At 45.5% G+C, this 133343-nt stretch overlaps 4 protein-coding genes across 17 annotated transcripts; 2 read left to right on the top strand and 2 right to left on the bottom strand.

Moving 5' to 3' along the window:
• Window positions 1–20354: 20354 nt before the first annotated feature.
• On the top strand, window positions 20355–37624 carry Nfyb (nuclear transcription factor Y subunit beta). Of its 10 annotated transcripts, XM_085683161.2 has the most exons (9): window positions 21042–21197; window positions 23496–23579; window positions 25007–25117; window positions 29243–29336; window positions 30971–31101; window positions 33964–34161; window positions 34940–35021; window positions 35533–35612; window positions 35920–37564. In XM_085683161.2, exons 4-9 carry the CDS (start codon window positions 29243–29245, stop codon window positions 35950–35952), a joined length of 618 nt encoding a protein of 205 aa, XP_085539287.1. In that variant the 5' UTR covers window positions 21042–21197; window positions 23496–23579; window positions 25007–25117; the 3' UTR covers window positions 35953–37564. The 10 variants fall into 10 exon arrangements, with proteins under 10 accessions (XP_048274226.1, XP_085539287.1, XP_085539293.2 ...); XM_048418269.3 differs by lacking the exons at window positions 21042–21197; window positions 25007–25117 and adding an exon at window positions 20355–20467; XM_085683167.2 differs by lacking the exon at window positions 30971–31101 and having other exon boundaries at window positions 35920–37624.
• Window positions 37625–43367: 5743 nt separating this feature from the next.
• Window positions 43368–75912, bottom strand: Hcfc2 (host cell factor C2). 2 transcript variants are annotated; one of them, XM_085683158.2, is made up of 14 exons: window positions 75716–75912; window positions 74195–74343; window positions 72698–72858; window positions 69854–70062; window positions 69072–69156; window positions 67247–67353; window positions 66962–67150; window positions 63476–63643; window positions 62929–62981; window positions 58538–58712; window positions 54517–54590; window positions 52760–52894; window positions 50624–50809; window positions 43368–50117 (listed from the first exon to the last, which is right to left on the bottom strand). In XM_085683158.2, the coding sequence occupies exons 1-14, from the start codon at window positions 75876–75878 to the stop codon at window positions 49803–49805; spliced, it is 2169 nt and encodes a 722-aa protein (XP_085539284.1). In that variant the 5' UTR covers window positions 75879–75912; the 3' UTR covers window positions 43368–49802. The 2 variants fall into 2 exon arrangements, with proteins under 2 accessions (XP_085539284.1, XP_085539285.1); XM_085683159.2 differs by lacking the exons at window positions 58538–58712; window positions 62929–62981.
• Window positions 75913–84521: 8609 nt separating this feature from the next.
• On the top strand, window positions 84522–115427 carry Glt8d2 (glycosyltransferase 8 domain containing 2). The gene is made up of 10 exons (XM_087902092.1): window positions 84522–84883; window positions 98087–98133; window positions 100639–100731; window positions 102518–102689; window positions 104753–104870; window positions 106571–106655; window positions 107186–107298; window positions 108725–108891; window positions 110596–110708; window positions 112558–115427. Exons 2-10 carry the CDS (start codon window positions 98115–98117, stop codon window positions 112725–112727), a joined length of 1050 nt encoding a protein of 349 aa, XP_087758218.1. The 5' UTR covers window positions 84522–84883; window positions 98087–98114; the 3' UTR covers window positions 112728–115427.
• Tdg (thymine DNA glycosylase) lies at window positions 113426–131946 on the bottom strand. Of its 4 annotated transcripts, none has more exons than XM_085683232.2 (10): window positions 131870–131946; window positions 128097–128233; window positions 124903–125144; window positions 123393–123462; window positions 120831–120966; window positions 120604–120686; window positions 120426–120520; window positions 117746–117917; window positions 117125–117250; window positions 113426–116787 (listed from the first exon to the last, which is right to left on the bottom strand). In XM_085683232.2, the coding sequence occupies exons 2-10, from the start codon at window positions 128182–128184 to the stop codon at window positions 116648–116650; spliced, it is 1152 nt and encodes a 383-aa protein (XP_085539358.1). In that variant the 5' UTR covers window positions 128185–128233; window positions 131870–131946; the 3' UTR covers window positions 113426–116647. The 4 variants fall into 4 exon arrangements, with proteins under 4 accessions (XP_085539358.1, XP_085539356.2, XP_085539357.2 ...); XM_085683230.2 differs by having other exon boundaries at window positions 131763–131898; XM_085683231.2 differs by having other exon boundaries at window positions 113426–116784; window positions 131763–131898.
• Window positions 131947–133343: the final 1397 nt, after the last annotated feature.

Below are 133343 nucleotides of genomic sequence, written 5' to 3'. Positions count from 1 at the left end.
AGGCTCCAAAGCTACAGAGAAACCTTGTCTCGAAAAGCTAACTAAATAACTAAATAAATAAAGGTAAGATACATACAGTCCTCTCCAGTCTGTTGAGTTGGACAAATTGCACCTCGCAACAGCATAGAACCAGCTCAGTAAGTAAATGATCTTTTCGTTTTGTCTTGTGTGAGACAGAGACTCTCTGTAGCCCTGTCTTTGCTGGATTTCCCTGTGTAGACCAGGCTGGCCTCCAACTCACAGAGATCCGCCTGCTGCGGTTAAAGGCATTCACCACCACACTCGACTAAGTTGATGATGTAGTGTTGGGGCTCAGAGTTATCCTGAGGGGCATGTGGCCTGCGGGCTGGACACACCTGCAGGGTGGTAAAGGGTAACAGATGGAAAGAATTGAGCAAGTTTGAGAATCACGAGGGTGATTTGGGCATGGTACCAGGCCGGATACAATTGATTAATTGGTATCACATAGCCCAGGCTCACCTCAGACTCACGATGGAGCTGAGAATACTCTCTGAACTCCTTCCTGCCTTCCACATGCTGAAATTATGGGCCCGTGCCACCATGCCAGGCGATGGAGTACCATTTTAAGGCCTGTGGTTAGGGCAGGCCTCCCTTGGTGAGACGGGAACCCTTTTATATGTACTGTGTGCATCTACACATTTCACTAGGCTTGTGTTACACAGGCACCTTTGAACGGGAAGGTCTTTCTACATTTCAGATTCCTTAGGACAGTGATGCACGGTCACTCTCAATTTGAAGTTTTTCTGCTCATTTCATCCTCTTGGGCTGGAGCGATGGCTCAGCAGTTAAGAGGGCTTGCTGCTGGTGGTTCATAGCCACCTAAACTCCAGCTCCGGGGGTTCCAGTGCCCACTTCTAGCCTTCGAGGGTATCTGAACACACGTGACATACAGATACACATAGACGTAGATAAAAATAAAACTTGACAAAAGAAGAATTTTCCCAGCCAGGTGCGTGACTCAGTGGGTAAAGGCATTTGCTCCCAAACCGAAGTCTCGTATCTCACCCCTGAAACCCACAACTCTGCAAAACCTGACCTCCTCCTGGGTTCCTCGGCACAATACGCTCCACACCCAATGCTAACTACACAAGCAGTTAAATGTCATATGTGATGAGTCATGTTTGCTTCCCCCACCACTGAGCAGCGTCTCGCCCTGTGATTGCTTCTTTCCTAGCTCAGAAACACATGCCCACAGCTCAGGACTCGGGCATCTCCTCCGCTTCGGGCCTAGTGTGTCCTGAACATGCTATTCCTGTACGGGAGGATGCTCAGAAGCCAATATGTCTGGTCTCGCTAGTCAGTTTGATCACCTGTATTCATCCACACGGATAACAAGCAGCAAGAAGTGAGGGACGGACTTCCTAGTGACAGAGACAGATGTCCTAGTGGCGCCCCAGGGTCGAAATTGCCGCCAGCTGCAAACTTTGGCCTTAGAGACCTGGGTGTGGGTGCGTCTTGCCTGGGGCACAGCTCCCTCTATTCCCATTGCTACTCCAATCTCTTAGTCTCTTCTTCTTCTTCTTCTTCTTCTTCTTCTTCTTCTTCTTCTTCTTCTTCTTCTTCTTCTTCTTCTTCTTCTTCTTCTTCTCCTTCTTCTCCTTCTTCTTCTTTTCTAAGAATTTGATCATTTTTTAAAATATTTATTTATTTATTATATATATATACAATATTCTGTGTGTGTGTGTGTGTGTGCCTGCAGACCAGAAGAGGGCACCAGACCCCATTACAGATGGCTGTGAGCCACCATGTGGTTGCTGGGACTTGAACTCAGGACCTTTGGAAGAGCAGGCAATGTTCTTAACTTCTGAGCCATCTCTCCTTAGCCTCTTCTCTGCTCACCAGCCAGCCTTAGCCTTGGAAACTTCAGACTACTTATCTGTCTTTCAAATTCCTGAGAGTGAAAACCGAAACCTCTCCCTGGCTCCCCAGAGCCTGCGACCAGCCCTGACATTCCCTCTCCCTCGTCTTCTCGTTTCTTCCTGACCGCCAGTGGCTCTGCTTTCCTGCAGATCAAGGCTGCTTCTGTAACCCGCCAAGCTAGCTGCGCTTCCAGCCTGCAAGCGTGCTGTTACCCCCCCCCCCCGCCCCGGAATGCAGTTCCCTGCCCCTTCACAAGCTCACAAAGCCAGACCCTTGCTGTCCCTCTGGTTGTAACTTCCCCATCATGCCCGCCGTGGGAATTTGAATGTACCGGTTCCCATAATCTCACTATTAGGAGATGCGGCTTTGCGGGAGTGGGAACGGCCTTGTTGGAGGAAGTGTGTCACTGTAGCAGGGGGCTTTGAGGTTTCCTGTGCTCAGGATACCGCCCAGTGTCTCAGTTGACTTCCTGTTGCCTGCAAGATGTCGGCCTGTCAGCAACAACTACCTGCACACTGCCATGCAACCCTTCATGATGAGAATGGACGGAACCTCTGAAACTGTAAGCGAGACACCCCAATTAAATGCTTTCCTTTATAAGGGTTGCCGTGGTCATGGTGTCTCTTCACAGCAATAGAAAAACCCTAAGGCTGCCATTGCCAGCCATCATCTGTGCCACCTCTCTACCACTAACCCCTAGAGAAGAAGACCTAGTTATTGGTTATAATCACATATTGTATTGATCGTTTGGTTTAGGCTTCTCTCTCTTCTGGTTTTTCTTTTTTTAAAATATTTATTTATTTGTTTATTATGTATACAGTATTCTTTCTGCAGGCCAGAAGAGGGCACCAGGTCTCATTACAGATGGTTGTGAGCCACCATGTGGTTGCTGGGAATTGAACTCAGGACCTTTGGAAGAACAGGCAATGCTCTTAACCGCTGAGCCATCTCTCCAGCCCCTCTTCTGTATTTTTGAGACACAGAGCCCACAAAGTGCTCGCCGCTTCAGGACCTGAGTTCAGTCTCCAGAGTCCATGTAACCCACAGTGGTGCCTGCATGTAATCCCAGAGTTGGGGAAGCAGAGACAGGCAGATCCCTGGAGCTTGCTGGGGAGCCCCAGGTCCCACTGACAGTCCACCTGAAACAATAAGGCTGACAGCTGTTCTGAGAAAACACCTGAAGGCGACCTCTGGCCTCAACACATAAGCACACAAACGGCAGAACAGTGATGCTGGACTTTCAGCAGGATGTATGGATTTGCCTGGCATGCACATTCTGCATGCACGTGCACACTGTCAGGGTGTTCTGTGTTGCGTGAGTCCGCTGAAGAAAGAAGTCGCTCCAAGATGAATTTTCTTCAGGTCTGTGTGGCGGCAGGAAGGTCCAGCCTCTGGTAAGTTGAACCCTGAACAACCGTACAAAGGCGTACATACCGATTGTTCCACAAAGTCGTTTTTTGGGTCAACTCTTTCCTCATACCTAGGTCCCTAACCTAATCTATATGTTTCTCTAAAGGAAAGCATCACCCCCTGCTCCTTTAATCCTGATTGTGTACCGTTTGCAGAACCCAACATCCAAGAGCTTCAGGTGTGACAGAAGTGTCCTGTGACTAAAGACCTGCGATGACCACAACGCTCAGGAAAACAATTCTACAAATCATAGAAAACGGTCTGTGTTTTCCACAATGATTCTTCAAGGTCAAAGTGCTTGTAGAAAACAACTCTTCACATTTATGTTTGCCCTAGCTAGAGCAGCTCTGCCAAACACACACACGCGCGCGCGCGCGCACACACACACACACACACACACGCACTCATGCACATACAGACACACTACAGCCGTACACGTGCACACACAGACACATGCAGATACACTCATGCACACACACACTACAGACATTCACGCACACTCACAGACACACACACACACAGACACACACTACAGAATACTGATGCTATGCCACGAGCCTGTCCTCTCAGTGAAATATGTGGGTATCCCAGCATCTGTGTTCTCCTCCTGAAAGCCCACTGTTTTTCCTCACACACCCCTTTCTCTGTCTCCACCAAGCTTTCTTGCCAAGGGAACTTTGACAACTGCATGGCCGACCTGGTGTCATTTGCATGCACCAGCCCTCTGTGCTCTGCACCAGCCTGACTCTGAGCCCGGGCTCATTTCTTCGTGGCTTGCTTAGATAGCTCTAAAAATCATGGCTGGACAGGGTCACACAGTCGTGCTGTGTGTTACTGTCTCCCACTAGCTCCATAAGCCTCCAGATTCTAGGTCTCGCTAAACTGAAATTTTAGATTAGCCCTTGAGGTCTCCCAATAGTCTCGAACTCAAGACCCATCCACCCCAGCCTCCAGTGTGAGGATTATGGTGTGCACCACCACGTCTGGCTTCAGTGTTGCTTGTACATGGTTTTGTTTGGGTTGTGTGTCTAGTACCAAGGTACACAGAAGACATCAGACCCCCAAGACCTGGAATTCCAGGCCATTGTGAGCCACCATGCGGGGGGGGGGGGGGGGGGAGATGGGAATCGAACCCGAGTCCTCTTAAAGACTAGCCATTGCTCTTTTTTTTTTCAGCCTTAAAACAGTATTTATTCAGAATTTGGTTCCATTCTGAGCTTATACTTGGCTTAATTGTACTCAGCAAGGGAATTATATTACAGTGACAGCCACTGAATTCATAAATACATTTCTGTTAGCAAGAAAGGCAGAAAGCGCCATTGCTCCTAAGCAGTGAGCTTGCTGCAGCCCGGACCCTGTGCCCTTGATGGAATGGTTCTGGATCCAAACACATGTTCCCTCAGGGAAAGTTAGTCAGAGGGAACCAAGGAGGCAAGGACGCAGAAAGAAATGAGAAGTCTGGAGTGGAGTATCAACAACTGTAGGACACACTTTCTCAGGTTCCTCCTTCCTCCATCTCTGTGGCCACAGCATTGTGACGGGGAACAGCTCAAACTGAGGCCAGAAGCAACGAAGAATGTGTTAGCCTTGGGCTCAGTGGAGAAGACACAAGTTCAAGCAACCGCACAGGGCTTCTCGGAGCATTGGCAGGCATCCTGCGCTACGCTACGTTAGCCACTCCGCCATTGATGGGCCTTGGGGTTCCGGGTGAAGAGGCTAAAAAACGAGAAATTCCTTTTCTGCAACCAAGAGTGTTTTCCTAAGCAGTTAAAAGCGCCGAAGTCGGCACGCGTGCCTTTCTCTAAAAGTGGATAATTGGAGGCAGCTGTTTGGCCAGCTACTTAAGGACCCATTTCCTCCAGGTGGTTTTCCCTCTTTGTTTTTATTCTGACTTTATTTCCTCCTTCAGAATCAGGCCACGCCGTCAAGGGTTTTATTTTATTTTTAAAAAGATCTTCACTTTCAGCCGTGTGGCTGTTTTGCCCGGATGTGTGCAGACGCCACACACAGGCAGCGCCCACAGGGGCCGGATTAGGGTGTTGGTGTCTGATCCCCCAGAGCTGGAGTTCTAGGTGGTTGTAAGCCACCACGTGGGTGCTGGGAACCAAACCTGGGTCCTCTGGAAGTCCACGCTCTTAACTGCTAAGTCATCCCTCAAGCTCCTTTGTCAAGGATTTTAATAGAAGTTTGAACAATTGGAGAGACGTAGATGGGCTTCTTTCTCCCCTTCCTTCCTCTCTTCTTTTTTCTCTTCTGCTTCCTCTCCCCATCCCTCCATAGGGTCCCACGTAGCCAAGAGCTGCCTCAACTCTCTCTACAGCTGGGGATGACCTTGAACTATTGATCCTCTCACGTGCCACCCGGGGTTGTGCAGTGCCAGAAACTGAACCCGGCCCAGGGCAAGCACTCTGCTCCGGAGCTTCATCCCCGGCTCCTGAACACAATTTCTAGTCAGGTCTGAAGAGAAAGGAAAGTGGCCAGGTGAAGGCGGAGAGGCGAAGGTGGCCATGCAAATGAGAGAGGAATTGGCCAATTTACAGCATCTTGGCAGGGTAGGCAGGTTCACTCAACACCGGAACTGTGCCTGGGCCGGTAATGAGAGGAGCCAGGACAGACTTGGGGGCAGATTACAAAACACCTTGAACCCCATGCCAAACTCTCTGTGCCTGATTGTATCTCTGGGTTTAGGGAGGAAAAAGGAGTACTTTAATCTTTAGAATTGAATTTTTCAAACATTTCACTGATAATATCTCTGGCAGCTGACAGGAAGGTAGGATGGGACGGGACAGGAACGATGGCAAGGAGCCCAGTCGGTGGTCAGGTGGGTGTCCTGACAGGAGACAAGGCTTGGGCATTGGCAGAAGCGGGTGACATTCCAGAGCTCATGTAGAATCCATGGGATTTGGGGCTGGGGAGGCAAGGATTGGAAGCTAAGAGCTACTGCCCTCCCCTGGCAGGTTCTGGGCGAACTCAGTCACGTTAGGCAGCCTGGACGCTTGCTGGTTCCCAGAACAGAGCCTGCTGCCCAGAAGCAATGTCAGGGGCTTCCTGCGGCTGCAACACAGCTTTTCTTGTCATCTGCTTCCCGACCCATCTGTCTTTGGCTCCCGTTTTGTGCGGTGCCGGGTGTAATCTGGAGAGAGAAATTGGCGTCCTTCCTCTCTCCATGGCAGCAGAACAGCGTATGGAAGGTTGAGATGTACAAACAAGACCGGGGGCGTAGCTCCACGGAGAGAGGGCTCACCTAGTCTTGTAGGAAGCCCTGGGTTGGCTCCCCAGGGCGACAGACGGTGAACACGGTGGCGCAGACCTGTGGTCCCAGCACTTGAGGGGCAGAGGCAGGCATTCTGGGCTCACTGACAACAATGGGTAGGAAGCAGAGAACTCCAGAACAGGAGTAGGGGTGTGTGCAAGACGAGACCGAGTTCTGCCTGCGGAAGACACTGTCCAGCCCGGCACACGGCTGTAGACTCTGAGGACCACTTCCGCTCTGCAACTGCCCACTTCTGAAGCAAGAAGAAAGGATGATAGCCAGATATGGCGATACTGTCTCAAAAAGAGAGAAGGAAAAGTCTAGGGCTGGAATGATGACTGCTCAGCAATGCTCCTGCAGAGGATTCAGGTTCAGTTCCCAGCACCCCCATGGCAGCTCCTGTCAGTAACTCCAGCTGCAGGGACAAGGAGTACAACAGCCTTCATCTGGCCTCTGTGGACACCAGGCAGACATGTGGTACACATGCGGATGTGCAGGCAAGAAAATGTTCCTACACATAAAAACAATCCTTTGAAAAAAATTAGAGATGAATTATTTTATGATGTGAATAAAATTAAACTGATCATTTCCAAATGCGCCACTTTATCTCATAATCGTATGCTGATTCCTTCCAGCAAAATAGCTGAAAGCCTTTGAAACAGCTGCTTAACTCTGGCTGGAAAAAAAAATAGTAACCAAGTTCTCTTTGATGTGCAGATACATAGTAACAGAATGTCTAATCCCAGGAAGAGGCTGGTGGAGCTGGTACCTCACCTGAGGACAGTGATCCCAGCAGCCAGGAGTGACCAACTCAGCAACCATCCAGGCACACATCCAGGGCTGTGAGTCAGTACTTCCCAATATCTACCCAATCTATAATCTTCTGGGGTTCACGAAAGGACTGATGCTGTGGGACCATAGCCACTGGATGTCCTTGACTGGGGCAGGAGCAGGATATTCAAGAGGAGAGTCCGTGAGGGTCCAGTATTGATGGAGTATTGCGGTGTACCAGAAGCCAGAGGCTTTGAACCAGGCCAACAACTCATTGCAATGAACATTTGCAAGTAAAGCTGAGTAGACAAAGGGGTTTACTGCGTGACACACCACAGCTCCTAACGCCACTGGGACAAGAAAGAGGTGATGGAGAGGCTGGAAAGACGGAGGGGCAAAGTGTTTTGTTTGCTTTTGTTTTGAATTAATACTTTTATGTATCTTTAATTCTTTTACTTTTTATTTTTATTTCTTTTTAAAATTTTTCCAGGGTGGTGGAACACTACAAGGTTGAAGGGTGGATACAAAGGGACTGGGAAATGAGAGGGGTTAGGGTGGATGATATGAAAATACCAAAGAACCCACTTAAAAATTGTGTTTAAAAATAAAAGAAGCTCCAAACTGAAAAGGGTCGCCACCCTCAAATCCCTCCCTACTACTTCTTATGTCTATCTCTTTTCCAGACTCCCTATGACTCTCTTTGATTACTTTCTGTCAACTGCTTTCTAGCTCTGCCTCCTGACCCAAGGTTGATTTTATCTAATTTAATGCAAACAAAAACTCAGGGTTCATAGTGTTATCATACATCCTGCAACATTTCCATCTTCTTGTCTAAATAAAAATGAAAGGTTTTAACTCTAACACAGTAAACCAATATACAATCAGAACAATCATCACGTAAGAATTACATTCACATTGACCAGTCCATCTGTATTTGGCAACTTCAGAAAAAGTACTCTACTATCTATTCTATCTTGATGAGTCCAAAGTTTTATACCTAATTCACTTTCTATCATAACTTTTATTACCAACCTAAAAATATCTTTTCAGACCTGGAAACATTTTCTTAGCCAAACAACTTAAGCTTTTATGTCTCTTAACCCTTATAAACTTTCGATCTCTTTTATGAGTTTCTTTTCTGAATTTGGTAACAGGAAAATCTGTAAAACTATAACTATCTAGTCTTCAACTCCCATCAGAGTCCCAAGAAGAATATAATCTTATATGGGTAGAGGAAACAACTTCCAAAGGTACAGAAATGACAGAGACCGCTGGTCGCCTGGACAGACAGAGACAGCTGGCCACCTAGACAGACACCCAAGTTTTCTCTACAATGTTGGGGCATCCATCTTCGACCAAGAAGCCTAGAATATCTGACAGACTATTCTGTGAAGCAGGAATTTTGAAGGACTGTCCCACCTTGTCTTGGCAAAGTTCAGCAGTCAACTTTCTTCAGCCAAAACCCATTGCACCACTGCATGATAAAACTGAAGCAGGGTGGCCCAAGTGTATTAAAAAACAACAACAACTTTAGTTTATTTACCCAGTTGTTATACAAGGATGACCAGCAGATGATAGGCAACCAAACATGTACAGAAGATAAATGAAATCCTGTAGAAATATTAGATTTGAGATTTAGAAAAGCAGTCATTTCATATGGTATGCGTTCACCCGATGTGTAACAAATGTTAAATTCATGGACAACTCAGAACAGAATTATCCCCCCAAGACTGGAGAGATTTAGTCACAGAAATGTTGGAAGTTGGTTCTCAGTTATGATGGAGAACATGGTGGAAAGAGGAAGCTTAGGGTCACAGAACAATGAATAGGACTAGAGATATTGATATTCCCCAAGATCAAATTCTAGGTGAAGGCCAGCATGCTGATTTGCAAAGACAGTATGAATTTAATGATCCCACCTTGGTTCTATGTTGTTTAGCAGCCTTAAATGCTTGGGACAAGACTGAAGAATCAGGAAAGAGGTCTACGTCTGAGAAAATTATCAGCCGAGGCTGAGAGAGAATTAGCTCTGGAAGAAAAGCGATTACAGGATGCACATGTGGATCGCTTGGATCCAGAGGTTGAGTGTATCCTCGTCATTCTACCTTCTACTCATTCCACAGGAATTCTTATGCAGAGAGAAGATAATATCTTAGAATGGATATTTTTTGAGCTGGGTGGCACACACCTTTAATCCCAGCACTCGGGAGGCAGAGGCAGACGGATCTCTGTGAGTTTGAGGCCAGCCTGGTCTACAAGAGCTAGTGTCAGGACAGCCAGGACTGTTAGATAGAGAAATCTTGTCTTAAAAAAAAAAAAAACCAAAAAAAAAAGGATTTTTTTAACCACACAAATGGAGTAAAAAATTAAAGACCTGTGTATAAAAGGTTTCTGAATCTGAGTTGATTCTGAAAGGAAAATTTGAGACTTCATCAATTAGCAGGAACAGACCCAGGAGAAATTGAAGTACCTTTGACTAATGCTGAATTTTCCTCATTACGGGCAGGAAATTAATATTGGCAAAGAGCTTGGAGTAATTTTTTTGGCAGAGATTAGCAACAAATATCCCAAAAGCAAGAGACTTCAGTTTATAAAAAGAACTAATTGGATTCTCCCTCATATAGTAAAAGGAAAACCAATTCCAAGAGTCCCTACATTCTATACTGATGCAAATAAATCAGGAAAGGCAGGTTATAAGTCAGGAAAAATATGTAAAGTGGCTCAATGTCCTTATGATTCAGTTCAAAAATCAAAATTATATGCTGTTCTCATGGTATTATTAGATGTTCCATAACTCCTTAATTTAGCTACTGACTTTCAACATGCAGAGAGTTGTTTTACATATTGGAACTACTGAGCTTATTCCAGATGATGCAGAATTAATTTTGTTATATATTCAACTACAATAAGTAATCACAAATAGAAATAATCCATTGGATATAACACATATCAGATCCCATATAGGTCAACCAGGCCCTCTAGCTCAAGGGAATGATGAAATTGATCAGCTATTAAAAGGGAATGTGCCAGAAGTCTCAGAATTTGTAAGAAACACCATAGCAATAGCAAAGGTTTGAAGGAAGGGTTTTCTATCACTTGGCAACAAGCCCAGGAAATTATAAGGAAAGGTTCTACTTGTTATTCTTTGTATACTCTATTACCTTCAGGAAGTACCCAACGATGCTCAAAGGAATAAAATTTGGCAATAAAGACCCCCCAGAGATAGATTACACAATGCTTTATTAATTTTAAAATTTTTAAATGCTAATAAAAAAGGAACAAGGGCTGTGGAGAGACATCAGATAATAGAAAAAAATGCTGAATCAAATCAACCTATATATTTTAAAAACATGTTGACTTCAGAATAGAAACTTGGATATGTGTCGAACTGTAGATTACCATGTGGCCCGTGCCATCTTGGACATCAACTTTTGAGTTTTCTTCATAAATACAAAGGGCATTTTTATTGTTTGGTATTAAAAACCCAGTTAAGAGATTTAAAAGGTTTTAAGTAAATTCAAGGGGTTACTACAATTTGAATTGTTTTCTAAATATCTAGGAGTTAGAATGATTAGGACCTAAGATAAAACATTTGAACAGGGCAGTGGTAGCCCATGTTTTTAATCACAGTAGAGACAGACAGATCTCTGTAAGTTAATTGTTTTCCAAATTCTAGAGTTACAGTAAACAAGGTGGTGGTAGCCTACACCTTTAATCCCACCACCCAGAAACAAAATTCAAATACAGTTCCTAATTGGTATGTTTGCCTTCTAGACAAATCACATATCATATTTACAGATTAGTACGAAAACCCTCTATAAGCTTACTAAAAAGACAAGCTAAAATTCAAAATGAATGCCCTTTGTGGTCTAAAAATAAATGCACTTTAACCTTGAATTTATACACACACACATGGCGGGGGGGGGAGGGAAGGGGAATATAGGTATACTTATCCACACATACCAAAGTACATTTAATTTCAAAATTAAAAAAAATATTTTGAAAAAAATACTTTTAATTAAAAGAAAATACTTTTCCTGTTGCCAAAAAAACCATTTTGTCTTAACAAAGACGTAACCTGCCGAAAAAGGAACGCCCCAAAGTTAGGGTTGGGACAGGGTTTTGTTTTTGTCTTTCCAGGAGAATAAAAGCATCCAACTAAGGAATCTGAGGACCACCAGACAAATGAGACATCTGAAGAAGAAGAAGGATGAATCATCCAGAGAAAACATCCCAAGGAAGAGAGTAAACTGTCCTAAGGGTACAGCCCACCTCCAACAGGGTAGAATTTCAAAAATCTTCCTAAATGTTTGTTTTTTGCTGCTCTCTACAGACGTAAAAGGGAAGTGGCCTTTTTGTGGTTCCAATTCAATTAAAAATCAAAGCAGGCTTTGGAGCTGGAGCCTAGCTCTCTCCTTCTCTAAACCCAAGCATGCTTGTTAAAGGAAAATCCAAACTCTCTGTCTCATGTCAGGAGAGCCACCTGCTATAGACAGAAGAAAAACAAAATTAAGGGACTATTCTATTACCACCAATCTCATAATCCCTTGGTTTTATTTTGACTCTTTTAAAACTTTTCTTAAGATATAAATATTACCTATGTTTATATAGATCTAAATCTATAAGACTGTTAGGTATATATAAACTTTCTGTCATGATACTTGTGGTCTATAGAGTACTAATTCTAGAAATAAGCTTCATCTAACTTCCTGTGTGTGTTTTTGGGTTTGAGTCTGAAGCCGGTGACTAGGAACTAAGTTTGTGTACCTGGGATGGACTTAATAGATTGTGGTCCTTTAACCTCTTGGAGATCTGCTGCATATGACATTTAAAATGTTTAAGTCTTCTACAGTGAACTGTGCCCATTCCTGGCAGTAACCTTTGAGGCCTCCAAGAAGATGATGGAGCCTTGCTATGACAAATCCACCTGGGCTGTGGTAACGCCACTAGACTGACAAACATCACCCAAAGATCAGCTTCAGACTGCAAACTGCTCAGGACATCGTCAAAGTGGCTGAGATGATCCAGCCTCACAGACTGCTCCATCCAGAGCTTCAGCTGAGCCCTTCATTTTACCATCACACAGACGGGACAAAAAATGCTACAGCTAGCTCTCTCAGGCTTGACCATGATCCCAGTTTTCTCAGGTCCCCTAAAGATGTCATCACCCCCAGATAACAGGAAGTAATTCTAAGAACACTGTGCTTTTTATTTAGACAATACCTGATGATTGTTCTTATTGTATATAGCGTTACTGTGTTAGAGTTAAAACCTTCCCTTTTGGGGCTGGAGAGATGGCTCAGTGGTTAAGAGCACTGCCTGCTCTTCCAAAGGTCCTGAGTTCAATTCCCGGCAACCACATGGTGGCTCACAACCACTGTAATGAGGTACAGACATACGCACAGACAGAATATTGTATACAAAATAAATAAATAAATAAATATTAAAAAACTTTCCTTTTCATTTAGACAGTACTTGATATTTTTTCTTATTTTATATAGTTTTACTGTGTTAGAGTCAAAACCTTTCCTTTTTGTTTAGGAAATACCTTATATTATTCTTTTTTTTGTTTATTTATTATGTATACAATATTCTGTCTGTGTGTATGCCTGTAGGCCAGAAGAGGGCACCAGACTTCATTACAGATGGTTGTGAGCCACCATGTGGTTGCTGGGAATTGAACTCAGGACCTTTGGAAGAGCAGGCAATGCTCTTAACCTCTGAGCCATCTCTCCAGCCCCCTAATTATTCTTATTGTACATAGTATTACTGGGTTAGATTCAAAACCTTTCCTTTTTATTTATACAAAAAGAGGAAAATGCTTTGGGATATTTGATCACACTGGGAAACTCTGAGACTGTGTTAATAAAAGGACCTGGAAAGACGGATAGAGAGCCACACAGGAAGGACTAGGGAGGGACTTGGAGATTTGCAGGCTTCAGATTTGGGACAGATGGAGAGACGCTCCCTTTCTGGGTCTCTGACTGAAAAGGAAGGTCAGCTGTTGTTTCTCGGCTTCTCTGATCTACCGGGTTGGTACCCCAACGTCTGACTCCCCGGTCTTTATTGGTAATGGGACAATGTAGATAAAAACATGTGTCAATTTGGCTGACCTAAGATGTACAAGCATTATTTCTGAGAATGTCCACGGAGATGCTCCTGGAAGCTCCTGAAGACGGTATAGCAATGTCCTGCATTCTCCACCGTGGAAGAGCCACCCAGTTCATGGAGGGTCTGCAGGGACAAGGTAGGCAAGGAGACATTCCTACCCTCTCTCCCTGAGCTAGAATGATGCCCTCCCCTACTCACAGACACCAAGTCTTAGACCGTTGTTTACAGACTGTCACACCATTGGATGTCCTGGTCTCTCGCTCTGCTGATGGCATATTGAACCTCCTTGGCCTCTGTAATCCTGTGAGCCAATTTCCCTTACAAATATCCACAATGCTCTCTCTCTCCCCCTCCTTCCCTTCCTCCATTTGCCCCCTCCCCTCTTCTCTTCACCTTCCTTCCCCATGGGCTTCTGGAGAATCCTAACTAATATGATTTCTCCATGCCCCCTTCACTTATATGCACAGTATAATTGCGTCTTGAATAGACCTAAGTCATTTTGGTTCTTGACTGTCCCTTAAGGGCCTGATATTTATTCTCCCACTAGGTCACATGTCTTGGCATTCCCTCTCCCGCTCTAGACAAAAAGAGCCAGGCACGGTGGTGTCTGTCTTTAATCCTGGCACTCAGAAGGCAGAGGCAGGTGGATCTCTGTGAGTTGAGGTCAGTTTGGTCTACATAGGGAGTTCCAGAATAGCCAGGGCGACATAGAGACCCTGTCTCGAAAAACAAAACATAACCAAACTGTAAAAATAGTCCTGAAACTAGCTCTTGTGCTGGGATTAAAGGTGTGCGCCACCACCGCCCGGCTTTGGGCCCCGCCTTTCAAAGTTCCACCGGTCCCCCCAAATTTTTTCAGTGCTTAAGTTCAAGCCTGTGCCATAAACCCCAGCCCTGGGGAAGCAGAGTTGCGTGATGTCAAACCAGAGGTTCTCAAGGAGAAAAGGCCAAGTCCATGATTGTTTGGATTAAAGCAAACTGTGTTTGGGGGTGCACCCGGGACTGGCCAGTCAGCTGTCTCCCTGTAAGTCAGGATTTGAGAGAGCAGCCCCTGCTGGCCTCTTGAAATCCCTTTTATAGGAGAGAGACGGTGTTCACAGGGGCCAAAGAGTTGGCTGTTCGACACTGTTAAACACAAGGGAAGGGGAGGAGCAAGGCAAGGATACACAAACACGCGGATGGAGATCGCAGTTTACATCAGACCTAAGAAACAGGAAAGTATGTGTTGCATGAACAGTAAAAACTTGCCTTTAATTTCTGCAAATGGAACTTCTTCACCCCCTCTGCCCAGTTGCTGTGAAGCCTTAGGCAACAGCCAGAGCAGAGTGCTGGCTGGCTCACGGAAAGACAACTCAAAACCGCTACTCACTTGTTACCGCGAAGAATAGCTGAGTACTTAGGCGGTGTAACCTTTATTAATATTTCTCTACCCCAGCAGAACCGTGCCATCCAGTAGGGATCACCTAGTTTAACCAGTTACGGAAGTAACTGACGCGCTTCGTGATAATTAACACTGTGGATTAGCGGTGCCCCAAGGGAAGGAATAGGAGAACAGTAAATTTTAATAAGGACTCCAGGGACTGGATCTCGAAGGGAGGGGCTGCTGAGGCAAGCTGAACCTGGGGGGGGGGAGATACAGAGAGAATTACGGCAGGAACTGGGGGCCTCTAAACATGCCTCCTACTTCAGGTACCGTGACACACCTGGGGATGTTTAATGGCTCTACCTTGAATGTTTAAGGCCTCTCCCGTGAGTACAATATTTCAGAATGAAAAGGGAACTTCACTGTGAAGTGTTGGGGGAGATTAGATTACATTGTGAACCCCGAGTTTGCATTCACATTAATTAATAAAATTAACCTTTGGTCAGGAGGCTGAGTTAGCAACTAATTGACAGACGGTCATCATAGAGCCTCAGGGATCATTTGGGAGAAGCAGAGAGATGCCCCGGAAGCAGTGGGGAGGGATTTTGAGTGGCATGGGTTTTTTTGTGTAGCCTGTGGACCCCAGAGTACTCAGCTGGCAGAGGGTGGCAGGAGGATTCTAATCTAAACCCCACTCCAGATTCTGTCCGCCAGCCGCATGCTACCAAGCCGGTAATCCACACATAAATGCCTTTGCTGTTCATTGTTCACTAAAGTGCAATACCAGCCCAGGCACGACTCTCTCTCTCTTTCTCTCTCCATCTGTAACTCCATTGCTTTGGCTTAAAAGTGGTCCCCAAAGTTCAGGCATCAGAACTTAATCCCCAACACAACAGGGCTAAGAGCAACAGTCTTTAAGAGGTGAATAGGGTCCCGGGGTCTGTTCTCACAAATGCTAATGTAATCATCTCCAGAGTGAGCTTGTTAGAAAAGCGTCAGAGTCTCTGTCTCTCCTTTCTCTCCGACCCCCGCTCCTGCTGCACTTGTAGGACGTGAGATTAACCAAGGTGCATCCCAGATGCCCCCAGGTGCAACATATACACAACATATATCCTTTGATTCCTGACTTCCCAGCCTCCAGAGCCGTGAGCCAGTCACGCTGTTCACTGTGAGTTACTGAATCTCAGAGATTCGGTGACAGCAGGCTGGACCAAGACAGTCCTTCCATTAGGAAATAGCTTGTGGCCAGCGAGGGTCCTTCATCTGCTAAAGGCAGTTTGAGCCTCGGAATCCACATGCTGGAAGGAGGGAACTGACCTCTGACCTCCACACACGTGCCACGGCAGGGGAACATTACACATATACAAATTAATAAACGTGAAAGCAAATGTTGGGTTTGGTGTTGTGTGTACACCTGTAATCCTCGTGTTTAGGAAGATAGGGCTGGGGGACCTCTAGATTGAGGCCAGACTAAGCTACAAAGTGATCCCCCCAAAAAAAAAGAAAAACCAAAACAAAAAAATCCTTACAACCACTTTTAGTCGGTAGCATGATATTTGGTTCATGCCACACCAATTCAGCCATTTCAAATAGTTAGGTCATTAGCTTGTACTGATTATTTAGTACTGTGTAACAAGTCATCCCAAACGGTGGAAAAACAGCAAACACCGTCTCAGTCTCTGTGGGGAAATAATTTGCATGTGGCTGTGGCTTTGGGTTTATTATGACAGCCATAACCTCAGCTCTCAGCTGGGCTGTGCTTGGCCTAAGGCTGGGGGTGGGATGGGGAGGGGAACTCTCCAACCTCACTTCCAGGCAGCAGGACCCAGCTTCTTGCTCAAGTTCCTCCAAGGTCAGGGAAGGAGACAGCAGAGGAACTGCTATTGGTGCTGATTGTACTGGGAGCTTAAGTGTCTCCCCGTAGCGTTCAAGGCTTGACCTTGTGGAATGTTATTGGGAAGAAGGAAGCTTTAAGAGGTGGGTTCCTTTCAGCATTATTTTTAACATTATTTTGCTGTTGATTTGGTGGGGAGAGGGAGACAGAAGGAGACAGTGAAGGCTGGCCTCAAATTACAGAAACCCTTCAGTCTTCGTTTCCTCAGTGTTGAAATTTGTTTTTGTTTTTTAAGACAGGGTTTCTCTGTAGCTATGGAGCCTGCCCTGGAACTCGCTCTGTAGACCAGGCTGGCCTCGAACTCAAAGAGATCTGCCTGCCTCTGCCGCCCAGGTGCTGGGATTAAAGGCGTGCGCCAACGCTGCCTGGCTGGTGTTGAAATTTGAAATTACAGGCATGTGCTACTATGCTCTAGAACTGAGGCTACTTTAGATGGAAGAATGGGGAAATTCTCTCGTTGAAGAGAGAGAGGATTTAGAGGTAAAAGGGGATCTCTTAGAAAACAATCCTTTACAATAAAGAAACTTCTGGAGGCATCACCATTCCTGACTTCAAACTCTGCTACAGAGCTACAGTACTGAAAACAGCCTGGTATTGGCTTAAAAACAGACAGGAGGACCAATGGAATTCAATCAAAGACCCGGATATCAATCCACATATCTACGAACACCTGATTTTTGACAAAGAAACTAAACTTATAAAATGTAAAAAAGAAAGCATATTTAACAAGTGGTGCTGGCATAACTGGATATCGACATGTAGGAGAATGAAAATAGACCCATATCTGTCACCATGCACAAAACTCAAGTCCAGATGGATCAAAGGCATCGACATAAAGCCAGCCACACTGAACCTCATAGAAGAGAAAGTGGGAAGTACACTTGAATGTATTGGCACAGGAGACCACTTCCTAAATATAACCCCAGCAGCACAGGCACTGAGAGAAACAATTAATAAATGGGATTTCCTAAAACTGACAAATTTCTGTAACGCATAGGACACGGTCAACAAGACCAAACGGCAGCCTACAGAATGGGAAAAGATCTTCACCAACCCCGAATCAGGCAGAGGACTGATCTCCAAAATATACAAAGAACTTAAGAAACAAAAAGAACAAATAATCCAATTAAAAAAAATGGGGTATAGACCTAAATAGAGAAACAGAGAGTAGAGGAATCTCAAATGGCTGAAAGACACCTAAGGAAATGCTCAACATCCGTAGCCATCAGAGAAATGCAAATCAAAACAACTCTGAGATTCCATCTTACACCTGTAAGAATGGTCAAGATCAAAAACACTGATGACAACTTATGCTGGAGAGGTTGTGGGGTAAAGGGAACACTCCTGCATTGCTGGTGGGAGTGCAAACTGGTACAGCCCCTTTGGAAACCAGTATGGAAATTTCTCAGAAAATTAGGAGTCAATCTACCTCAAGACCCGGCAATACCACTCTTGGATGTTCAATCGTACCACAAGGACCTTTGCTCAACTATGTTCATAGCAGCATCATTTGTGACAGCCAGAACCTGGACACAACCTAGATGCCCCTCAACCAAAGAATGGATAAGGAAAATGTGACATATTTACACAATGGAGTACGGCACAGCAGCAAAAAATAATGACATCTTGAAATTTGCAGGCAAATGGGCAGAACTGAAAAAAAAAATCATACTGAGGTAACCCAGACCCAGAAAGACAAATAGAGCATTTACTCACTTATAAGTGGCTTTTAGATATAAAGCAAAGAAAAACCAGTTTACAGTCCACAACCCTAGAGGACCTAGACAACAAAGAAGACCCTAAGAGAGACATACAATGATCTGCGTAGGAAAGAGAAAAAGACAAGATCTCCTGAGTAAACTGGGAGCGTGGTGGGGTGATGGGAGGGGAGAGGGGAGAGGGGAGGAAGGAAGGGAAGTGTGATGGAAATATATAGCTCAATTAAAAATAATAATAAAATAATTTTTTAAAAAAGACCACTTAAAATCTCCAGGTAAAATCGTATGTCTGTGTGTGTATGTATACATGTGTGTATATTTATGTCAAGGCTAGGGGCTTCTGAGGGTAGTGAGGTGGGGCCAGGGGAATAGTATAGCTGAGCTGGGAGAAAGAAGCACAAGTCATATCCTTCCAGGCTTCACAAAAATGACTGAAAGCTAGGCGGTGCACACCTTAATCCCAGTACTTGGGAGGCAGGTGAATTCAAGGCCAGCCTGGTCTAAAAAGCAGGTTTCAAGACAGCCAGAGCTACACATAGAGGAACTCAGTCTTGCAAAAGCCCAAACTAAACCCAAACAAAACAAAAGGACTGAGAAGAGAGTGGCAGGGGTGGAATTGGGGTTTGAGACAGAGACCATGCTATGATGGACGCTGTGGTGGCTATTCAACCTGACCAGATCTGGAATTAAGGAATTAAGTAATCACCCGCGAGGGATTGTTCTTGATTGGCTCATTTGAAGGGGGAAGACCCACCCCAAATCTGGATCTTCCGAGGTGGGAAGACCCACTTTAAATATAGATCAGGTTTTCTGCTGGCGGCCTACATAAAGGACAGGGAAGAAGGAAGCTTGCTTTTTGCCTGCTTGCCCGCAATCTTGCTAGCAAGTCCATCCCTTGGCTGGCATTAGAGCCTGCTTCTTCAGGGTGCCAGTGTGCACTGAAGACCAGCTCAGACATCCAGCCCTGCGGGCTGAACTGGATTTGTGGCCCTTCCATACAGAGCGAGCCATTGTCGGATTAGCTGAACCACAGCCTGTAATCCGTTCTAGAAAATCCTGTAAATCTATATGGAATTTATTTTATCACAAACGAATGTATATATGCGGGATTCAAAAGATCCAGATATATATATGTCAACCTGAAGGTCAGAAAACAAAGCAGCCAGTCACTAGTTCTTACCTTGGCCAAAATGATGATCCTGCCTCCAGGAGTCTCAGAATGAAACTGTGTCTGAGGGCTGTTTCTTCCCCTTTTATATTCCTCTCTAGGGCTGGGATTAAAGGCGTGCACTACTACCACCCCATTTCTATGGCAAACTAGTGTGGCTACTGGGATTAAAGGTGTGTGTCACCACTGCCTGGTCTGTAAAGCTTACATGTTTGCTTTTTTGAGATAGGGTTTCTCTGCGTATCAGCCCAGGCAGTCCTGAAACTCGCTCTATATACCAGGTTAGCCTCAAACTCACACAGAGATCCACCTATCTCTCTCTGCTCCCCGCATGGGCCACCATGCCTGGCTTACTTATATGTAATATATATCCACACATACTCCCCCCCCCCCCCATTTTGAGATGGAGCCCTGGGCTGGCTGTGAACAGACTAAGGAGCCAAAGACAGCCTGTAATTTCCAGTCTTCCTGTATGTGTCTCCCCAGTCCTGGGATTAAAGGCATTAAGGCACAACACCAGGATTTTATTCATTGTTACTATTGTCTGTTTTTAAAGATGGTCTTGCTGTGTACCTCTGGCTGGCCTGGAACTCTCGATTTTCTTGCTTACTTATGCTTGTAAGTCCTAGGACAGTACTTTCCCACAGATTCTTAAATAAGTAAAGCTAGAAAGTTAATGTGCCAGGCATCGTTCACAAAAGTAAACAGATCCCCAGCTCCGGGTGCAGGCACCCTGCAGTGCTGGGCCGCGCAGGGTGTTTGGATCTCCACCCTAAGGGAGCACAGCAGCCAAGGAACATTCGATCCAGGTTTCAGTGAAGCCGACCGGGAAGCCCTTGACTGCGCAGAGGCCATGAGTTTCTGCAGCCCACTCTCAACTGGGAAACAGACACATCAGGTAGCAAGCCACTAAGTCAGCGGGCCTAGCAAGAAAAAAAAAAAAGCAGCATCTTAAGGCCAGAGCACAGGGCGGTGGTCTGATGGTGGGCTGACCTGCTAAACTTGGAGGAAGGGGGATGGTGCACTAAGACGAAACCTGAAAAACTAACAGCCATGTTCAGTGACCGAGAGGGAACGCAGTGTGCCTGGGGACGCTTGGAGGGGCACTAAGAAAACACGAGGTGACCCTGGCATTCCGGAAGGGTAGCTCCGGTGTCGATCCCCTCCGGGCAGAACTCACACGGGCGAGACGCTGGCACGTGGGACAGAAGGAACAGGAAAGAGAAAAGAGGCCGGAGCGAGCCGGCTCGCCACCGACCCGCCAGAACGCGGGTGCGGACGCCGGGCTCCCGGGACTCCCTGCAGCAGGAAGGTTACGGAGCGCCCGAGAGCCCGCCGGGTGCGCCCGTGCTCGCTTGCGCGCGCGCGCTTTTCCCGGACGAGCGGCTCGGCTGGCTCGCGGGCTGGGGGGGCGTGGCGCGTCCGGGAGGGGCGTGGCCTGGGCGTGGCCTCGGGCGCGGGTGTCGCGGAGGGAGGGTGTCGCGCAGAGGGAAGCGGCCCCGCGGCGGAGGGAGGGGAGGCCGAGTCCTGGAAGTGGAGCTCCGCGCTGGGACTGGTTCCTTCGCAGCCATTTTCTGTCCAACCAAACAGCCGATTGGAGACGGGAGCCAACCAGGGCTGCATTGGAGGTTTGTGTCTCGCTTCGGCCAATGATCGCTCCTAAACCGACTCCACTTTAGCTCGAATGAAATGTCCGTCTCCTCCCGGCGCCGTCCCCGCCGCCCAACGCCGCGTCGGTCGGGGGGCCACTCTCCGGCCGCAGCCTCCGGGAGGGCCGGGCCTCCGGGGCGAGGCCGCCGCTGTGCTTCGGGCCGGGCCGGGCGCGGGGCGGCGGGCGCTTTGTGCGCGGGGCCGCGAGCTCGGCCGAGCTGGGCCGGGCCGGGCGGCTGCGGGGCTCTCGCGGCGGCAGCCCCCGGGCCGGCTCCATTTTGTTGGGCGAGCGGGCGGGCGGGCGGGGAGGGAGGGAAGGCGGCCCGGGCGAGCGCGGCGCCCCGGAGCGGCCGCTTTGTCTCCCGCATCCCGGTGACGGCGGCTGCGGCGGCTGTGGGGTGCGGGCGGCGGGGAATGCGCTCAGCTGGGCCGCCCGGGCACCTGCGAGCCGAGCAACGAGCGGCCTGGCGCTCCCCCGGCCCGCTCCGCGCCTACAGCATGCAGCCATCTGGCGGCTGGCGCGCCCCGGACTTGCCCCGAAGGTGGGAAGGGAACCTCGGAGGTTTGCACGGTGGTTTCAGTCACTCGTGCTTGGTGGGGGGTGGGGGCGCGGGAGGGTCTGCGAGAACAAAGAATTACCGAGCACCCACAGATCGTTTTTCTGGCGCAAAGTGCTAGCTACAACAGGAGTGTTTGGTTTAGGCAAGGTTAGGTAGCAGGCGACCTTAAAAAAAAAATGGCATCCCGCTAATCCTCGAGGACCCTAGTTTTGTGGATCGTGCCACAAATCACCGGGGTGGCTTCACCTCTCAGTTCGGAAACTAGATCGGCAGCCGAAAGTGATGGCTCAACTCGCCAGTAGTAGTGGCATTAATAAACAGGAGCTTTACGGATGAAGTGTTGAGAGTTTTATCAGGATTTCTTTAAAAGGCAAATTCCTCCTCTGCGCTGCTCTTGTAGCTTAATTTAAGGATTCTATCGATGCGAAACTGTGGTTGTCGATGCCAAAGAATGGAGGTTGGAGGAAGGGAAGACTGCTTTTCTTGGATGCAGATTTGCATTTCTTCTAACATTAAAGCAGATGTATGCATTCCCTTGAGCTATTACAGATTATAAACCTGCCCCTAGGAAAATGTTTTCCATGCGAAGTGACAGCGTGATTTTATTCTTAATGGACTCAACCTAAATATATACTTAGCCAACTATTTGGGTTCCTTGTGTGGTAAAGGCTCTCCCCACACCCTTACTAAGCACTATTCATACACACACCCAACTCCTGTGCTTAAGTCTTCAAACACTTTAGAGCTACAGAGCAATTTTGGATCTAGAAAAGGGACATAATTTGGAAGGATGATACAAATTACTTTTAAGAGTCTAATATGTTAGGCAGTCTTGGCTGTCTGGTCCCTTTAATGCCGTTTTCAGAATTCAACTCAACAGCCCCAGTTTCTTCCCTGCTATTAACTACATCTCTTGCTTCAGTGGAAACCAGTATTCTTCCTTTAAAATTAACACTGGAAGGATTTTTGTTTTGCAAACCCCCATTTGTTTGATAAAAAGGGGGAAGGGAACGGTAAACAGGAAGGGTGCCAGTTCTGTCATTGGTTCTGATTTACTCAGTTATTTTTGCCTTACAGTGAGACCGACGTGCTGTCTAGATGTCATTTTAGTTCACAATGATGGCACTCCAAAACTACAAATAAGGGCCCTGTGGATTTTTTGTTTTGGTGGGCCCTCTGGGTGGTGTGTCTCTTTACTTCTAACATAAAATAAATGCATTACAGTCTGACATAATTTTTTTTCTTCCTTTTGAGTTAAAAAAAATTTATACATCCCTGAAACATTTAAGGAAGCCATCCTCAAAAGTTGAAGTTAACAGGTGGAGTATTTCTGTCCTTGGTGTTAATATAATGTATATAATTTGGCCCCTTAATTCGGAGTATTGTGATAAATATTGTTAAATTCAGATCAGGCAGTGGTAGCACACGCCATTAATCTCAGCACTGGGGAGGCAGAGGAAGCAGGTGGATCTCTGTGAGTTCAAGGCCAGCCTGGGCTACAGAGTGAGTTCCAGGACAGGCTCCATAGCTACTGGGAAACCCTGTCTTGGAAACTTTAAAAAAAAAAAATCCAATCCAGGGTTATGTTAGAAATATAACCTCCCTGTAGACCCTCCATTGAGTGAGTAAGTCTAGGAGGTAAGATAACCTGTGTTTCTAATTTTAAGAAAGCCTGTAGACTGCACTTTTTACTATTAAGAGATGTTTGTCTTTTAGGTTAAAATTGGACAAGGATCCACCACCTTTTGACAGGTGTTTGGGAGCATCCCCAATACACAGTTCTGACAGTATTTCATGACAGTAAGTATTTGACCATTTTGGTTAATTCTGTATGAAATAAAAGGACAGCTGATATATTGGAGAGGCTGTATAACAAACCTTAGAAGTCTGGACAGAAAGGCCCTGTACTCATCCCTTTGCCTCTGGTCAGCTCTCGGCACATGCTCACTGGTAAAGAGCCGGCCCTCCTGCGTCTGGGCTGTCTGTTCAGCTGGCAGGGTTATGTGCTGGATGGAAAGGGCTGAAGAAGGGGGATGCGGTTTTCTGGGAATGTCAGGAGGGGTCCTCCCTGGCCCAACATAGCCTAACAGATGGGTGTCACCGGTGTACCACAGGCTTGGAGATGGAGGCAGGTAGTTGTCCCAGATTGGGGTTTCACAGGCTAGTGCTGTGGCCGCTCCCACCTGGCCATCTGCCTCTTTGGGTCTGACTCTGTTATAGGATCTATGACCTTAGGCAGGGTACAGTTCCTGTGAGTCATGGTTGCTTCACTCTCAAAGGGAGATCTGCATTTGGTGGTCCCTCGGGCATAGTCTAGTGCTAAGAGTTTTCTCAGGTTAAGAAGGGAACCTTGTAAAGCCATGAAGGGGATTTGGATTGGATGCCAGAGACCTTGTGGAAGCAGTTTTGGAGAGTTCGCCTTGATAGTGTGCTAAGCTGGGCTGGGTGGTGATCCAGTTGGATAGAAAGGTGGGAACGGGGCTGCTTCTGCTGATCAGTCAGCCTAGACCAGGAGACTGGTGCCCTTTAGAGTCGCCAGCGAAGGAGATGAATTAAATTCCGGTGTTCACTGATGGTTGCTTACATGGCAGGCAAAACCGTGATTGTAACTTTGGTGTTTATGAGAGTGGAGGTACTATTTAATGAGTTCACTAGAAGAGTAGAGAAGAAAGAGCCAACAATAACCTTGGATTGAAGCTAGCAGTTAGGGGACAGAGTAAGAGTGTTGCCCTGGAAGTCTCGGGAGGGAATCGGGCAGTGGGGTCAGTCTGCAGTGGTAGATCTGGAAAGGCAACTTTTCGAGGGGTTTCGTTGGCGCCTTGGCGCTTAAGAGCCTGGGAATGGAAAGCTTCATAAGGACCATGTGACCCGTGAGAGTGAGCTAGACAGGGAGTGGGGCGGGGGGTGTGCTGCAGCCATGAGGGCACGCCATATTTAACGGGGCACATGTGTGTAGGGAGAGTGAGGAAGGCAGGCAGTGCTGAAAATAGAGGAGGTGAGGAATCCTGATAGTGTTTCTCACCCTGCAGAAAAGACAGAGCCCGGAAGAGGTTAGGTCTGTATGAGAGGAAAGAGCAAGAGCCAAGCTGTTTGAAAAGGCATAATTACAAGCGGCTGAGGCTGGTGTGCTCGTGGGGAGCATCATGGTGTGCTCGTGGGGAGCACCATGCCTCTGCTCGGGCCTTTTGCGCAGTAACCTGTCTCGGCAACCCCGATTCTTTCCATAGAGGATGGACGCGACCTGTTGCCGACACTTCTAGTTAGTGGGAGCTGCCTCCACCTCAGACAAGCCCAAGGGGCACACTGGTCCCAAACTCCAGAGCACATCTTGAACCACTGTAAGCGTCACTCTGCGTTTCTGAGCAGCTTAAGTGTTTTTGTTATATAATCAATAGACGGAGAATGGAGAGAGGTACATGGAAAGTCAGACTACGCACTATAGGAAAAGCGACCAGGACCATGTCTGTAAGGAATACGGGGCCCTAGGTTTGAGCCCCACTTACTCCATCAGCTTGGGCAGGTTCGCACCCTCACCTTCCCCTTCTTTTTAAAAATTACATTTAGTTAGTGTGTGTGTGTGTGTGTGTGTGTGTGTGTGTGTGTGTGTGTTGGGGTGATGGCGTGAATATGCATGCCATGGCCGGATGTGGAGGTCAAGGTCACTGTGAATGACTTCTCTCCTTCCCTGTGTGGGTCTGAGGGATCCAGCTCAGGTAGTTAGGCTTGGAGACAAGCCTGTGTGCCTGCTGAGCATCTCGCTGGCCTGTGGCTAAGCATCTTAAGCCGCAGCATAGGGCTGTGAACATCTCTGCGGTAGTTAGCAGTAGTCAATAAACACACAAGTTAGAGAAAACACTGTTTACCAATGCTTACTGTAGTAGCAGGTGATTAGTCTGGTTTGAATAGTGCTACTACTTTAAAATCAGAATAAAAATGCATTATCACGTTATCTTTAAAGAACAGCATTATCAATTCAGCTGAGTAGCGTAGTCGTTGGACCCAATGTAATGAAAAGATCTCTGAATTTCTGTTCCCCAGGCCTAGAAGGTATCCCAGTTAGACACGTAAATTCAGTCCTGGCCAACTGGGCCCCTTGTCGCCTTATCCTTGCATCCCTGGCCTTTCCATCCCTCTCCTGCCCTCTGCATCTACAGCCACGCATCTCCTGATGCGAATTCCAGCATCACTCTTCCCTTGAGCTCTCTGCAGCCAGGCAGAAGTGCTGTGTGGTCACTCGGTCCTGTGGACATGCAGGGCTCTGAGGGGATTGTCTCACCTCACTTCCCGCCGTAACAACAGTGTTGCAGACCCTTCTGTCTTCTGGCTCTAGTCCTGCTCCCTCCAGGCCATTTTCTGTACTGGACGATAGTCTTGTACTAGAACTCGCCCTTTGAATGCTCTTGTCCACGGGGGAGCAGCTTAGGGTTTTGTGTGTGTATATATGTGTGTGTTTCTCTATTTCTTTCTGAAACGTCATTGCACACTCACCCCCACTCCCTTTGGGCCTGATTTCTATTCTTTTAGTCTCAGTTTAAATGCCATATCCTTTTGTTGTTTGGTTTTTCAAGACGTTTCTTTATGTAGTCCCATGTGTCCTGGAACTCGCTCTGGCCTCAAACTCAGAGATCCACCTGCTTCTGCCTCCTAAGTGCTGGGATTAAAGGCGTGCGCCACCACCACCACGAGCTAAATACCATCTCCTAATGGAGCTTTTTTTTCTTGGCCGCCTCAGACTAGTGAAGCCCTTTTGAAGTAAGGTCACTAGCAAAACCTCTTTATTTTTCTCATCACTGGCAGCATTAGCAGTTGACTGATTGATTGTCATTATTTATGTAAATATATAACAATATGGAACATTGTCATTATACTGTGCTCGGTATTTACAGATAGGTCTTCTGATCCATACAGAAGCCTGTTAGCGTAAGTCCTCTGTTCATCCACCTTGTTGAAGGTCTCGTGGCCAGTGAGGAGCAGGAAATTCAGACTGGGCAATTGCAGAGCCCGTGGACTGGGAGCCCATGCACTGCTCTCTACTCCCTCACCCTGTCCCCAGATTACATAATACTTGTTTTCTCTGCAGGAAGAGGACGGAGCCCTTATCTGTTATTTGCTGTTGGATGGCCACACAGCGTGGACCAGTAAACACTAAGTATTCACTCAGTGAAATATTTGTTGGCCGACTTTCATCTATTCTCTTTCATAAAAATTCGATAGAAAAACAACCCTTTCGCCTTTATAACAAGCTTTCCCCACTTCCTCGCATACAGCAGGGCAGCTGGCATGCTGTGAGACCCAGAGCTGAGGCTGCTTATCCCAGCAGTGCCGGCTGCTGGTGGAGCAGAGTGGAGGTTACACAGGCGGGGTTAATGGTAGATAGGTAGAGTGGAGGTTACACAGGCGGGGTTAATGGTAGATAGGTAGAGTGGAGGTTACACAGGCAGGGTTAATGGTAGATAGGCAGAGTGGAGGTTACACAGGCGGGGTTAATGGTAGATAGGCAGAGGTGAGGGACAGAAGGTGTGAAGCCACGGGGACTGCATGCCAGGCACTGTCTTCGCAGCTCTGCCGTGCTAATTCTGACAGCCTGCAAGAGAGGAGTGCAGGTGGTCCGCGGGACAACCCCAGTGCCAGTGGACAGCACGATGGCAGGCATCGGGCCTTTCGCTCTGGTATCCTTGGTTGTATTTATAAATTAATTCATCTCTAGTCCACCTAGCTCTTAGAACAGTCTCTTGCCCGGGGGGCGTTAAGGCTAGTATCCTGTGAACATTCACTTAGCCAAGAATTTCAGTTAGCCAACCTCATTAGTCAAGATTTAGTTCCAGTTGTGGGTTCTGAATCAAATCTTTTGGTCTTATTTCCTTTAAAACAGTGAACCCTCAGCTGTTCTAGTAGAGCATCTCTCCATGGCCAGTAGGTCCATTGTCATAGCCCTGAAAGCATTTATGATCAAAGACGTAGCCTTTCTGTTGGGGTGGTGGTTGCCATGTGCTAGTTAGTATAAGATGTGGGGGCAGTACCTGTCCATGTATATAGAAATGAGTGTGACTTTCCATCTCCATGGACAAAGGCTCCTTTAAACAGTTATAAGTTACAGAAATGTATCGGTCTGCAACGGAATTAGACAGCAAAGCCAACAGATGCATGGGAGACATGCCATGTTGAAAACTTGGAAATCAGCCTGGTGCATTGGTTTAGAAAAAACCCACAGCGATGGAGAATATACTCTATGAGGAGTGGGCTGCTGCCGTCAGTACCGACTTCTAGGCCTTAGCTCAGTGTGCCAGTGAGACTCCACATGCTTGCCATGTGGACATGCAGCCTTAGGTTCTCCACACACAGGCCAGTCCTTCCATGTTTAGTATTTGCAAAGCAGAAAGCCTTCTGGATCTGCCGGTGGTAAAATTAAATGAAATCTGTTCAGGGCTAACCCCCCACCCCCGATTTTTTTTCTCTTAGAGATCTTGTTTCTCATAGCCCTAAGCAAAATAAGGCAAGTTGGGGCTGAGGAAGAGCGTAGTTGACTCAGTCCTCACTGCATGAGAACCTAAGTTCAGTCCAGAATACATATGGAACAGCCCAGCATCTGTGCGCGCGTGTGCCTGCCTGTGTGTGTGCCTGCCTGTGTGTGCACCTGTGTTGGAAACAGGCACATCTCTGGGTTCTGTGGCCGACACCCAAGCCTGGTGACTAGTTGCAGGCCTGTGAGAGACCGTCCATAAAACAAGGTGTCTGCCTGAGGAATGATACCTGAGGTTGACCTCGGGCCTCCACGACACAGAGAGTCACTGTAAGGCTTGTTCTGGTCATCTCTGTATTCTGTATTCAGGTCTCTTCAGTATTTCCTTTTGTTTAAAGAATCAAAAAATTTGAGGAGCTAAGGGAAAATACTTGTATTAGACCAGAGGTGATGAGCTCATTTAGAACCTGATGTAAAGCTAGGGATGGCGGCATTATGCCCGTCTTCTCAGGTTTGGGTCAAGGCAGGAGGACTTGTGTTGTGTGTTCAGCTGTCTGTGTGACGAGACCCTGCTGGAAAAAGGGGGGCACTTACTTTTAGGTGGCAGGGAGGAGTGCTGCAGGAGCTAAGGGTGACTGGTGCTTGGGCACTGGGCGTCTGGAAGGGACGGGCTGGCCCACTGCCCAGGAACTGCTGTGCTCGCTTGATCTGGTGTTCCAAGGAGAAGTGTGAGTTAGGGCTGACTGTTCTATATTTGAACATTATGTAGTTGAAAAGCAAGAGGCGTGTACTTTAGATTCATTTTGTTTGTTCCTCTATTGATTTTACACTTACTACATATGGAAGATGGACAGGAATGTTGGGTAGTTAGCAGATTATTGAGAAACTTCCTAATCAAGGAATGTATTTCAGTAAGGTAAACTGAAAATTAGAATTGGTTGACCCAGCGAGACTGTGCTGAGCCCTGTTTTCCGAAGAGCACTAACAGACTTCGTCTCCTTAGATGGATGGCGATAGCTCGACGACAGACGCTTCTCAACTGGGCATTTCCGCGGACTACATAGGAGGGAGCCACTATGTTATACAGCCTCACGATGGTAAGACGCACAGCTAGAATCAGACACGCTAGGGCACCAGAGTCTTGACAGCAGAGTGAACATTTGCATGCCGTGGTTCCCTGGAATCTAAATGAGGGCCTGGTCTAGGGACCCAGTCTATATTCCCACCTGTCTGGGAGGCTGGAGCAGGAGGGCTACAAGTTCAGGACAAGCCTAATCAGCTCGATGAGCCCCTGTCTCAAAAAGTTATGGCCAGGTATGGTAGTGCAGTTAGGGCTTTAACCCAGCACTCAGGTGGCAGAGGCCAGCCTGGTCTACATAGAGTGTTTTGGGACAGCCAGGGCTACATAGAGAAACCCTGTCTCAAACAAAAGAGAAGTGGGGAGGAGATGAAGGGACAGGAGCGAAAGGCATCAGCTGGATAGAACTCAGTGCTCTGTCCTCCCCTAAGACCCTTGCTTCAGTCCACGTATCCCAAAAGCCAACCCGTTGTAGCAGGCACACCCTGCTGTCTTTATTAGATACACTCTTTGGGAGAGTGGCGAGGCCTAGGCAGAATTCTCTAAAAGGGAGCTCTAAAACGTGTCAGACTTTAGCACTGACTCCCTCTGAATAGTAAGGGGAATTCTTATGCTAATCACCAGGAATAGTTTGCTTTTGTAGCATTTTAATTTGTAAAATTAGACATTAACCTGTATTTTTTAGGAGCTCTGAAGGGATTAGTGTTACTAGATACTATATTATTTTCCAGTTGGGTCAGTCTTAATTTTTTAAAAATCTACAGAATTTAATATAAAATTTATATGAACAGGTTATGTAAGTGCTAGCTAGGAGTTTTATACTTTACATATACAAGTTTATAGAAACTTGGCTTTAGACAAACATAAACTTGGTCTAGTAATATTTAAGGAGCGTAGGTTACAAACTGAGTTTTATAGCTAAGTTAGGCAGTGAATGAGGCTTGACTCTGCCAGTGCTGGGGATTGAGCCCAAGACCTCGTGGGTGCCCGTCAAACATTTTGAGTTCCTTCTTCTAGTGGTGAGCATCTGCTCTGTGAAACCAAGTCCCAGACACACAAAGCTGACCCTGGCATCAGGAAAGAATCTTGACAGGGAAATGAAAAGGGAAGGAATTGTAACACTGTCACAAGAAGCAGCACAGAGAACTAGCCAAGGCACTGCCTGGAAGGGGAGGGCACTCTGCACGGTGTTAGTGGGGCCTCTTGAAGAGTGAGTGGTGGGTTTTACATGACAGCAAAGACAAAAGAATTGTAGGCACTGGGTTTGATATGAATGGGTCAGCACTAACCCTGAGGAAATGTGGAAACACAGTTAGCATGGTCTTGGAGGAGCACTGGGTGATGAGCCACAAGGCTCTTGCTTTAGATCACCAGATTGTCTTTCCAAAGTGGAAGGAAAATATGAGGAGTGTTAAACAATTCTTTTTACTTGTGTGTTTGTGCATGGGTGAACCTATATGCACCATGTGTGTGCAGTTGCCTGTGGAGGCAGAGGGCATCAGATCCCTTGGAACTGGAGTTACAGGCGGTTGTGAGCTGCCTGATGTGGGTGCTGGGAACCGAACCCGGGTCCTCTGCAAGAGCAGTAAGTGCTCTTAACCGCTGAGCCATCTCTCCAGTCCCTAAACCTAATTCTTAAAAAACTTTCTTTAGATACTGAGGACAGCATGAATGATCATGAAGATACAAATGGTTCAAAAGAAAGTTTCAGAGAACAAGATATTTATCTTCCAATTGCAAATGTGGCTAGGATAATGAAAAATGCCATACCTCAAACAGGAAAGGTAACGTAGAGGAGACTTTGTCTGGCTTTTCTTTCCAGGGGGAGGGAGAGGGAGTGGAAACTGGAAGACACATGTATACATAGTCCAATCAGTAGCGAGCTATTGATTTCCATCCCCAGCCTTTTAGCACATCAAATATTTGTTTGTGACGACGTGGCTACCTCAGTGTCTGTCTTCAGTCCCCCCCCATACACTCCATACACACACCTAGAGTGCCAGTGGCTGAGGTGGCACTGGACTGGTAGCTGTGAGGGTTCCAGGACACCTTGGTATTTGGAAACAGCTGTTTACATTTTTATACAAATAGAGGCGATACGCACCTCAGTTCACACACACACACACACACACACACACACACACACGCACGCATGCACGCGCACGCACAAACACTCAAACACATGTCTTAGACTCCTCAGTCAGGTGTGGTGGCACTTGCTTTTAATTCTAGCATTTGGGGAGCCAAGGCAGGATTGCCAAGAGTTCAAGGGCCACATAGCAAGTTCCATACCAGCCTTGGCTACATGATGAGACCTTGTATTATAAAACCTTATCACTCAGCCTATCATTTGGTCTGAGGTAAATTTCTTACTTTATATATTGCTTCATATATAATATATATGCATATTTATATTAACCTTTTCCATTACTTTTATAAACCTTCTTTTGAAAGTAAAACTTCCAAATAAATATACTGATAATACATTACTCACACTGTAATTCTGATCTGAGATATTTCTACTTATGTTTCAGGGCAGAGCAATTGTTCTAGATTTGCTTTTAAGTAGCTCATGCTTGCTCAGTCTCTAATCAGAACCCCAGCCATCTGGGTCACCAACAGCTGAAATGTGGCTGCTTTGAAAGGAGTCATCCCACAATTAAACCACTATATTTTAGAGGTCTGTTGTGAGGACAGTGATCACATGGTTCTGCTATAATATGCAATATATATTATAGCATATACACATGCTAGGTAAAGTCATGGACATGGCTTCACATGGAAGCAGACAAAGTCAGACACTTAGCTTGCATCCTATTGTTTCTGTCCAGTCGATTATGCAACTCATTTACTTCTCCATCGTATAAAATGGACATGGAGGTAAATGACGGTGTATGTGTTTATTTAGGGAGGAGTGTGTGTGTGCTCATGTGTGCTTGTGTATGTGCAATTGCATACATGTACACATGCCACAGAACATGTATAAAGGGTAGGGGACAACTTATGGTTCAGTTCTTTCCTTCCATCATTTGGGCCCTGGGGACCAAAAACTCAGGTGGTCAGGTTTGGTTGCAAGCACTTACCTACTGAGCCATCTTGATAGGACCCAACCACAATAATTTTTCAGGGAGGAATCTGAGAGTCAGCTACTGCTGTGGCTCTAGAATTGCTTATCTATTTTGTTTTCATCATTAGACCTTTATTTTATCTGTTTATGTATGCTTGTATGTATGTATTGAGACAGGGTCTTACTGTGAAGCTATGCGTGGCCTGGAACTTGTTGTGTAGCCCAGGCTGGCCTTTGCCTACTTCTGCCTCTCAAGAATGAAAAACATTTACCACCATGCCCAGCAGAACCCAGAGCTTTAGAAGAATTGTCATTCTTCATAGTGATGTGGAGGGTGTGTGCTGTTGTAGGCTGCACTCAGAACCCAAACCTGACATTGTCTAGCCTCAATAGGATCAGTAATTTACTCTTTAAGTCTTCTGTTGTTGGAGGGCCCGCTTGTTCTTCCCGGCTGCCCTACTAACTTAGCCCTGAAATAATCACACAGAAACTGTATTATTTAAAACACTACGTGGCCCATTAGCTCTAACTTCTTATTGGCTAACTCTTACATCTTAATTTAACCCATTTCTATTAATCTGTGTATCACCACAAGGTTGTAGCCTACCTTCTCCCAGCATTCAGTCCAGTCCTTTCTGCCTACCTAAGTTCTGCCCTACCAACAGGCCGAGGCAAGTTTCTTTATTCATTAATTGTAATCACAGCACACTGAGGGGACTCCCACATCATTCTGTGAATTCAAACTTTGTATTTTCTGAACTTACTTCTTTTTAGCATTTTATTTGTGTGTATCAGTGTTTTGCACAAATGTATATCTGTGCACCTAGTACATACCTGGTGCCTGAGGTAGCCAGAAAAGGGAGTCAGATCTTCTGGAAGTGGAGTTAGATGGTTGTGAGCCACCATGTGGGTGCTAGAAATGGAACCCATGTCTTCTGGAAGAGCAGCCAGTACTCTTAACCACTGGACCAACACTTCAGTCCAGGTTTTTTGGGTGTGTGTGTGTTTATTTTGTATGTCCTTATTCACGGAAATGCTGAGAAGTGTTCCCTGAGTCTTGGCCCTCCGTGTGCTCAGTGCAGGCATACTGGGGTTGACCTTCCGTCCCTGTGGGATGGAAGCTGCTCAGTGTCCATAGCGGCGACTCTTAGCCATCTCAGTTCTGGTCGATTTGAGTAGTTGCAGAAGTTCCTTTCACTTTTATGTCCGTTTTTGTTCTGTTTATTCTGAGTCCGAATCGGCTGTTGCCGACATTGTTAATATTTAAGGGACTGAAGCCCAACCGTCCTCCACGCAGGGAGTGTGGCACAGTTGCCAGAGTGCTGGCCCAGCATGCAGGAGCCCTGGGCTTTTATAACTGGGCATGGTCCCAGCCCTTGAGAGGCAGAGGCAGGAAGATCAAAGGTTCAGGTTATCGTTGGCTACATAGAGAGCGCCCAGCCTGGGCTACATGAGAACACGTGTTAAAAGGTGTCTGTCAGTACAGTGTGGAATGGTGTGTAGCTTTGTTTTCCCAGGTGTTAAGAATGTAATACTTACATTTCTACAAATTCACCTACGTTTTTTTTTTCTTCTTCAGATTGCAAAAGATGCCAAAGAATGTGTTCAGGAATGTGTGAGTGAGTTCATAAGCTTCATCACGTCTGAAGCGAGTGAGCGCTGCCACCAGGAGAAGCGGAAGACGATCAATGGGGAGGACATCCTTTTCGCCATGTCCACCCTAGGCTTCGACAGCTATGTGGAGCCTCTGAAGCTGTACCTCCAGAAGTTCAGAGAGGTGAGCGGTGATGAGAGGGACTCTGGGTTTGTGCTGCCAGGCGGCAGACCACTGAAATAATTCAGGCTTTGGTTCCCCGTCTGTAATGAGACTTCCACCGTAGGATTACTGAAAAGACTGAGTGGTGGGCAGTGCTGCTGGGTTAACTTAGGAGCTGTTGGTCAGCGTGGGACTTCTCACTGACCGTCCCTTTGTGTGTATGCAGATGATCCACATCTGCTGTCTAGCACTTGGCACTTTAGTTTTTGTGACAGGTCTCACTGGGTCAGAAGCCCCGTACCTGGCTAGGCTGGCTGGCCAGTAAGTGCCCAGGACCCTCCTGCCAGCTTCCCAGCACTGGTATACACCAGCTCTTAGTGGATCGTTAGGACTCTGGGCTCGGGTCCTGCTCTCTGAAGGTGTCTTTAGTCCCTGGAAATTGGTAGGTTTTGCATGGAATAATTTAAGTGGGAAAACAGAGTCCATAATACTCTTCCAAGTATTTCCCACAATACTTTCTTAGATGCTGAAGAGTACCACAGACCTGGAAAGCAGGTGGACTTTTGAGGTCTCTGCTTTAAACTAATTTGCATTTGAAGATATTAAACACTATGTACGCTTGGAGCTTCCCAGTATTTCCCAGCTGGCTGTCCACACCGACGACACACAGGAACATGCCATGAAGGGTTAATAAAATACTGTTACGGTTGTCCAACTCAAGCTTCCAATTTTGGACATCACATTCTCATTTAGAAACAGTTCAAATGTGAACCGTTGTTTTGGCTTTCTTATTCCCTAGGCCATGAAAGGAGAGAAGGGCATTGGTGGAGCCGTCTCGGCTACTGATGGGCTAAGTGAGGAGCTCACAGAAGAAGCCTTCAGTAAGCATTTTGCAAGCTGTTGCTGGGGGTGGGCTGTCGAGTCAGGTGCAGAGCAACTTGTCAGGACCCTGTTCTAAATGACCTCTACAAGTTCATGTCCTTGTGTGAAGTCAGCGTAAAAACGTGGAGATGTTAACTGGGAGGACACGAAGAGCTGTGGCCTGTAACAAACTGGTGTGATGTACACGTCAGCACAGGAGACGTCAACCCACAGCGCCTGCTGCTGTCCTGTGTTCTCTGGCCACGCCCCGTGGTGAGACTGGGGCCAAGCATAGTGTCCCTGTTGCTAAGTACAATGCGGTGAATTGGAAGACACAACAGGACAAAAATGTGACTTTTATTTTTTTGGAGACTTTTTAAAAAGAAAATAGAAAGTTTATGATCTTACATAGGATTATATTCTGCATATATGGGAGAACTGTAGTTGGTCATTAATGACTTGAAATTAAGGTTGAGGCCAAGAATGTAAGATTATTTTCCCTTTAATTTTTTTCTTCTCCTCTTTCTTTAGCTAACCAGTTACCAGCTGGCTTAATAACTGCAGATGGCCAACAACAGAATGTCATGGTTTACACAACGTCCTACCAACAGGTACGGTGCTGTCTCTGCATTTCAGGTGCTTCAAACACAGACTGTAGTCACTAAAGTCACTGGTTTTGCTTAATCACCCAAAATTTCAACTTACTATTAAGGATGTAATAAAACTGTTTTTTCGAAATATTAGTTAGTGTCAGAACGCCTTAATGGTGAAGACATTTCACAGGTGCTCATATCTGTAGAGAAGATCCTGGCATAGCTCCAAGGGGCGGCAGGCAGCGGCTAACTGTGGGGAGCAGATCTGTCCGGGGCACATTACTTTAAACTTTGAGATATCATAATTTACGTTTTGCAATCCTAGATTTCTGGTGTCCAGCAAATTCAGTTTTCGTGACCTGAAGAAATGATGGAAGAGGCTGTGGAGAGTCCAACCGAGTCTGGAGCCGGCCTCGGGAGGAAGTGAGGGCCAGGTCGCCTGTTTGTACAGTAAGCAGCTGTAATGTAGCTTCCTGATGCTTGACTCATTGAGGTGTTAATTCTGACTTGAGAATCTTTTTCATGGATAATTTTAAAGAAAAAAATTGGACTTCAAAAGTATTAAAATATTTTTGTTTTGTATGAGAGTTTGTTGCTCTGTATGACGCCTGTATGCATTGTATATTGCAATTTATTCCTGTCAGAGATTTGTAGACAGTTTCTTATTTTCATATTGAATCATGTTATTTTGTAATTCAAGTAAGCAGCTGGGTTAATTCATGATGTTTGCCCTTTTAATAAAATATGAGGGTAGAGTTCATTTTGAATGCAAGTTGCCTTTATTAAAATTTTGAGTTTGTCTTGGCTTATACTATCTTGCATGATAACCTAGCTAGATTTTTGCATTTACTTTATTTATTGAAATTAATTTTTTTTTGGTAAAACAGTAATAGCTTAAGCAGTATCTTTTTTCAATGTAATTGAATAATTAAGTTGATGCAGAAGCAAGTATTGTCTGGCCTATAAACTTGGTGCCCATCACTGTCCGTAACCTGTTCAGGTAGCTTTAGTTATTATTATGTGTTAGAATTCATTTCCATTTGACAGCCCATAAGACAGTTTCTCTGCGTAGCTTTGGAGCCTGTCCTGGAACTAGTTCAGAAAACCAGACTGGCCTCAAACTCACATAGATCCACCTGCCTCTGCCTCCCGAGTGCTGGGATTAAAGGTGTGTGCCACTGGACAGGGAAGTAGTCCCTTTCTTAAAAGCATTATAGCGTCCTCTTTAAGAAGAGGGTGTCTTGGTTCACGATAATGTCATATCACCTTTGCACGGAAAGGTTAGACTCCTGTTGAGCTGTGGGGACTAGAAAGGCGGGTGTGGTTCTGTGCAGGCCGTTTACATGGAAGAGTGAGCACGCAGGAGAGCAGTGAAGACTGCGGACAGAGTGATGCGGAGCCTCGGGGTTGCTGTCATGCTGTGCAGTGAGCAGAGATGATGCAGCTTTGTACAGTCAGTAGTGTGTGCTCGGGTTCCTTTGCTGAAGTGAAGACTTATTTCTCATCTATTCTTTCTAGTAATGATTACTTTAAATTTTTGTGCATGTGGTGGTTGTAGTTTTGTCTCTATCAAAAAATGGCTTTTTGTCCAGAAGGAAATTTGTGAGACTCTAATGGAGGAAGGAGAGCAACTTCCTGGATACAAACCGGACGGTAACAGCCACTTTGTCAGGAGCCTTGGAGAACATGGCTGTCTATTCAGAGATAACTCCTCCCTCTTGTACCCCTTTCAATAATATCTTCATGGTAGAAAATGCACATAGGAAAGAAGGGCAGAGGATGGTTAAACAAAATGAAGTCATCCTACTGTGTTGAAATAACCAATGTTAATATTTTGATAAATCATCTGTCCTTTTACTTTGCTAAATATGTATATTTTTATAAAAATGGGTTTATGTTGTACACACTGTTTGTAACCAGCTTTTTCACTTAACAATATATTGTGAACATCTTCCCAGGTTGTGAATGGCCTTCCGCATCATGTTTTCTGGGTTTTTATTCTGTTGTATGACTAAATCATGATTAATTTATTTAATCGCTTACTGGAGATTTTTTACTCTTTTCATCTCTTTATAGTTATAAATAGCCCTTCACTGAACCTTGTATAAATCATAACTTTTTTGAAATAAATTCTTAGAACTGCTGGGTTACCAGACACATAGAGAGGGAAGGTTTTGCTCCAGAGTGGGGGTGGGGATGGGGGGTCACTTTTGGAGTGTGTCTTACCTGGACACTGTCGCTGCCTTACCAACAGTGTGAGACCCTGGGCATCAGACCATCTCGACAGCTACGCAGAGGGTGAGAGTGAAGATAAAAAAGCATAACATCAAAACAGGACTTGGAACCCAACTGTGAGGGATATCTTTTGAGGCAAAAGCAGGTCAACTCCGGGCTATATCTCCTTACTCATGCAGAGAAGAGAACAGACTGTGTGTGCCTGATACATGTCCTTTGTGTTCAGCAAGTGTTGGCTTCATGGTCGTCCTGACTCACATCTGATAGCATCCTCAAGCCAAAAATAATTTTATAATTTTTAAAATACTTTTAATGATTTAAGTTACAGGTGTCATAAGGGAGTTAAACTTTCCTGATTTTGATGTTTGGTGCAGTGGTGTACAAGTTGTTAGTATTTATTTCTCTCCTCCATGTAATATGTATGCAGTATTTTCCTTTCTTGAAAAAACATGCCTTATTGCCTTGGTGAGCAAAAGAAACCCAATAACATTTAATATTCTACTTATAAATTCTTAGGAGGCTCTATCTCCAGTGTGTCCAGTGGAGCAATGAGATGGAATCAACAAAAGGCTGGCAGGGTGGCACAGTGGGTAAGGCACTTGCTGCCAAGACTGACCTGAGTTCAGTCCCCCATCCCTCTTCCGTGCACATGCACACACAATAAATATACAATCTTATCATTTGCGAGATGTAACTATATATAGTTGAGGAAGTTATGCTTTATCAGCAAGGAATATATATATATATATATACATACATACATACATACGTACACTTTATATGATAAAATATGCCACCAGACCCCACACACAAATGTAATGACAGGGTTCTGGGCAAGGACAAGGCATAAGCAGTACCTATCTGCCAGCAAGGCTCATCCACACATGAATAGTCCTCATCGCTGGGCTTTTAGGAAACCAAATCCAGGTGAGATTGGTGGCACGCTGCCAGAAGGGCCCGTCCTTGTGAGGCTGAGGCAATGAGACAGGCTGGAGAGGGCTCAGAGGTTAGGACTGCTCAGTATTCTCGCACAGGACTCAAGTTTGGTTCCCAGCACACACACGCTGGGTGGCTCACAAGCATCTGTATGTACCTCCAGATCTAGGGGATGAGATGACTCATTTCCCCACCAGTTCTGCACTCATGCACATCCCTGCTCCTCTAATTTAACACACACACACACACACACACACACACACACACACACACACTTTGGAAAGCAATCAGCAGATGAGAACATGCAAGGGAATATCTGGGCCATTTGATTAAATGCAGTTTTGCTTCTTACTCTGGCAAAAATAACTTGGAAAATGCTTCCCTGGGGCTGGGGAGATGGTTAATTGATTCCATGCTCGCCAATCATGCATGTTCAGTTCACAGGAGTCCTGTAAAACTGAAAAGGCAGAATGTGCCAGATTCCAGTACTAGTGAGGTGAAGACAAGTTCCCAGGCCAGTGAGCGGCCCGTTTATTGTTACATTTTCTCATCTGTTGTAAGTGGATTCCCCAGAACTGCAAGTGCTGCTGTACAGGTCTGTGTTTCCCGACTTCTCTGTAGACTTTAAACACCCTGTAGTGCTGGGTATCACATCACAGGCCTTGTAATTTCTGCACTAAATCAAGAATTTAGACTGGGCGGTGCTGGTGCACACCTTTAATCCCAGCACTCAGGAGGCAGAGGCAGGCGGATCTCTGTGAGCTTGAGGCTAGTCTGGTCTACAAGAGCGAGTTTCAGGACAGCCAGAGCTACACAGGGAAACCCCGTCTCAACAAACAAGATCAAGAATTCAGGGTCCTCTTTGACTGGGTAGCAAGTGGAGACCAGCTTGGGCTACTTGACTTTCTCAGAAAGCCAAAAAAGGCTGCATTCAAGTGTGTGTTTTCCTTCTTGAATCCACAGTAAGTTACATCTTCAGACTTCATCTGGGAAGCAGCCTAAATGATACAGCTTCTCTTATACTGAATAGCAAAGGAAGGTAAAGTAATATAAAGTGGTATAAACATCTTCTAGGTTCGGTGGAGTGGGTAAAGGCATTTGCTATTGAGCCTGGGTTTGAGTCCTGGGACCCATTAGAATAAAGTTGGGAACTGACCTCCACCCTGGAACTATGGCATCATGCAATAATGCATGTACATAAATTGTACTGTTAAAAGATCCTTTAAATGTATTTGACATAAGAGTGTGTTTTCAGATAAGAAGTGGAAATGGGAAGCCTTTGGTAGGCCAGCACCCAAGTTTGCTTCTCTGTCCCCAGAGGTGCTAAGCCCTGCACATGTGGAAACAGTAGCCAGGCTGGACAGAGGCTGAACTCCGAAAACTACAACCACTGCAGAAATGTGCGTGGGCTAGGACACCCCTCGGTCCTAGTGCTGGATGGAGAGACAGGAATTGCCACTCTCAAACGATTCAGAATAGCCATTCCTCAGTTTACTGTAATTTGAAGGAGTCTTAGGCTAACAGCCTTGGATGTCTGACTGAGCAAACAGATTCTCTTAGGGATTTTCCAACTTCAGTCTGACTCAAATCATCCCCAGCTGCCAAGGAAGCTACCAGAGACAGAATCCATGAGATAAACAGAAGCACCGTAAAGAACATGAACAGGAAAAACTGATGTCTGGAGAAACATAAAAGGATTGCAGAAAGATTTGTAAACCAACTTGGACAAAAAAATGATTGAAAATTAAAAAAGAACCCTCTAGGCGATAAGGCCACTGTCTTCTTCCCTTCACCAGGACTCAGGAGTTTGGCACATAAACCAAGTGGTGGGATCCCAGAAAGTCTGTGTCAAGGCTGTCAGTACCATCACCAAGGCATGATTAGGGGGACCTCATGTGCCTGAGTGAGCACTGGGTTGGTTGCTCTAGGCCAGTACTTAAGAGCCAGACTCCTGAAAACCTGAGTCTTCATTCTGGGACAGGCGTGGTTGCTACTCTGGTGGTAGGACAGTCTGGTGGCCAGGGCTGGCTTATGCACCTCTCAGGGCTGGGAACTGATCTGGGCAATGCCCGAGGGTTTCCTGCAGCATGAGGGAAGTACTGGAGATCACGGGGACGTGACTCACAGGTTCCATGTGAGTTTGTCCTAGAGCCCACCTTTTGCAAGCTGCAGACTTCACTCCAGGCCTCGGGTGGGACATATGGTACAGTGTTTGACCCTATCCATACAGAGAAAGACTTGACCTCCACATGCCTAAGACTGGGATTAAACTAAAAAGACAATTTATGTTTAAGACTTAGAAATAATCACAACAAATAGGCTAAATCATTCAACTTAAAAAAACTGGTTGGCGGGCAGGAGAGATGGCTCAGAGGTTAAGAGCACTGACTGCTCTTCCAGAGGTCCTGAGTTCAATTCTCAGCAACCACATGGTGGCTCACAACCATCTGGCCTGCAAGCATACATGCAAACAGAACACTGTATATGTAATAAATAAATAAATCTTTTAAAAAAAAAAACTTGGTTGGCACAGTGGTGGTACATACCTTTAATCCTAGTACTCTGGAAGCAGAGGCAGGTGGATCTCTGAGTTCAAGGCCAACCTACTCTACAGAGGGAGTGCCAAGACCGGCTCCAAAGCTACACAGAGAAACCCTATCTCGAAAAGAAAAAAAAATTACGTATAGGGTTAAATATACAGGCCTCTGAAAGGGTTGACCAAGAGAAAATGCAAGCCAGACTTCAACTTGGTATATAGCTGGCACTTAGAAGGCAGAGGCATGCAGATCTCTGTTCAGAGTCTGCTTTACACAATGAGTTCCAGGCCAGCGAGGATTACACTGTATCAGAAAGAAAGTCTGAGGACACAGCTGTGGGGCCCTAATAACGCCAGGATCTGGGAGCGCTCTCGACTCTGATGGAAAAGCTGGGGGCTGCTTCCAGGATCACCTGGTATGCGGCTACTCGTGCCACACATGGCACAAAGGCTCAGTGGACCCAGTGACACCAAACACAGACTCAGACTGAAATAGGCATGCTTATTCAGCTTCTGAAAATACACGTATAAAAATCAGTGAGAACACAAGTTCCGGGACAGCTAGGACGATTACACAGAGAAACCCTATCTCAAAAAAGAAAAAAGAAAAAAAAATCGGTGGGAACAGAATAGTTCCCCTTTATTTTATTTTTTATAAACTCTTTGAGAATCTTGTACAATATGTTTTCAGTTTGGGTTTTTGGTCGGTTTGATTATTTGTTTTGTTTTTTCTTTGGAGACAGTGTCTCTGTAGCCCTGGATATCATGAAATTCACTATGTAGACAGGTTGGCCTTGAACTCACGGAGATCTGCCTCTGTATTCTAGTGCTGGGATTAAAGACATGCACCACCATGCCCGCTTCCCTTTTCATCATACTCAGTAGACTTTCCCAAACCAACCTCCACTCCACTTCCCAAGCCGAAGTCCTCTCTACCGTCGACGCCGGTTCTTATGTACAGTTGTTGAGTTTCACTGACTGCTTTCAGCGTTTTCACTGATTTTTTTCTGCTTAAATACTTGCTGAATTGAATGTCTTGGGATGCAGTCAGCTCCAAGTCTATGCTGTTGTCCCTGACTGGTCAGCCTTTCCTCCCCAATTCAAAAAAGATTTTGCTTTGTGTGGACTCTTGTGCGTGCCTGGGTTGTTTCAGACTCCCAGACCCCACAACATTCCTACCTGTCACTGTCGTAAAATAAGGATACGAAAACATTCATAGTGGGCATAGGAAAACTAATGTGGTGGAGCACACTTTAATCCCAGCACTCGGGAGGCAGAGGCAGGCGGATCTCTGTGAGTTCGAGGCCAGCCTGGTCTACAGAGTGAGTTCCAGGACAGCTAGGACTGTTATACAGAGAAACTCTGTCTCGAAACAAACAAAAGGCATAATCACTGGAAAGACATATAGTACCTCTGACCGGGAAGACCCATGGAAAAGATGCTTTCCTCCAAGTTGATTAGCACACCCAACACAACTACAGAAGACAATGCATGAACGGTATGCAAAGACCTGACATCCAGAACATACATAAAAACCATAGGCATCAATGAAAGACAGCTTATCTAATGTGGTCAAAAGACACTATTCACAGAAGAGGACCACGTATGGAAAAATGAACCCATCAGTAATGAGGGAATGCAAATTAAACCCACCAGGAGATACTGTATAATAGGCATCCAACTGGTAAATACGGCACAACCAAGAACAAGGGATGCAAGGTGTGCAGGACCTCACTTGGGAGCCCAGCTTAGCAGTGACTTCTGCAAGCTGCAGCATGCAAATCAATCATCTCTGAACCTCTTACATCCTTAAAAACTGAGACGCTCAGAACTACAGCACGCGCTGTGTGTGCCTACTAGTACTTCCCACATGTAAAACTAAAGTGGAGACTTAAAGATTCAAAGCACGCACATGCGGGCCTGGCCACACACCAGGACAATCCTTAACACTGGAACGCAGTAAACGGAACAAATGTCTCCGTGGCATCATGAGAACAGATGTTTAAGGACTTCAAGACAGCTGTCCGAGAAGAACTGCACATACAAGGAGACAGGTACGAGAAGCATCACATTCCTCAAACATTTATTGAGTATCTGTCCTGTGTCAATCATGTTCTCAACACTGAATACAGCAAGGAACACAGAGTTTACATTGCAAATGGGCAGAATGTCCACAGCAGCATTGTCTTCAATAGTGAAAACAGAAAACAATAATCCCAACCCTAGTAAACAGAAGAGTGGATAAAACTGTGGAACAGTAATACAGTGGAATATTATACAGCAGTGAAAACATGAGATACAGGCATGTGCATAAACATGGATGAAAGTTTTTTTAAAAAAATACCAGAAAAGTATGCCACAGGAGAATACATATATCATGATTACTTTTACAAACAAGTCCAAAGCCAGGTAAATCTAGACATTTTTTATTTAGAACATATACATATATGATAGAGCTACAAGTAAAAGCACAGAAATAATTACTAGAAACAAATCCAGAGCATTTACACGATATGGTGTGTATGAAGAGAGAGGAGACAGGCAGAGGGTTTCTAGGCATTAAGAACACCCTGCTTCCTAAGCTTGACAAAAGTCCCGTCGTTTTACTTTTTCACCCAGACAGTTTACGGTTGGCACGCACTGTTTCACAATACTCCACCAGACATGGCATTGCTACTTCAGTCACTGCTGTGCAAATGAGAGGCAGCCAACAATAAAAGGGCAAGTCTGGAACATACAAAACAACCAAGTATGGACAATTCTTCACGGAAGCCGGTAAAGAGCCAGTGAGTTTACAATACTACAGCCCTGCCCTTCCATATCAGCCCACAGCCACCACCTCATCTCTGCATGAGAATTTTGCTCACTGTGTGTAATTATTTATGTAAAGCAGATAATGAACCCTGCATAGTGGGGCTGCAAGTTCAAGGTCAGCCTGGACTGCACAAGTTCTGAGCTAGCATGGGGTTCTGAGGAGGAACTAACTGGCAAGGTAAAGTATACAACTCCTTACTGAATGCTCTTGCCTAGACACATTCTCCTGATTGTGCATTTGTGGACTAAGTGTTTCTACAACCTGGGCAACACATAGCCATTCTCAACTGCCTCTCTGTCTTCATCAGGGACAGCTTCCTTCTGGGTATGCAAAAATATGTCAACATCACCTATTTCTAGAGACTGCCAACATCACCTGTCTGTGCCATTTTATGGGCTTGCAGCAGTTAAGATACAATTTCTCCTAGTTCAGGGAATTCACTAAAAATTCTGGTCTTCAATTCAGAAATCTGAAAAACAAAAGAGCTCTTGAAGTATTTAACCCATCAACAGGTGAAGTTTTTTTCTGCTTGTTTTATGGAGTGCTTCAGGGCAGACTAGTCATGGCAGCAAGACTCAGCTCTACTCCTAACACCAGCAACCAACTCATCAGGAAGGTGCAAGAGCTGCTGTGGCTATTCCATCAACAACACAGGTGTAGACACACACCTAGCTGGCGACACAACCCAGAATCTCATCACATTGAATTGGAGTGGACAATTGGAATGCATCAAACACTGGGAGCTTCTAAACTCTGCCAAGCACCTGCCACGCTTTGTTTTACTAGATCAGCCTGTTGGGATCAGAAGACCTCCCCAAGTATTTTAGTTCAGCCAAGGACAGAAGCAGCACGCGGATGGGGAGACGGAGAGCCGTCTGGAACCAGGAGGCTAACTGTCCTGAGATTTTACAGTTTTCATTCCGTGTACCTGTTTTTATTTCTCCCAGGACATTACAGTCTGTTTCTCCATTCGTGATCAGAATAATACGTTGTAGTTACAGAAATATACAAGGACAGAGACTTGTAATTCTAACTATACCTGAAGGAAGGAAGCCAAGGGCATCTTGCTTCCCTGTAAGAATCTTAAACTAAGTGCGGTGACTCAGGCCTGTAAGCCAGCACTTGAGAGGCAGAGGCAGAAGACTGCCAGGAGTTCCAAGTCCGCCTAGGTTATAGAATGGGCAGCAGTAGCGTGCCCAGCAAGCTCACAAGGACCAACACTGGCCCGCCTGCCCGTCCCAGCAAGCAGCAGGAGTGCAGTTCTAAGCCAGTCGTCAGTCCCCAGCAGCTCTCTGTGATTAAACCGCTACCTAGCTTTCTAGTGTCAGAATAAATGACTAATTTCTGCCCCATGTGGTAGCGCATGTCTTCAATCTCAGTACTTGGGAGGCAGGGGCAGGCGGATCTCTGGGAGTTCAAGGACAGTCTGGACTTCACGGTAAGTTTCAGGACGGCCAGGGCTACACAGTGAGACCCTGTTTCAAAACAAAAAATATTAATAAAAGACAACAAAAACCAAGAAATTTTTCGGTCTAACAGATTTTTAGATCATTTTGATCTTCTAGTGTCTCTATGCCCACCAATCTCATTACATCCTCAAACACTTTAAGATTAGACCCTCCTCTTTGAGATCTAGCACCTCCCTCCTAACCCCGTTATTTATCTTGTAGTTTCCTTAGTTAGGAACCTAGTGCCGGGTAAGGCAAGACAAAGCTGAAACGTCCATTTCCCCAGTGTAATAAACACACTAAAGCCACTCTCCCTGAACCACCCCATTCTGATCATGGCTTGAGACTGGGGAACGGACGACTCCAAGGGTGGCCAATGTCTTCACTCAACTGTTCAGTTATTTACATGCTATTAATGGCCCAGGATGGAAGAGCATGAAAACCCAGTCTCTGCGCAAACACCCACCATCAGAGACCAGAAAGGGACAATTCTAACAAGTAAGGGGACACGTTTTTGAGACTGTGAGGACAGAAGCCTTAGTGCAGCAGCTGGATCTCCCTGAAGTGGAAGAGGCCAGGGAAAGTGTAGTCAGGCTGGTCAAGTTCATAAAAACAGCAGGAGTGGAAATGTGGAGTACAGACAGGACGAAGAGTAAAGAGCGGCAGACATGCCATCACAGGCATGAGGAACTGCAAATTCCAAGGGGGTGCTTGTGTGCCTGATTCTTGTTAGAATCTCAACAGAGGAGCAGGGTAGAACCTGGCTGCTGTGAGCCAAAAAGGGTGAAAAACTTAAAGGAAAGACAGCTCCACAAGTACACAAAAGACTCCAAAAGGGTAAACAAGTCTAGACTCTTCTTAGAGCCATCTGTCTACCTGCACACAGGTCAGCACAATTGTAACAGTGAGGGGCAAGTGGGGATCAAATCTTGGAGAAAATAACTCCTGACCACGATTTAACTTCAGTTTCTAGACCGTCCATCTTGAGTTAGAGACTACCTTTGTGTTCAAGTGAATGACACACGCATGAGCATCCCACAGACTGGCTCTGCCACCGCTACTCTTAGCGTCATTCAAAATAAATAATAACACTTCTGATTGTTTATAGAAAAGGGGCATTTATTTTCCATATCATTGGTACACAATACAGAGAACTGCCTAAAGTCAGCCCTAGGAAGTAATAGTTCCACCTCGGACAGCACAGCCAAGCCTACCTGCGGTCGGTCTCTCCATGGGGAGCAGAGGACTGCAGGAGCTCCAGACACTGACCACTCCCGACAGAATGGAGCAAACGGTCTTCATGTTGGAAGTGCTATCACTTTAAAATCAAAGTCCTTCTACAGCACACGCTCAAGCAGGACCCACCTTTGCTAGTCTACAAGTCTTTGAAATAACTGATCAGTTTTACTTCTCTACAGATGATTATACACGTAATTGGATTACAGGGCAAAAGTGCCTCATACATGCAATTAGATTATTTTAATCTTTAAATACAGATTGAGTTTATATATAACTTATTTCTAGTTAAATTGCCAAAATAATTTGCTAAGCTAAAATAAAGCCAATACAGTATTTTAGAAAACATAATTCTAAGAGCATGCAGTATTTTTACTTCATATGTGAACCAAAGTCCAGAACACAGGAAAGAGGCTTGTGACACAGGCTGTTATGCAACTCGCAGAGGAAAGAAAGAAATTTAACTTAATGTAAATCCTCTTAATAAGAGGTGTCTGCCTGGGTGGGATGTAGCTTGGTTGTAGAGCACCAGCCTAGTTGCCCGGGCCCTAAGTTCAAATCCAGCACTACAGGGAAAAAAAGAGGAAGGAAGAAGAGAAGGTGAGAAAAGAAAATGAAGTCTGCATGATGCAGACCACAGCTTCACAGTGTGCGCGTGCTCACGAGCTCCGTGCCTGTGCCGGCGTGATGGGTCCTACAGAGCAGCACACAGTGCCAGGGCCGCATGAACGGCTAACACCACAGCCACACACGCCTGCTGAGGGCATCCTTCAGTCACCAGTCCCATTACAGAAACAAAAATGACTTACGTTTAAGGAAGTAGGCCAGTGAAGAAAAAAATACAATATGGGCAATTCTCAAGGAAAAAAGATTTATTGTTTTAACAAATCGCTTGGTATAGAAAGGCTGCTCTTTCATCAAAGAAGCAAATTGTATGTTAGAACCATGGGCTCCTATCTGTCTCCTGGTCTAGAATAGAAGCTTTCTTTAAGCAAAATAAACTAAGTCACATACTAAATAGATAAAAAAAAAAGTGCACACACAAAACCAACATTCTAGTCTGCTTTACATCAACTTTATTCCTCAACAATAAGATAAATGTTTCAAGATGTAAACTGTTAATGCAGAGAATAGGGAATGAAAGCCAAGATTTTCTAGTAAAGTAACTGGGCTTGAAGCACACACTTCCTGTAACTGGCTATTCTTCTAAGCAGAGCACACACGTACAACAAAGCCTGCCACTCCCTATGTGCAAATCTGCATACATACCATGTAACTTTGGTTAAGACATGTTAGCTTCTATCAAACACATCATGGAAGCTACACAAAGACTATAAACATAACAATGAGGTAAGTTCAGAGTCTACTAGTGCAAAAAGCAAGCACTGCCCAAAGCAAAGCACACACATGAAATGAAGGCGGAGTGAAGCTCTCCCCACGGGAGCTGCTAGATGACCAACCAGAGGTACTCCTTGTAAACACTGCTTGGAAAGGACCCACTTAATAACTAAGGATTCATGTGCCCCAGAAAGGTCTCCTACCAACACCAGAGTAGTGCATTTGTCTTTATCGCTAGAGCTCAGAGACCATTTGTGTGTCTAACAGTTTGCATATTTTCTTCAAGAGAAATTTAATTAGTGAGACGCATTAATTACAAATACTGTAGTATAAAAATCCCAGTCTTTACAAAAATTATATATTAAAATATTCTATACACTTTAAGTTAGTAACTGGCATATATATCAATTCTTCACAATTAGATTCATCTTCACTGGGCATATCATATGTAAAGTTGGAGGGCACAGCTACTCAGCCACTCTGAACTGGCATTGAGATCGCATGGCAAAACAAGCTAGCGAGACCTGCGCTCCAACAGTTACGGCAGCTCTCAGCCTGAAATGTCTTCTGCAGTTATTGCTCTACACATATTCATTTCCAAACTGACTACGTGGTCAAACTGAGACTCGAGAAGGTGTAAAGTAAGTCACCTGCAGCCAATGGTCACAGGATTATCTGTATCTCTCAGTGGTCAGGAGCCTGGACTGGCTGTCTAATGCTTTTATTTCTGGTATAAAAAAGCGTAAACAATTTTGAGGTAAAAATAATGCAAAAATAAAACATCTAGAGCATTTACAAAAATCTTACAAATGTTTAAAACACTATTTAAAAACTTGTGTCCTATTAAGGTGCTTACTTCTTCTTCAAGAGGAGGACACACTCTGCTTCCTAATGAAGTGACGGACAGCACAGCTAACAGCCAAGAAGGCCAGCACAGTGTTCGGGGTGCACCCAACTTCTAGGGGAAACACAAGTTTAGAGCTGAAAGGACCTCGACAGAAAACTCTTCTAAGCCCCTCACATGCTAGTGAAGACATTAAGGGCCAAACAGATTGAGTGCTTTAGCTGAAGATATATTCAGACATAGTGATCATATATAGACTAGCCACTGTCCTTTTCGTAGTTTGCTATGATTCTCAGAAAATGAAAACAGAGTTCCTGAACTTGTCTTTTCCTTTTAATTTCTTAAGCTTGTGAGAATTATAATAAGGGAATAAAGTGGCTACTAAAGTCAGTGCATAAAACCCGTGCACTGGGCAGCAGCTGGTGGAAGAGCACCTGCTCATGGGCAGAGCTGGAGGGCATTTACCACGGGGCCACCTTCACCACAGCAAGGCCTACAACAGCCACTTCCTGCAGGGTGACTGAGTTACAGAGCCTTCATAAAAGATAAGGGGCAATGCACCTTACAGCTTTTATCTTTGCTTTGCTATTTTTTCTTTATGAGTAGCTATATGGGTAAGGAAGAATCCATATACTAATTTTCAGTCTTTGCTTCTTTCTATTTTTATTGGGATCTAGAAGTGAGCAAATACATTTGAAGAACAACTTACAAACTCAAATTCATAACTGCTAGAAATACAGTCAGAGAATACTCTCAAAGAACACATCTTCATAACCAGTTACTAATAAATAACCATCACAACAGCGTTAATAAAAACAATTCAACTCAAAGGAGCCTTCTTGTTGTTACCTTGAAGCCACCGAACTTGTGTGGCTGGTCCGTAGCCCTTTTCATTCTTGGCCGATATCCGGAACACAACAGCAGGCCTAGATGTGTAATCAATATGTGCATTTGCAAGCTGCCCAGAAGTCACGACACATGAGGTTTTCAGACCACAGTAGATCCTCATGAACACAAGTTGGCTTGGATTATCTTGCACCTGTGCTGTGCGGATAGCCAAGTAGGCTGAGTATTCCAAAATGTTTCCAGAAGGTGAAGTTGGAGGCTCCCAGGAAAGGTGGATCCCTTCGACATTCTAGAGAAGAACCGGGTGACTCTATATCACTTATCCTGTCTTAGAACACAGAGCCTGCCCTCTGTCACTGCACTGGATATCACAACTGCTGACTACGACTTTACTGTAATTGGCTCTAGAGTTTACACACACTTCACAAAGTGAGACTCAACTGTCCACACTGTCTATTGTGTCCCCCAGAAGGGGTTTTCTTTCTTAACAAAGAGCAAGAGATATTTATAAAATACAATCAACTTCATATGTTTTAAAACTTCAAACTCTCCATGAACTCTGCATGATGGAAACAAGACAATACAAACTGATCTCCAGCCCTGTGGCTTCATGCTGAAACTCTACTTGCTTCTAATTTGGGGTTGAAAAATACCATGCACGGCTCCCAAAACATACATTTACACATTTAACCCACCTCTCTGAGGTGTCTTCCACAAGTGCTAGTAAAATTTGTAAACACAGAAGTTTCAAATCATTTGCACCACTGACAAGTCTCACCGAACCTGACAGATTACCTTGGAAATTCGGACTGTAGAAGGAGCTCCAGGAAAGCCAGGGATACACGTTTTAAATTCACTGATTTTGCTGAAAGGGCCTATTCCACAACCATTGATTGCAGCAACCCTGAATTTATAAACTGTTCCAGGAACAAGATCCTGTTTTTTTAGTAAACTGTAGTCAGGCACATCTGCATTTCCTACCTAAAATGTTAGGGGTACAGAAGTCAGAAAAAAGGTACATTTATTATTACAAAGTTATAATTACTTGTTATTAAACAACAAAACTTTTGAAGAAAGAGCTGTATTTGAGGGATCCAATTCCATCATGTATTTCCCTCTCTTACTCCAAGGGTAAAACTCTACTACAGAACCCATTAAGGCCCTTTCTGAATCAGATTCATATCCAATGGGAAGATGATCTGAACCATTAAGGCCCTTCCTGAATCATTTTTATATCTAATGGGAAGATGATCTGAACCTCTGACTGTAAGGGGAAAGGCAAGGGAATTCTTTACAGGAGAGGTAGGAACAACTAAAACCAAAACCAAAACAAATACCCATCCCCATGTGAACTTGACTTGGAGGAGAATTTTAGACTTGCTGTCACACAATCGTCTTCCTAGGAGAGATGCCTTTAGAGACAGGGAAGCAAGCTTGGCAGAAAAGCAGTGACTAAGGCCAGGCCGTGGTGGCGCATGCCTTTAATCCCAGCACTTGGGAGGCAGAGGAAGATGGATCTCTGTGAATTCAGGACACTGAACAGATGTTAAATAATGCTATGCTCCTGGGTGGCAATACCCTAATATCTGTACCTTTCAAACATCTGGCAGCTGCTGTTCCTAACGTCAGCATGCCGTGGTACCAGAGTGGCAGGAGAGCATCCCCTGTTGGGAAGCCTGCTCATCTCTACTGTACGGGAAGATACCAGGCCTCAGAGAGGTCAGACGACTGACTTGCTTCTGTTCACACTGAGGAATACTGAAACTAGAAACTCAAACTCAAGTTTACTAGCTGCAGATTTTGCTCTTTTGTTCTTAAAGAAAAATTAGGTAGCTAGCATGTCTTTACAATGGATATAACCTTATATGGACACAGATCCATCCAGGATCCCGCCAGGGATTTCAGTAGCCATAAAAGTAATGATGTTTACTAGACTTTTTTTAAACCAAGAACTGGAAATATTTGTCAGGTGATGGTGGCACACACACTTGGGAGCCACAGGCAGGCAGATCTCTGTGAGTTTGAGGTCAGTCATTCTGGTTTACAGAGCCAGTTTCAGAACAGCCAGAGCTATGCAGGAAAACCCTGTCTCAAAAAACTAAGTAACAACAACAATAATAAAATAAAATGATTAAAAATATTCAATGTGAAAAAGAGGGGGGAAGAATGCCAAAAGCTTTGCTAGAGAAACTAAACTGATAAATGATATGTAGGTGTACATGATAATGTGATTTTATATGTGTGTATGAGAGAGAGAGAGAGAGAGAAAGAGAGAATATGTGATATATAGGGTGGTTATAGAGTGGTTGGGGTTCCCCTTATCTGAAATAATTTGGTACAGCTTTCTTTTTTTCTTTTTTCTTTTTTTTTTTTGAGACAGGCTCTCACTATGTAACCCTGGCTGTTCTGGAACTCACTGTATAGACTCTGCTGGCTTCAAACTCACAGAGATCTGCTGCCTCTGCCTACCGAGCATGTGTGCCATCATTCCCAGCTTGAAGCAGGTTTTCTCATTGTGGTTGTTTGTCTTTTGCTTTTTCTGAATGGTCTCTCTGTGTATCCTAGGCTGTCCTAGAACTCAAAGACCCGCCTGTTTCTGCTTCCTGAGTGCTGGGATTAAAGGTATGGCAAAGTATTTTTAGATGAAATAATGGTGTCCTATTTACAAAAGCAGCATTAAAGGACGTAAGATGATTACATACACAGAGCTCTCAATAATACACCTTGGAAAGATCTCAATTTCATTCCCTCAAATGACCTGAATCAGAGTTATTAAAAATAATCTCATTCTCAAGGTTCATAATTCACTTTTTGTAGATTTAGCTTGCTTTTAGAAGTGTTAGGTATTGTAGCCAAATTTACACACATTAGACATGCATCCTGCCAGTTATATCCTCAGCCCTCAAAATATTAAAAAACACCAACAGTTACCTTTGACATACTTTGTTTTCCTTTTGGTAGCAAGTAAAACTGGCTCACCAAAGCAGTGTTGTTTTTAAAAATTCCCACATCACACCATTGATGTTCTGTTTTCAAAATGGCCACTGGATTTGAAGATATCTCTTTCTAATTTTAGAGAAAGAAAATTTATGAAGACCTTATTGAATACAGAAATGTCAAGACTCGTGTAATCACACACAGTGATCTACAGGAGCACTCATGGGTGAAGAGCACACATTACCAGCTCACGATGAACATTAGCTCAGAATGAACATGGTCTCAACAGACTGAGCTAACTGACAATGGGATGGGGATACCAATTCACCATGGGTGTAACAGGGACTCTCCACAGGAGCCCACTACTATTATCCTGGCTGCAGTTAGCATGTTAAAATGCCAGCTGTCATTTCAGAGACCCTCAGAAAGTATAATCCCTTCAGAGAATGCTACTATCTGCTCCAACAGGAACAGGTAGGAAGCTCCATTCCAAGTTGGCTTTTTCTCTAGGTTCAAAACCAACAAGCAGAGATCCAGTAATCTTTGTATTTGAAATATCTGTGCTTCTCCAAACCTAAAAGGAGAAAAAAATGTTCAAAACTAAGACGTGATGGCGAATATGCTTCAAGCCGCTGCACCTCTCTGCTTCAGAAGTAGACTTTCTCCAGCTTAAGCTGCCTTCGGTGGTGCGTTATCCTTACCCCTGGAACTAACCTTTTAAAACCATCTTCTTTTAAATGGGACATTGTTCCCAGAAACTCAGAAGTGCACTTGAGTGTTTATTTCTGACTTAAGTGCACAGGGCAGAGTGCACGCGCATCACTGATGTTCTTGTGACTCCCTTCGCTGCGCTGTAACAACGCCTCAATGACTGTTATGGAGCACTTGCTGACTCCGACTGAAGGAACACCATAACTGTGGCTGACACGTCACAAGACAGACTCAGAAGGGAAACCTGTCCATTTAATAACCTCCCTGACAAGAGTCTCAAACACAGACTTAACGTTCTGGAAAGGTGAAAATCAATGAAGGAAAACACATGATCAAAATCAAAAAAAAGAAAAAAAAGAAAAAATTATGGAAAATTCTTAAAGATTCTAAAAGACAAGAAGAAATCAAATAAAATTGCAGCAATAAAGGGAAATGACCGTTTTATTAACCCTGAAAACAGTATGAATGCATGATCCTCATTTTTATCTAATTAAGGCAATTAATTAGGACATGTAGCAAGCACTAAAGTCTGGCAATGTGCAGATCCATCATGACCATCCATAAAACAACTCAATGTCCGATTTCTGGGCTAGTCTACATGTATGTCAACCTATTATAGCAATGTTCTGTTGTCTCCTATAAAGTAGTTATTCAAATACTTCTGTTCCCTTAACAAATTCTTTCAACCATTAATGTAATTTACATTAATGCACATGTATGTATGTTCATTTAAACATACAATAGAGAAATCATGGAGAAGAATATCAAAATAATCTGTGGCCTCACACCCCAGAGATAGTCACCTAGCAATTGTGAGTGCACTGTGAGTTGGTATACTCAGTGTGAAATATGTGTATTAAATGAATTTTTACATCCAAATTGGGACAAAATATGATTATTGTAGTCATCTTTTTTTCACTAATGAACATTTCCTACTCATCACCCTACGTCTGAATTTAAATCAATTCCTCACCACATGAGACTCTGTATTCAAGCATGCATCCTCACCCATGACCATCGCCAGCAGACCATGTACTCACAGAAAACGGCATTGCTGCAGCATGCACCTCTACACGGCTGATCTTAGTTGCAGGCAGAGCACATAGTTCATCAACTGAAAATCAAACCATCAGTTTAGTATTAAATAAACACTCAAACATATTAAAAGACAGTTCATAAATTTACAGGGTATTTAATGCACCAAACACTTAAATATAGTCCATATTGTGCATATTTACCATGATTAAAATAATCAAAAACTGGGAAGCTTGGGAGCTATCTCAGTGAGTTCAATCCCAGAACCCATGTAAAAACCTGCACATGATCCTATTATTATCCCAGTGCTGGGGAGGCAGAGCAAGACAGATCTCTGGGGCTTGTTGGTTAGCCAGCTTAGCTAAATTAGCAAACTCCATGTACAAATCAGAGACCCTATCTCAAAAAAAGGGTGGAGAATGACTGAGGAATACACACCAGGTGTCTCTAGCCTTTGCATGCACACACATGCACATCTGTGGATACATGCACACATGTGCGCACTCACAAACACACACACAAAATAACTTGGGAAATATAGCCAGAGATATCAATAATCAATCAAACTAATCACAATGCTCCTTTCACAAGGGTCATGACAGCTGAAGTGAAAGGACGTTACTGATGACGAAACCCAGCTCTGACTACAGGAGAACAAGTGACAAGGTCAGCAGTCAGTCAGCTTGGAGGGCTGCCGATCTCTGCACTAATCTTTAAGATTCGTCTATTTATTGTGAACTCAGTGCTCTGCCTGCCTGTATGCATGAGGGTCGGAAGAGAATAGATACCAGATCTCATTACAGATGGTTGTGAGCCACCATGTGGATGCTGGAAATTGAACTCAGGACCTCTGGAAGGGCATCTGGTGCTCTTAACCTCTGAGCCATCTCTCCAGCCCCTGGACTAATCTTTCTTAAAGGAAAACATTTGCTGAATTTATTCACAGTAGAGGAGATGAGCTGCATCTTAGTGTATGCTAATATAACATATAAAGAAGCACAGAATATACTGGGATGAGGGATGTACCTCAGTGTAGCACAAGGATGACCCTGGGTTCAATTCCTAACATGGCAGGCAACAAAGCCTTGTTTAAATTTTGAGATTAATAAGAGCTATAGTTGGATGCAGTGATCCACACCTATAATCTCAACATTCAGAAGGCTGAGGCAGGAGGATCTCAAGTTTGATCATGCTACATAGTGAGATTTTATCTTACAAAAGAAAAGTCAAGGAAAAAAAACTGTGTATGTGTGTATGTATTTGGTTTTTCAAGACAGGGTTTCTCTATGTATCTCTCTGGCTGTCCTGGAACTCACTCTGTAGACCAGGCTGGCCTCAAACTCACGGATATCCTCCTGCCTCTGCCCCGAGTGTTGGGATTAAAGGTGTGCGCCACCACCACCCGGCTTGTTGTGTACGGTCCTGATGCTTTCAGTTTCCAGAGTCTCACATGCAAGTTCTGCACACAGAGTCTCACACACAAGTTCTGCACACAGAACTGAAATGGATTAACCACTGGGTAGAAAGTGTTTAGAGAAGGGTGCTCTGGACCTGTCATGGACATCTGACATTTCAGCTCTTTTCCACTCTAAACTGACATTGTTCACTACTAAACTATAGAACAAAAGACTCTGTCACTCAGTTTCAGGGTGTGTGTGTGCGGATTTGTGATCCTACTCATTTTCTGTCTTCTCTACCCGTGTGGAAGATAAGCAGTGATGCCTATGAGTAATATTCATTTATCCCACAGTACTGAGGACTTCCTGTAGGGCACTATGTTTATTTCTGTGATGGTGAAGGAAAACAACTTCCTCACCTAGTAAACACATGTATACAAAGAGTCACTGGCTGCTGGGAATCTCACTCCTGTGGAACTTACATTTGTATGTATAGCTGAGAACCGCCTCCTAGACTCCACACCTATATACTGAATTGCCCAGGACCTCAGTTAAGTTCACAATTGGATTCTTGTTCCTGCTATTTTCATTTTGATGAGGTCAGTGTTCATTCTGATCTTCAACTAAAAAGTCTTATTTGATTTGCTTTTCTCTCATAACCAACAGCTGTCAAGTCTAATTAATATACCTTTCTAAGAGCCTCTTAAATGTTTTTTCTCTATTCTGTCTTGCCACTGTTTTGTCTTTATGTACATCCATCTGAGAGGACTAAAAGAAGCCAGACCCAATCTTTCAGTTATTGCCTAAAGCATCTCTTCCTCTGGTACAGTCAGAGGTTTCTTTCAATGAGAGCGCAAATCTAATCATATCACTCCGTTACTCCTGAAAACACACACTGGCAGGTCTTCCGATCTGTAAAGAATGTCATGCTCCTGGTCACTTGAGACTGAGTGGCCAGTCCCTGCTGACACAGGGTGTTTATGATGCCTCAGGCACTGTCCTACAATCTCTATTTGCTCAGGAACAATTTTACTGAGGATGCGTAAATCTCAAGCTCGAGTTTGTTTCCAGCAAATAAACTTCTTTGTAAGACAGAAAACTACAAATAAGAAAATTTAAACTATATAAGTTTAGGTCAAAGTTTATCTATACCAAATAATACTTTTACATCAAGAAAGAAAGTGACCCCTCCATGTGCAGTGGACCACACCTACATCCCAGCACGTGGAAGGGGAAAGCAGGAGAATCACTAGGAGCTTGAGGCCAGATAGCCTGGGATAGGTTAGTCTGGGATACACAGTGAGCCTATCTCAAAAGAAAAAAATAAAATAAAATAAAATAAAAGTCAGGTGATTGTGGCACACGCCTTGAATCCCAGCACTTGGGAGACAGCAGCAGGCAGATCTCTGAGTCTGAAGCCAGACTGATCTACAGAGCTGGTTCCAGGACAGCCAGGGCTAAACAGAAAAACTCTGTCTCTAAAAATAAAACAAAACAAAAACAAAAATAGAATAAAAACCAAACAAGCAAAAAGGAAGGAAAAATCAATAAAAGTGCTCCTTTTGTGTAAGCAGAGCAATGAGAACAATATAGGAAATAATCTTTCTATAGTATTTTTATCTACTGTTCAAAATGGAAATAAAAAATGTTTGTTCTATTATATCTGAATTCCTTAACAAATAGATTTAGAATAGCTATCACAATATCTTAAAATTAAAAAGATACATTTCTATTCCAAGGATATACTAGAATAATTTTTATTTATTTTTTTGTTTGTTTTTTCAAGACAGGATTTCTCTGTGTAGCCATGGCTGGCCTTGAACTCACTGAGATTCACCTGCCTCTGCTTCCCTGAGTGCTGGGATTAAATGTGTGCATCACCACCACCCAGTCCAGAATAAAATTCATAAAATAATTTTAGATATTGAAATCACAAGCAATATTTGATATATATATTTCAGTGGCACCTGAATATAACCAGGCATGGTGGATCATGCCTACAATCTCATCACTTTATAGACCAGAGCAGGAGGAGTGCCACAATTTTGGGTCAGTCCAGGCTATAATAGTGAGGACAGCTAGTATGGGCTACAGAGTGAGATCCTGTTTAAAAAAACAAAAATTAAAAACATAAAAAACAAAATACAACAGAATATTCAAATAAAAAATAACCAAAGTATGAGCTGTCTTATGAATGCAGGTGATTAATTACCAGTCCCCACTAATGAGTTACTGTAATTAGATACCTGCAAGGCAACTACTACTAAATGACAACTCTTCATCAAGCCCAGACCTCAGCACTGTGGAAACAGAACAAGATGAACAAACAACCTCATACAGCCACAAAGTGACACAACAGGCACAAGGACACACACTGACCACACTGACCACAATCGGTGTCAACAACAATTCCCTGACTGACAATCTGTCACTGAGGTTGACTGTGAAGAAAGTGAACAAAACCATGTCATGTAAGTCCCGGCCCTTAGTCCCAGCACTTAGAGGCAGAGGCAGATGGTCTGTTAGTTCCAGGCAGTCACAACTGCACCAACAGCGCAGTGTCTACTTTCTCAGTGACTCTCTAACAATGCTATAAAAGTTGGGCTTTATTGAAAAGGTGACCTTGTACCTTCACTCTTCCAGAGCATATCTGTCACACAACTGTTGTTATGAGGAGCATTAGGCGCCAAAGGCGAATGCAAGCCAGCATTAGAGTCGGCTGCTCTGAAGTCTGGTTTGCTTTTCAGTGAGGTCCCCTTCATGGCTGTGTGCTCAGTTTTTGCACTGTTTACTGTATCACTAACCTACAAGAAATAAAATAGTTCATCATAGCAAGTAATATTCAATAAAATATATGTCAATATTTAAAAAAACAAGCAAAATAATTTCAAGTACATTTGGAGAAGTAAATTCACCAACAGGGAGTGGTGGTACACACCTGTAATCCCAGGTAATTTGAGAGATGGGGCAAAGGCTCCAGTGATATAGGCTAGCCTAAGATAGGAAATAAGATTCTCAAAACAACAACAGAAATAAAAACTTACCAAAATGCAAAATATTTAATATATATATAAATATATCCCTAATTTCTTTTTCAAGACAGGGTTTCTCTGTAGCTTTGGAGCCTGTCCTGGAACTCGCTCTTGTGGACCAGGCCTGCCTGTGCTGTGCCTCCCGAGTGCTGGGATTAAAGTTGTGTGCTACCACCTCCCGGCCCACATCCCTAATTTTTATGATCATTCTTTTACCTAGTAGTTTTAAGATTTTTTTTTTACTTAATCTCCTTGTTCTAAAGATTATATTTTTAGTTTACCATTTTCAAATGGAGGCTAGTATTACAAGCAAATATTTATGTAGCACAGGTGAGGTCATGAACATCACTCAGTTTAGCATTTTTATTAACAATCTTTTGTTTTTCGAGACAGGGTTTCTCTGTGTAACAGTCCTGGCTGTCCTGGAATTCACTCTGTAGACCAGGCTGACTCAACTCACTTCTGCCTTCTGAGTGCTGGGATTAAAGGTGTGCACCTCCATCACTCTGTATTAATGATTTGCTAATTGATGGTGTGTATAATGTGTGAGGGTGCACATGTGCCATGATAAACATGTGTGGTCAGAGGACAGCTTGATGGAGTCAGTGTTCTATGCTATGTAGGTCCCAGGGATTGAACTCTGGTGGTCAGACATGCACAGCAAGTTCTTGACTCACTGAACCATTTTGTTAGCAACCCCTATTCAATTCTTTAAAAAGATTTTAGACACATAGCTGAAAGATCTCATGATTCTTAGAAGAAAAATTTCGGCAAATGAATTATTCTGTATGACTGAGTTTTACATATGAAGATTCAACAATACTGCACGCCAGTATTATTTACTATTAAACATTTGATCAGAAACCTTCCTAATGTTGAACCTGGTGGTCTGGGATTGTAATTCTGGCTACATGGGAAGCTGGGGCAGAGAAGATGGGGTCCAGGGAAGAGGAGAGGAAAGAGAAAGGGGAGGAGGGAGGAAGGGAGACACAGGGACTGTATTAGTGACATTAACTTGCCTTCCTAAATACACTATAATGAACACATTAAACTTTACAGCAGTCCAGGTTATCAGTGACATCATCATCAATTATTTAGCCATGAAACCATAAAAATGACCTGCCTTTCTTTAAATACTCCAGTGCTGCTGTTGTTTTGTTTGTGAGTGTGTGTGTTTGTATGTGTGTGTGTTTGTGTGAGTGTGTGTTTGTATGTGTGTGTGTGTATTTTTATACTCCCTGAGCCATCTTGCTGTCCTCTTGATATTTGATTTCTTTTCAAATTGTTGTTGAATTTTAGCTCACAAGGAATTTCTACAATGTATACAATGGACCTAAACATACTTCTGCCATTTTGTCTACATTATCTGTGTGAAGAGCCATTCTCAGCACTTATAATAATAAAATCAAAATATTCATCAGTTTTCAAAAACACTGAAGATGTTCTAAATCCTCCAGCTAACAAAGCACAACCACCTAATCAGTATGCAAACTTGCTTTATCTTTAGTAACAGTAAAACTGCATATAAACAATATCATTACTTTACAGTAATTTCTTAGGCCAGGGAGGTGACTCAGTTGATAAAACACTTTCAGCACAAATAGAGGACCCAGGACCCAAATAAAAATCCGGGAGAAAAGCTGCATTGCGGTGGTGCATGCCTGTAACCCCAGTGCTAAGCAGGGGGATAGAAGGAAGCCTGGGCTTGCTGGCCAGCCAATCCAGCTGGATTTACAACACCTAGGTTAGGTGGATGCCATCTTAAATATATAGTGCAGAGCGATTGAGGAGGACACCTTGTGCTGACCTCGGCCTTCTATGTGGTTATACACACACAATACACTTCTCTATGAATTATTATTAGTAAATAATTTATTTGTGTAATTATTTTATATACCTCTATATTGAATTGTGCAAAATTTTCTTGGGCAAAAAGAAAAGGATTGTGATTTGAAAAAGTTTAAGAGGCCCTGGACTAGAGAATGAAGAAGGGCTTCAGGAGACCAAAAAAAAAGAAAAGAAAAGAAACGGAAAAGGAAGAAAACAAATTGCTTTAGATAGTGGAATTTGATTATGAATTAATTACAGTTAAGGAAAAAAGTAAACTAAAAAGGGAGGCAGCTAACAGCAGAGTTGTATGTGATGGACAACACTAATGGGTACTGCATGGCTCATCTACAGATACGTCATCGTCGTAACACAGACATCAAGTACACTACGTGGCTCATCTACAGATACATCATCATCGTAACAAACATCAAGTTAACTAGTTGGCTCATCTATGGGTACGTCATCATCCTAACATGGACATCAAGTACACAGTGTGGCTCATCTATGGGTACGTCATCATCATAACACAAGCATCAAGTACACTGCACGGCTCATCTATGGGTATGTCATCAATGTGAGACAAACATCAAACGCAACTCCACTAAAAATATTTCAAGGCTGGAGAGGAGTGGAAAACGTGGAGAGGGATGTCATCAAATCTTCACCTTCCATTATCTTTTCTGTATATGTGTCCATGTGTGTGAACGTATCAGCACATATGTGTGGAAGCCAGAGGACACCTCAGCTGCAGTTCTTTGGGAATGCTATCAGCTTGTTTTTTGAGACAAGAGTCCCCCACTGGCCTAGAACCTTCCAAGGAGGCTTAGCTGGCTAGCCGGCAAGAATCCTTCTGTCCCTGCTTCCTAGTACTGAGATTTCAGGCACTTACCACCACTCCCAGCTTCCTTATCTTTTTATTGAAGATAAGTGATCAAAAGCGAGAAAGTAAAGGCATAGCAAAACAAGGATTTTATTTATTGTTGGTGCTCTTTTGTATTTGAGTCTCACTATGTAGCTCTGGCTGTCCTGGAACTCACTCTGTAGATCAGGCTGGCCTCAAACTCACAGAGATCTGCCTCTGCTTCCTGAATGCTGGGATTACAGGCAGGCTACTACACCGAGCTAGGATTTCATTCAAGAGTGCATAGTTAGATACTGAAAGAAAGAATTGTTTAAAGGAGTTGTTTTTAGCACGATCCAAGAACAGGGAGGGGCAAGGCAGTCACCCATTGTCTTATCACAAGCCATGCAATACCATTCAGCTTATGATGTATATACACACATATCACATATAATACTCATGGCACATGTATGTTATAATGTAAATGTAGTTTATTTTCTAAAATAGGCTACTCAAAAATTATGAGCACAATTTGTAATATCTCCTTCCTAGATAACCACAATATTTTCTCACATTCTTGGTCCTCAGTCATGCTCAAAGCAGGACCATACCTCATCCCATGGAAAGGATCCACTGATATCAACAGCAGTTTCCCAGATGAAAATAATGAATTTTAATAAGTTGAGCCATTAACGTTCACAAATACTTACCATGACCACCTCATAAAGAACAAGTAAATTTACACAGGTTGCTCAGTTTAGCTACTGATAGTCTTTGGTAAATGAAATATGTAAATATACTTAAATTATATTTTATAGATTCAGAATAAATGATATCTAAGAATATCACAATGTAAACATAAAATACTTTTTTGGGTGAGACAGGGTTTTGTGTAGTTGAGGCTAGCTCAACTCAACAGTATAGCTGAGGCTGGCCTTGACCTTCTGGCTCCACCTCTCAAGCACTGGGATTGCAGATACACACCACCATGCCTGGCTCATAAGCATCAATCCAAATAGAACAGCATCCAATGCTATAGGCAATGAAACTAGGCTTCTCTTCAGCACGGATTTCAATTCAGGCTTTTATCATAGAACATCTTTTCTCCTTTTATTTTTGTGGTGCTAGAGACAAAATCCAGGGTCTTGTGTTTGCCACCAAGCACTCTAACACTGAGCCTCATCCCCAGGCCTGTGAAAACCAGGCTACCTGGACAGTTCAGAGCCGATTCTCAAATAAAGCAAGGAGTAATGACCCTTATTCAGAGTAACTGCCGGCCCAGCAGTGTTCACGGTCAGCACAGGAGCTTCCACTTACACTGTTATGAAGGATGCTATTACTGCCTTGTCTCTGAGGGTCCATCCTGCCTCCTGTAGGAATGAGAAAGTGCACACTGAGATGCTCTTCATTGGCATCCATAAACTATGTTGTCAATAGTTTTAAATTTACATATTAAAGATTAAAATACCATCTTTATCCAAGTGTATCTGCTTTCTTAATAGTTACTTAATAGCTGCTGAAGACTAACAAATTCTGTTGCTTTCCAGAGGCCTGTTCAGTTAAAAACACTTCTGAAAACCAGTGAAGTATTTCTGAAGCTAACTGAAAACATGTGATTGTCAAGTCCACAGAATGAACTGCAGGAAAGCACACTGCACCTTTCTGAGTTCCGCTACGACACAGAGTGAGACAGCCGCCAGGCTTCAGAGCGCATGCTCAGGGAAGCTGCTTTGCCAGCCATGTACCAAGGCATCTTAAAACTCATGCAGTTTCCTGAACCGAGCATCATCATGGGACTTTCGCAGTATGTTTTTAGAAAGCACACGAGCAGACATGCATTCTTTAAGCACGACACTTATTTTACCTAGTGTATTTGGTGCTGCTGAAGAATCGGCTGATGCAGCGTGGTACAGCAAGTCAGTATTCAACTGCAGGAGATAGCCCTCGACCGTCGGCACTTCGTCCCACTTGACGTGGAAAGAGTTGGTAGTAGCTTTGATCAGCTGGACTTGGGATGGTGCTGGCGGTTTCTCTAAGGAAAAACATTATATAGAGCCTTTAGTTTCAATCACAACCAGTCGGCCAACAATTTTGGTGGACAAGAGCTTGAAAACACCAGGAGTAAACACCACACCTGTCTGCTGAAGATACTTAAAGACAGTCAAACCAAAATTCAAGTTCTTCTACAAATAAAACAACCCAATACCAAACTATTTGTGTCATTAGAATCAGAAGGCTGAAGATCTCCCCTGAACACGCCTAATCATGTCTAAAAGGCTGAGGAGTGAGACTGGGTATTATACAATTATTGCTTTGTGTTTTACCTTCATGAATTTTAATTTTTTAACTTAAAGAACTGATTTTTAACCAACAGCATACATGCTAGAAATACTGCTGTTAGCAAAGATGACTTGGATATATTTTGGAACAATACGAAGTTTTAGTACCCTTTAACAAAATTAGTACTACCCAAAACACATAACCTTGGTACAAAATACCAGTAACATAAAAAATATTGCTAATATTTCCACAAGTAACAGATCTTCTAAGATTTAAATTATATCCAGGTGGTGGTGGCACACGCCTTTAAACTCAGCATTTGAGAGGCAGAGGCAGGTGAATCTGAGTTTGAGGTCAGTCTGGGCTACAGAGAGAGTTCCAGGCCAGCCAGGGCTACACAGAGAAACCCTGCCTCGAAAAACAAAAACAAAAGTATCTGAGTTTGTATTTGATGACAATATTGCTGGTCCAGTCATCCGTGTATTCGAAGGATATCAGCAAGCTTCACAAATGAGAGGAAGTATGTCCCTCACTTTGGACAGTTAAGAAAATTCATCTTTGGGATTTCTCAGCTGTCCAGAACAAGTCATTTTTAAATATCTCTTTAAAATATTTTAATTATTACTTTATGTATATAGGTGTCTTGCCTTCATGTGTATCTGTGTGTCGTATGCATGCCTGGCACACAGAGACCAGGAGAAAGTGTCAGATCCTCTGGAACTGGAGTTACAGATGGTTGTGAGGCACCATGTGGATGCTGGGAATTAACTCTGGTCCTCTGGAAGAGTAGCCTGTGCTCTTATATGCTGAGCCATCTCTTCAACCTCAAATGTATCTTTTTACTGATGATAACAACACACCGCCAAGATGCCAGTGCCAGTCCACGCCTATTCCCTAAACTGGTTTTGTGGAAACACAGCAGTACTCTTTGTTAGTGTATTTTGCCTAGGATTACCTCCATGCTTCAAAGTGAGTTAGGAGACAGTGAGGCCTGTTCCTTCAACAATTCTCATGTAAAGTCCCCCACCACCCCTTCAGCAACCCAAGCAGTTTATATCCCTCAAAGGATGGCAGCTCATAGCTGAATTAAAGCAAACATTTGGGAAAGTCCAGGAAGTAGACCAGATATTAAAGCGGAGGACATGGAGGGAATTTTAAAAACGTAAATCCTGAAATAAATTTCTAACACACTAAAGACCATGAGTTTCCAGACTGAAAGGGCCCACTGAGTTCTCATCACAGTGATGAAGACCAGGTACTGGGGCTGAAGAGATGGCTGCAGCACCAGTGTTTCCCCGGAGAACCCGAGCTTCCATCCCAGCACACGGGCCAGGGGGGTCGCAACCATTTGCAGCTCCCATGCCTCCGGCACACACTAAAATTCAGACACACATTCCTACAAATAATTTTTAAAATTCGAAACAAAATTTCCTTTAAAAAGAAAAAGACAAGCAAGCAAGCAAGGAGCGGATGGTGGTGCATACCTAAGGCAGGAGGGCTGTGCACTTGAGGCCTCATAGGCTAGTTTAGGAGACTCTGTCTAAATGAACAGAAACAAACCACCGGCATCATAAAAATTTAAAATTTCAGCAACAGGGAAACAAATTCCAAATGCTTCTAGAGGCAGGGGGGAGGGAAAAGCTCATGTTAAAAAAAGATTCAAAACGGAAACCTAGAAAATATAAGGAAGATAATTCAAGGCACAGGCATCAGTACTCTTCTTTCTTTTTTTTTCTTTCTTTTCTTTTTTTTTTTTTTTGAGACAGGGTTTCTCTGTAGCTTTGGAGCCTGTCCTTGATGTGGGAGTCCCTTCTGTGTGTTGCTTGTATTGGTTAATGAATAAAGAAACTGCCTTGGCCTGATAGGGCAAAACTTAGGTAGGTGAAGAAGGTGGAGAAGACATAACTAAATTCTGGGAGGAAGAAAGCAGAGTCAGAGAGATGCCATAGATCCGCCAGAGACAGATGCTGGGAATTTTACCCGGTAAGCCACTGCCACATGGCGATAAACAAATTAACAGAAATGGGTTAAATTAAGATGTAAAACTTAGCCAATAAGAAACTAAAGCTACTGGGCCAAGCAGTGATTTAATTATGCCCATATTCCCAAATATTGTCTATAAATGTTCTTTTACATTTAAAGGGGGATATGATATAGATATGAATAATTTACATTGGTATGGATCTTGGTTTATTGATACAAATTTAAGGTCAATTTTGTTATATGTATTTCTGATCTTGATTAAGGTATTGTGTTTGTGTAGTTCATTTAAAAATGTATAATTAAAAAAATATAGGTCAATAGATAGTCATTTATAATACTCAAAATTGTAGTCATGTTAGTCATGTTTTCTAGATATATAGAGACATATTTCAGTTAGTTAGGTATTCTTCAAATCTTGCAGAGACCTTCAGAATATGGCATTTAAATGTTCACGCTGTCAGACTGGACAGCAAGCATCAGAACCTGGTGAGACATACTGCAGGTCCCCACTTTAAAACTTCTGACGCAACTATTAGCAAATGATCTAAAATGTCCTTTAACCTGAGGCTGTCTGGTACTTCTGCACCATTATACTGGAGTTACAGATTTGTAGGAAAGTACCATGGGGTGGAGTGTTTCTTACCATATTTTTGGGGGGAGGGGAGAAGGTTAGATACAGGGCTTTTCTCTGTAACCCTGGCTGTCCTGGAACTAGCTCTTGTAGACCAGGCTGGCCTCAAACTCAGAGATTCATCTGCCTCTGCCTCCCGAGTACTGGGATTAAAGGTGTCATCACCACTTTCCAGCTCTCAGCACATTTTTATTAGGGTGTAAATGATATGAATAGAACTTAGCACTACTGATAACAATCTTGATCACTTGTTAGGATGAGAACAGTTTTCCCCTTCCGCGCCTTGGAAAGGAACCTTTAAATTCATCCGACACTCGAGAGGAAGGAAAATCCTCCTTCCAAGTGGGGAGAGTTACATATTCCTCCCAGTGATTTCTAATTGTAAGGATTCCTTTAAGTCTTTAAAGGCAGATGCTGAGTATTACATGAAGAACTTCACTGCGCACTCTTACCTACCAGTATCAAGATACCAGAGGTCCTTGCAGCATACTTGACTATTGAGGGCCTTTTTGTAGCCGTCTCTTCCACTCCAGAAGTACAGCCGGGTGCCGACAGCCACAGCACAGTGTCCAGCTCGTGGTCTTGGCCTTGAATTTTTTTTATCTTCCTGAGAATCTGACACTAGAGTGGTCCACTCTACTGTATCTAAAAAGAAAGAAATTTCCATGACTCAGTTATTGCTCTTAAGCAACAAACAGCAAACTTACTTTATTACGTCAACGAGAAATTCTCAAGACTCACCTAGATTCAGGTAAGAAAATGAGCTGGTACATCTCCACTCGCAATCATTAGGTGAATTCTCAGGATTCTCCCCCTTGTGGGGAACCCATCCACCAAATATGTACATCCTGTGTGACAGAAGAGAACCAAGGACTTAAAATCAGTGCATCAATTTTACTTTCTGGATAGGAAATACAAGAATGAGCTTATTTGTCGGCTAGAACTCCTCACCTACCACACTGTAAAGGGAATATTATACAGACAAAATGAACAAAACGGTCTTTCATAAAAGAGTTTACCATGGTAAGTAAGGGTGGCACACATCTGAAGCCGCAGGACTTGGAAACTAGGAAAGAGGAGGATGCTCGGAGCCCTGAGTGTAAGGCCACACTGGGGAAGGGAACAAGAGCCTGTCTCAACAACAATAAACCTAACAACTCTATAAAGCAGAACTGAATCAAAACTACACTCTGTCGAGGAAGTGTAAGTGAACAATGTCTCAACTATATAATATGCTTAGTAAGAGCGCGGGCACCCATTCATCTCTGCTTTTTGACTGCACATGCACGGAGGTTCCCAAATGCTGGGCTTTCACCTGCAACTGCAAGCCCAATTAGCCCTTCCTTCCTAAATTGCTTTTGTTAGGGTATTTTCAATACATCAACAGAAAAGTAACTAAGATAGTGATCAAAAAAGATGAAATTTCACTTAACTTAAACATAACAACTTTAAGCCTGCCCTGGCTATGAACGTCTGTAGTCCCAGCAGTGTGGGAGGCTACGGTAAAGGGATGCTGGAGCAAGCATGCTGGTGCAGGCTTACAAGTCCAGCTTCCCAGGGAGGCTGAAGCAGAAAGATCACAACTCTGAGGTCTGCCTGGGCAAGTTAGTGAGACTTGGTCTTCAAAGGAAAAAAGGTTTGGTGATGCAGTTCTGCGTGTTAGTAGGACACTGAGAGGTGTTTAAAGGCACAGCTCCAGCTCCAGCTCCAGCTCCAGCTCCAGCTGTTAAAACAGACAACAGACCACCTTAAACTTCCCCGGCAGTTTAGAGCCCTTGTCAGAACACTGTCCGAGAATGGAGCAGTGTGAGAATTCTGAGTGCTTGTGGAAAAACTCCATGAAAACAAGAGTCAGGTGGCTTCAGTTTTATCAAAATAGAGAATTGTTCTTGGAGTGTGCTTTCATGCTCCTCCCAGGTGTAGCAGACAGGAGTTTAGTTCCAGCTCTTGCTATTCATATGCCTCTATGGAAAAACATGGTTTTGCCACATGTGTCCCTTTGACTGAACACCTTACTCATGTGACTCTTCTTAACCCAGAGTGTAAACTGTCCAATGCTCTAAACAAAGTTGGCTGTTGTATGAGACTTTCAGGCCCTGCTCTCCCAGGCCCACACTACCAATTAAGAGCAGTAAACAGCTCTTCTTAAATTTTTTAGAAAACATTTTATTTCATGTCTGTGGGTGCTTTGTCTGCATATGTGCATATGTATCGTATGTCTACCTGGTGTCTCCGATTCCCTGGGACTAGAATTACTGATGAATGTGAGCCCCGTGCAGATGCTGGGAATCTAACCAGAGAGGACAAAGCAGCTTGGCAACACCAGCTGACACTTAGGTCGTACCATACCAGGAAAGGCACGGAGAGGAAGCTAAACAGGTAACCCAGACAGTACTGAAAGAAGCCGGGGTACAGGTGTTCCAGTTCCCACGGACAAATTACTTTAGCTGTGATCAGCACAACACGGTATTAAGTCTGCTAATCTATTTCTAAGGAAGGATCATCTTTACTTCAGTCTTTCAAGCTGGTAAAAATAAAGCCAAGGCAAACAAGAAGGAAGCCATACTTGTTTCCTATAACACTGGCTGTATGAAGGCTCCGTGGAAGTGGCACTGTCCCCTTAGTTTCTGGTTTTGACCATGACATAGTTTCTAGAAATAAAAATAAGAAAATCAGGAACTTGATCTAATAATAGCAAATCACCTCAATTTACACACTTAAAAATAAAACAAAATTACTTATCAAAAAAAAGCAAAAACGTTTCAAATCAGTTATCTGAATTTCATCTTTAACATTCCCAGGACACAAACACATCCAATCAGAAATCTATTTGCATTTGATTTTAACATTTCTGCTAAAGAGCTGTGCTTAAAATGTCACTAATTTTAAATGACAAATAATAGTTTTGATTTAACCATTTTAAATAAATTTATAAGACAGTCAAAAATGAGAAGCACATTTTCAATTATTCACTTTCAGAAAGCTGCCCTCAGGTCTCCCACTGGTTAGCAAGTCTGTGAAAGTCACACTTCCCATAGACAGCGAGGACAACCATAGAAATTAGTAACCCAACCAGATAACTCTGGTGAAAGACGGTCCCACTAACAATTACAGAGGACCATAAGCATGTATGTGGACCATTCTAGACAATCAGGATCTATGGTGGTCCTAAAGGAAACACAGGAAATTTACTACCATAAATTGAACATTCAATTGTTCTAGGTGACTGATTGTGTCTCAGTTGTTCCTGAGACTGTAAATTCTGACTATAATAAATATTTACAAAAAAATACATTTAAGTTTTTTCTTTACCAATCATAAGAAATTCCTGAATCAAATTAAGATTACCTAAATCAAGCTGCCATAGGTCATCCAGGCGAGCACCACACATTCCACCAAATACATACATCTTAGGACTCCCGGAGTCTTTTTTACAATATATAATAGCAGTGTGGGATTCTCTTGGAGATGGTACAATGCCTTTCGTGGCTGGAATGCTCCAGCCCACGACACCAGAACCATGCTGTAGTTCCAACTCATAGAAATCATTTAAATACCTAGGATAGCACAAAAGAGATGAAAATGTTCAGATGATATGTGTGCTTTATTTGTTTTTTATTTCAATTCATAAATATATATTAGCCACACAGTGGCGTGTGTCTGTAATCTCAGCACCCAAGAGTTTGAGGTCAGTATGAACCAAACATTCTATGTCAAAAAAGAAGAAAGAAAAAAGAAAAGGGGGTCTGAGAGATGGCTTAGCAGCCAAAAGAGTTACTACTCTGGCAGAGGACTAGAGCTGGGCTCTTAGTGCTGACAGCTGGTGGCTACAAGCAACTGGAAGTCCAGTGGCAGAGGACCTAATGCCCTCTTCTGTCCTCTGTAGGCATCTGCATGCACACTGTGCAATAAACCCATACAGACACACACAGAAGACACACACACACAAACGTTTTCAAAAAGAAAAAAATGTCTATCATATGCTTATTGTAAAAAATTCACACAGTACAGAAAGGCACTAAAGCAAGCAAAACTTCCGGACACTCATTCCATGCAAATTTATCCCTCTATTCTGTCCCAGGGTGAAGACAGAAAACATCTGGAAAACATCTGTCAATACAACAGTGACAGTCTTAGAACACAGTCTGTCAGGAGACGAGGTTCCTCTCCCCTTTATTTTAGCCTGGTCTGTGATGGCTCTGAACAAGGTGCCACGGCTGGCTTGTGAAAGGCCATATTCATATACACACACACACACACACACACACACACACACACATACACATATATATTATATTCTTACTATAATACTACTTGTGAAACTCTCAACCACACACTGAGAGGCCACTTCGCGGTCTGAGTATGCAGCTCAGTTGGTAGAATGCCTACCCAGCACGTAGGAAGCCCAAGTTTCAGCCTTACGCAACATATATACCAAACATGGCGGCACATCCCTATAATCTCAGCGCTCAGTAGAGCAGGATGATCAGAAGCTCAGTTAGTCTTGGCTACTTAGTCCACAGTCTGCTAGGGCCATAGGAGATCCTGTCTCAGAAGAGCCATCCACAGGCATACGAGGTGACAGCCCAGCTGACTCCCAGATGTGGGGAGAACCACTCAAGCTGTCCCACTGAAGAGCTCAGCCATGACTTTGTGCCGTTTGAGTTCCTTACTTACAGTAACTTTGCATCATTAGTCTACTACACAGCACTAGATAGCCAACGCTTCTTATGGGCAGCATTTCAGCGAACACCCTGAAGATACTGCTATCTGGAATAAGCACTGCTTTGCAACTCCCAGCACACTATAAAATCACAGCAATGTCTAGACAGGGTCTTTAATTTAGAAACCACCATTGAACTTGTCCTAAACAGCTTTTTTTCTTAAAAAGTCTGTCATTAATCTGTGATAATTTTTTTTAATGAAATGACTTTTGGTTTTTTGTAAATCCATGTACATGTGGTATGATGCATGTGTGCACGTACGTGTGTGCACGTGTAAGCAAGGGGATGGCATAAGGCGGTTGTCTCAATCATTCCACCTTTTATAACGGAGGCAGTCTGTCCCTGAACCTGGAACTTGTTGGTCTAGTTTGCCTTTGTTTTGTCTAGTCTTCCCAGAATGTTTCTGTTTCTGCCTCCTGTCAGCTGGGAGTGCAAGCTGGCCACTGCACACATTTCATCTACATGTGGGCTCTAGAGATCCACACCCAAGGTCCTCACACTTCATGGCAAGAGCTTAACCTTCTGAGCTAGCTCCCAATTCCAAAATGACTTTTGTAACAACTAATTCAATTTCCTACTAACTTTCTACTCAAGTATGAGAGAGAAAAAACAAAACAGTTCAGAACATAAACTTTCAAAGTTTAGGGACTGAAGAAATGGCTCAGCGATTAAGAGCACATCCTACTCTTTCAAAGAAGCATGAGTTCAGTGCCAGCACCCACTTCAGCTGGCCCACAACGGCCTGGAAGACCAGTTCCAGGGAGAGCCGACACTTCTGGCCTCACTGGACAGCCACACCCACAGGCACATATCTAACACACAAACACCCACATAGACATATAATTAAACACACAAACAAACCCTTATGCCTGGTGTGGCAGCACATGTCTTTAATCCCAGCACTCAGGGATACAGAGGCAGGTTGATCTCCGAGTTCCAGGCCAGCCTGGTCTACACAGGGAAACCCTATTTTGAAATAAATAAATAAATATTAGAAAAATAAAAAGCAAGACATCTATAGAAACATACAAAAGAAAAGAGACAGTACTCATTCTCTGGAAAAGGAGAACAGTACCTGCTCGTGCAATACACCTTCACAGACTGCATGAGGTATGAGAACAATGGCTTTCACTCTATAACCATATTTCACACCAAGTTTTCAGTGAAAACCCATTTTAAAATAACCACGTTATATTGTGGCTGTGCATGACCCATTCAATGTAAATTACACTCAAGACATATAAATATACTGGCATAAGCAATTGCACAAGTATCAATTTAAGATGATTTCTGATTAGAAAAGACAGTTTGAAGACATTCTCTAGGGACTGAAAAACACACCAAAACATAAATATGTGTTTATTGCCAGTTTTCAATATGAAAATACAAGCTTAAGCCTTATAGTAACTACAGGTAGAATATTTTAACCGAAACCATCAAACAAGCACTTGGTCTACAAAGAGCATACCTGGGGACATTGTTGTTGGAATCTTCACTCTCGTTGGCCAGACCACCAAACAAATAGCATTTGTTACCATATAAAGAGAAACTATGTCCCAGACGAGGACAAGGAGGCAAACCAGAAGGAGGAGGCTGGGGTTTCACTTTTCTCCATAGCCAACGACTTGCCTAACAAGAGAAGACATCCACATGAAAGCAGGCCATCAACAGTGAGCCACCCGTGAACGCCTCTGGGGATGAAGGACAAACATGTGGCTGACGCTGAGACTCGGTCTCACTACAGACCCTCTACACACAGTGAGTTTCGACACAGTTCTAGGCTGGCCTCAAACTCCAAGAGACCTGCCTGCCTCTGCCTTCCAAGTGCTAGGAAAAAGGCATGCAACACTATGCCCAGAGAACTGGCTAACTTCTGAAATTAACAGGTTTATCCTGGGAAGGCTAGCTGTGGTAACCCCAGAATTTATGAGGCAAGAGGATCAGGAGGTGAAAGCTATCCTTGGCTACTAAGTGAGTTTAAGGGTAGCCTGGGTTATGTGAAATTTGTTTCACAGAGCAGTGTGTGTTTGTGTGTGTGAGTGAACGGACATTCAAATGAATCTTCTATACACACACATTTCCATAATGATACACTAAGTTTACAATAATAATAAATACCATCACTTCTAATTTATTCCACATGAAAAAATAAGTATCTACATATAGAACATTAAGATAAGGTGTAATTCATGAAATCTAACTTTATATATTAGGTAATCTATGCATGCTAAATATTTAACCTTTAATAGCAAATCAAAGTTCATTAAATCACGTTAAAACAAAGTTCATTTAACAAATCAAACTCCAATTTATTTTTTTTATTTATTTTTATTTTTTTGCCATGAGAATCTTCTCTATTTGAAATGGTGGTTTGCTTGGAAATACGTACAACCAAATCACATCTGCCAGTGGCAGACACCCTCATAATCAGGGCCCTTGGAACATATCAAGAACAGTCACCAAGAACAAGCTCCGGTTTAACAAGCAAATCAAATCTAGAAAGGCTATATGAAGCCGTGACCTCTCGGCACGACTGTGTGGGCGGGTCACTGCTACTAAAGGAAGCCATTCCTCTCATACTGAGGCACGCATTTTCAAAGCATGCTCTGGGTTAGACACGCAAATGCCCAGGTCCCACATGGACAATACTGGCTCCAAACACCAGAGGCAGGACCCAGCAGTCTGTTCCAACAGTTCGAGGGTGCCTGCGTTGTAGGCTAGCGGACTACCGCACTCACACAGAAACCGAGCGTGCAGCAGTACAGGCACTGCTAAAGGTCAGGTATCTTTAAGCTGTAAATGTCACCAGACACAGAGAGGTGGAAACATCATCTTGGGAGCTACAGAATGTGGAGCATCTGTTACTGTACCCGTGCTAATAAAACATTTTGTAATCTCTTTTTAAAACTTCTGACGATTTCATTAGGCACTTCAGATTGAGATAATGAATGTCAAACACACTTACTTGTAGCTCATATAGCTCATTGCTGTATCTTCCATATTCAACCATGCCCCCAAACACTAGTATTCTAGTGCCGTCACAGACAAATCCATGGGCCGCGCAGCCTGGAGGGATGTCTCCTCTGACAGCTGGTAAGAACCACTGATTTGTAACTAGTGGCCAAAAAATATTAAAGTCAATTATAAGAAACAATGGCTAACATTCCCTCAGTGTATATATACATACATACCTATCCCTAGCCTATATTCCAGTAGCCTTCAAAGGGGATTCCTTTGCTCCCCAGAGGGTACTGACTTTGCAATGTCCACGTCATATTCAGTTGTCACGACTTTCGGGAAAAAGGGGCTGCTACCAAGTCGTGAGTTGGGCCTGAGGATGTCAGCATGCATCTTATATCATACGAGGTGATCTTTACGGCCAAAACTCACCTGTGCCAAAATGTCACTAATGTTTCTGTTGAAAGCCCTGATTTGCATCATTCAACGCCTAGAAAAATCCTGATAGGTGCCCTCGCCATTATAGACATGGAAAACCTCAGATTTAGAAAGGCTTGGCAACTTTAATACCAATTCTGAACAACTAGCAAAGCAAGAGTCTAAACAGGTATAACTTCTTCTAAATCCATGGTATTTACAGTATACCAAATCAAATACTTTGTAAACTTTTTAAGCTGGAGTATTAGGGGAGGTAGCAAAGAGGACCAAAAGTAACAAAATTTCTCCTACCGAATTTGGCCTTTAGAGGACTACTGCGATCAAGTTGTTTCATCAAAGAAAAGTTGTGTAGTTGGGAACCAGATCGACCCCAAACTCGGTACAGTTACTTACTAGTTTCCGATGATTGCTAAACTACTTACTAGTGGGAAAGATAAATTTCTACCCTGCATGGTGGTAAAGGCTTGTCGCCCTAACCAGCGACACTTCACGCTCTGTAGCGGTGCCTCAGCTGAGACCGTCCTCTTTGGCGAGGACCAGTCCAGACGAGCCGAGCACAGACACCCATCAGCCGCAAATCCCTTCCCCGCCAGTTTAGAGAAAGTCTCAACGGCTTCCGCCAGATACAGAGGACCGAAGACCTCCCCGCCCCTCAATCCTCTCCCGAAGGAGAGCGGGGAAGGCAAAGATCGCCGAGGCCCGGCTCGGGGTGGCTTCTGTGTTTGACAGTGGCCGGGATCTCGGTCCCCCGAAGTGACCAGCCCCGGGGAAAATGAGGGGAGAAGCCCACACAGCGGAACCCGCCGTCTCACTCGGGTCCGCGGGCACGGATGGGCCGGGGTGTCTCCACGTCGGCCGGCGAGAAACCGAGCCGCCCTCCGGCACGCTGCCAGCTCGGGCTGCCGCCCACCCAGCCCATCCAGCCAGTCGGCCGAGCTCTCCCCACCGACCGCCTGCCCCAGCCGGCCGAGGGAGCCGCGACCCCAGCGGTGACAGCTGTCAGCCCCGCGTCCGCCGCGCCTCCCCTCCCCCAGCTCCGCCGCCGCCGCCGCCGCCGTCTCCGAGGCGGGGTCGCCGAGCCGCCGCCTACCAGTGTTGTAGACGTGCAGCTCGTCCGCGATGCCCTCGTTGCCCCCGCCGAAGATGATCATCAGCTCCCGGATGGCTACGGCTCGGTGTCCGTGCCGGGCGCGGGGCACCGGCCCGGTGAAGGAGGAAACCCGCCTCCAGTTGAGGAGGCTGGGAGCCGCCATCTTCCCAACCCCCGCCCCTCGGCCCACAATGCCCCGCGCGCCACGGGCCCCACGGCTCGTGGCGGGGGAGGCCGGGCACCGCCTCCAGCGGTGCGCGCGGGAGGCCCGGCACGTGATCTGCGGGCCCCGCCCACCCCAGGGCCCCGCCCACCCCAGGGCCCCGCCCACCCCAGCCAGCCGCTACGTGGCTGGCCCTCGGGGCGCCGCCGGGATGGGGAGCCCCTCCCGTGCACCGGCCCTGCCTGCCCCTCCTCTGCCGTGACTTTCCCGCGGGGTCTCCGCGGAGGAGGGACCGCCCTGTCCTCCAAGTCCACTCTGAGCATCTTCCGCGTGGGCGTGTCGCGCCCTCTGGACGGCTGTCACGGAGGTCCCAAGTGCTGGGGCTCGGGGAGGGCCTGGGGCAAAACTGTCACCTCACAGGCTGCGGGGGCGAATGGCCCGGGGCCCGATCTCTGGTCAGATTGGGAGCTGTCAGACCTAGATAGCAACAGTTAGCCCCAAAGGTGACCTGGCTCCATTTATCAAACGGAAGCAGGTGGCTTGTTGCTGTGATTAAATACCTCGACCCCAAAATGAAACTGTGGAAGGAAAAAGGATTCGTTTTGACCCACGGAGAAGCCCAACATAGCGAGGAGGCTTGGCAGGAGGTGGCTGGTCACGTTACATCTGCGGAGAGCCCCTGACGCTGGGACCCAGCTGCCTTTCTCATTATTTAGCCTAGGGAATTAGTGCCCCTGTTGTTTATCCCCCCCACCCTAATTAACCTAATCTAGATAATCCCACCTAGGCCTGCCCACAGGCTAGGCCCCCAGGTAAACCTAGATAATATCAGGCTGACAAGATTGACTTATCACAGCAGGTCACCTCTGCGCTGGTAGCTTACCGCGGACAGGTTATCCTTCCTAAATTACTTTCTCTGTAGTAGCTCAGGATCTTTCCGAGTGTTCAGGAAACTAGGTATTTCCCTGTTGTTGTTGAGGGAAATGAGGAATATGGCTGCAGAAACTTGCTCCGTTACACACAGAAAAGGACCCGAGGCAGGACTCCAACAGGCTTCCCTTTTCATGGCTTCGAGCCTTAACCACTAAACCTATGGCCTTTGACAGTGGGCATCTACAGCCCTTCCTCCCCAAATGCCTTGCAGTTCAAGTTCAATACGAAAATCACAAAGTAAAGAGTAAAACACCTATTTATTTATTTATTTATTTATTATTTTCAAGTCGGGGGTTTCTCTGTAAGGAGTAAAACACTTAAAGCAATTGAAATCTCTAGCTCAACTTATCAAGATGGTACTGTAGGAGGGAACACCTTTTCCCTCACCTCTTATGGGTTCCGGGTTCCGTTTCTCTCATCCAGCTGCCTCACACACCCCCCTCACCTCCCGCAAAGCTGTGTGCCTCTCTTAGTTCTCGTCCACCTGAAGCGGCCTCCCTTAACACTGGTGCAGCCATGACAGGTTGCAGACTAACTATCCTGGGACTAGGCCTCACCTGTACAATACACAGGAAAAGCCACAGACTGTACCCTGTGGGGGACCAATTAGAACTGAGACTAACAAGTACTAGGTGCTCAGGACATTAATAGCTTACCTAACTTAGGGAGAGAATTACACTTTTCATTAAAGCTTACTGCCATTTTAGTTTCTACACATTACAGTCCTGCTTTGTATGATCCCAAATTCTGGGATCAGTTTTGTGTGAACTCTGTTTCTCTTTTAGACAGCTTCAATCTCGTGTAGCTCAGGGTGGCCTCGAACTCACAGAGATCTGTCTGCCTTTGTCTCCTGAATGCTGGGATTAAAGGTGTGCACCACCACTGCCTGACATCTATGGCTAACTAGTCGCTTAGCTCTGCACTCTGATAGCCAGGCAAGCTTTATTTGTTAGAGTAAAAACAAAACAAAATATCACCACAAGGTAAAGAAGTAAGTTTTCCACGAACACAAAATGTTTAAGGAATTGTATTTCCCCCACCCCCCAGACTTCAGTGTTTATATGATACTTTGTTGTTGCTGTTGTTTTTATTCATTGACAAAAAGACTAAGGGGGGATTAAAAGTTGCAAACCCAGTGTTAACTGGGAGAGACCCTGTTTCTCAAGCCTGCCACATCAAAGTACCCCAAACCAAGTAGGTTAAAATAGTTGAACAGCACTCAGAAGGCAGAGACAGTTGGATCTCTGTGAGTTTGAGGCCATCCCAGTCTACAGAGCAAGTTCCAGGACCGCCAGGGCTATACAGAGAAACCCAGTCTCCAAAAATAAAACAAATAAATAAAAGGTAGAACCTGGGTTTGATTCCCAGCACCCACATAGCTGCTCATAACCATATGGGCCCTCTGTTCCGAGGGATCTGACGCCCTCTTCTGGTCACCACAGGCACTGGCATTCCTGTGGTTCACAGACAAACCAGGCAAACACCCTTACTCATAAAATAAAATTTTTAAAAAGAATAAAAACAGGCGGTGGTGATGCACATGCACACCTTTAACCTTAGCACTCGGGAGGCAGAGGCAGGCAGGTCTCTGAGTTCTGAGTTCAAGGCCAGCCTGGTCTATAGAGCGAGTTCTAGGACAGCCAGGGCTACACAGAGAAACAAACAAACAAACAAAACAGTAGAACTGTCTGAATTGCCTCACAGTTCTAGAGAATAGAATTCTGGAACCAAGGTGTCAGTCGAACAGTTCACCAATGTAGGCACCGTTTAGGAGGAAAGCTTAGAGAAGATAGAGAAGCAGGGTTAGTGACAACTCCCCCAGGAAGACAGTATTTAAAAGGTTATAGCAGACGGCGAAAGGGAGCTGGGGACTTGCTCTATCGGTTTGGCTTTGAAAACCACTTCCACCTTTATGAACCTTCCTTCACCCGTGGCTTCTCTTAAATATCAGCCCTCACCACGTTCCCTTCTGACCTCCCTGTTCGTTGGTGTTCCGTTTCCTTCAGAAGCCATGCTGAGTTCAGGAGGAGGAGGAACTGTCTGTCGAATTTGCACCTTAGGAGGTTGTTACTGCCCTAGTGTAAAACCCTTTCAGTGGAGGAGAAGCCGGAGGAACAAGTGAGGAGGGGCAGAGAACACAGACAATCTATTACCCTTTCCAACGGTTGCCATGAGAACAAGAACATGTGCTGCCCTGACAACTGCCCGGCACACAGTTGTCGATCAGTCATATTATAATTCCTACCATCATCTTTATTATATCACCACTGTTTCTAATCCTATTCCTTAGCTCCAGGGCATTGAAGAGCCATTATAGAGCAAGAGACTAGAGCCCAAGGGTGGCAGACTGCTGAGTGTAATCTGTAAGGTCCCAGTTGAGGACTTTATGATCTGGGGATTACTAGCAGGTGGGCTCAAGAACAGAGTCTTCGCAGGTACAAGCACTATTTTCAAGATGAGGGACACAGAGAGCGGCTGAGAAGTCTGTTTCCAACTCATAGGCTCCAGCCACGGGACATGGAGAAGGAAGAGCAAGGCTGAGCTCCAGGCATGGGGGGATCTCACCTAGTTACCAGAGCAGAGGCTTAGACTAAAGAACCGAGGGAGAAAGCCAGTTGCAGCACACGAGAAGCAGGGAACCCAGGGCCAAGGCGTGGGTGCAGAAGCCATTGCTGCCCTCTCAGCAGGTAGCAGGAGAGAGCCTAGAGCTTTGAAGCTCAAGCTGCCAGGGAGATAACCCTCGACTGAGTTCCACCAAGCAAGAGGGATTGAGCTCCTAACATCATTCCACCTCCTGTGTGTGATCTTGGAGACCAGACAAGAGAGGTAAGGGCAAAGAAACCAACAGCAACACCAACAACATCAAGTCCACCAGCTTGGCCCGGTGCAAGTGATTCATTGACTACTATGAAATCCTCCCTTCCTTCATTGGCTGCCCACCGCTCCTCAGGGAGGGGTGGGCTTCATCCTCTGCCCCACTGTTCATGAAGGCATTGGTAGACCCACTGCAGGTCTTAAGAGGTGTAACCACAGTTTCGGTGAGTTCATAAAACCCTCCTGCTCGTATTCATAAGGAACCCTAGTTAAATTCAGTGGGACACACTCGTGAGATCTGAAAACAGAATCGGGACTGACTAGCTGGGAAGAAGGAAGGGTTCGGGAGGAGAGGGGAGGAAGACAAGAGGGTAGAGGGGACATGGTGATTGTCAAAACATATACAGGTATGAAACTGTCAAAAATAATGAGCAGATATCACCTAAGATGTTTTTTAAAACGACTCAGCAAAGGCTGATCTGGTTGGCAAGAAGAAATGATAAATATCTGACTTTCGACTAAAAGAATAATGGCCCAGATACATAGTTTAATGATAAATGGAACCACAAATTAAAAGGGCACACGAGGGGCTGGGGAGATGGATCAGTGGTTAAGAGCGCTGACTGCTCTTCCTGAAGACCCAGGTTCAATTCCCAGCACCCACATGGCAGCTCACAACTGTCTGTAACTCCAGTTCCAGTGGATCCAGCATCCTCACACAGACATACATGAAGACACAACACCAGTGCACATAAGATAAAAGTAAACTGTTTAAAAAACAGTAACATGAAGATATTATCATGTTTAGCTGTGAGCCTATGTCATGAGATAAAGGCATCATTAGGTTAAGTGGTGTGAGGTATGATATGATTATGGTCTGATATCAGAGAGAATACATGAGCATACCTCAATAATATAGACTACAATGTAACTGGATTATATGGTATTGTATAGCCTGTTTATTACAATGATTATTATTTTCTTTTTTGGTTTTTTTGAGACAGGGTTTCTCTGTCGCTTTGGAGCCTGTGTCTGTGTGTATGCGTGTGAGTATACGCATGTGTATGTTGCAGGTACCCTCAGAGGCCAGGAAAGAGCAACAGATTTCTGGGAGCTGGAGCTCCAGGTAGCTGTGAGCTGCCAATGAGGGTGCTGGGAATCAAACTCTGTAAGAGTAAGATGTGCTCTAACCGCGAGTATTATTTCAAGGTGTGTGACTTTTATTTATGCTGTGTTTGTTTAATCTGTGGTTCTTTGCCTGTCTAAAACACCTGATGATCCTAATAAAGAACTGGATGCCTAATAGTGAGGCAGGAGCCAGGGTAGGAGGGGCTGGCAGGCAGAGAGGATATATAGAAGGAGAACGAGGAGTAGCAAAAAGAGAGAAGAAGGAGAGGAGGACACAGCGGCCAGCGACCCAGCCACCCGGCCACCCAGCCACCCAGTCAGTCACGAAGAAGGAAGTAAAGTAAAGCATACAGAAATAAGAAAGATAAAATCCCACAGGCAAAGGGTAGTCGGGATAATACAACATAAGAAAAGCTAGAAAGAAACAAGCCACGCTAAGGCTAAACATTCATAAGTAGGAATAAGCCTCTGTGTGTTTTACTTGGGAACCAGGTCATGGGCCCCTCAAAAAAGCCATATCCCACAATACTCCAGCCCTATGATAGTCTTTTTAAAATTTTGTTAAAAAAAAAAAAAGCTGGAGAGATGTCTCAGAGATTAAGAACACTGACTGTTCTTCCAAAGGTCCTGAGTTCCGCTCTCAGCAATCACATAGTGGCTCACAACCATCTATAATGAGATCTGGTGCCCTCTTTTGGCATGCAGGTATACATGCAGGCAGAACACTGTATAAGTAATAAATAAATAAATCTTTAAAAATCAAACTGAGACACAGGAGCTGGAGCCTATGGCCTACAGGTGATAGTGGCTCCCGGTTGCTGCCAATCCCAGGGTGCTGTGCTCTCTCTTAACTTTACGTCCCTATTCCTAACTATACTTTCAAACAGTGCCCTTTTTAGCTAATTCATTCATATTTGTTTACTTATTTCTTTTGAGATGGGGAGGGGGTCTCTCAGTGTAGCCCTGGCTACCTGTAACTCATTTAGATTGGGCTGTCCTTGAATGCGCAGAGATCAGCCTGCTTCTGCCTCCTGAGTGCTGGGATTAAAGATCTGCACCACCGCGTAGAGCAAACAGTCCTTTTTAAACACCTCTGATATTCCTAGATTGCAGCGAGCCATCTGTGTCCCATCAGGACGCCAACCTGCTCAACGGTAATCTCCGAGCCCAGCGTGGGTGGCCATCTGCAGCAGCACCCTGCGGGCCTTTGATCCCCGGACAGGAAAAGTCACTGCCCCACTTCCAGCATCAAGGCTGGATTGCAGACAGGAAGAAAAGGCAGGGCTCCAAATGGTCCTTTGCCAGAGAAGCAGGAGCTTTCTAGGAAGTTCCAGACCATAGACTTCCATGGAAATGCCTCCCTTAGCTGCAGCACATGGCAGAGGCATTTTAACTACAGCATCATGGCGTTTCCATCAGAAGAAATAAAGTAGCGAAGAATTAAATCACGGGGCAAAGCAATCAGCACATGCGTACAGAGTTACAAATAACTTACTAGTATAATTCTTTTCCTATTTCATACCTTAGGGTTTCTTTATTCACTATCAATAATAAAATTGTTACAAGCACTATAGAAAATAGTATGGATGCTCCTCAAAAGAACAAGTTAAAAACGGAAGCTTGGCAAGATGCCTCAGTGGATAAAGGGGCCTGATGTTAGGGCTAAAGACAGGAGTTTGGTCCCTGGAACCCACAGGGTAGAGGAAGAGAACTGAGCCCTCCCACGAGCTACCAACTGATGTCTACATGTGCAATAGAGGATACATGAGCATGCATGCACGTGTGCAAACACACACACACACACACACGCACACACACACACACACACACTCACACATTAAATAAATAATAAGCTTTAAAATTTTGAAAATAAAATTACAGTATGATCCAGCCACCCCACTTCTGGGTTTACATCCAAAAAAAATGAAACTAGTATCTCAGTGAAATGCCTATTTTGGTTTTGGTTCTGGTTCTGGACTAAATGCCTCACATCTGTTAGGAAAGCGCTCTTCTACCTCGCCCCTCCCATGAAGGGACAGGCGTGTCCCTGTTCTCACTGGTAGACCATGAAGAGATAAATGTGTCCCTGTACTCATTGGAAGACTGCTCACACAATAGCCGAGCTACAGAGACAATCTAAGTGTCCAGTAATGGACGCAGGACACAGAGATCGTGGTACACATGTATAATAGACTATGACTTAGCCATAAAAAGAAGATTCTAACACTTGCAGCAACATGGATGAACCTAAACAATTTGTTAAGTGAAATAAACCAGACTAAGAAAGACAAATAAAAACTTATAGCCAAGTGGTGGTGGCACACACCTTTAATCGCAGCACTCAGGAGGCAGAGGCAGGCAGATCTCTGTGAGTTCAAGACTAGTCTGGTCGGCAAAGTCAGGAAAGTCAGGGCTACACATAGAAACTCTGTCTCAAAGAAAATAAATAAACAAAGAGCTTATGTAGAGAAACTAAAAATGTCGAAGTTAATGAAACTAAGAATAGAGCAATGGTTCCCAGGGATGGGACCAGGAAGGTAGAAAAGGCAGGTGTTTGTCAAAGAGTACAAACTTACAGTCATAAGGTGATCATAGTCTAGGAATCTAATGGACAGCATAAATAGCGATGCGTAAATTTGACTTGGTAATCAGTAGTTTATGTATTATCAGGTCATCATGATATATATCATCAATATGTTCAATCTTTATCAATTAACTGGAATTTGAATGAAATGTATGCCCTGGCAATGCTGAAGCATACGTGGACAGTCCGTATATGGCAGTTCTGTTGAACTTGTCTATTTTGGGTTTCATGGTCTAAGTTGATGAGGACCACAGATCAGGTCTCTTCCTCAAGCAGGCACCAGATCTCATTATAGATGGTTGTGAGCCACCATGTACTTGCTGGGAATTGAACTCAGGACCTTTGGAAGAGCCCACAGTGTTCTTAACCGCTGAGCCATCTCTCTATTTAGTAAACTATTATTAAATTAACTAAATATTATCATCAAATTTCCATTTAAATATGATTTGAAAGCACCAGAGGCAAAAGGTAGTCAAAATAATTTAAGAAAAACTGTCAAGAAATAAGTCAAGCTAAGGCTGGCCATTCATAAGTAATAATAAGCCTGTGTGTGTGTGTGTCAGAGAGAGAGAGAGAGAGAGAGAGAGAGAGAGAGAGAGAGAGAGAGATTCATTGGAGAGCTGGGTGGTGGGCCTCTCAACACACCCCCACCCCCACCATCCCCCCACCCCAACTCTTACTGAGGGGTCTTGGAAATCTGAAGTTACAATGTGAGTTGTCTTATACTTAAGAAGGAAAGGACATCCAGCAAGGAGCTCTTTAGGGGATCTGGAGAGGGGGCCATTGTGAAATATGTTCCATGACCACAGGCAAAGCGCTGGTACCATTCCTGGGCATCTGGGGATTACTTGCCAAACTACAAAGCTGGAGAGGTTGTGGCCAAGTCTACCCCTGCCTGATTCCCCTCCACTTCGGGTAGAAATGCAGCTCTATCTGAAAACTTCTGTCTTCGTTCCCGGGAGGCGACTGCAGTTTGCGTTTTGATTTGCCATCGTAACATTTCAATGTACAGGAGAACCAAAAGATTCTTCTCATAAATCTGACTGTTGCTTTCTCTTGGATTTTACATTAGACACATCGTCGTCGCATAAATTCGCTTTGCGAGCGTTTGCTTTTCCTTGGAGTTGAATCTTTTACTCCAGAACAGCCTTGCTTTGGAGAGAGTTTTACATGCAGACTGCAAAGAGAGAGCCGAGAGAGGAAGTCTGCGCCAGCCAGCCGACCTGCGCTGCCTTCAGAGCGCATCTGGAAGTGATTTCGGGAACAGCCTTTTGGGGCACGAGGCTTGGATTTCCAGCCTCGGAAGGAGGGCTGGAAGGAGGGCCTTTCAAAGTTAACGCAAGCGGAGGTGGGTGTGGACAGCCGAGGCACTCTCTTGGAAACAGTGTATTGGCCTCAGGGCTCCTTGGCCCCTTGGGATTGCCAATGGGATCTTAGCAGCAGAAGCGAAGTTTAGCAGCCCCTGCGAGACCAGCTGCAATTCCAACGCTCCGCCTTACCCCGGTTCTGGACCAGGGAGCCCAAAGCCTCCCTCATCACCCATCAGGTAAGTAGAGCAACTTACACGCGAGGTACTCTTCCCATTTTGACGGTTCTGTCTACAGCGCTTGTCTATTTTGTTGTGGACTCAAGACGTATGTACATCAGAGACGACAGACTTTGCCTCTGAAAGTCCCCTGCTTTGTAACGGTACCATCCTACCAGAAGCTTTGCTATCAAGACAAAACCAAAATGTTCAGCGGACAAGCTTTGCACATCGTTTTGCAGAGCAGAGTTTATCCCCCCACCCCCACCCCTGCCCTAACAGTATGATGTTTGTTTGTTTGTATCGGACTTTAAGGATGGAGATCAGGAGTTAGTACAAGAGATCAACGCTAGCATTTAATGTGAGTCTGTTTCGGAGCCAAAATGACCTAGCTGAGTTATGATTCATGTTTTTGGAATCTGTCCTCAGAAACTCTTTTGGGGCCTCCATCCCCAGTAAGAGAGCTAGCTGGCAGCCCTAGGATTCTGTGGGTTTGTCGTGGAACAGGACTCACAGTGTTTGGTTTAACTTCTAAAAACTATCTCACGTTCCCTTTAGTGGTACATACGATATCTCGGAAAAGTCCAGCAGACCCTCGCTGACAGCTTGTGATAGAAGTTAAGGCGGGGTGGTAAACACAGAGCTTAAAAGAGAGAGACCATAGAATCCGTCTAAATGTTTGAATATGCTGTGGAGGTCAGTCCATGCAGCCCGTTAGCCAATGTGACGCTGGTGGGTTGGTCCTGCCTCTGCATTTTTCGGAAATGTTTTGGTATTGCGCTTCGACGCAATCTCCTTTTGGTGTTACATAACGGAATTCTAGTCCTCCCTCTGATACAGCCAACACCAGAGCTGCACCCTAACAGCAGTGAAAGCCTGGGTCGTGTGCCTGAGGGGAGCTTTATAAGCTTGGTTCTGGTCACATCACGTTGCACGTGCCTACATTTCCTCATCTGTAGAGTGGGAATTAAGTGATCTAATGGAACATGTGGCCCACAGGGTCTGCAGGGAAGTAAGGCTCAGGGTGCTCCACTTCCCTGGCAAAGCAGACAACAGCAGTGTGGGTGACAGGAGGGACCACACATCCAGTACTGGGCAGGGCAGGTCCCTGTTCTTGACGCGTTCTCCCTGTGATGGTCTGGAGACTCCAGGTGTTCCTCGTCTCCCAACACATCTTCTCCCCAGGGCCCTGCTGTCTTTGTTCCTCTGCTCAAATACCTACCCCCAGCTCTCTTTTCTCTAGCTCCTTTGTCCCGTCGGAGTAAATGAGAGGTTTACTTAGCCACCGTTTTCATTTCTGGATCCCAAGGAACATCGTTCCTGTGGTTGCTTCCTTAAGGTCAGAGTTTTTCAAAGGCTGTTCAGAAGGACATTGTCCCATGGGAAAGGAGCTCCACAGACCCAACTGAAGGACCAAAAGGTAGAAAAACACTTTAAATGTCACAGCCCTCCACCTTCTTTCTTCTCCTCTTCGAAGCTGTCACGGGCCAGTACCTTGCCTCAGGAATCCCTTGTTCCATCATGGGCACTAGAAATTCCCAACTCTACCTCTGGCTCTCTGAAGACAGGCCGACAGGCTTTTCTACACTGGAGGGTTGACTCTTATTACCACAGGAAGAGCGTGACTTGGAAGTCGTTCAGCCTAGAAAAGCTTGTGAAGGCTGTGGGGCTTCCTTCCAGAACCCTCTGCTGCATCCTTGGAATGGGACCATGGGCTCATCTCTGAAACACTGCCTTTCTTTCACCAAGTAACAAGCAGAGTGGCAAGAGCCTCTTACCCTTGCTTTCTCTTTCCTGTTGTTCATTCAGACTATTCTGTGACAGGACAGGCAGACCCAGAGGAGAGTCACACTCCTGTCCTCAGCCATCATGAAAGGAGACAGTCACAGCGTGATTGTAGAAAATCAGTTGGGAGGCTGGGAGTAGCAGTGGCGCAGACCTTTAATCCCAGCACTCAGGAGGCAGAGGCAGGCGGATTGCTGAGTTTGAGGCCAACCTGGTCTATAGAGTGAGTTCCAAGACAGCCGGGGCCACACAGGGAGACCCTGTCTCAGAATAGCAGAAGGACAAAGAAAGAAAGAAAACAGTATGGAGAGTTCACAGTTGGCATGGATCCTGGGAGGGCACCAGGCCAGGCAGCCACTGCCTGAAGGAGCTGAGGAAGGGGCTTTCCGGGCAGATTGCTGCTTGAACAATGTCTGAGGACAAGAAACCATAGGTTGGCACAAAGAGGCCGACTGATGGGGACTGACGGTGGGCTGTTCAGCCTGGCCAGAGGTGTGACACTGAGGCTCAGTCATCTTAATCTTCGGGGGGTACCCATGAGGGGTTTTAAGCAAGGATGGAATGACGAGAGCTAGGTGGGAGAGGTAGGCTCATTTTTAAAGCTGACAGATAATTGTAATTTTACACAGCGTGGTGTGGCATTTCAAGCGTAGAGTGACTCGCTGGCTACGCTGGTATTTCTATCACATCAAACACCTGTTGCTTCCTTTTTTTTCTGAGACAGGGTCTCTCTATGTAGCCCTGGCTGTCCTGGAACTCAGTCTGTAGACCAGGCTGGCCTCGAATTCACAGCGATCCCCCTGCCTCTGCCTCCCAAGTGCTGGGATTAAAGGTGTGCACCGTCACAGCCGTCACCTGTCGCTCCTTTGTATTGGAAACATTGGAGATCATTAGTTGTTGGAAATGTTCAGCTCTGTGTCAACTGTAGCTAGCTCCTTTGTATTGGAAACATTGGAGATCATTAGTTGTTGGAAATGTTCAGCTCTGTGTCAACTGTAGCTAGCTCCTTTGTATTGGAAACATTGGAGATCATTAGTTGTTGGAAATGTTCAGCTCTGTGTCAACTGTAGCTGCCCCGTGTTGTCAGATGTTACATGTTAGATCTCCCATATAGTAACACTTGTTACTGTTGAGCCACGTGTGTCCGTCTGCCAGCGCCACAAGTCGTTCAGTATGGTTCTAAAACACGCTCACCATCTTGTGTTCTCTGAAACAAATGAAAAAGCAGTGAAATGGCACCAATTAAGAGTACAAAGAACAAAAGAAAGCCAGCCAAGCCATAGAACAGCAGACTGGAATTAAGGGACGTAAGGATGGACTGCTTATTGGATGACGTTATTTAATGTTATTTTTCTTAGATGTGATCACGGCATTTTGATTCTGTAGGATGTCTTAGATTTGTTTGCATTTTAGTATACCTTTTTTTTGTATGTGTTTGTAAGTATGTGCACACATGTGTGGGTCCATGTTTGCACATGTAGAAGCCAAAGGAAGGTGTCACATGTCCTCTGTTTTTCCCCTTGAGACAGTACCTCTAAGCCCACCCTTCCCTCTCTGCCCCATAACACTGATGTGATGGGCACACGTGGTCGTACCTGGCTTTTTACATAGGAGCAAGGAGTTTGAACTCAGACCTCCAGGCTTGTGTGGCCAGCACTCTTAACCACAGAACCATCTCCCCTGCCCTCACCTTACCCTCATTTTTTAAAAGGAGGCACGCTGAGCCAAGCCTGGTGGTGCAGGCCTTTAATCCCAGCCCTTAGGAGGTAGAGGCAGGAGGATCTCACTGAGTTCAAGGCCAGCCTGGTCTACAAAGTGAGTTTCAGGAGAGCCAGGGCTACACAGAGAAACCCTGCCTCGAAAAACAAACAAAACATCTGAAAAGAGGCATGCTGACATACATATTCAGGGGTGCTGCTGTTGCCCAATGCCTGCAGCCTCAAAGTGCGCATGCTTGCGGGTAGGGCCGCCAAGCAAATGCAACGACTCGTTAGCAAGCTGGCGAAACGCCCATGGGTATTTTATTCTTTTAACGTGCGTAAACTTGAACGGTTTCAAGTGAAACAAAGAAAATAGAACGAGGCTGTTGAGGCTTCACGCGTGTTTCACATTGACTGTACATAGTTATCAGGCGACGAAAAAAGGCCCACGTGGTGGTTAAGTCGGCAATTGATTGGGTAAGGGGAGGGGACCGGAAAGCTGGATGGGAGGCACTGCAGAGCCGGTAAGGGGGTGAGATGAGGCCAGACAGGAGGGAGAACCTAAGTACCACTTAGACGGTGCAATTCACCAGAGCCGGTGATGGCTCCAGCGAGGGATGAGAAGTGGAAGGAGATGCCAGGGTGCATCCGAAGGAGCCTCTGCAGGTCCCCGAGGTGCTGAGTTCATGAGGAACTCGCAGGCTGTCCTGTAACAGGGCTGCACAGTCATCCGGGTCCACTGGCGTGTTTGAGTGATTTACATCGCTAGGCGCTGAACACAAGTCAAGGAGCAAAGAGACACAAGTCCCAGTTTCATGAGACTTCTGATGTTTCATTAGGGGGAACAGACTGGGGAAGGGGACAAGAGCAGGGGGCAGCCTAGTGGCTAGAGACGACCATTGAGGACATGAAGTAAGAGCTGCTGAGTCTGGCCTTTTTTACTAAGAGTTGGAAAGTGAAGAGGTGGCAAGTGTGTGAAAAACACTCCAAATTGCGGGGGGAGGGGAAGACGACTTGGTGTTGGGTGGGGAGGTGGTGACAGGTGGAAGGACCCTGATGCTGGCATCTGCCTGGCAAGGAGGCCAGGGTGATCGTGTGTGATATCCTCGCTCTTCCCCAGGAGCCTGGAAGGCCCGGGAGGGTTTCAGGCAGAGCCCAGCACCGGGCACAGAGTGACTCAGGCTCAGCACATCTGCTCGGCTGTAGACCTGCTGCAGGGCGATAAGGCAGAACTTCTGTAAGACAGGGCAGTCAATAGACGATGTCTGTCGACCAGGATGGAGGCCCTGGAAGGTGGTGATAATTCTGGATGTATTCTGAGAGCAGAACCAAAAGGTTATGTCGGTCAGTCTCTACATAGATACAGAGAGAGAGAGAGAGAGAGAGAGAGAGAGAGAGAGAGGCTGAAGATAACCTTGTCTGCTTTTGGTTGGAACAATTATAAAAGTGAGGTTGTGGAGAACTGGTTTGGGGAAGACTGGGAAACGTGTGCTTTGGGGAAGCAGCAGGAGCTCCGATGGGAACACGTGGATGCCTTCAAGCAACGGAGTCCCTGTGGGAGGTTTGAGCTGGGGGCAGAAATGTTGAATGCAGCTGTCAGGTAAATAGCATTTAAAACTGGGAAGGTTTAAGACATGGAGGGGTTTCTTCAGGAGGAAGAGAAGAGAAGGAAAGAAATTAAATTTGGATGGTCTTCCATCTTCATGTTAAAGTTCAGGAGGCGGGAGCTAAATAGATGGGGACTGAGCTGAGCGGTGGTGGTCCACATCTTTAATCCTAACACTTGGGAGGTAGAGGCAGGCAGAGCTCTATGAATTCAAGACCAGCTTGGTATACAAAGTGAATTCCGGGACAGCCAGAGCTACACAAAGCAACCCTGTCTCAAAACACCAAAACCAAACCAAACCAACAACCAAAAAGCTGGAGACAGGCTGAGTGGTGGTGGCGCATGCCTTTAATCCCAGCACTCGGGAGGCACAGACAAGCAGGTCTCAGTGAATTCGAGGCCAGCCTGGTCTACGGATCAAATTCCCAGACAGGCTCCAAAAACTACAGAGAATCTATGTATCAAAAACCCAAAATTAATTAGTTAATTAAAATAAGATGAGGACAGTAGGAGAGACTAAACCTGCACCTCGGGAAAGGCGGGGAAATGAGGGACTTCCCTATACTCAGTACACAGGGAGCATGTGAAGGAGGGAGTGGGCACACCACTGAGGGATGCATCTCATGGAATCTTCTAGCATCCAGGACTTGATAACCCAGACAGTGCCCTCACAGGCTCTGTCCCGGTGTTACTTTTCTTGCCCTGGAGACAGAACAAAAGCAAATCAAGGAAGAATGGGTTAATTTTGTCCATGACGACTATAGGCTGTCAGAACAGGGAAGGCAGCAGAGGGCCATGAATCCGGTGCTTCGTCTTCTTTCTCCTTTTCATCCTGTTTGGGACCCTGGCCCATGAGGGTCTTTCTGCCTCGGCTGAGCCTCTCTGCAGACCCCCTCACAGCTACAGAGGTATATCTCCTAGATGATTTCTAAATCACGTCAAGTTGGCAATCAAGACTAGCTACCACAGGGGTTGGAGAGATGGCTCAGTGGCAAAGGGCACATACTGTTCTTGCAGAGTGCATTGGTGATTGTTCTGTTTCTGTGATAAAACGTCATGGCCGAGGCAACCTGTGGAAGAAAGAGTTTGAGCTTATAGTTCAGAGAGCTTACGAATCCATGATGGCAGCAAGTGGCAGGGATGGCAGGAACACAAGCGGAGAGTTCACATCTTGAACCATGAGCGTGAAGTAGAGAGAGCACTCTTGTGGAACAGAATATTTGTTTAAGTAAAGATGTGTTGCATTTGTTTAACTAAGTAAAGATGTGTTGCATTTTTTAACTATGTAAAGATACATTGTATTTGTTTCACCTTGCCTGCCTAAAGCACCTGAAATGGTCTCATAAAGAGCTGAACAGTAAGTAGCTAGACACAGGATGGGTATGCAAGGCTGGTGGACGGAGAGACAAGGAGTCAGCCAGCCAACCAGGCAGATATGGAGGAAGCAGGAGAGCAGGATGGACAATATGCGGATGAGGTAAACAAGCCTCATGGTAGCACACAGGTTAATAAAAATGGGTCAACTTAAGTTAAAGAAAAAAAACTAGTTAGAAACAAGCGTAAGCTAAGGCTGAAAATTCATTGGTGCGGGAGAATTGTCTGTATTCTGTCAATCATATTTTAATAAAACGCTGATTGGCCAGGTAGGCAGTATAGGCGGGTCAACCAGACAGGAAGTAGAAGCGGGGCAATGAGAATAGAATAAGGCTACGGAGGAGGAAGGTCCCTCAGCCACTCCTGTGCAGACCACCGAAGAGGCAACATGTAAGCTGTCACACTGAGAAAGGTACTGAGCCCGTGTGGCTAACATAGATCAGAATAATGGGTTAAGATAAGTCATAAGAACTAATAAGCAGCCTGACCTAATGGGCCAATCAGTTTATAACCTTATGGAGTCTTGTGTGTGATTTTCCTTGGGGTATGCTGGTTGTGGGGTACCGGGTGGGACAGAAACCCCAACAAGCCGGCCCCTCGTGTTACAATTCATAATTAACAATAAGCCACTGTGTAATGGTTTGGGGGCTGGTGGTCCAAAGAAAGCCTGCTACAGAGCACACAGAAGGGTATAAGGCTTTAAAAGCCCAAATCCTGCCCTCAGTAACATACTTTCCCCAATAAAGGTCATACCTCCTAAACCATGGAACAGTGTCGTTAACCGGGAACCAAATGTTCAAATGTCTGAAAATATGGGGAGCCCCTAATTCAAACCACCACATGTAACACATGTTAGGTTCCATGTCAGGTGACTTAGAGTACCTGTGAATCCAGAGAATCAAAGCTCCCAGAGAATCAAGCTCCCAGAGAATCAAAAGGCCTCCATGGGTACCGGCACTCATGTGCGAGCCTGGAATTAAAAATGATGTTTAAATATATTCGCCACCACAGTCTTAGACCTTGGATTTAGCCTTAGGCTGCTGGACTCAGGCCTCTGCCTCCTTTACATGTTTTCTAATAGATTTATTTTGTTATTGTGTGTATAGGTGTTTTGCCTACATGTATGTAAATATAGTATATAAAATGCAGTTCCATCGGGGGCCAGCAGAGGGCACTGGATCACTGGACCTGGAGTTCCAGGACCTGCCAGGTGGGTGCTGGGAACTGAGCGCCAGGGACTCAGCAGAACTAAGTGCCTCTAACCCCTGACTGTGGTCAGAGGACAGCTCTGGGGACTGGGTTCTCTCCTTTCATCTCTATGTCTATTTTTTGTTTTGGTTTTCTATGTTATTTTTATCTTGAAATGAACAGTGAAAGATGTTTTGACTGAGCGTGGCTGATTGGTGAACTCTCTGCACATTAAGTTGGTGCCTTTCTGGAAAATGAGTTAACTCTGTGTGTGTTTAGTTTGTGTCACAGTGTTTCGGTGTCTGTGGTTTGGGAATATAATTTGATATTAGGACATATGACAGTCTTGTTCACGGATGCTTAGGCTCCATGGGGCACCTGGTACTTCTGTGTGGGTTTTAGGATAACTTTTCCTATTCCTTAGGAAACACCCTGGAGTTTTGTTGAATCTGTGGATCGACTTGGTGGCGCTTATGGACAAGACCGGGCCTTTTGATCTCAGTTTATTTGAAGGAAGCATCATATAAGGCTCCAGATTGTTAGGCCTTATCGAATTGTGTTCTTTCCTCATCATGCTGGGACTCGAGACAGGTGGAGTGATTTCCCCAGGATCATCCAGCCAGTGCCTCTTATTAACTAGGCTTCTACTGTTAGCCACATGAGGTTTAACGAGTGTTCTGACTGTCCTATTCCTCACAAAAGTTTATTCATATGATGACCCCATACTTTTTGCTTAGATGAAATTTTAATTTATATAGTAAGCATGTATTTACAGACTCAGCTAATCATTTGTGGCGTGTCACAATCCCAGCTGACCACTAGAGGTGTGTCACAATCCCATCTGACCACTAGAGGTGTGTCACAATCCCAGCTGATCACTAGAGGTGTGTCACAATCCCATCTGACCACTAGAGGTGTGTCACAATCCCAGCTGATCACTAGAGGTGTGTCACAATCCCAGCTGATCACTAGAGGTGTGTCACAATCCCAGCTGATCACTAGAGGTGTGTCACAATCCCAGCTGATCACTAGAGGTGTGTCACAATCCCAGCTGATCACTAGAGGTGTGTCACAATCCCAGCTGATCACTAGAGGTGTGTCACAATCCCAGCTGATCACTAGTGGCTCTCACAATCCCAGCTGATCACTAGTGGCTGTCACAATCCCAGCTGATCACTAGTGGTATGTCACAATCCCAGCAAATCATTAGTGGTGTGTCACAATCCCAGCTGATCACTAGTGGCTGTCACAATCCCAGGTAATCATTTGTGATGCGTCACAACCCATCGTTGTTCCCATCACTTCCTTTGATACACTCCTAAGCATCCCATCCCTTCACCCCTAGATATACAATGTGTCTCCTGTGTTCAAAGATATCTTACCATAGAACCATATCGCTATCCACTGAGGAAATGTATCGTTTGTTGTCATTTAAAAAGCAACACGCGAGAGAAAGATGTCATGCAGCAGAGCTCATGTGGAGGGTTTTTTTTTTTAATTAGGTAAAAGAAGGGAAGCGGGGAGTGGGGCTGGCTTCTGGGGAGAGGAGCAGCAGAAGAGAGGAGAGACGCAGTGAGAGAGAAAGAAGAGGGGAGAAAGAGAGATGGGTAGAGAAGCAGAGAGAAAGGCACAGACAGAGGAAGGAGGGAGGGAGGGAAGGAAGGAAGGGAGAGAGGGAGGGAGGGAGGGAGGGAAGGAAGGGAGAGAGGGAGGGAGGGAGGGAAGGGAGGGAGGGAGGGAGGGAAGGAAGGAAGGAAGGAAGGAAGGAAGGAAGGAAAGGAGGGAAGGAGGGAGGGAAGGAAGGAAGGAAGGAGAAAAGAAAAGAAGAAGAGAGAGATGGGAGGTGGGCAGGGCCCTTTTAAAAGGGAACATTGTGCATGTGCACAGGAGGTGCTCTTATTGGCTACAGTTGAGGACATATCCTGTCAGGACCCCAAGGGCAGGCCAGTGCAGATGCCTGAGTACTAACAACATTGAGACAGTTGTATTCCTAACCTTTTCCAATAATTTATCACTGGGTTTATTATTTATTTACTTATTTTTATTGGGGGTTTTGAAGCAGGATTTCTCTGTGTGACCCTGGCTGTCCTGAGACACTCCTGAAGTTCTATCATCTTGGACTCGGAAGCCCTCTGGAGCCATAAGCCCAAATAAACTCTTTCTTCCACAAATTGCCTTGGCTGTGGTGTTTTATCACAGCGACAGAACAGTAACTAACTAGCCTGCAGACCAGGCTGGCCTCAAACCCAGAGAGAACCCGCCTGCCTCTGCCTCCCGAGTGCTGGGATCAAAGGCGTGAGCCACGATCACCCAGATACCTCTGTTTCTTAAATATGCAATCAGGGACCATTTATTTAATCTCATTGTCAAGTCTCTGGAGATGTCTTTATTTAATTATATGTTTGTGGGATCGGGTGGGGAAGAGGAAGACAGGCGTGTGTGTGTGTGTGTGTGTGTGTGTGTGTGTGTGTGTGTGTGTGTGTGTAGGAGCTTGAGGAGGCCGGAAGCTTTCCATCCCTGAGCCAGAGTTACAGGCTGTCCTCAGCTGCCCATCGCGAGTGCGGGGATGGAACTGGGGTCTGGTCCATTCTTAATCACTGAGAGGTCTCTATTGCCCCAAGATTCTGTTTTAACCTTTTCGTGCCCCCTCCACCCACGCCTTGCCTATAAGCCCTAAGGGAGTGGTGACAGCCCGCACGGTCACCTGTCTATGCCAGGGCATTGACGGACCCATCTTGTGCAGGTTATGCACGTGGTTGCGGTGGGTCCGAGTGTAAAGGTCACGTGCCACCGGGAAGCCTGTGACCCATGCTCTGCTCTTTCCTCGGCTCTTCTGTGTCTACTCCCCCCCCCCAACCCACTCCCCGCCCTCCCCCCGCTTCCATGACGTCGCTTGAGCTTAGAGTGGGTTATATAAATGTCCTTTTTATGGCGGAGTACTCGGGAATCTCTTACTCCAGTTCTTTGAGGTATTTTGAGTCCACTGTTATTGCAAAAGAAGCTACTCTGACCAAAGCCGATGGCAGACCAGTCAGTGGCAGAGATATAGATATTTTGAAGGCGATTTGACAAGCACATTGTGTTCACTTGGCAACAGGTAGCCTTTTTGCTTTCTTCCAAGACATCCACATATTCAGAGAGGCCCAGAGAGTTCAGAATGAAGCACAATTTGGACTTGCCTGCGCCCTGTTCCTAATAGAATAGACAAAATGTCCTGTTGCCCCTCACTTCCTGAGACAGTCTCAGGTTTTTCTGCTGTTGATGACACGGAATCCGTTCACCTTGTTGAGATGGAATATTCCACTTCAATTCTTGAGAAGTCCCTTTTGCAATTAATAGCTAATCAGGTGATACTTTGAGATTATTAATTTCTTGTTTCCCAATAACCTCTCACTAAATTGTTGAGGTTTATTTATTTTTTCTTGAATTCGTTATTAAGCATGGTGGTTGCAGAGTGATATTGTAGGTATGGAAGTTTAACTTTCCCAGGTCAGAGGTCTCCTGTACGGTGGAGCTAGGACTTGAACCTTGGCTCATCTGACTGTAGGACTCCCTTCTAACCTAGCAGCATGCCAGCCATGCTGGAGTATGCTCTTTATTTGGTCCTATGCCTGCAGAAGTTTCTGTTGTGTTTACCCCTGGGACCTTAAGTCCCATGAAGCCATGGTATTAGGAGCTGAAATTGTAAAGAGGAGAAGAGGGTACAATTTAACATGGCCCACCCTGCCCAGGGCTCCAGACTGGACCCTGTACATGCTCGGCAAGCCCTGTGCTGCAGAGGTACATCCCAGCCTTTGTATATAAGGCAGGCTTTCTGTGGGAACGTTCTGCTTCTCAAAGAGATGCCGTGTGACTTAGGGCTTCCTACACGCTGCTTCAGGCACATCCCTTTTCCTCAACTTCACGGAGTGTCTTGCTATTAGACATGCGGGTGCTCATTTCCTGAAGTTGCTTGTTTCGTCTCATGAAGATTTCGGACTGGGCAGCCTGGGAAAGATGAGCTCCCTTTGCAGATGAGCTAGCACTTGACAGTGGGGAGGGACTTCATAGTCACGGTGGCCTGGCTCACCTCATGTGTGCACACCGAAACGCGACCCTAGTGACTCCACCGCCTGGAGCCGCACTCTCTGACCCCTGGTGGAACCAAAATGGCCTCTAGAGAGAGTTCCAGAACTAACTGTGTGGTCCGTGCCTTTTGAAAGCTCTACTGGCCAATACCTGTTCTACCGGGCTGATGACAGCAAAGAGAACAAGAAGACTCAGAAACCCAAAACAGAAACACTAGGGGGAGAACTGCAAAGGCAGGATGTGTGCTGGGGTCTCTGGGCCCTTCTGAGCCACATTTCCTCATAGAACAGCCCGTTCTCCATCTGCTGTTAAAACGGAATTTTAACTTATGCCCCATGCTATCTGTAAACATGAACTTCAAATGTAAATGTTCAGTTCTCAGAGAAATTGTAAGAGAAATTCACATTGGCCTCAGGGAGCACTGAAGATCATTTCTCTTCAGTTTTTTTTCTTCCTTTCATCCCTTTCCAAAAGGAGCCCCATTGTCTCTCTTGGCTATCAGAGTAGATGGGACTACATAAAAATGACATTTAAGGAAGAGAGCATCTGTTGGATCCATTTGTTCAGCCAGAATAATGACCCTTAAAGTAGACTATATATGTGTGATGGTTATCTCGGTGGTCAACTTCATGCAAGTTAGATTCACATGGGGAATGGACCTGTGGGCGTGTCTGTGGGAATTAACTCAATTACACTAGTGGAAGTGGGAAGACCTGCCCACTGTGGGTGGGACTGTTCCCTAGGCGAAGAAGACCTTGGACTATACAAACAGACAAGAGAGGCTGCATAAGTGTTCCACACTTTCTGCTTCCTGATTGTGAAAGTGTGTAACCATAAGCAGAGCCTTATCTCTTGCCTGTTTCCAAATTCCTAGCAGCCGTTCTCCAAATTACCACACAGAGGCTTCTATTAATTATAAATGTTTGGCCGCTTGCTCGGGCTTACTACTAATTAGCTCTTACATTTAAATCAACCCATTTCTGTTCATCTATGTATTGCCGCATGGCTGTGGCTTTACCAGTCCTCTGGCATCTTGTTTCTCGGGCGATTGGCTCGCATCTCCCCTGACTCCGCCCTTCTCCTCTCAGTATTTTCGGTTTGGCTTTCCTGACTGACCTTATTCTGCCTTGCTATAGGCGAAATCAGCTTTTATTATCAACCAATGAGAGCAACACATGTTCACGGTGCACAGAAGGATTATCTCACAGCGACGCTCTGCTTCAGGTACCTGCATCCCTGCCATGACGGCTGTGCTCTTGAGCTGTGAACAAGTCTGTTTTCTCTTGAGCTTCCTTTGTCAGGGTGTTTCCTCACAGCAGGAAACTGAGACCACATCCAAGAGATATCTGTTTTCTCCCCAAAATTCTAGACCCCAAACAGTAACAAATGATATACACCTCACAACATAGCAGATTTCCAGAGAAGATGCAGTTCTTCACAACTGATGTCTTTGGCATTGATTGTTTTTTTTTTTATGACATCTTTTTACTCTTCAATCCACAGGTCCTGGTTGTTATCCAGGTGGATACACATGGCTCTTCTACGCAAAAGTAAGAACTGAACCTGTGAAAAGACTCATGAAGAAAGATGTTTCAGAGGAGTGTTCCAATGATGTTCTCTCTCTCTCTCTGATTTTCATAGACCATTTTCCCACAAGCAGTTTTGGCATGGTCATTTGAGGATTCCTGTGGGATGTTGTTGAGTTTGGCTATAAATGGGTTTACCATTGGTCATATAATCATGGATCATATATACATATAATTTGTATATATGTAACACATATTGATTTTTTTTCAAGACAGGGTTTCTACAGGTAGACCAAGCTGTCCTGTAACTAGCTCTGTAGACTGACCAGGCTGGCCTACAACTCCCAGGGCTGGGATTAAGGCATGCGCCACACCACCTGGCCTGGATCATATCTTTTTAAAGACACATGCTATTATGATCATTTCCTCGCTCTAAACGAGTATTCTCGTTCATGCCTAAGTATTTGTAAGGCTCGATTCTTGTTCTTAAAGGGCCACATCCAATCTTTAATCCTTTCAAACTCCTATATTCTCCTGATTTTAGATAGAACATTATTAATTTCAGGGAAAGCACAGTGACCTGATGCTGTTACTACAACTCTTAGAGTTGCCTGATTTAAATGAAAACAAAAAGCATCCAATTAGATGTGATCTTCATTTAAATGAGTGTATGTTTATTTTCTGTGTGTGTGTATGTTCCAAGTATCGCATGGGATATACTTAACCGAAACATTCTTCTCTTCTGGCAACTTTTTGTCAAAGGTAACAGCCATGGGAAGGTCAGGTATGGGGTCACTGCTCTAAACACAGTGGTAGGTGAGCAGGTATCAGATCTCTTGAGACCTGTAGAACTTTTTACTTTTTCCTGGCCTGTGGCTATCCACGGCTGAATCTTCCCCAAAAGGGGGGAGGGGCAGCTGGAAGCTGCACTTTAGCAAGACTGAACTACCACGAGGGACTCCATGTAGGTTGGGAAGGCGTCTAAGACTCTCTAGGTCATTCCTTCTACAAACATGAACACAAGAGCCTGAGGGTCAAAGGTTAACTAGCATAAAGCCAGTAATGACATTTAGAGAGCTATTTTCAATTTTTATTATTTTTATTTGTATCAGAGAAGCCCATAGAGGCTTGGGGAAGTTAAGTTTTCACAGCTAGAAGGTGATAAAAATGAGGTTTGAATCTGATTTCCTGTCCCAGCTCCGTCTGTTCCCCACAACAGAGTTATAGTGTAGCTCAAGCTGACTTGGACTCCCTGTGATCCTCCTGCCTCTGCCTGGTGCTTGCAGGGTCACAAGCCTGGGTCACACACCTGACTCTCCCAGCATGCCCTACAATTCACGCTTGTGCCTGGCCTGTGGCAAAGTCCCATCTCCCCAGTTTTTGTCATCTGTGTTCATTCTGTCTTCCACATTACTTTAGAGGTTGTCTTTAAACTCACTTATGTTTAGTATTTGTAGGTATATTTTATAACAGAAAGTTTCTATCCTTTCTGTAAATGGGAATGTGTGTGTGTGTGTGTGTGTGTGTGTGTGTGTGTGTGTGTATCCTGGCACAAAAAGAAGATGATTCATAAAATATGTTCAATTAGAAGAATGTTCAGTTTTAGCCGGGTGGTGGTGACGCACACCCTTAATCCCAGCACTCGGGAGGCAGAGGCAGGCAGATCTCTGTGAGTCTGAGGCCAGCCTGGTCTACAAGAGCTAGTTCCAGGACAAGTTCCAAAGATACAGAGAAATCCTATCTCGAAAAAAGAATGTTCAGTTTTGAGTACCTTGTGTTGCTTGCCTGCAATGTTGCAGAGACTGGCTTTTTCACACATGATCTGCTATTGCTTAACTCTGTGAACACAAATGCCCCCAGTCATTTTACCAACAACCGGCAATGTGTGTTCTGCCCTGCCCCCTCCTGTTGCTGGGTAAGTCCCAAAAGCTAACATTGTCAATAATGTGGAACAGCTGGAGACTGAGAACTCGTAGCATTGAGATCCTGACCCAGAGCCAGGATCGCCTGCCCCTCTCTTCAATGAGCATTTGAACCAACTGAAATGCAACTAGCTTCTGCTGCTTTAAGCCTGTTCAGAATTAGCGGTAGCTCGTAAAAGACATTCTAGAAATAAAGCTGTTTGTGTAGTGGATCGAATATTCATGCAAGGCAGCCTCTTGTGGTGACCGGGTTCGAGGCCTTTGTCATGAGACTGCCTGGGCCTGAGTCTTCCTTGCATGTTGAGGAGCCTGGCCATCGTACTCCAGACTGCCGTGTCCTCTGTATGACTGCCCCAGACTGCCATGTCCTCTGTATGGCTGTCCAAGCTGCTGCGTCCCCTGTACGGCAGCCCAAGGTGCCACGTCCTGTATGGCTGCCCTAGACTGCTGTATCCTCTGTATGGTTGCCCAAGCTACATCCTCTGTATGGCTGTCCAAGCTGCCATGTCCCCTGTATGGCTGCCCAGCTGCCAATCTGGATTTCTTTTTCTTTTAGTGGTTTGAGGTTGAAGGATCAGCCTTTGATGTGTTTTCTTCTTCATTTCAGTTAACCAAGTGCTGCTGTTCCTTCTGGCCCTGACCCTCTGTGGGATTCTGTACAAGAAGGTTCACAGGGGAGCTGCACCCAAGCCTGAAGCGGGTGAGCAAGCATGGGTTCTGTCAAAAGATACCTAAGAGGGTGGCTTCAGTATCGTCCACCAGGTCCCATCAGTGTTCCAGGGGCAGATAACAGTGTGGTTAACTCCTAAGGGCTCACTTGTAAAATAGCTTCCCTAGGGCGGCAGTTCGGTTATGCTCCGGAATGATCAGTGCTGCTTAAACTGTAACCTATGTAAATGTCACATGGAGGACTTGTTAGAACACACCTGTGATCCCAACCTCCAGAGGTTGAGGTAGAAGCGTTGTCAGTTTGAGGCTAGCCTGGGCTACCTAGTGAGTTCAGTGCCAATCTGAGTTTACAAAGTGAGACCTGTCTCAAACATAAAAAAAAAAAGCTTGGTTACAAAGTGAGACTCGTCTCAAACAAACCAAAGAAAAGCTCATGACTGACCCCACGTGAGGCTGAGCATCACAAAGTTTCTTAGAAGCTCTAAGCTGGTGCTCGTGCCCTTGGTTCTTGGCCCCACCTTGAGGGGCGGCTCTGCACCCTGTCCCTTTAGAGCTTCTCCCACACTTTGAGAATTGTCCCGTCCCTTCTCCTCTTCCTGCTGATCCATTCCCGTTAGTCCGGAAATGGCTTCCAATAGCTCAACTTAAAAATGAGTCTTCAGAGGACTGGAGAGAGGCTCGGTGGTGGAGAAAACTGCTACGGCTGGTGCCTCGCACCTCCCTCTGCTTCCACGTGTACCAAGACACCCAGCTAAGAATTTTACATTATTTTTCCCTTCAAAGTATATTTATTATGAGATTCTCTCAAGTCAGGATATATGTCATGAAAACAACTTTTTTCTAGTAGCAGAAACAGAAATGGACAGAAGGAAAACATATAACAAGATGAAGCCATGTAATGTTTATTAAGTTATATAAAAATATGCCTAGTAATTTGCCTCAGTCAGTGTTTATTGAATTAAATATCAGTTAGAACTACCTTGGGCCTAGGAGAGAGGTTTTGTGAAACTGTCTGCAAAGCGGAATGAAGCTTCATAAAACTCAGGCGTGCACAGACTGGCTAATCTTCATTCCCAGCTGCAGGTCACACTGTGGCACCAAGATATGATGTAGTATTGGTGTTCCGTCTCTTTTGGTGCTGAAGAACGATCAGTAATTCATCATGAGGGCCAGTCAGGCCCCTTCGTTACTCCTTCCTCTTGCTGCTGACACTTGAGAGTCTTCACTGAGCAATAAAGAGCAACAGAGCGACCACAGCAGTGGAGGCCAGACAAGTCCTGACTCGGGGAGTTGGTTCTGACTGCTGGGTCCGTGAGGTGTGCGAGGCTGTGCACTGGCTTCTGAAAAAGAGCTCCCAAGTAACAGGGACCTAGAGGTTTGCGCTGTCTCCACTTGAAAGTCTGATGCGTGGATTCCATAGCCTTCCAGATCAAAACCCTTCACACATATGGTTCTGCTGTCTTCGGGTATTCTCAAGCAAAGAGGGCTCTCCACCATGTCATGCCACCATGCTGGGGGAGGGAGGTGCAAAGGGAGGCAGGAGGCATCGCTCCAGGATGCAGGCCCTGCAAATGCACACGTTACTTAAAGCAACATCCCATTCGTCCGACTTGACCGCATTTTGCAGCAAGGGAATAGTAAAGTTAGTTTTGGTGTTTGGCCGTGTGCCAGCTGAGATTTCCATACTCGTGTCCAGGAAACGGAGGAGAACCTGGGTTTTGTAGAACCATCCTCTCCAACGCCGCCAACTAGGAGTCAGAGTCTTTCCTGTGACGTTCCTTGTGCTCTGAGTCACTGATTTTGATGGGATCTTTTAGATGATGATTCCGAATCCCCTGAGGACATAGAAGAGGAGATTCCAGTGGTGATCTGTGCGGCCCCGGGGAGGATGGGCGCAGCCATGGCTGCTATCAACAGCATCTACAGCAACACCGACGCCAACATTGTGTTCTATGTCGTTGGACTACGAAACACGCTGTCTCGAATAAGGTAGTTTGTGCTGTGTTTCTGGAATGTTCTATTTTCTTTCAATGTTCTTTTTTTCTTGGTAGATGAGCCCTTACCACCTTCACCTTCTCTCCTTCTTCCTCTTCTTCTTCCTCCTCTTCCTCCTCCTTCCTTTTCTTCTTCTAGATTGATAGCTATCATTAGAATTATTGAGAGGAAGTCCTGGGCTTATTTGTGACTTGACTAATGCATTTCAAGATGAGGAAACGCCCACAAAGCCTCATTATTAAGTAGGACAACAGCTACTTCTGCAGATGTGAACTCTCTAGTGGACTAAAGAGCCCCAGTCCTGAAGCAGCTTACTGGAAAATCCTTCAAGTATTTGTTCTTCGCCATGCTGAGGAAGGCTTGCGAGCCTCCACTGAGGAGGCGGAGCTGGGAGGATCACTGGGGGCTACAGAGGGAAGGCAGAGGGAAGACCAGCCAATCTTAGTGCCTAAGTCAGGACCTGGATCAGTCCCCAGTGAAGGAGGGAGAACAAGTGTTCTTTCCACTTCCCCTCTCTTTTCCTAACCTAGGACAATATTTGCATAACCCTCACTAGCTAGTTTTGGGGAAGAGGCCAGAGATTTAATCCATGACTCACACAGATTAAATACAAACCCTACCATTGAATCACACTTGATCTGTAATGACTGAACTACAAACTTACAGCGATATAACTTTATAGGTCATACTATAACTTTGAACTTATTCTTCCAATATCCTGCCATGCTAAAAAAAAAAATGAGCCAGAGTTAAAGTAAGAAGAAGTGAACAAAAAAAATCAGATTTTAAATGTGTTTTAGAAATGCAGAATAGCTGTGTAATCTTGGTCTGGAGAGTAGCTCCTCAAGCCCAAGAATTAAAAGAGAAAGCTAACAGACTTGTCTGTATAACCCAAGACCTTCTGAATAATGAGGAGCAGTGAATGGGATTAGTTATAAAATCGATTAGTAAAAAGTATGGCTTATAATGAAGAATTGTTGCAAAAATATTTAAATTTAAGTCTAGTGGAAAAATAAGTATAAACTATGAACAGACACCAAGGCCCAGAATTCCATCCCAGGTCCTTAAACAACACAGTCACCAAGAGCCAACACTGTCCTTCTAGTGCCCGAGAGGCTGAGGAACGAGGATTGGAAATTAGAGACTGGGCTGCGCAGTAGGACCTTCTCCAAGCTAAACAAACCAGCCAGCCAAAAAGGAACAGATCACACAATTCATAGATACAAATGGTCAACAAAGGTGGGCCGTCTCCCAGCTCCTGGCTGTTGGGCCTTCCTCCTCCCCCATGTTTACATATTTTAAAACCAGTTCTCGTAGGAGTTGAACACAAGAGTAGACCGTAGGAGCCCACTGGGCATCTCAGGAAATCACCACAAGCAAATATACTTCCTTGACAACTGCCATGTTCCCACCGACAGTGGCAGGAGTTCTGCCGCTGAGCTCCCGACTCCCAGGCCTCTTCTGCCAATTTGTGATCAACCGCAAATGTTGCCATCTGTGGCTTGGGTCATTGCCAAGTCTGTTTTGAGATTATTTCTGCCATTATATTCTCGTAATGAATCTGATGAGAGATATATGCCCTGTAAGGCTGAGTGATTTGTGGGGGGGGGGGGAGGAGTGGGTGGAGGAACAGAAGAAGGGTGAGCAGAGGAGGGAACAAGATGACAGCCGGACAGCTACACGTGTTGGTGCGGCATGTGCTGCCTGTCTCTCAGGGGGAACATGTGGCTGTCGGTCTGGCGGGTACAGGACTGCTTGATAAGGGACATGTCTTGTTCCTCCAGTTTCCTGGGCGGATTTCTGATGTGGGGATATACTTGGTTATTACTGTCTTGTTAGTTTCCTTGGCAGAGTTGTAAGATCGGGGGTGGGAAAGGGGGAGACTGGAAGGTAGACCAGATGGAGAAGCAATCGGAAGGATTTACAGCCTGAGAGCCGTTTGTAGGCATTCTGTTTTAACTTCCGAAGGCCACAGCAGACTAGCCCTGGGTTGGCATGCAAATTAAATTGAGGAAAGTTTGAACGTGTGTACTAGAGGTTTTTGGTCATCTCTCTAGAAAATGGATCGAACATTCTAAACTGAGAGAAATAAACTTCAAAATTGTGGAGTTCAACCCTATAGTCCTCAAGGGGAAGATTAGACCAGACTCACCGAGGCCTGAGCTGCTCCAGCCTGTGAGTAAGAGCCATGCACATGGTGGGGACAGTCCTGAGTTCACGCATACCGTAGAGCCCTAGCCCTCTGTCTTAGGGTCTGCAGAGAAAAACCAGGACCAAAAAGCGAGTTGGGAGGAAAGGCTTTGTTCATTCAGTTTACAATTCCATAGCACTGTTCATCACGGAAGGAAGTCAGGACAGGAACTCAAGCAGGGCAGGAACCTGGAGGCAGGAGCTGATGCAGAGGCCATGGAAGGGGGAATGCTTACTGGCTTGCTCCCCATGGCTTGCTCAGCCTGTTTTCTTACAGAACCCAGGACCACCAGCCCAGGGATGGCACCACCCACAATGGGCTGGCCCTCCCCGCTGATCACTGACTAAGAAAATGCTCTATAGCTGCATCTCACGGAGGCATTTCTCTCAACGGCGGCTCCTTCCTCCCTGATGACTCTAACTTGTGTCATGTTGACAAAACCTGCCAGTACACCATCTGAGGCACACATAAGATATTTCAGACTCACGAGTGCTAGAGCCCCACAGAGCTTTGCTTATTTATAGCTTAGCAGCCACCTGCTCCAGGGAGGATTTAAGATGGTTTATATAAGCACGAGAAAAGAAACCAGTTGCAAAAATGTAGGCTACATTTGTGTGTGTGAAGAGGACTATGGGTGGGGGTGGGGGGTGGGCCAGGGAGCAGGGCCGGCAAAAGCGTTCCCAAGCACTTCCTCGCTGTATCTTCTGTTCCTAATCCTTAGTTAGCTCTTATTCTTCCAAAAGCCAAGGAAAGCCAGCCATGTGACAGCTATGCGCCTCAGTTGGTGGCCACATCATATTTTAGGAGACACTATGCTTTCCCTAGTTTGGGGGCTATTTTGCTTCCAAGAGTGCCCACAAAGACTCCCCCTCCTTCATGAAGAGCATTTTGTGTGTGTGTGTGTGTGTGTGTATTATATGCTTGTGTGCCAGTGGACCCCAGCAAGCACTGGGGGTTCAGACCAGTGTGCTACAGTCATCTTTGCGTGTGGGTACCGGGTACCAAGTGTGGGTATCAAGCCCAGGTCCTCATGCTTCCAGTCCAAAGCAGGTTCTGAGGGCAATCTGCAGAAACTGGCCACCTCCTCTATGCAGCTCATGTAAATCCATCCTTTCCAATCAAATTCTAAGGCTTTTCTGTGATATGATCTATTGTCGGCTGGTTCCGAAAACTGGACGTCACTAACGAAAACCCTACAAACTCGTGTTTCTGTTTTTTGGATTAAGAGGCTAAAAGGCTTATTTGGTGTGTGTGTGTGTGTGTGTGTGTGTGTATGTGTATGTGTATAAGGGGAGATAGGGGGAGAGGGAGAGGAAGAGAAGCAGGTCGGGGGGAGAGAATATCTTAAGTCTAATTAGTTGAGAGTTCTCTAATTGACAAGGTAGAGAAAGCAGGAAGTCTGGATCCTAAAAGATTGATCAGGGGGCACTGGAGACTCCCACTGTAGCTGTCCCTGGAAGGGAAGTGGTCACTGCTTCAGAGAGTGGGGTCTGGATCTAGGAGAGCGTCTCTGGGCCAGCCTGGCCTCATCCCCAGAACCCAGAGGATCAGGTGCTAAAGCCTGGGTGAGCCATCACTTCGGCCTGCTGTATTCTATTCCGCACTTGGGCTAAACAGAGCTGACTTGTAGGTACCACACAGCCTTGAGCCATATGCCTTTGCCCACCAGTTTCTCTTTCAACAGCTGAACTTCGTGCGATTTTATCTCCCTCTGCTCATCCATCAGCACGAGAAAGTCATCTATTTGGACGATGACGTCATCGTACAAGGTACACCCACTCGCTGCCGAGAACTCTTGGGAGGGCACAGCTCCATTTCCCATGTAGCTAGCTGACTTCAAACACTTTGTAAAGCGAATACAACGTGGCTGTAAAACTGGGAATATTTTGCAAGCAGGGTTTGATACTTCCCTGGATAATCGAGTGGCTTGCTGAGGGCCCCGCTCTGATTGCCGAGACCACAGTAATTCCCTTGGTAGTTTCTTCTATATTCCTAAAATGCGCAGGAATACAGTGTCACCGAGGCACCTGACAGTGGCCGTGGCTGCGTGTGCATGTTATGTTTGTTCTCGTCCACATATAAGACACACGTTCAGAAACTGCCAGCCACAGACCTGGCCAGCACCCACCTTGACGTTTCACGTGGCTTCCTCAAAGGGCATGAGCTGTCCTCAGAACGCTGCCACGCGTGGGGAAAGAGGGACCTGTACTCTTTGTTCTATTGAAGCCAGGAGTTAAGCTGAGGTTCCGTCTTGCCCCGAGGTACTTGCTGTTTTGATTTAGGATCCTTCCAAATGCAGGCGACATCCAGGAACTGTACGACACCACCCTGGCTCTGGGCCACGCAGCAGCCTTCTCGGATGACTGTGACTTACCCTCTGCTCAGGACAACAACCGGCTTGTGGGGCTGCAGGTGGGCATGCTCTCTTAGACATCCTCCCTCCCCTTCTCCTCCTCAACTCAAAATGATCACACTCTCCCCATCCAAAGCCAGCGGGAACTTTGGGGGATGGGGTGAGGGGCTCCGTTTTTTTCCCACTCACTCGGGGCCAATTTCTGTTACCATTAAGTCTCACTTTCCTAGCCTGAAACATTGCCTGGACACTATTCTGTTGTGTTTGTGAGCTGCTATGGGATGCTGCCAAGTGTCCAATGTAATGGGACACAGCGAATGTTCTAAACAATGATGGCTGCTGTGTTGCTTATCATCACCACAGGCTGTGTGACTTGGCTCCCAGCACCCACACAGAGGCTCACGACTATATGTAACTCCAGTGCCAGAAACCCAACGCCCTCTTCTGGCTCCCTTGGGCACCAGGAACACACATGGTACATACATGTCTCTCCTCTGCCTCCCGAGTGCCAGGATTAAAGGTGTGCACCACCACTGCCCGGCTGATAAAATCATTTTCAAAGGGAACATTGAGTCGCTCTTGTGGGCAGGAATGGGAAGGCCACACTGAGTGCTGGGACTGGCTGGGGTCAGGAGGGATCTTGAAGCTGCGACAAACAGGACTGATTTGGATGAGGAGGGGCTAAGTCTGGTCTAATGACTCTGGGCTTCTGCCTCAATACCAAGAAGGATAGAAACACTATCTTCTGAGGCAGGCATGTGGCTGTGGATGGAGCCAGCTTAACAGGACTTGGTACATGCTGCCTGTTGGAGCTGCTTAAGCATCAAGAAGGCAACGCCAGGGGCGGCAGGGGCTGACGATCTCTGAGAGCCAGGCCAGCCTGGTCTACAAGGTGAGTTCCGGGACAGCCGGGACTGTTAGGCAGAGAAATCCTGTCTCGAAAAACAAAACAGAAATACAATCCCAACTAGGCAGATGTGGCAGTTGGAAGGCTAGAGAGATGGAATTTAGAGCCCTCAAACAGGATGAGCTGCCAATGGAGTCAGAAAAGAAAGCAACAGGTGCTGGGGCTGAGAGGCAAGAACTCAGTATTCAGAGGTTAGAAACGAGACGAAAACAGAAAAGGAGAGCCGTGAAAAACACTCACCCCGGAAGCCTGTCCTTTGTCGTGTATTCATGCACGGTGGCGTGCACGCATGCGCACACACACAACTTTAAAAACATGCTGGGCACAGTGGCACGTGCCTGTAATCCCAGCACTGGAGAGGCAGAGGTAGGTGGGTCTCTGTTGTAGTTTTGAGGCTTCTGGGTTACATGTTTAGTCCCGGGACAGCCAGAGCTACAGAGCGAGAGCCTGCCTCAAACAACAAAACTCACCAAAAGAAACAGGCAGCGGCACAGAAGGAAGCCCAGGGACACTGGACGGCAGCTTTGAGAGCATAACCGTCTCCCAGAAACAGAGGGCTCCACCCTGCTCTTTTGCAGAACACGTACATGGGCTATCTGGACTACCGGAAGAAGGCCATCAAGGACCTTGGCATCAGCCCCAGCACCTGCTCTTTCAATCCTGGTGTGATTGTCGCCAACATGACCGAATGGAAACACCAGCGCATCACCAAGCAGCTGGAAAAGTGGATGCAGAAGAATGTGGAGTATGTGTGTGTGTGTGTGTGTGTGTGGTGGGGAGGGTGTTTCTCTGCCACTACTGTTCCCAGCTGGAAACAAACAACTCAGCTAATCTTTGCATAGCTCAATTTAGAGAGAGAGAGAGAGAGAGAGAGAGAGAGATCTGAGGGCAGATTTTCATAGATCCTGTTGACCAAGAAAAGGGGCACGGGTGAGAATCTTTCCCCGAAGGATAGTCTGAAGAAATGGAGATGCTGTGAAATAGGGGATTCATTCCCTTTATTTCCCAAGTAGGTTGCTTAGCAATGTCTCTTCAGTCTTTTCCACCGAGGAAACTTCATTTATTTTGGGTTCCTTTATAGGTCTCCTTTTTGAGGGGGACAGGGTCTCACTCTGTAGCCCTGGCCTGCTGGCCTGGAACTTGCTATGAAACTAGGCCGGCGCCAGGTGATGGTAGTGCACACCTTTATTCCCAGCACTCAGGAAGCAGAGGCAGGAGGATCTCTGAGTTTGAGGCCAGCCTGATCTACAATAGCTAGTTTCAGGACAGGCTCCAAAGTTACAGAGAAACCCTGTCTTGAAAAAAAAAGAAAGAAACCATGCCAGGCTGGCTTCTTACCTCTGATATGCTGAGATTGCTACCATACCTGGTCATAGACCTACTTTTAAGGTTAATTTTATAGAAACTGAATTTAAAAAAAGAATATTTAATACTTTTAAAGACAGGGTTTCTTGTGAAGCCCTGGCTGTCCTGGAACTTGCTCTATAGGCCAGGCTGACCTCAAGCTCCCAGAGATCTACCTGCCTCTGCCTCCCGAGTGCTGGGATTAAAGGGAAGTGCCACTATGCCTGGCTCAATTTTTTTCCATTTTTTTCTTTTTTAGACAAAGTTATTATTATTATTATTATATGGTGGTCTGCCTCCTTCCTTCGTGTACAATTGTGTACCACAAGCATATCTGGTCTCCCTGAAGGCCAGAAAAAGGTGTTGGATCCCTTGAGTCATAGATGGATGAGAGTCACCATTTGGGTGCTGGGAATCTTGAACTTGGGTCTTCTGTAAGGGCGCCAGGGCTCCTAACTGTTGAGCTATCTCTCCAGACTTTATCTGTGTCTTACTTAATACTATCCTAACACCAAACCTGTGAGTAGTTAGAAATGATACAGGATCAGAATGTGATCTTCTGTGCCTGTCATAAAATCCTTGAGAGTGACAAGATAGTAACAAGAATTAACACTGTGAATCTGGGTGACATGCGTGTGTGTGGCCTTATGTACAAGAGTGTGACCCTAGGTAATGAGATAGTGTGACCTTAGGTGACACACGCAGGAGAGCGTGACCTTACGTGACACACATGGGAGAGTGTGACCTAGGTGGCACACGCGGGAGAGCGTGACTCTACATGATGTGTATGGGAAGCTTCTGGTTTTCTGTATTTTCAAGTTTGATAATTTTAAAAATTAGAAAACCAAAACCCACACTGGAAGGTGGGTGTGGTAGCACACGCCTTCACCCCAGCACGTGTCAGTGAAGGCACAGGCTTGATTCAGGGCTGTCCTCAGCAATATAGGGATTTCATGGCCAATTTGCTTTACATGAGACCGTCTCTAACAACAAAGATCCTAAGCTAAAAACGAAAAGTTGGGGAAAAGTGAAAGAGGAAAACCTTAGTCTTGTCTGAAGGACCACATTCGCATTTACTCGGTGTTTTCTCTATCTCACGTCTCAGAGAAAACCTCTACAGCAGCTCCCTGGGAGGAGGAGTGGCCACCTCCCCGATGCTGATTGTGTTTCATGGCAAGTATTCCACCATCAACCCTCTGTGGCACATACGGCACCTGGGTAAGTACCGCCAGGAAACAAGGGATGTGTATATTGTACCCAGTGACCACCACCAGGCTACCTATAGCCTAGGGCTTCAAACCCTTGGGGTGACCTTGGCCACCCCAGTTCATTAACTCTCAGGCTCGGAATCTGCAAATGCAGCTGCTATCTTTAGCTGCAAGGTGGTACACTCTAGGATTCATGGAAAGCTTATGAACCTGGGCTGCAGAGGTGGCTCAGCAGTTAAGAGCACTGACTGCTCTTTAAGAGGACCCAGGTTTGATTCCCAGTACCTACACGACAGCTTACAACTGTCTAGAATTCTAGTTCCAAGGGATCCGACACCTTCACACAGATATGCAGGCAATGAATGTGAAACTTAAAAAAAAAAAAAAAACCTGGGTGGTGGTGGTGGCGCACACCTTTAATCCCAGCACTCAGGAGGCAGAGGCAGGCAGATCTCTGTGAGTTTGAGGCAGCCTGGTCTACAGAGTGAGTTCCAGGACAGGCTCCAAAGCTACACCGAGAAAACCTGTCTTGAAAAACCAAAGAAAGAAAGGAAAGAAAAGCTTATGGACTGATGCTTAGCATAGAATTTCCACTTTGCAATGTTCTACAAAACACTATGGACAGAACTTACTGGTGTGTAACAGTGTACAATGGCCTTAAATAGTTGACACTTTAATGCTATTAAGTCAAATCTCATCATTTCTGTATACACAAAATCCCACCAAAGCAGGGGTCTATAATTCTAAGAACAGCTGTGTGAAGCTGGGCTGGGGTATGGCTCAGTGGATAAACACTTGCCATGCAAGGTGGTGATGGAACACACCTTTAAACCCAGCCAGCACTTGGGATGCAGAGACAGGAGGATCTCAGTGAGTTCAAGGCCAAACTAGTCGACAAAGTGAGTTTCAGGACAGCCAGGGCTACAAAGAGAAACTCTGTCTCAAAAAAACAAAACAAACACTTGCCACATAAGCATGAGAACTATGTGGATCCCCGGGACCCTTGTAAAAGCAACACAAAGCCAGAAATTCCAGGACTCAGGACAGGACAGGGTTCTTGGGGGCAACTTGGCTAGCTAGTTCCGCCATATTGGCAAGCTCTGGGTTAAAGTGAGAGATCATTGCTTCAATGCTGGAAAGAAAGTAAGAAACCTGGGTCAACTTTGGCCTTATACATGCACAAAGGCACGCCCACATGCATGCATACAAAACACAGACACGTTGGCAATAAGGAAAGGGGAAAAGCACGTTATGATCCTGGAGCAGAGGCAGGACCACACCTGGCGAAGTGCCAACTACCGATATGCAAGGTGGTAAGGTCGGCCTAGAGCAGAGCAATGGTTTGGAAAGGGATCTGGTTTTATTTTTCTTGGATGTGAAAAGCAACAGTAATGATAAGACATGCTAAGTTTGGGTCTACACAGAAAGACTTAACATCTATAAAGCAAATCAGTTAAAAGTAATCTTATCTCTTGGACTCAGCCCTCTGAGGCAGTTCCAGTGTCATGGAGCCGAGGTAAAGATGTCTCAAGGATGCTGTCACATCCAAGTGCCTCTGCCCAGAGGTGGGCTCCTTTGTGGAGACAGCCGGAAGCTGGTAACTAACCACAGGCTGAGGTATAAGTTATATTTGCATGACCTTCTCAGAGTATGGTAGACTACTCTGAGGAATGGCAGTGTTAGGCTATGGTCCCTGTCTGACCCTTTGGTTTATTTATCAGCTGTGTGCACTGTAGTGCCACCCCAGTGAGGTTAGCGGAGGTGTGACTGCTAACGAGGGACTTTTACCGTGAGCCTGTATCCAATGTTCCATATAAACTGTACTCACTAACAAGCCTGTCTTCCTCTGCACACTGAAGGCTGGAACCCTGATGCAAGATATTCGGAGCACTTTCTGCAGGAAGCTAAACTACTCCACTGGAATGGAAGACACAAGCCCTGGGACTTCCCTAGTGTTCACAACGACCTATGGGAAAGCTGGTTTGTGCCTGACCCTGCAGGGATCTTCAAACTCCATCACAATAGATGACATATTCCAACTGCGCCTTGGTGTCCTGCTAACGCTGCTCCTTACGAGCAGCAGCACCTGATACACAGGACCCGCAATGGAAGGAAAAAGCCACTGCGTACAAACTGAACCACGCACCACACAGGCGGACCTAACTTCTTGAAGTTCAAGTGATAATTACGAACTGGCTTGTCACCACCTCCCTCCTGCCCCTTTTCTGGTGTTTTGAGATAGGGTCTCACTGTATACCAGGCTGGTCTTGACTTGAGGACAATTACATCAGAAAACCTTAAAAGTCTCTAATTTTTCAGTTAGGTATTTTTGTAGCTGTTCTTGTTTGTTTTGGTTTTAAGATGGGGGTCTCTCTCTCTATAGCCCTGGCTGGCTTAGAACCTACTTATCGACCAGGCTGGCTCAAACTCACAAGATCTGTATGTTCTGCCTCCTTTGTACTGGAATTAAAGGCACCATGCCTGGTTAAGGTTTTTCAATTTTTAAAAGGTTGCCAGTTTTGTCTTTTATAAAAATTAAAAACAAAAAATTATAGATATTGCCAGGTGGTGGTATATGCCTTTGATCCCAGCAGCTGCGCAGAGGCAGGAAAATCACTGTTGAGTTAGAGACCAGCATAGTCTACAGAGTGAATTCTAGGACAGCTAGGGCTACACAGAGAAACCTTGTCTCGAAAAGCACAACCAAAAAAAAAAAAAAGATATCTGTACAAATAAAATATTCAAGTTTTTATGATTTTTCTCATGCATTACTCTACTATACAATAGAAAGAAAACTGTCTTCAGGTCTAAAGCAAGGAAGAACACCATTCAGTCTTGCTATAGAAAAGTCTGCACCTTAAGTTTGGCTGTTCTTAACATTTATTCTCAAACCATGAAGACTTCATGTGAATTTAAAGTCTCAGCGAAAAAAATCCCATGCTGTCATGTGCAGGAGACATCAGCATTCACTCCTCATCCCTCACCCATTCTCCAGTCATAATTTAAAGGTACTTCTCTACTCAAGGAAGCTGCAACAGTTATTACCGAAGCAATACACAGTTCCACGCTTTAGTCCCCTGAAAACAGTGACTCAGCTGATCCTAATCCCTGACGCAAGGCACTTCAGAGCACCCGCACAAAGTGTCCATGTAAACAGCAGGCAGAACATCTTTGCATCACATGACTCAGCCGCCAGTTTTGAACGGTGCTGTTTGAGTTGTCTGGCTGCTTTTCTGGGTGTCGCCGGGATTGCAGAATGTGATGACCATCCCCTCTGCAGAGGAGCTGGACTCCTTCAAGTACAGTGACCTGCAAATTTAAGCCAAAAGGCTGGGCCTCCGGGTTAACCTGCGGGCAGACAAGAGCCTTGAAAGTCCACCTGAATCCAGAAACAAGGGGGGAAAAAAAGTAAAACTCAGTGTGAGAATCAGTCTTCTGCAGTCTCCTGTGCAAAGACAGAGATACAGATTAACTGTGAGGGGCGAGCTGAAGGGAACCAGTTATGTCACCAAAGCAAGAAAGAGGCACATGACAGTCCATGGAGTCCCTAACTTCCAGGATCATTCTGAGAAAAGTCACCCTACTATATTATAGAATCAAGAAAAGCAGGAAAAGCAAGACCTCAGAACTACAAAGTCTCCACGTGTGACCCTACCGGGGAGTGCTTCAAAAGGCCAGGCTGTATTCAGGACCCCTAAGTTAAAGACCACAGAGAGGAAACCGGCTTTTGACCTCCAGGTAGGCCTGTCTCGTCCCCTCAGCTACAGGCCACACCGGGAAAGCTGAAACCTTGGGGCAATCTTGAGAAAATACTTCTCTGAAGCTGAAGGAGTGTGCGAGCAGAGTTAGCGTCCACGGGAGACCTTACAAACAGCCCTCTCCACACCAGGGAAGAACAACGCAAGAAACATGAGCAAGAACGCCAGGAGAGGAAAGCAAAGGTTCTGGAAGCAGCCCAGCGATCCTGCCGATGCCTTGACTCCGACTTCTTTCCTTTTGTGGATGTGTTCATCACCTCCTCCTCTACAGTCAAAAGCTCGGCTCCTCCCGAAACTTCAGTCCCAGTTTGGAGTCTCTGTTCTCTGTGCGCTATGGCTCTGAAAATATAGTCTCGCCCTAAAGCTCAGAACTAAAGTGGCTTTCACCGACTGTCCTGTCCAACTCTGCTTTTTTTTTTTTTTGAGACCTGTCCTTGGGGTTCTTGCCTAGGTTTCCCATGTCTAGGTCCTGCTAGTTCTGAGAGACAACCTGCGTCCTTTCCTGGACAGAGCGGTTCCCTCATGCAGCAAGCCACAGCAGAAGCCTGGCCTGAGAGTATGAGTGAGATACGGCTCACAGGAAAGGGGAGGCTGGAGAGGCCATCCCTGCGTTCACTGTCCGGAAAAACCTAACCACCTTACTGATTTGGTTATGGATCACTATTGCCTTGTTCAGATCATTTCATGTAACTGCCAACTGGCACTCATATTTTTAAGCCAGAATTCCTTAGCTCCTCCTACTTGTTAAGTAAGAGCCAAAGGGCAGAAGGGGCACCACACACTGGACCCTGGACTGGAGCAGCTGACAGAGCCTTGAGTTCTCTGCTCTGTCCTGGGACGATTCTGAGCTGTGGAATGCTTATGATTGTCATAAATAAAATTTTTATTTGTGAAAAAAAATAAATAATGACTCGTACACAGCTTGACCTAGACTTAAGAAAAAATAAAACCCATCATTGCAACAGCTACAAGGCATGTTATGATTCTTCCCTTATTTATAGGACGGACTGTGGAATATAATAAAAAGCTCACGGACATTTCATACTGCAAACCAGCGTGCTCCTCAGGTATGTATGCATCAAGTCAGAATAGTCATGCGCCATCAGGATGAATGCAAGAGGCATTTCTGAATACGCAGTTTTATATCCACCAGCCGAATGGGCTGGACGATTTGTAGCACCATGGAAAACGCACAGCAGCCCACAGAGGACAGAACTCCACAGATTACAGCCCAGAGTTATGGGAGAAGACGAGCTCTGGGCTAAAGCAGAGGTGGTGATAAACAGTTACAAAAGGAAACAAGTTGGAAGTCAACCTTTTCATGAGGTTCACTTAGTCCACAGTAACAAACAGTGACAGTAATTTTTAAATTATTGACTAAAATCTTAGTACATCCCATGTACACATAGCACCAGTTTAAAAAGAATTATCCTCCAGCACCGTATGGCTCACCCTGAAAGTTCATTTCTTATCACTTTCCACATCACGGATAAAATCAGAAGAGTGATAAACACTGATGGGGAAATTCAGCAAATACACGATTGGCAAACTGTAAAAGTCTACTGCATTCTCAGGAACCTATCAGCTCAGCAAACAGTTTCTGCCTCTGAGAGGACCAACACCCAGGAGTGAGAGGCCAAAGGCAGGGCTCAGGCCCCAAGGCCAGGCTACACTCTGTTTCTAATACTAAGCAACTGCCATACACATCATTTGGAGAGTGTGACTACAGCCCCAGCTCCCAAAACTAACCAGACCCCACTGGGAGTGGGTTAGCTGCCTTTTCCTACTCTGATTCTTACTAGCATGCCCTTCTGAGGCTTTAAAGGGATCAGGGCATATTTAGGTATGCACAGTCAAGAATCAGCTATAAATATTCAGACTGTTGCATTTTAAAATTACACCAAACTGATTTCCCAAAGAAAACCTGTTTCTTCATAAATGAAATATAGTATATAAAAAGCTGGAATGATGGGTAATTCAAATACAAAACTCAGGTACAAAACAGCCCATTTTTTCCTTCCAAACTACATAGGCTCATACAGTTGACTCTACCGTACATACAACTGCTCCATATATAATTACACCCTAGCATAAGGAACTATTCCAACTAAGTCTTCAGGAGACCGAGGCTCTAGGTCCTGCCAACTGCATTAAAACTGCAGCACCGGGGCAGAGCTGAGAAACACCGCCATCAAGCATGGCTTCCTTCCTGCTCTTGTGTCCCACAGTTGTTAAACAACGGGGTCTGGTCTGTGAACGGCTGCGTCATCCACTGCCCATTTGGAATGTCGCTGGGAGCTGCTTCTCCTCTCAGCTCTGCACTGTTGGCTGCTGGGAAGGGAAAAGAATCTTAGGTCACTGTCAAGTTTCAACTGATCTCACTGGGAGATTTTTAAAAGGCATTAATGAAGAATTATTAAAATACTAAGTGAGTTTTTCAAATCAATGTCAAGTTTCTACTAGATTTTCAGATCATTTGTTGTTCAGAGAAGCAGATGCAAATGGGTTGGTTTAGAAGCCATGACTTAGGAAAATGATGTGAAAATCTTTAGTCACTTAATTGTAATAGTATTAGTATTCCTACATCACCAACAATTACTTTCTGTTTCTATTACATTCCCATCGCCTCCCGGTCCTCTGGAAGGAACAAATCTGGAGGGAAACATACTTAGCCCATTGGAAGGAAGGCTGCAGGGTTCACTATCACACGGGTTTCCGCTGTATGCACTGCCGTATGCGGCTTCGTAGCCCGGATCATACTTCTCTTCCTTAACAGCCATCTTCTTCGCATCCTCTGTGGGAAGGTAGGAGATGAGTGAAACTGGGGTTGTAAGGAGTTTTCTATGCAAATTCAGCTGAGTCATATAAAGATTTGTTATTTGTGAGCGGCATGAGCCCATACGCATGCCGATGACCAAGGAGCCAGAGGGCAATGGATCCCCTGCAACTGGAGTCTCAGGGGGCTGTGAACCAAACCTGATCTACAAGAGCAAAAAGTTGTTTGTTTTACCCACTGAGCAAGGCACCCATCTCTCCAGCCCCATTTGCTATTTTTCTTAAAATTCTTTGCAACATATACTAAATTAGCTCGGAAACTGGGAAAATCCATCACGCTCAGTTTTAGGCAGGGAGGTGCTCCTTAGACCCAGGACAGGGGAAGCTGTGGTACAAGATGTGAACAGCCACCAGAGCATCTGGTTGTAAATTCCCTTCCTCTTGCTTTAAATCTACAACTTCCTTTCTGTTCTGTACACACGAGAGACTGACAAGGGAAGGGAATGGAACAAACCTTGTGCGAGCTGTAGGTCAAACGTGTATTGCACCTCCTGAATGTCTGTGTTCCGCTCAATGCCTTTCAGCTGGTCTCTTAAGTCCTTCAGCTTAATGTAGTAATGAACCTTGTCCTGGGCGCGAGGAAACTGAGCACACCTGGCACTGGAAGACGGCATGACGTAGCAGAGCTGGGATCAACAAGGTTTAAGTGTCAGAGATTTTAACATTTGACTGAATCTACTCATACTGCGGTTAGATAAACTTAGGCTTAGTCGGCTTAATAACTTAGTACTTAAAAAAGATGGCTCCCCCAGCGTTCCTCTCAAGTCTTGTCTTTTTACAGTAAACCCGTATCTCACAATTTAAAAGGAACAAAAGAGTGCAGCGTTGACGGTGAAGCCCCTCCCAGCTGTCTCTATTGCCTAGTTCCCTCGGCTGGCGCATCACTCCTGAGTTTCCCAAAGTGTTTGTGGGCGACCAGAGGCATCCAGGGCATCCTTTAATAAACATCACGCACAATGCGCTCTTCCTTCTCTCTCAGAGATGTTCTGACCAGAGGGCAAGGCAGAAAAGGCCTCCTATAACCTACTAACCAGAGTCAACTGCAGCTCAGGTTGTTTGCCTCCTTCTATCATTAACTCTAGGGAATGCTCCCAGAAACTGAATAAAACACCAGAAGTAGACAGCTACAGGGAAAGACACATTTATCATTTTGGTTGTTGACAAATTATCCTTCAAGGAGCAGAAGTTGCTTTGTCCTCTCTACACATAAGTGAGACAATGCACTACTATATTTATGGAGATTTTTAAAGTCGGTTTCTTTATTATATAATTATTTTTCTTTGAGGTTTCCTCATCATGTAATTACTTTTCTTTGATTATAGCATGTTTAAAGAAACTCCTAATTGATATGCTAGCATGCTTTATAACAGCACATTCTCAAGACATTCTTCAATTAAATAACCCAGAGTAGACTGGCTGGGTATGATGGTGCTTTAATCGAGCACTCAGGAGGCAGAGGCACAGCCTGATCTACATAGTAAGACCCACCCTCAAGGACCCCACCACACCCACACAAAGTAAAAGAGTAAATTGCTTTCTCCTTGAGCTAAATCATTATAAACATCAACAGCTTCTTATTCCATGGTAAAGAGCACACTAAGTGCAGGGCCACCGAGAGGGCTGCCACAGTTGCCATAGTTACTTCTTGGCTGGGCTGTCACTGACCCAGATCTAGGATCACCTGGGAAGAGGAAGGTTATCTGGAGAATTACCCAGATTAGACCAGCCTGAGGCCTTGCCCGAGAGGCACTTCCTTGTTTTGGGTGTGAGGGCAGGCATGTAGCGTGTGTACAAGGGGGATCAGAGGACAGACAAAATGTGGGAGGCAGTTCTCTCCTCCCACACATGTGTCCAGGCACTGAACTCAGGCTGTCAGGCTGTCAGAAAATGTCTTAACCAATTCAATGACCATCCTGCCAAGCCCATGAGGCATTTTCTTAATTGCTAATATATATAGAATTAAGATGACAAAGTTTCTCTATATAACAGCTCTGGCTGTCCTGGACCTTGCTTTGTAGACCAGGCTGGCCTCAAACTCACAGAGATCTGCCTGCCTCGGTCTCGGTGTACACCCTGTGGTTTTTAAAAAGCTGTGTCCAGGGCAGGCCTGGTAGTACAGGTTTATAATCCCGTCCTCTCCTCAAGAGGATGGTAATTCAAGGCCAGCCGCAACTGTAGAGTGAAGACGACTTGGGGCAACTTACTGAGACTCTATCTCAAAACAAAAGTAAAAAGAAGGCTGTGGACATAGCTCAGTAGCAGAGCATTTGCCTGGAATGTGAGAAACCTAGGTTCAGTCCCCAATACCAGCCTCCCCACCCCCAGACACTGAATAATAAAAGAGTGCTGTATGAAATCTATGTTTAAGAGGGCCAGGGTATAGCTAAGTGGCACAGTTACTGCCCGGTGCACAAAAAGACCTAGGTTTGACCTCAGCACAACAAAATAAAACAAGACAGCCAAACGCCTATTTTCTTAAGTACTAAACAAAACTGGAACCACGTGTCTGCAGCAAAGACTATGGGAACTAGTTAGAAAATCACTGTATAGGACTGATGGTAACTCAGTGGTTAAGAGCACTGATCGTGCTTACAGAAGACCCAGGGTTCAGTTCTCAACATCCACGTGGTGGCTGACAACTGTATCTCCAGTCCCAGGGAATCTGGGGTCCTCTTCTGGCCTCCATTAGGACTGCACACATGTACACAGACATAAGTGCAAGCAAAACACCCATACACATAAAAATAAACAGATAAATAAATGCTAAAAACAACCCACAGGGCTGTCTCATGATATGAGATATGTGACAGTGGCAAAAGAGGGGCTGGATGTTTGTCTAGCATGTATTAAATACACAAACGAAGTAGCTAATCTTACCAATGAGGCTCGTGTTTATATGTACATCTAAATTCTTAAGTAACTGCCATTGACGATATTCTGAATGTCCTATGAGCCAGGTCCTCTGACATTTAGCTGACAAATACTTTTAAATAAAACTCTAATTGCATCTGGAAGGGTAAGCTGATACTTATTTACCAGAACAGACGGCTTTTCTCATGGCTAATGGCCGTGTCTGAGACAATGAGGACAGCTGGCCAGAGGCCCCTGGCCTACAATGTACTGGGAGGACTTACGGTTTCTGTGTCTGGGATCTTGTGGGGCTGAAGCCCAAATTCCAAGTTCTTGACCTTTACTCCAAAAACTTCCTTACTGAAAATTTCATAAATACCTAAAATAGAAAAACACAAACATATCTAACACTGCCCTTGACATTAGCATAGAGAAAATAAAAACTGTAGAAGTAAATCTTACATTTTCCATTAAACACCGCTATTCGTGGCTGGTATTTCTGCAGTTTCTGCACTAGGATTCGTCCTCCTTCCCGGAATTCCTTACTAAAATTGAAACAAGAAGCAGAGGAACACAAACACGGAGTGTACACAGCGTGCTACCTTCAGGCAGCTCTCAATGAAAGTCATGCACTAATGTCCCTAGCACACGACAGCCCGCACCACCACAAGCCCCTGCTCTACAGCTACCTGGACAGATCCTTGCTGCCTGGCGTCGTCCTCTCCACCATGTTGGTGAACCCGATGCCATACTTCCCGGGTAAGGTGTGGTCATCCATGTGGTTCAGCTGAACCTCACTCAGTCCTGACATGAACAGACACTTCCCTGGGAAAAGAGGACTCTGTCACTTCCACAGCAGGCAGAAAGCTTTTACCAAAAAACTGATGGAATAGCCTACATTACAACTGGAGGGAGATAAAGGACTTAGGAAATATTAAAAATTGTAACCCAGCTCTAATAATGAGAGCAGGCTGGATACCATGCTAATCTCTATGATGTTAGTAACCATTATTTTCCTACAAGAAACTAGTATCTTTGCACACATAGCTTCAAACCATGTTCTTACCCAGTTACTGGCAATGCCACCATCTGCCTTTGGACTGCCCTGGAGACTGAAACACCCCGAGAGTGGAGGAAACTAAAACACTTCCTCAGAATTAAAAAAAATAACAGGGACAATATGGTGCTAGTTTCAACATTACATTACGATTTATAGCCTAAACATCTGGAATCTTAACTCTCTGATAAGGAGCGTTTCTTGAGGACACGCACTGCTCTAGTAGGCAGTGGTGAAGCGTCTGTGTGAACATCTTACCCAGAGCAACACATACGGACATCTTACAAACACAGAGCAACACGCACGAATGTCTTACATACGCAGAGCAACACGTATGAACATCTTCCATACACATAGCAACACGTATGGACATCTTACATATGCATAGCAACACGTATGGACATCTTACATACGCATAGCAACACGCACGAATGTCTTACATACGCAGAGCAACAGTATGGACATCTCCCATACACATAGCAACACGTATGGACATCTAACATACGCACAGCAACACGCATGAATGTCTTACATACGCAGAGCAACAGTACGGACATCTTACATATGCAGAGCAACACGTACGAATGTCTTACAGACGCAGGGCAACACATACAACCATCTTCCATACGCAGGGCACACAGTAGTAGCAGTGCCAGCTCACTAGGGAAGAATGAGCCCTCGCTGCTATCATCTTCCACTGGAACTATCTTTAGAGAATGTCTCAGTCAAAGCATTTTATATATAACTGATATCTAACAAGCAATGGATCTAAGTATGATTTTATGTGTATGGGTGTGTCTCAGTCAGGGTTCCTACTGCTGTGATAAAGACCATGACCAAATGCAATCTGAGGAGGAGAAGGTTCATTTCATCTTTCATCTCTCAGGTCCCACCCCATCACTGAAGGGAGTCAGGGCAGGAACTCAGTGGCGCAGAGGCCATGGAGGATGCTCCTTGCTGGCTTGCTCAGCCTGCTTTCTTATACACTCAGGACCACCTGCCTGGGGTGGGTCACTCACAGAGATCTGGGCCTTCCCATAGCAGTCATTAGTCAAGAGAACACCGCACAGCCCAGTCTGGCTTTTCTCAGAGAGGCTCCCTCTCACCAAATCACTCTGAGCTCGTGCCACACTGACAAAGAATAAAATAAAGACAACTCTAACAGGTGTTTCGCCTAGGGTGTTGTGCACCACTTGTGGGGTTGGTGCCGAAGGGAGTATCAGGTCCTCTAAAACTGTAGCTGCAGGCAGTTGGAGTCACCATGTGGTGCTGGGACTCTAACCCGGGTGCTCTGAAGAACAGCCAATGCCCCACCCTCCGAGCCACCTTTCCGGCGCCACAATCGATACTTTCCATCTCTCTAAGGAAATAGCACTTACAAACTCTGGGAACACCAATGCTTTTGTCTACACTGGTGGTTCTAAACCTTCCTAATACTACAACCCTTATTATAGTTCCTCACATTGTGGCGGCCCCCCAACCATAAAATTAGTTTTGCTGCTACTTCATAATTATAATTTGCCACTGCTATGAATTGTGATGTAAATATTTTTGGAGCTAGAGGTTTGCCACAGGGGTCATAACCCCACAGGTCTACATGGTCACAACAAAGTACTATTGTTACCATATCTATGGAATAAGCACACACACAAACAAGCACACACGCATGCATGCACACACACAAACACCTCTTAAAAATAAAAATCAAGGCCAGGTATGGTAGTGCATGCCTTTAATCCCAGCACTTGTGAAGCAAAGGCAGGGGGATTTCTGTGAGTTCAAGCCAACTTGTCTAAACAGTAGTCCCTGAACAGCCAGAATTACGCAAAGAGGCTCTGTCTCAATTACAAATAATAATAATAATAATAATAATAATAATAATAACAATAACAAATAAATAAAACCTTGAAAACATCGAGCGAAGAGAAAGTACGGGTTAGCTGGTCGTAGAATATAAGCTTAGCTCAAGGTCCTGTGTCTACTCCCAGCCCCACAAGCACTGCAGATGCGCTTTTCCACACCCTGCTCTCTAGTCTATCTACTGAACGTGAGAGTGACAGACCATTTCGCCTTGGTCTTCATGAACATGCACAGAAAAAGGAAATCTGAGTAAATCTGATTTGTATCATTCTCATAAAGTCAGCCTGCTAATCCTGATACACACAGCTCATTCCACAGTGCAAGCAGAACTTACAGAAGTGATTCCCAGGTCCAGGGTAATGGTGCCCTTTGTAAGCAGCCATCAGTCCTGGGTTAATGCCGATCTACAAAACAAAATAAACAGTTTATCTGTGAAAATAGGGCTTAAGTTCTTCTCTATTAAATTAAATAAAATTCTCTATTAAAACAAAAAATGAGCGGGGCCTATCTCTGACTCTTCGGCCTACTTGTAGGACCCTTTCCGTCCTACTGTGCTGCCTCGCCCAGCCTAGACGTGATGGCCTGTGCCTGATCTGAGTGTAGCTTTTCTGCCACGTCTGGTTGGTGTCCTCCAGGAGAGAGAGGTGGATCTGGGGGGGGGGGGGGGGGCTGGGAAGAGGGGAGGGAGAGGAAACTGTGGTCCAGCTATATGAGAATAAAAGAAAAGGAAAAAAGGAAAAAAGAAAGCTGGGCTGTGGTGGCACATGCCTTTAGGGAGGCAGAGGCAGGCGGATCTCCGAGTTCAAGGGCAACTTGATCTAATAAGCGAGGTAAAGGACAGTCAGGACTACACAGAGAAACTCTGTCTCAAAAAACAGAAAAAGAAAAAAAAAGAATGAAAAAAAGAAAGAAAAGGAAGACCATTTAATAAGAAAAAAAGATCAGGGAAGAAAGGACAAGAGGGTAACTGGGCAGTAAACACAAACAAAGTACACCATATACATATAAAACAGTGAAGCCTGGTACATTGCACTATTATAGATGCTGAAAGGAAAGAAAAAGTCAGGCTTAGGCCTTTGGACTTCTATACAGGAGCGGCAGATAAAATGGAATTGATTATAATTACTGCAGCATATAGAAACGACTTCCGAAAATTTGCTATTTTCAAAAGGCCAACTGGACTCCCTACTGAGACATGCCGCTTTCAGTCAGGGAAGAGGTGGATCTTCCAGCAGCCAGTCTGAGCCACGTCCTGCCAGCCTCCCAAACAGTCACTCTCTCTACAGACCGCCTGCAACGCTGTCCACTGACATTCATTCGGTTCTAGTTTCTTACAGTTACAGACCTAAGCTCAAATTAAGTACTGTCAGGCTGGCTCAGGCTCGTAACAGAGTCAGAGGTACCAAGGGTTGTTGCAAGTTTGGAGCCAGCCAGGGCTACACAGTGAGTCTATCTCAAAATATCAAGAAGCAAAACCACTCCAGTACCGTCATTTACCGAGAACTACCAACTATCATGCAACCTAAGTGGCTCACACGGATTATTTCATTCAATGCAACCCCGTGAGGGAGAAACTCAGGCTTCACCAGTGATGAAACTGTAAAGATGAAGGCTTGCCCATGTCCTTCCCTTGTTGGGAGGTTTGAACGCAGGCAGCCCCAATCTCAGGCTCACTTTTTATCCAACCACACATAACACAACCTCATGAAGGTAACACACCACTCAGCCCCCCAAACCCCAAGGTTTCTCAGAAACCTTCTGTTCAGAAGAATGCGATTTGTAGGAACCACTACTAAGTTAATCCTCTAGTGACATTTACTGTCAGAAAGGACAAAGATTCTTACGATCACAATGTCCAGATTGAAGGTCAAGATGTCGGGCAGCGTCTTGGTCAGCAGCTCAGCTTCGGAAACCCCGTTGAAGCGGTCCACTTTCCTCTTCACTTTAAACGTGTCCGTAATCTTCTCTTGCTTCTCTTTTGACTTTGTGGACTTGCCAGATTTTTTTGATTCAGCACGTTTTTTGGGTTCCACGGGGTCCTGGGGTTCTGATGCTCTGGTTTTTCTTTTTCTTCTCTTTGGAGCCTCTGAAACAGGGATTTTCAGAATGTGGAATTCCACAGCAGCCATGCTATCCGATTTTCCCAACACTGGCTTCTGCAATGTGTTCCCCTTTTCCTCTCCCTCCAGGCACATGTAACTGAAGTGGGATTCCCCTCTGTATGCTGTGAATATCACTGGTTAATAAAGAAACTGCTTTGAGCTATAGCAGAGCAGGGCAGGGCAGGGCAGAACAGACCTAGGCAGAGAAAACTACACTGAATGCTGGGAGAAGGAAGGCGGAGTTGGGAAGCCAGAGACAGACACACTGGAAATTTGCTGGTAAGCCACAGCCACGTGGCGATACACAGATTAATGGAGATGGGTTAGTTTAGAATATAATGGAGATGGGTTAGTTTAGAATATAAGAGTTATCTAGAAATATGCTTAAATAAGTTATTGGCCAAACAGTATTGCAAATAATATAGTTTCTGTGTGGTTATTTAGGAGTCTGGGCAGCCAGGAACACAAATATGCTTAAGCTATTGGCCAAACAGTATTGCAAATAATATAGTTTCTGTGTGGTTATTTAGGAGTCTGGGCAGTTGGGAACACAAGCGGGCTCCTACAATATGTGAGTCACAGACTGATTCCCTATACAGTCTCACTTGGTTTTCCCAGGGAACCTCTTTATAGGAATTCTATCAGTACGTGAATAATTAAGTAAGCAAATTTTTGAACAAGGCTGGTGCACATCTTTAATACCAGCATTCAAGGGGCAAAAGCAGGCGAAGAATTTCTGTGAGTTCAAGGCCAGCCTGGTCTACAGTGAGGCCCTGTCCTCACAGGCAGAGCTTTTAACTCACTACTGACACTGAGACTGAAGTGTGTGCTGAGGGCTACTCTGCCCATGTGTGTGTCACCACCTGTCACTCCCGCTGACAGTCTCGACAGCCAGGTGTCTCTGCCCATGTGTGTGTCACCACCTGTCACTCCCGCTGACAGTCTCGACAGCCAGGTGTCTCTGCCCATGTGTGTGTCACCACCTGTCACTCCCGCTGACAGTCACGACAGCCAGGTGTCTCTGCCCATGTGTGTGTCACCACCTGTCACTCCCGCTGACAGTCTCGACAGCCAGGTGTCTCTGCCCATGTGTGTGTCACCACCTGTCACTCCCACTGACAGTCTCGACAGCCAGGTGTCTCTTGACAGCACTTCTGCCTGCCGAGGCAGAGAAACAGAACTCTCTGAATGCTTTCCTGTCTCCTCAGGCTTCCTCCCCATTCTACTATGTGCTCTCCCACAAGCCTGGAAGGCTGCGTCTGCCCCTCCTTACCAGGCTCCACCACCATAGACCAGCAGCTGGTGCAGCCCTAGTGTTCTGCATCTGCAAACACAGCAGCAAGGCAGGAGGCGGCTCCAGCCAATAAGTGAGGTACAGCCCTGGAGCGATGCACCAACTGTGAGCACATTCCTTGTGTAAATACTGCCACCACTACGCCACCTCCACCTCCCCCCCCATCTCCTGGCCTCTCTTCTAATTCTTCATCTCAATGTGTGGCACTTCCTGTAACCAACTGTGTGCTTTGGCCAACTGTGCGCTTTGATAATGCTTGAGTTTGCCCACCAAAAGCTGTGTTTGATGTTTAGTCCTCCGGGAGCTGTGGAACCTTTAAGGCCCCTGGGTTAGCTGGAGGAACGCCTTAGATGGCACTATCAGATCCCTGGCTCTGTGGCTCTCGGTGGGGGGGGGGGGGGGGGGGGGACACGTGATTCTCTCACGCACTCTGCCTGTGTGGTGCCAGCTGCCATGAGGTCTTCCCCAGAGCTGAGCAGATGCTGGTGCCATGCCCCTGAACCCGCAGAGCTGTGCACAAATCTCTTCTCAGGGTAGGAGAGATGCTCAGTGGTTAAGAGCACTGGCCACTCTTGCAGGGGACCCGGCACTTGTACGGCGGCTCACAACCTCCTGGAACTCCAATTCCAAGGGCTCCCACCCCCTCTTCTAGCCTCTGAAGGCACCAGATAGGCATGTAAAACACCCATACACATAAAACAACACAATAAAACATTTAAAAAAAAAACCATACTTCTAAAAAAATGTCACTAGGGGCTGGGAATATATCTCAGTGGTTAAGAGCAGATCAGCTATTCCTCCAGAGGACCTGAGTTCAATGTTCAGCACCCACATGGCATCTCACAACTGCCTGCCACCTTAGTTCCAGGGATCTGATGCCCTCTTCTGGCCTCTGTGGGCACTAGGCACACATGTGCATAGACACACAAGCAGGCTAAACACACATAAACATAATAATGTCACCCAGTGTCAAGTAAGTCACTATAATCATGTACTGGACCACGACAGGTACTTTCGGGCTTCTCCTTTTCCTTCACCATTTACATGAAATACAGTAACTCTAGACAAGCAATTCTACCTAAATATTTCCCAACTTCCCCATACCCCCCAGTTTTCTTTCTATCTTCCTCAGGCTATATAAACAGTCTCTAATCCACTCCCTGCCGTCAAGCCTGTCTTGCTCTTAATCTATCCTCCAGACTGACTTTAGGATGCCCATTTAAGTCACTTCCTTGCTCCCATCCTCAACAGCTCTCCACTGCGTTGGGAACAGAATGCGCACTGCTTAGGGTCAACACAAGCCTGACTGCCTCATCTGGCCCCTGCCCACCATTTCCTTCTCTACTTCAGAATCCACACAATTGCTCAGGGTTTTGGCTGCCATGCCTCAACTCTGCCCCCTCAGTGGCACCTTCTCTTCGCTGTCACTCACAGAACGTCGCTTTACCTCAACTTTTAGAGCTCCTGTGTTAGTGTTCTGCTGCCTCTGAGTCCAAGTCAGATGCTAGTGACATAGGTCTCGGGTTGCCATTTTGCGCTCCTGTACAGCACTTAGTGTGCAGATGTGGTCATGTGTTTACTACTGCTTTACCAAGGGAGGAGGCATTGGGGGATGGTTTTAAACTAGCATGCTAAGAATTACCTGGTACAGGTTCAGGTTCTTGGGCAGGAGCTTCTGCTGGCATCTGTTGGTCAGTCATCACCGCCATGTTAGGAGCTTCGGCCATCATTTGTAGAGATGGAAAGGAGTGAAAACCCTGACCTTGCTCCAGAGAATAGCTGAAAGAGCAGATGGGTAGAAGTTGTGAGTTTACGTGATCGGGTGGACAAATCTTCAGTATCCAGGTATTTTATAGCCAGACTGTAGTCATTATTCAAAGGAATAGGCGAGGAGGAAGGCTGACTCTCCAGTGCGCACTGCTCCCTGACGTTCACCAAGCACTCACCACACAAACACTGACTCTCGCTGTGTAGTGACTGGATGTGCCACTGAAGCCCGCCAGTCCTCTCTGAAACTAGATCACAGCAACTTTCTAGTAGATAGTCTTGAAGGACTATCAATCCATATGAATTAAAAATATTCACAAGTATAATTTATATCCCCATAAGCACTACTCCCCATCTTGGCACAAAGATTTCCCCATCCTAACAGTGTAACTTGGGTTTTCTTTTGGTTTGTGTGTGTGTGTGTACGTGTCTGTGTGTGTGTGCGTGTGTGTGTGTCTGTCTGTCTGTCTGTGTGTCTGTGTGTGTGTGTGTGTTTTGAGACAAGGTTTCTCTGAGTAGCCTTGGCTACTGCCTCGCAAGTGCTGGGATTAAAGGTGTGTGCCACCACTGCCTGGCTGTTTGTGTGCTTTAATGTACCCACTGGACTCGGTTTATTATTGTTGGCTTGTTTTAGTTGTTGCTTGTCACTTTCTGGACAGTAGAGGTAGATTATAAGTATCTGTTTAACTGAAGAAACAGATACCTCTGAACTGTCTTCTGAACAAGACTTACACTTCATTTAAGTAAAGCACGCAGGCCTTGTTGGGCAAGGAGATGCGCACCTGTTATCCTAACCCTGGTGAGGAGAAAGCTGGACCGTGAATACCAGCTACAGACAGATCCTGACTTGACTCAAAACATAAATCAAGCAATCAGCCAAAACCCACTCTAAACCCAAGCCTTCAAAGGAAGCAATATCCAAAAGCCTTTCTTTTCTTTTTGGTTTAAAAACAAAAACAACAACAACAAAAAAAACCAAAAAACCTATCCTAGAACTTGCTCTGTAGACCAGGCTGGCCTCGAACTCACAAGAGATCTGTCTATCTCTCCCTCTTGAGTGCTGGACTAAAGGCATGCGCCAGCACCACTGCCAGGCTCAAAAGCCTTTTTATAGTGACATAAAACTTCTCAGACTGCCATCAGCACAAAACCAAGGGACACAGATGGACCACAACAGTATCAAATAATGGCACCAAATGAAGGATGCATTCAGAGAAAAATGGAAAAGATTTTATTATTTGAAGAAAGAAAAGTTACGTTCTCTGTGGGAAGACACTCTGCCTGGTGTCTTTGTTTCTCAGTGTCTTGGGGGGAAGAAAGAAGCCGAGAAAGCAAGAGGTAAGGGCTGGAGAGACAATTGCTCTCGAGGATCCAGGTTCATTCCCAGTACCCATGTCAGCAGCCCTCAAATCCCCTGGAACTCTAGTTTCGGAACTCCATGCACACTTGCAGAGATGGGGCACATATTAAGTAAATGTTTACTTTACACTTAAGTAAAAAAGCAAAGGTTAAATGAGCTAATTCTGTAATTAGTCTTATCTCAGTAAAATGGCCAAGTTAATACCTAACTTTTAACTGCCAGGCAGTGGTGGCACACACCTTTAATCTCAACACTCCAGCAGCAGAGGCAAGCGGATCTCTGAGTACCAGGCCAGCCTGGTCTAGAGTTCCAAAATAGCCAAGGCTACACAGAAAAACCCTGTCTCAAACACACCTCCCATGAGTAACAATAGATTTTTCCACACTACCTTGCTGTGAGCTCTGCTTCCTCAGGTCTTTGTGTACCACCCTGGAAGAATGCCTTTCCCTGGCTCAGCCCATTTGAGAGCACCGTGCTAACAGCCTCATATGCCTTGACTTCCTGCCGCAAGCACACTGCGTGAAAGTGATGAGAAATACTTGGGACGGCCCTGCTCTGAACCCTGAGCTATCACGGCCCTAGAAAGGGCTTGAGCAGTATAGCCTAGAGACTCCCCTGATTCTTTTCAGCCTCGAAATCAACTTCATCCTGGCATTCTTCTGTGCAGTGCCGTCCGAGATCCAGCTTCACTGAGCAGAGGCCTGCAAAGGAAAGGCCTCCGGCAACTGACAGCTGCCAATACCACCACACTCAGGGCAGCTCCTCAGTTACACTTCCCTGCAAACACCCTAAGGACAGATCAGGAGCTGTGTTGTCTAGGTGATTCCAGCTCAGGCAGCCAGTGATGGTGATGAACCATTACAGGCCCCAGACCTGCCATTCTGTGTCAAACTCAAATGCTCCATGAAAGGGGCCGGTTCTCTTTTCTTCCCTCATCTGTTGGTCTCAACTGCTCCATGAGGCCTCTTTCCTTCTCAAATTGCTTTCTCTCTTAGGCCCCTTCTTCACTCCCCTCCCCATTCCCAGGGCTGATTCCTACAGCTGTCTGTGGTTTCTCAACACAAACACACACACACACACACCCCAAACACAGCATCAGCATGAAACTGAGTAGTTAGTTCCCTTCTTCTCGGGAACAAGCTACACAAGCTATTATATGAAAATGGTCCACAGCCTGTGGCCATTTTTCCTGCCTTATTTTGTTAATGCTTCACTATCCCATTCATTTAGCTCTTATTTATGAGGCTGATTCAATCCATCAGTTCTACAAACCCCTCTGAAAGTTGAGCTGGGACAGACATTCCTTTCATCAGCAGGCCACTGGCACCCTGCAGCTGGTAAAGGAACAGAGTTGAGGATAGACAGATCTACAAGCCCTGCCAGGACAGACCCCTTTACAGTGTGTCCTTGAGTCTTTCACCAATGAGCCAGGCTTTCACTTCAGTCTCACAAACTGCCATCAGCCCCCACAACCCGCTTACAGAGGTGTAAAACAGCACAGCGGGGTAGGCTGGCAGAAGAGAGAATGAATGTCTTGCCTAAATGAATGAATTTGCTACAGAGAGGCACGCTAATTCTTCACCAGGCCTAATAGTTAACAGGCATCAGTTTATCCGCAGAGGCTCTGCCATCTTGTTTTTCTTATCTCAGCCGGGCGATGGGTAAGGCGGATCTCTGTGAGTTCGAGGCCAGCCTGGTCTACAAGAGCTAGTTCCAGGACAGGCTCCAAAAGCTACAGAGAAACCCTGTCTCGAAAAACAAAATAACAGCAACAAAAAGGAGTCTAAATCTCCAGACCTATACTTCGGCAACACCCCCGTGACATCATCCTCTGCAGGGTCACCAGAGAGATACAATCTCTGGATCGCTTTCCTAGCACGTTAAACACGCACACTCCACACGCGAGAGCATCCACCAAGCGACCCCGCCAACCGCGCCCCCGCTGCATCATCACGGTTCCCGGCGACCCAGGGTGCAGAACCGTATACGGGGGCTGCGGCCGCGAACGCCGCCTTTTAAAGCTCGCGGGTAGCCGGGCCCGGAGGACCCCCGCGGGCTGGGGGAGGGGAAGGGAGGGGAAGGGAAGGGAGGGACGAGGCGGGCCCCAGCGCGCACGCGCAGGCCGGCCTTTGTGCGGGCCGCGGGCCCCGGGCCGATCCCAGCCGCGAGCGTCCGCGTTACCTGCGCGCGCCCTCCGTGTCCATGGCGGCGCCGCTCAGGGCGCGGCCGCTCGTGCCGGGGCCCTCGGGCGCCCGCTCTGCCGGTAGGCGCGCGCGCGGAGCACTCACCACGCGATCGGGGGCGGCCGGCGGACGGACGCGGCGCTAGCTCACCGGGCGCACTTCCGGCTCCCTCCGAAAAGGAGGAGGCGTGCCGTCACGTGACGCCGGCCGCCGCGTAGCCTTTCGGGAAACGTGGAGGACCCAGAGGTGGCTGGGGAGCGCTGGGCTGACGTCAGCTGTTGTGGGCGCTGAGTTTCTGGTCCAGCTTTGGGATGTTAGGTGGACGCTTAGGCTTGGTGGCAACTTCATGGCTTTCGACACCAAATTTTGTGCTCTGCCTGTCATTTTCGGGAGGCAAAAGCAGGCCTATCGGAGTTCGAGGCCAGCCTGATCTGCAGCGTGAGTTTCCAGGACAGCCAGGGCTACCCAGAAACCCACTCTCTAAAAGCAAAAACAAAACACAATAAAATAATAATAATAATAATAATAACAATAATAATAATAAAATTTAAACTGTACCTTAACCAAGACAACAATAAAACAGTCTTTATTGTCAGTAACTGTGATGGGTAGTGGGAGATTTCTGTTTGGAATTGAGAAACCTAAGAGTTGGAGGCCACTACCGTTTGGGCCTCAGTTTATGAATCTCTAAAGCGAGGCTCTTAGTAGATAGGCGAACACTAGCCTTTTAAGTTCATGACGCTGCGTGCATCGCGGCTTCCCTCAGTCTGATACACCGATCCCACTTTTACTTCTCCGCGGTTCTTTTATGAGACGATCTCACTGCACCCCTGCCTGACTTAGAACTTTGTGGCCGCAGTGCAGATTGGCCGCAGCAACCTAAGTCAGTCTCTTCAGTACTGACTGGGATTACAGTCGTGTGCCACCACCCACACGTGGCTTTGGGGGTTTTCGGAGTGGGTTTTTGTTTCTTGACGTCTGTCATGGTTGTTAGCGCGAGACTCCCTTAGACAACTCTTCTAGTGATAAGCTTCCCTGTTTCTTCAGGTTACATGACGAGAAACATGGATGTGAATTAGACTTGCCATGTTTGTGCCACGACAGAGGTTCATGTGTTAATTTACAAAGACTGCTCACTGCTGTGACACCTGAGCCCAGAGAGGGTCATGGGTTTGTGCTCCATGTGTCTTTTATTCTGGGATATTTTAAAGAAAAGCTGACAGGTAGTGGGGCGCATTCCTTCAATGCCAGTGCTCAGTGGGAGCAGAGGCAGGCAAATCTCTGAGATTGAGGTGTTCAAAGTGAGTTCCAGGACAGCCAGGGCTGTTACAGAGAAATCCTGTCTTGAGAAAACCAAAAGGGGGGAGGGGAGAGGGAGAGAGAGAGAGAAGCCTGTCAGCAGGAGCTGGAGAAATAACTCAGCAGTTAGGAGCACTAGCTGCTCTTCCAGATGTTCTGGTTTTGATTCCCAGTACCCATTTGGTGGCTCACAACTGTCTCTTACTCCAATTTCGGGAGAATTTGACACACTCTTCTCACTTCCAGAAACACTAGGCACAACAGTAGTGCACAGACAAAC

The sequence above is a fragment of the Myodes glareolus genome, chromosome 26 (assembly GCF_982192425.1).
Source record: "Myodes glareolus chromosome 26, mMyoGla1.1, whole genome shotgun sequence".
In the NCBI taxonomy this organism is placed as follows: Eukaryota; Metazoa; Chordata; class Mammalia; order Rodentia; family Cricetidae; genus Myodes; species Myodes glareolus.
The sequence above is the reverse complement of the archived record's forward strand: the minus strand, read 5'-3'. Positions and strand labels throughout refer to the sequence as shown.

Excerpts from the sequence above, each read along its gene's own strand:
- Hcfc2 (XM_085683158.2), bottom strand. The coding sequence starts at position 75,878 with ATGGCGGCTCCCAGCCTCCTCAACTGGAGGCGGGTTTCCTCCTTCACC. Across the intron at positions 67,354-69,071 it reads GCCAGTGTTATAGGAAACAA|GATGTACATATTTGGTGGAT; the intron begins GTATGGCTTCCT and ends TCTGTCACACAG. Across the intron at positions 50,810-52,759 it reads GAAAACAAAGTATGTCAAAG|GTAGGAAATGCAGATGTGCC; the intron begins GTAACTGTTGGT and ends CTAACATTTTAG.
- Glt8d2 (XM_087902092.1), top strand. Across the intron at positions 100,732-102,517 it reads TGCACCCAAGCCTGAAGCGG|ATGATGATTCCGAATCCCCT; the intron begins GTGAGCAAGCAT and ends GGGATCTTTTAG. Across the intron at positions 104,871-106,570 it reads GGCCTGAGCTGCTCCAGCCT|CTGAACTTCGTGCGATTTTA; the intron begins GTGAGTAAGAGC and ends CTCTTTCAACAG.
- Tdg (XM_085683230.2), bottom strand. The coding sequence starts at position 131,785 with ATGGACACGGAGGGCGCGCGCAG. Across the intron at positions 120,687-120,830 it reads GGCAGCAAGGATCTGTCCAG|TAAGGAATTCCGGGAAGGAG; the intron begins GTAGCTGTAGAG and ends TTTCAATTTTAG. Across the intron at positions 116,788-117,124 it reads CCTTCCTTCCAATGGGCTAA|CAGCCAACAGTGCAGAGCTG; the intron begins GTATGTTTCCCT and ends TTCCCTTCCCAG.
- Nfyb (XM_048418269.3), top strand. Across the intron at positions 29,337-30,970 it reads TGTTATACAGCCTCACGATG|ATACTGAGGACAGCATGAAT; the intron begins GTAAGACGCACA and ends AACTTTCTTTAG. Across the intron at positions 35,613-35,919 it reads ACACAACGTCCTACCAACAG|ATTTCTGGTGTCCAGCAAAT; the intron begins GTACGGTGCTGT and ends TTGCAATCCTAG.